Raw genomic sequence first — 140897 nt, 5'->3', positions numbered from 1 at the left:
TAGAGGGGTAACATAATAAAGTTAAAAAAAATTCATTTAAAATGTGAATTATATGTTATTTATTTTGAATGAAAATATATTTATCTCATTATTTTAACTCAAGCAAAGAGATATTACCTAAAATTTATAGGATATATCCGAATTTTTCTATTTCATAAATACAAATAAAGTATAAAGTGATAATAAAACATATTCGTTCCTTATACATCAAAGCAAACACATCCTTAAAGTAGAAATTTAATGAGAAAATAATAAAAAAGCAACAAAAAAAAATACAATCATTTTAGTGGAGAGAGAGATCTCGACCATTTAATTGGGTTTGAACCTCAACAGTTTGATAAAAAAAAAAAAAAAAAAAAGAAAGAAAGTTGCAACTGTATCTATTATGTCGTGCATAATCTAAAGAAATGAATGTTTATTAGAACTATTATTTGGATTAATAGGAAATTCCTCTAGTCGAATATATATACAGGGGTTGTTAGATATGAGCTAAGCTACGAATGAGAGAGTAGATTTGCAGAAAATAACCGATTTTTCATTCATATGAATTGTGCTGTATATATAACAGATTACAAGAAAGAGATGACTATAATTTAACTACTTCCTAACCTCACTAATAGCTTTACATGTCATCATAACTAACTTGAGCTATTCTATACTATTCTGTTTTAACTGTTTCGAATACAACCCCAAAAAAACAGAAAAAATAACCTTTATCAAAAGGCAACTTTGCAAGTAACAATTGAAACCGAGAGATGGACACCGACTTTGTGAGCATGCATATCTGCAACTTGATCAGTGGTGGAGATGTGTTGAAAATCTAACTCTTTCTTGATAACTTTGTCCCGAACAAAGTGAATATCGATCTCTATGTGCTTGGTTCTGACATGAAGCATCGGATTGGAAGCCATGGCAGTTGCACTTTTATTATCACAACAAATCGCAGGGCACTGAGATAAGTTGTAGCCTAGCTCAGGCAATAAGGATTTTATCCAAACAAATTCCATGGATGTATCAGTGAGTGAGCGATATTCAGCTTCAGTGGAGCTGCGTGAGACAACACCCTGCTTCTTGGAGCTCCAAGATAAAAGATTTGGACCCAAGAAAACGAAGTTGACTTGCGATCATCTAAAGATCCAGCCCAATCCGCATCAGAAAATGCAGTAAGTGTGAGATAAGGTGTAGAGGAGAACCGAAGAGAGTAATTAAGAGTGCCTTTAAGATATCTCACCAAGCATTGACTGAGTTTATTTATCATGTAGCATATGTCAGGTCTAGTGACAGTGAGGTATTGAAGAGCACCTATGGTGCTTCTGTAAAGAATGGGATTTGAGAAGAGTGCATTATCATTCTTATAGAGTTTGGTGCCTGAATCATAAGGAGAAGGTTGAGGTTTGCTATTAAGAAGGTTTGTTTTGTGAGCAAATCTCTAATAAACTTGGTTTGAGAATGGTGAAACTCATTCTGTTTCTTGGATACCTCCACACCAAGGAAGAAGTTAACACTACCCAGTGTTTTTAGAGCAAACTCATGAGATAATGTGTGAATAAACTGTTACACCAGTTGAGGGTCTTCACGAGTTATTAAGATATCATCCACATAAATTTGGACCAATAATAAGCTGCCAGCCTTTCTCATAAAAAAGGAGTGATCAGATGCTGAATGTTGAAACCAATACTTGAGAAAATGAGTCTTAAGCCTTTCATATATACCAAGCTCTAGGAGCTTGCTTAAGCCCATACAAGGATTTTTTCAACTTGCAAACACAGTCTGGATGTTGTTGATTCTCAAATCTTGGAGGTTGTCTCATGTAAACAGACCTGTCTAGATTTATATCAATATGTCGAATGTCCCAGTTAAAAGACACAGCAAGAGAAAAGAGCAATCTTACAGACATTGGCTTGATGATTGGGCTGAAAGTTTTAAGGAAATCAAAATTAACCTCCTAGTTGTTGAAAGCCTTTGGCAACTAGCCTAGCTTCTAGTTTGTCAAGACTATCATCTGGATTGAACTTGACCTGTAAATCCATTTACAGTCAATAGGATTTGAACCCATGTAAAAAATTTATGCAGTATTATACTATAGTTTATGCAATAGTATATATTGGCTTATGCAATCACTATCATTTTTCGCGAAAGATAACATTCTCGGTATAACTCATCCATCCCTACGTATAAGAATACGTAGCGAGCTTGCATGATAGTTCCATATATAGCCATCAAGCAATCAATTATCAAAAATTCCGGGATTTTCTTTAGCTCCAACACGGGCGACGCAACTCGCAATGAGACGTCTTCGATCCTCGGCGTTTCGTCCCCTTTGAATACGGGGCGGTACCTCGGGCTCCCTTCTCTTGTGGGACGGAAAAAGAAGGAGATTTTTCAATATCTCTGAGATCGTATGTGGAGTAAAATTCAAGGGTGGCAAGGCAAGAAATTATCAAAGGCCGGGAAGGAAATTTTGCTCAAGAGAGTGGCCCAAGCCATTCCCTCTTACTGCATAGGGTTTATTCTCTCTACCCACTAGCCTTACGGATGACATGGAAAGGCTCATGAATAGCTTCTGGTGGAGCAACAAGGGAGGCTCGGGTCGTGGCACTAACTGGATGAAATGGGACCGTTTGTGCGTCGACAAAAATTTGGGTGATCTCGGCTTCAGGAGTTTGCAACTACTCAACTTAGCTCTGCTCGGCAAGATGGGGTGGCGTCTTCTTGAGGACCCGGATGCACTAGCCTGTAGGGTCCTGAAGTCGAAGTACTTCCCGCAGGGTGACTTCCTCACGGCCTCGATTGGCCACAGCCCTAGCTTCACATGGCGAAGTATTCTCTCTGCGCAGGACCTGGTTCGAAGAGGGGTCCGATGGAGAATTGGTGACGGAAGAACAGTCCGTGTGTTTGGTGATCCTTGGCTTCGTAAAGATGACTCCTTTCGGGTCACCGCTGCTTGCCCTCCGGGTTTCGAAGGAACTCTCATCTGCGACCTTATGAATCCTTCCTCTGGTCAGTGGGAATTCGGAGCTGCTGCTTGGTCTGCTGGGCGAGAACGATGCCCATTCTGCTCTCGGTATCCCTCTCCCTCCCAACCCTGGTCCGGACAAGTTGGTGTGGCACTTTGAAGAGAAAGGGAGGTACACTGTCAAGTCGGCGTATAAACTGGCGAGCTCACTCACCCTCGACACCTCGCATAGCATTGAAGGCCGTTGGAATAAGCTTTGGAAGATCACCGTCCCACCAAAAGTGAAGCATTTCCTTTGGCGTGCAGCGAGAAATAATCTCCCTACAAAGGAACGTTTATTGTCTCGCGGAGTCACCGTTGGTGGAGAATGTGAGACGTGCAAGTCTAGCTATGAGAATCTGTGGCACACTTTTTTCTTCTGCCCGTTTGCGGAGGCCTGCTGGAACGAGGGCAACGTGCACCAGTTCATACACTATATTACTAACAGCAGTGAGTCTTTTGCGGAGGCTCTCTTCCAGATTATTGAGAGCAATAACGAGGAGCTGAAAGCTAAGGTCTGCATGGTGATGTGGCAAATTTGGAAGGACAGAAACGGTGTTATTTTTAAAGGAGCTTATCCCTCTCCCGGTCGCTCTTTCTCCTTGGCCATTGAGTGTCGGATGGACTGGATCCTAGCAAGGAAGAAGCACGCAACACACATCTCTACGGGGCGCCCTGCTGTCAGCTGCGTTGGGTGGCATCCTCTGCCGCCTGGTACTTTTCTTTGTGGGGTGGATGCTGCCTTTTTTGCGGATATCAATGCCACCGGCATCGGGATTGTGATTCGTGACCACAATGGTGACTTCGTTGCTGGCAAATCTCTCCGGATTCAGGGTCTGCACAGAGTTGTTGAAGGCGAGCTCATGGGGATAAAAGAGGCGTTGTCATTGCAAAGATCAAGGTCTCTCCCACGGAAGGTTGGAGTCCGATTGCAAGCAGGCTTGCGATGTGATTGACTCGGGCGAAAGGAACATTTCTGAGATGGGCGTTCTTGCTGCCTTTTGTCGTCAGGAATTGTCATCGCTGTCGGATCTCCACCTTAACCATGTTCGAAGAGATCGTAATGCTATAGCTCACTTTCTAGCTAAGGCTTCGAGAGATTTTCAGTCACACCATGTTTGGAATGAACCCGCGTTGGCTGTGGAGGGTCATTTCCATTTACCATGCACATGTGATCAATAAGATATCTCTCTTTCCCTCAAAAAAAAAAAAAAAAAGAAATGTCTCATTTCAAAAAGTTTATCGTTATAAAATTTTGAATGAGCATTTAAGAGACGTGTGAAGACAAGTTTTGTACAAAATGTCAACTATGCACGAGTTTTAAATTTAGAGAAGAAGAGAGAGGTTCCCATGCATTCAATTCGATGGTACGAAAACTAGCGGTGTCCCAATGCATAGAGAGAGAGAGAGAGAGAAATCAGAGGTTCATGATTGAAACAATAAGTTTCGTACAATAATTCTTGCAATAATTCGAGCCGTATTAATTTCATTTTTGTAATTGTACATATGTTAGATTTGTTAATATTCACAACTCTTCGAAATTCAACAACTAATCCAATTCTCTGAAACAAGAGAAATTATTTTAAATTTCTTAGGATATGCATTTATCTTAGTGGAAAAATATTTCATCTTTGAAATATTGATTTGTTCTTGATGATGCACTCTCTCGATCTCAATTCAAAAGGCCACAAGACTGGAGCGTAAATATTAAAAAACGGATAGTTAATCATAAAACATGAAAGAGAAAGTAATTATTTTTATTAATATATTTATCAAAAAAATAGAAGAGAAAAATAAAGTTTTTTTCTTTTTTGAATAAGAATGAGAGATATATAATTATGTGTAGACATGGTGTAAATAATGAGTTATGTAAAACTTTTTATTTTAGGAAGTGATCCAAATAAAGAATGTGACATATTGAATTGAGATAAGGGACGTAATTTATTATGTGAAATTTTTCGGTACAAAATGTTCATCAAATTCAACGAAGATTTTGGAGTGCAGTATATGTTTTGGGTTGATTGCCTTAACCATATTACGAATTTATAATTGTAGAATTGGAGATTATACTGGTTAAGTAAATCGTATGTAGAATACTAAACGTGATAGACTAAAATTAATTAGAAGTCAATAAAATTTGAACTTGAAATATTTGACTTATAACTTTTACCATAAATATTGTCACAAGAAGTTAATATTTATGATACGAACCAATCTAATGAAACAAAACTATTATCCTCTATTTAAACCTTTACTATTAATTATAGGCCTAGTTTACAAACAACATGCGATAAATATATTGTTCAAGTTTTATGAATTTCGAAGATGTTGCCATGTTGGGGAGGCTGTGACATGCATTTGAGCATATTTTTACTCACTCTAAATAATTATCAAATAAATAAAATTAGAGAGCTCCTTTTTTTTTCCAATTTTTTGTTGACAGGGACAAAGCTTGTAGTGACTACATCTCAATGTGCTTTTTTGTAGGTATCGTTAGCCACATGGGAGAGAAAAACAAAAATAGATGGGCTCGATGCAAACAAAACTAGACTTACATAAAAGTAATGATAATTAAAATATTGTTGGAATATAAGTTTGCGGGCGTTACAATGAAACCAGAAATGTAGGAGATGAGATTACAAGGCAAAAACTGTATTGAGATTATAAAATAACAAAACCAGGAAAAGCAGCCGAGTCGAGGAGGATCCTCTTTCCGCAAGACGAGATACGCCCCGGTAGTGCTCTCGGTTTGGCGTGTCGTCCCCAAAGATAAAACGGCTTCGTCTCGTAGGTAGCAGCACCGCAGACCAACGAGCTCCAACGAACTTAAACGAGACGAGAACAGTGCTTCTGGACTATATGAGTGCAGAGAGTATGTGGATGCTAGAATGCAGATTTTGTGTGTGGATGCATGGAGTGGCTGTCCTATTTATAGGCACAGTCCACTTATGGAGGATCCCGTCTAATAATGACGGTAGTTACCAAGTAACCCCCACCCGTCCAATAATGACGGCAGTTACGTTGCAGTTACGTTGTAACTTCCTCCCGTCCAATAATGACGGCAGTAATGGCGGCAGTTACGTTGTAACTCCCTCACGTCCAATAATGACGTTCAATAATGACGGGAGTTATGGAGGTGTGGAAGCTTCTAGTTGGGAGACCAACGGGTCCTCCCGTCGGGTCGAGCCCCTTGTGCACGTGTAGGCCCAAACGATTGGGCCTCGTTCTTTGGACCGAGAAATCGTTGGTCCTTTGGGAGCTAAGGGCATGCCCAAAGATCAGCCCAAGAACCAATTGCCAAGATCCAGGTCCACGGCCGAGGTCGGGGACCGAAGCCGGGAAGGCGGCGGCGGCGCGCGCGTATGGGCTTTGCAACCCATCACTTGTGCACACAGTTTTATTACATGCACTGATGTAATAACTTATATAATGTCTTAAATGTTATCCACAAATCAATATGGGATAAGCATTAAATCTTCTTTAATGCTTATCTTTTCCCACAACTCCATGTTTCAAGTACCCAACTTTAAATAATTATTTCTCACTCACCGGAAATTGGTTTTGAGTAAATAAATATACTACGATCATCTACTCGGAACGTAGATCGATCATGTCCCATTTAATTCTGCTAAATTAAATGTTTTCGGTACTCGAAAAATTATCAAACATTGGTTACTTACAACCAATTTCCAACAATCCCCCACATGAGTGGAAATAGCCAAATGCAAATGCAGACACAAGCTCTGTTCTCAAGAGACCTTAGTGCATTAGAATAGGTGGTTTGCGGCCTTGAACCATCCTTAGTTAATACTATCGGATATACTGGTGAATTGGTAGAACTTGATGTCTTTGAACCATTTCTCCTTCGTGTATACCGAGACAACAGTATTAACACACTAACGCCTCAACCTCATTTCGTTCTCACGTTTTTGTCCTTTGCGGGCCTTGGACAGCTCTTTGGATTCATAAGTGTTAGGTCGATGCGGCCCCCACATCTCACTTATATAGGTGATTCTTTCCCGAGTATCCTGCTATACTCAACCTCCCCGAGGTGTTTAGGAATCATTAAAAGTCAATGACTTAACCTTACCACCAAGCAGGCTTCAACACTCAGTTGCTCTCTAGGGAATGCAAGTAGTTGAGTGTTCTACTTGGAATCTTATAGCTTAGTTTTCCCATTGAACCACGTTCTTGGGATCTCCAGTCATCATGGTTGGGTTACCACTATAATCATCCTTATTTTGTGGATTTTACACCCATTCCCTCTAGCAATTTATACATTTGATCTCGATTCAAAGCTTTAGTGAGCGGATCGGCCAGATTATCTATTGACTTTATATAGTCAATTGAGATAACTCCACTTTCGATCAAATGTCTTACGGTGTTATGTCGTCGACGTATGTGTCGAGACTTACCGTTGTACAACCCACTTTTCGCCCTCCCAATAGCTGCTTGGTTGTCGCAGTTTATCATGACAGGCGGCACGGGTTTTGACCAACATGGAATGTCTTCCAAAAAGTTTCGAAGCCATTCGGCTTCTTCACCTGCTTTGTCTAAAGCGATGAATTCTGATTCCATGGTGGATCTAGCAATACATGTTTGTTTTGTAGATCTCCACGAGATTGCTCCTCCCCCTATAGTGAACACGTAACCACTCGTTGATAACGAGTCTTTCGCGTCAGATATCGAGTTAGCATCACAGTACCCTTCAAGTACCAGGGGGGTATCTCGTGTAGTGTATTCCAAAGTTTAGAGTATACTTTATGTATCTCAAAACTCTCTCAAGTGCTTTCCAATGTTCTTTACTTGGATTGCTTGTATAGCGACTCAATTTGTTCACTGGGCATGCAAGATCAGGTCGAGTGCAGTTAGTAATATACATAAGGCACCCAATGATCCTTGCATATTCTTCCTGTGCAACAGGTTCACCCGTGTTCTTCTTCATGTGAACGTTGAGTTCTAATGGAGTTTTTACAGGCGATTTGTCAAACGCATTAAACCTTTTGAGCACTTTCTCAATGTAATGAGATTGTGTCAAAGTTATTCCATCAGTGGTCCTGAGAATTTTCATCCCAAGGATCACGTCAGCTAGCCCCATGTCTTTCATGTCAAAATTCCTTTTTAACATGTTCTTTGTATCAACAATGATACGATTATTGCTTCCCATAATCAACATGTCGTCTACATAGAGACACACCATAACGTACCCATTACTAGTGCTCTTGATGTAGACACCTTTGTCACATTCGTTGATTTTGAAGCCATTTGACAACATGACATTGTCAAATTTCAAGTGCCATTGCAGCGGCGCTTGTTTCAGTCCATAGAGAGACTTTACTAGTTTGCATACTTTTTTCTCTTGTCCAGTTACTATAAACCCTTCAGGTTATTCCATATAGACTTCTTCTTCTAGATCACCGTTTAAGAATGCAGTTTTAACATCCATTTGATGAATCTCAAGATTGTGCAGAGCAGCAATCGCGAGAAGCACTCGAATAGATGTAATCCTCGTCACTGGTGAATAGGTATCGAAAAAATCGTACCCCTCACGCTGCTTAAATCCTTTAACGACTAAGCGCGCTTTATACTTGTCTATTGATCCATCAGCTTTATATTTCCTTTTTAGGATCCATTTACATCCTAAGGGTTTACAACCTTCGGGTAAATCAACCAACACCCAAGTGTGGTTTTGCATGATTGAATCAATTTCACTCTGGACTGCTTCCCTCCAGAGTAGTCCGTCTGGTCTAGAAAACGCCACTTTGATAGATGAAGGTTCTTCATCTAGCATGAAGGCGATATATTCTGGACCAAAGTCCTTGGCTATTCTGCCTCGTTTACTACGTCTTGGTTCTGACACTTCAAGGTCAGGGCCTGGTCGCTTTCGCGATTCGGGCACTGTTTCAACAGGTTCAGAACTAGTAACTTCTTCTCTAGTATCGTTGCTTGTACTAGCTTCTTCTTTTCCCTTGTCTTTACAAGGAAAGATATTCTCAAAGTAGACAGCGTTATTTGATTCCATCGTCATTCCTACAGTCATTGTTGGAATGTCTGACTTGTGAACCAAAAAATGATGTGCATTGCTGTTTAGTGCATACCCAATAAAGATACAATTAATTGTTTTAGGACCGATTGCGACTTGTTTGGGTGGAGGCACTTGCACCTTGGCTAAACACCCCCACACTTTAAGGTATTTGTATGAGGGCTTTCTGCCTTTCCACATAGGAGTGACGTCCATCTTGAGTGTATTTTATGAGGATTGAGTGGCTGAGACGCCCGTTCGATAACCCAAAAATCACAGGCATTCATCCTTAGAGTTCGTTCTTGCGTTCGCACACCATTGATTGAGTGAATATGCTTGTTGATGTTTATACCCTGGTTGCCAATTCCCAACGGAGCAAATTTCTCCTCCTCTATATTCGAACTCTTATTCGACTCCAAGTTGATCTCTTAGTTTGAAGTTCTGAGCTTCAATAGCCTCTCTTACTTCTTAGTAGGCTGGGAACGGGGGTTCGGTACCCTAGTGGTACCCGACCCGAAAATCCCTAAACCACTACCCGACCCACCCGATTGAATCGGGTACCCTAATACCCGCCGGTACCGAGTCGGGATCGGTCCCGAATTACCCGTGGTCCAACTGGGGACCGAAGACCCACATCCCAGCAGGCACCCGGCCTCATAACGCATCGGCGCCACTGTGGCATGGAACGAGATTCGTGTCGCGCTGTCGCGGTTCAACGTGACGTCCCGACCTGGTCTCTTCGGGAGCGACACCGGTCGAGCGGAGCGAGTTCGGAGTGCGTGTTCATGGAGGCGCGGGGGTGCCGGGAGGATGCGTGGGCTGAGTACGGGTTCGTGCGTACAGATGCGGCGCGGTCCCGAGCGTGGAGCGTTGGGATCGCGGTGCGTGGAGTGGGGGCGGCGGGGGACGGGTGGGGGTTACATTAGGGCTGATTGGATACTGGGGTTATCAAAGACCGGGCCAAGGAAGCAGTGGGTGGGATGGGAGTAATTTAAAACATTTAATTAAATCGGGTAATTCGGGTATACCGATACCCTATCACTTGAACCATCTAAATACCGACCCCGAACCCGATCCCTGCTTCTGGTTATAGGTACCCATACCTGATTTTTTCGGGTCGGTATCGGGTACCGATTACCCGAGCCCGAAATTCCCACCCCTACTTCTTAGAAGATAAAGATAGCAATACCTTGTGCAGTCATCAATAAAAGCGATAAAGTACTTCTTACCACCTCGAGTTTGCACAAACTTTAGATCACATACGTCGGTGTGGATTAGTTCTAAAGGTTTAGTGCTCCTTTCCACAGAGTGAAACGAAGACTTCGTCATTTTTGCTTCAACACAAATTTGACATTTGTTTTGAGTGTTAAACTCGTTTATTTTTAGTAAATCCATATTTACTAATCTTTTTATCGCATTTAGATTCATATGTCTACAATGCTATAAATCACAACACTCAAATAGATAAGAAATAAACTCATTCTTATTATTATTGTGTTAGATAAGCTCATTGGCTATGCTCTACCAAGTGCTATCTAAACAATGATTATAACAACTTGGACTCAAACTCTAGTCTAAGCCGCCAAGTTGTCTTGATCAACTTCTACTCAATGATAATGATATCACGTCTTGCCTTCTTCTTTTTAAGCTTGTAGCAATCCTTTGCCAAGTGACCCGGTTTGCCACAGTTGTAGCAATCCTTCATTTTTGCCTTGCCCCTTGGCATTTTGGCGAGCACGCTTGTTGTTGGAGGGACCGCCTTTCTCCAACAAGTTGCCTTTGACTTGAGATGAGTTTTCGACCTTGGTCATACATTCCCTCACGTCAAATTCTAGGCGCAGCTTAACCATGAGATCTTCAAGAGTCATCTCCTCATTGTTTTGCATAAGGTAGCTCTTGAAGTCAATCCAGCTTGGCGGTAGCATCTCGATGACCGCCGCAGTGATGAAAGCTTCGGGCATTTTCATCCCTTCGGATTCCAACTCATGCAAGATAAGTTGGAATTCTTGCACTTGATCCATGATCGATCTACCATCGATCATCTTAAAGTCTAAGAACTTAGCTATTACATCATCACTACGGTACTTATTCTCTAGTGCCTCCCAAAGTGGTTTGGAGGTCTTTACATTGGCGTATACATTGTATAAACTATCTTCTAAACCTTCTAAAATGAAATGTTTACAAAGATAGTCGCCATAGCGCCAATCGTCATACGCGGCATGTACCCAGAAATTGGTCTCGTTCTCCGCCGCCGCAGGAGGCTCATCTTCCCACAGGAAATCGACCAAGCCCAAAGTCGTGATGTAGAACATCATCTTGTGCTGCCACATTTTGAAGTGTGACCCACCAAACTTAGGTGGCTTTTCGGCTATTGCATTTGCCCTCGGGGGCTGCATTGGCACCGATCCCGCCATGTTGCCATGGCTCACCACGTTGGTCCCGAAGGCCCCAACCGTTCGTCCAAACATGGACCCCATGGAACCACTCGAAGTGGAACCAAGTGTTGATCCAAACGAGGTTTGGCCAACCGTTCCTTGCACGGAACTATCTCCTCCAAGAGTCGTTTGGTTAGCACCAAACAAGAAAGGTAGCGGTGTTGGACCACCAAAAAATCCACCACTAAAGGTGGAGGCAGCAGCGGCAGAGGTGGCGGGTGCCACGGTTGATGCGGCCGCGGCGGAGGCGGCGGCAGAAGCAGCGGCAGTGGCGTTGGCAGCGGCAACGGCGTTGGCAGCCTCGGTGGAGTTCGCAGGACCGGTCGACATCTCCAGCAAAGGTATTAGGTTTCGAAATTATTAAGTTCAATTACAAGTTCAAAAATTCCCACGTTGCAAGCTTATCTCGCCGAGGGACATGTGGTCTCCGACTCATTCACCGTGGTGGCGGTGATTGACAAATTGCCCCCAAGTTAGAAGGACTTCAATTGTTGGAAATTGGTTGTAAGTAACCAATGTTTGATAATTTTTTGAGTACCGAAAACATTTAATTTAGCAGAATTAAATGGGACAGGATCGATCTACGTTCCGAGTAGATGATCGTAGTATATTTATTTACTCAAAACCAATTTCTGGTGAGTGAGAAATAATTATTTAAAGTTGGGTACTTGAAACATGGAGTTGTGGGAAAAGATAAGCATTAAAGAAGATTTAATGCTTATCCCACATTGATTTGTGAATAACATTTAAGACATTATATAAGTTATTACATCAGTGCATGTAATAAAACTGTGTGCACAAGTGATGGGTTGCAAAGCCCATACGCGCGCGCCGCTGCCGCCTTCCCGGCTTCGGTCCCCGACCTCGGCCGTGGACCTAGATCTTGGCAATTGGTTCTTGGGCTGATCTTTGGGCATGCCCTTAGCTCCCAAAGGACCAACGATTTCTCGGTCCAAAGAACGAGGCCCAATCGTTTGGGCCTACACGTGCACAAGGGGCTCAACCCGACGGGAGGACCCATTGGTCTCCCAACTAGAAGCTTCCACACCTCCATAACTCCCGTCATTATTGAACGTCATTATTGGACGTGAGGGAGTTACAACGTAACTGCCGCCATTACTGCCGTCATTATTGGACGGGAGGAAGTTACAACGTAACTGCAACGTAACTGCCGTCATTACTGCCGTCATTATTGGACGGGTGGGGGTTACTTGGTAACTGTCGTCATTATTAGACGGGATCCTCCATAAGTGGACTGTGCCTATAAATAGGACAGCCACTCCATGCATCCACACATAAAATCTGCATTCTAGCATCCACATACTCTCTGCACTCATATAGTCCAGAAGCACTGTTCTCGCCTCGTTTAAGTTCGTTGGTCTGCGGTGCTGCTACCTACGAGACGAAGCCGTTTTATCTTTGGGGACGACACGCCAAACCGAGAGCACTACCGGGGCGTATCTCGTCTTGCGGAAAGAGGATCCTCCTCGACTCGGCTGCTTTTCCTGGTTTTGTTATTTTGTAATCTCAATACAGTTTTTGTCTTGTAATCTCATCTCCTACATTTCTGGTTTCATTGTAACGCCCGCAAGCTTATATTCCAACAAATATGAATATATATGTATTTAGATAAATATGCACTTTAAATCATGATCTCATTCACTCTTCTAGCTAAAAAACTGGGGAGTTCGACTAATATAAAGATGAGTGAAATTTGATCATGGAAACTGTAAGCTCTTTTTCTTAGTGATATGAAAAGCTTGCAGCCGATATATCCATGATATATTGCTGTAATTTAGATTAAGTTGGTGAGATCCAAACTCATAAATGTTGTAAACAAATGCATGTAATATCATGAACTTAGACCGAAATACAAATTTAGCACGGACTTCAATTTGTCCAATTTATATGGCTAACTTTGCCCCGTGTCCAATTTTAACACCGTTTCCCCCCCCCCCCAACTTGAATCATACGTGTCAATGACGTGGCTTGCCGGCACAAGTTTCCGACTGGCGAGCAAAACGCTGCGTTTTTCTCGTCGGATTCTGCTCCTCTCCTCCAACACTCCTTCCACTTCTCGCCGGCGAGCGACTCTCCTCCTCCAAGCACAACGCACAGCTCACGTCGCCGACTTTCCCTTCGCAACCTCCGGCGACGACACAGCTCATGTCGTGCCTCTGCCCTTCGACCTCTCTTCTTCCTCACTAAAAATCCTTCCCTCTTTGGCTCCAATTTCTAACGGCTCCCCAAACTCTCCACCTCTGCAAACCCCACCTCCAATTCGAGACGAGACGATTCCGACGACTGTAATGCGGCCGGTCGACGCCGCCTCTCTTATCTCTCTCCCCTCTCTCGGTCGCCGCTGCCGTTTTCCCTTAAACCCTAGATCCCTAACTTCAAACACCTAAATCGCGCCACCCAGCCACAGGTCGCCGCCCTCAACGACGCTCTCTCTCGCTGGACGAGCAACAGCTCTGAACAACCGCCGCCTCCCCTGCTCTTGACTGGACAGTAGCGGCGCATGCCGTCTTCGACCATGCTCGTCTCTCTCTCTCTCTCTCTATTCGGTGCTAAAATTGAACATGGAATAAAGTTGCACATTTAAATTGAACACGCAGTAAAGTTACACATTTAAATTGGACGTTTTTAAGTTACAAATTATGAAGTGTCATTTGGAAGACACGTCATTGCCACGTAGTTCTGCCGGAAAACAAAACGGTGTTAAATTTGGACACGGGGTAAAGTTAGCCATATAAATTGGACAAATTGAAGTCCGTGCTAAATCTTATGTGAACCTTGATCTTATACAATTAGCTAGAGTGTGTTTACTTTTGTTGTAATAAATTTTTTATTGAAAAGTAAGGATAAGAAAAAATGAAAAAATATTATCTTTTTCTTATTTTTTATTATATGTTTATTAGAGATGAAAAGATGAGAAAAATATTGAAAAATACTCACACTACTACCCAAAGATATATTATTGGAGAGAAAATGAGCTGTTCGAGAAAATATTTTATTATACCCAGAGAAAATTTTCTGTAAACATGTGAAAAATAGTGAAATTATATTTTTTCTCTCATTTTCCATCAAAGTAAACATACCTAGTTGACCGCACTAGAGAAATCTTATTCAACGAATTCGACCTAAAAGATGTTAGTATACGTATTATAGGTAAATATACGAAGTATATTCAAATTCTAATTTTTATTAATATTATTTTTGATTTAATTAATATATACATGAATTTCAATATTATAAATTTGGTTTGAATTAAAATTCCGACCATAATTAATTCTACGTGGATGCCAAAATTTTCTTACATAACATTTCAACTGATAATTAAAATACTACTCCATTTCATATAAAAATAGCATTTTTTTCCCTTTAAATCACGCTCTATGAACGCTACTGCTAGCAACATAGCACGAAAGATGAAGAAAATTACGTTATTTTGTGTTATATAAAAATTACGTTATTTTGTGTACAGTATTGTAATTATCGACTGAAATGCCACGTGATAAAATTTCAATATTCACGTAAAATTAGTTATTGCCGAAATTTTACTTTGGGTCAAATTTTAAAATATTGACTTAAAAAAAATGAAAAATTAAAATTTGAATATAGTTGGTGTGTATTTGCAGGTAATCCTACAAACTCAGTCGCTCGACTTACTGAAGGACACAATTTGGGTAGATTCACTCATTTCATGTATAACAACCCCACACACATCCCATAGAAAACATAAACCATAGTACTTCTTTTTGAAGGGGCCGGGTAACTTTTTTATTTACAAACTCATGCATCTCCAACAACTAGGTCACTCATAAAAGGCACTGAGAGCTTTTTCTTAATGTCAGTAAAATCACAATCATTACTTATTAGTAGTGTAATTAGATCATTCTTAGGACCCGTTTGATTTTCAGTATTGGATTAATCAGGATATAAATTATCCTGATAATTTAGTGTGGATTAGTCATGATTTCTAATCTCAGATGGGTGTTTGATATCATTGGTAATTAATCCCAAAAAGTGTTTGGTATCCATTGAAATAGGTTGGATTAACATATCAAATACCTAAATTAGTAGCCTATGGAGGAGGTGGAATAATTAGTGTTGGTTAATCCCATGGGGGAGGTGGGATAATTAGTGTGGGTTAATCCCACAAAATAAGCTAGGGTCTTGGGATAAACCTGGAGTTGACCATATTAGTAACACATAATATCAAACACTACATAAATCCATATTAATTTAACTTATCCTGCTTTTAAACCCATATCAAACAGGCCCTTACTGATGTAGATAACTCACAAACTAAATAAATCTAATACACTGAAAAAAAGTAGATATGAGATTTAAACTCAAATTTAATGATATTTTTCCTTTTTATCCTTTTAAGCGTATACTGCTTGTTTTTGTTTTTGTTTTTGTTAAGTGTGTGTGTGTATATATATATATATATGAGAATACTCTCCTTTGTGAAAAGATCTTGGATTCAATCCCGCTCCAAAATTGAGAGAAAAAATGAGGTAGGAAATAGTAAAAAAGAAGATAATATATATGGAGGGAGGGCTACGGTACAAACACTTATTAACATATAAAATTCGAACTAGCTAAAATGTATAAATTATATGTAGAGCACATATGAATTCACTGTGTAAATGTATGAATTGTGAAAAATAAATTTTTTATTATCTATGGAATTCGAACTCAGAATTATGAATTAATTCAATAAGGTGATGAATCAACCGTTGATCTTGATGATCTAAATTAAGGCTGAAAATGGTTCCTATTTTATATTCTAAGAGGTATTTTTATTTTAGCCTACTCTTATATATATATATAAAAGGTATTTTTATATATATTCATCCAATAAGTCTGAAAACCGTAAATGGATGAATATATATATATATTTTTATGGTAATGGATATATATATATATATATATATATATATATATATATATATATTGAAGTTTGTTAAATTTTTACTATGAACCGTCATGTCAATGATCAGGGAGTAAGGATTTTATTCTATGCATGCCTAAAAGGGGAGTAAGAATCATTTAGTTTAATTTTCGATGTGATGAATCGAATTATTAACTAATTAAATTCGTTACCAATGGCCCTTAATCAGGTTTATCATGTGTAAGGGAATACACCTGATTTTTTTTATTTTTTATTTTCATTTTAAGAATTAAGACTCTTATTGGTCAGTTATTAGGTACATAGGTAATGAGCCTCTCTGATTTGTACACCTAATTCGTCAAAAGATGTCAATGCAAATCATCGAAACTTAATTATCAGAGCACTGATTAAGATGAGATACTCTTCCTACTGATAGCTAGAACAAGTGATAAGTCTGGAAATATCTATCACCTAATACTTGTGTATGTACAAAATTCGATAGTTACTGAAAGCTTGTTATTAAAAAAAAATTAACTTGAAAACGTTAAGATCTTATGCATTAGTCATTATTGATGGACACTCTGAATAAGGAAAATTGTTCTAGTATATAAATGCACATCAGATGATAACGATGATTAGATTTAGAGTTTCTTCTCATACGTTCACGTACCTGGTACAATTAGGGGAATTCCATTCCCTCCGGAACCCCTTGAGTTTAAAATGATCAAATGCACTTCCAATATAATATTCAAACCATGCCTCAAAAAATATAATATTCAAATCACGATACGTACTCTATCATACACGAAAGACTCTGGCTGTGACCAAACACTGCTTTTGGTGATAGTTTTTCACCATCTACTCGCTATCTTTGCATTTAGTGACAGTTCCTCGTCACCTAAATTGCTTACCTTACCTTAGCTTTCAGTTAGGGATGTCAATGGGTGGATTTTATCTGGATCGGAACTATGAAAATTGTTTTGATTCCGGATTTAGAATCACCCGTTAGTTATTGGATCCGAACCGTACTCAAACCATTGAATGACGTAATCAAATGGTCCGGATAAGTTAATTACTCATGGATCAAATAATACACATACCCAATAAAGCCCAAAACTAATTATGTTGTCACTCCACCTAGGGCTGAGAATTTTGGGATCGGGTAATCGGGTACCCGATACCCGACCCGAAAAAATCAGGTATCGGGTACCCTATACCCGAAAAATTCGGGATCGGGGTCGGGGTCGGGTATTTAGGGTGTGAAAAAATCGGGTATCGGGTATACCCGATCGGGTATCGGGTATACCCGAATTACCCGATTAAAAATAAGGGGGGATTTGAAATTTTAATTTTAATTTTTTAGGGGCCCTAGTTCACTGCCAGTGTCGTCACTCTCTGTCTCTCATTCACTCCCTCCCGCCGCTCATTCCCTCCCGCCGCGGCCGCACTGCTCCAGCCTCCACGCGGCCACGCATGCCTCCGTACCTGAGCGGCGACCCCGTCGCCGGTCTCCCCCACCTGACCACCGCGCAGCAGCAGTCTCGAGTCGCCTCCGCGCAGCAGCAGTCTCCAGTCGCGGCGCCGCCTCCGAGCTGCCTCTTCTGGATCTGGATCTGCCTCTTCTGGATCTGCCTCTTCTCCCACAGCAACAGCGCCGTGCCGCCTCCGAGCTCCGAGCCTCCGACCATCGTCCTCTGCCTCTTCTCCCACCCCTACATTTCTGGCATCCAATTCATTTTGATTTTGATTTTTGATTTCTGGATCTGGACAAGCTCGGGTAAATTCGGGTACCCGAATACCCGATTCGGATACCCGAGTCGGGTATTAGGGTACCCGATTTAGTAATCGGGTTCGGGATCGGGTACTATTTTTCACCGATTTTCGGGTTCGGGTACCCGATTTTTTCGGGTAGGGTACCCGAACCCGACCCGATTCCCACCCCTAACTCCACCCCCACCAAGACAAAAAAAAATTATTATTTTTTTCAGTATTTTCGCCATCCCATCGCATTGGGTTAGATCGAGTCGGATCTAGAATCAGAACCAGAATGATAACTTTATATCTTAACGGCTGATCAACAATTCCGAATCGGTCCGGATAAAATCCGCCCATTAACATACCTACTTTAAATTACTAACACTTTTTTTTTAGAGGAAAAACGAACTTCATTCATTCAAATCAGAACGAGTAATATCTACAAGCCAGGTAGGAAAACCCGACTTCCAGATCATTACATCATTACAAGATAAAGCAAAGCGAGCGAGCTCGTGGGCCGCTCTATTCGCCTCACGGCGGGCATGAAAAAACTCAAGCACAATGGAATTCTTACTAACACTTAGTCACTTGCTTTCCCAACTAACGAGAGAATTATTATAAGAAAGAACATATAAAAAAACTATATGACTGTTTCAACACTTCTCATTAATAGATTTTAGGATATGGCTTTAAAAGCGTCTAATATATAGTGGGAAATGAATACAATGTGTATGCAGATGTAATAAGGAGTTACACAAGTTGGGTCAAAGTGCATCAAATCCTTGCTGTCAAATAAAGTAGTTTATGATTTTTGAATCATCGCATCACATATTATTTTTCTTCCATATTTAATTATAAATTATAATTTTCAATCAATAATGTATTTTTGTTTTACTATTTTGTACCGATACTACATTTATAAATTATATACATTTATTTATTTATAATAATTTTATTAAAATTTATGTTCAATTTTAAATAAGACTTTTTTTTTGGATGGAGGGGAGGTGGGAGTAGAGGATGCAAAGGACAAAAAGGAGAAAGAGCTGTACAATAATAGAAAAAAAAGAAAAAAAAAATAGAGAAAAGCCGAGCAAGAAAACGGCAGAGCAGAAATAAGCAATGTGATGTAATTGGAGTAGCAATAATCGAATTTGAGTGGGCTCGATTCTCAACATCTCTCTCTCTCTCTCTCTCCGTATATACATACGTACATTAATTACATATATACTTCCATTCCCCCCGTGTGTGTGTGGATAGGCTGGAGTATTAGGTATGTTGTGACACATCATGCTTACTCATAATTTTGTAGCTGTCAAATGCTAATCATCAAATAAACGACCTGCTTGCTTACTTTCAATCACACTGCTACTACCTAGATGCTCTATCTCATTAATTCATTTTTAATGCCCGGGGATTTTAATTATTATTTTCAACCTTTTTTTTTCTTTCATAATTCTATTATTACTCATTCCTTCAATAAAAATTATGATAATTTTATTATTTTTAGTGTTCACTGAAAATATGGCATTATCCTTTTTAAAATGTGAATTGAAATTACATCTTTTGTTTATCTTTTATTTTTATAAATACCTCTTATTTGTAAAAAGAATCACTCTTAATTCAATTTCAACCACTCATTTCATATGGTAATAATTAGGATAATTTCTTCATTAAATAAAAATCACCATATATTTTTTATGGACAGCTAAAGTATATAATTATAGGTTGAATTTGGGAGACTTTTACGAATTTATTTGTAATTTTTTTATTTTTGATTCATCCAAGTCTATGCTAAGTCTTTAATTTTGTCTACCTACATATATTTTAGAATGGAAGTTTATATTCTTTCTTTTTGAAAAAAATGCAATTACTTTAAATAACATTTTTTCATAAGAAAATAATAGTATTACTTTCTATTTATTTTGGAACATTACCCCATCATTATTAATAATTCACTTTTTTTTTTTTACTTTTTCACCATTTTCAATACTAATTAATACAATATTTTTTTTTCTTATCATTTTAAATACACTTAAGAACTTTATTTTAAAATATGTGTCCCTCCCTCCTTGAAAATTATTTGGGAGAGGGATGGAGTAATTAATATCACATCACACATGATATATTAATATGTGAATAGGGGAATCTACCCATTTTTATAACATGTCTTACAAAACTACCCACCCAAACCCAAAGTCAAAAAGTCAAAGCCTGACATGCTTGGTTTTTTGTAATGCGTCCAACTCACGTCACTTTCACAATGGATTTAGTTAAATATGACTCTAAATCTACGGACACGTTAAAATAATAGCAATTGTTGGATAAAAAATTTATAAAATCATATATTATGAATCAAGAAAACATAATAGAGCTTAAAAATTCACTATTATGTATATTATGCAACAAAAAAATATTATGAAACAAATGGCGTAATTAGCCGCCACAAATTCATAGCCGTGAACAGTAGCCGCGCATATTTGGTACCGGCGGCTACTGTTCACGGCTATGAATTTGTGGCGGCTAATCTACCCATTTGTTTCATAATATTTTTTTGTTGCAAATGGGTAGATTAGCCGCCACAAATTCATAGCCGTGAACAGTAGCCGCCGGTACCAAATATGCGCGGCTACTGTTCACGGCTATGAATTTGTGGCGGCTAATTACGCCATTTGTTTCATAATATTTTTTGTTGCATAATATACATAATAGTGAATTTTTAAGCTCTATTATGTTTTCTTGATTCATAATATATGATTTTATAAATTTTTTATCCAACAATTGCTATTGTTTTAACGTGTCCTCAGATTTAGAGTCATATTTAACTAAATCCATTGTGAAAGTGACGTGAGTTGGACGTATTACAAAAAACCAAGCATGTCAGGCTTTGACTTTTTTACTTTGGGTTTGGGTGGGTAGTTTTGTAAGACATGTTATAAAAGTGGGTACTTTAAATTCCGACCCTAACTTATATTAATTATTAATGAGGTAAAATAATAAAAAAATTAGAAAAAAAAAGAGAAAGAAAAGGAAGCTAGCAGTATAGGGGGCGTAGGTGTGGGTTACTAATACGTACGTGTGCACATATATAGGTAGGCTGCTACACCATGCTGCACTGCTGCTGCCACTAGATTCTCACTGTTGCTATCTTTTACTTGCTTAACTCACCCTCTTCTTTACATTTTAAATACAATACATATATATATATATATATATATATAATAATTTCTTTTTTTTTCTTTGTTTAAATACATAACCTAGCTCATTTGGCTATTACCCCCCTTAGTAATTGAAACCCGGCCATGACCTCATCCTTAAATGCTTCCATTATTCCATTGTTAGAATTTTGTGTAGAGGATAGGGGACTTTTTCTTCTTGTTGTTTTAGAGTTTGTTTAGGGAATTAGGTTTGTTATGTTAGGCTTTTTGCACAAATTGGGTTATGTTAAAAATGTTTATAGTTTTTCCTTTTCCTTTTGGAGAAAATAGACTTCCTCATTTGGCTACCCTTCTTTATTATAGTCTATAGACGACATTTTTAAGAGTCTTAACCGTCTTGTGTTAAATATAGGTACGTGCCTATATGTGTAATTGAGGTAATTTGACTATCATTTGGAATTTTAATTTTTTTTTATTCATAATACCTCGATTTTCCATTTGGAATTTTAATTCTCAACATGATGTGTTTGAAATTGAACCACAATTTTTTGAGTGCATTGCTCCACCAACCTAAATTACGTATTGTATATATTTTCCACGTTCAATCTTATATACCAGATGATGACGATGATGAAATAAATAAATATGAGGAAGAAATTTAATATGTGAAAAAGTCCGATATATAGGAAAAATTAATTCTGGCCCCACACATGAATCACATCCCTCTCAAATTTTTTTTTGAAGATTAATTTATTATATTCGAGAAAAAGGAGAAATTTCTATTTCACCTTATCATGAAATTGATGAACAATGATATAAAATGTAGATTGAATCGACCAACATCTTTCACATTAATATCTCATTAAATTTTTTATTTTTGAAGTTGGTATTCCTAGTGAGTTTTTCATGAAAATGCTATAGATGTTGAGATGCTTAGGAAAGTTAGATGAGTTGTTGATTTGATTTGTCACAAAATTGGGCACAAATATGTTTGGACACTCAACGTACAAGAATTTTATTTCTTTTACCTCGCCCAACTCAATTTGTAGCTGGAATATACTTGTATATTTGTTGTGCAATGAAATTTCACCACCTATCAACCTAGCTATCCCACTACTAATAGTGAAATAAATAGGGTAAAAACAACATGTTGTTCTTACCATGCTTTCACTTTCTTGCACCTCCTCACTAAGTCATAAATTTAGATTAGGATGCAAGTAACTTTTGTATGGTCCCAAATGTTAGAAAAGTCAAACAAGAAGGTGCGTTTGGAAGTTTCTCAGAATTCATTCAAAATGCTTAGGATTAATTCTAAAGAAAAGAAAGGATTATTTATACAAAAATAAATTTGATTAAATTCAACTACAGTTCATACTCCCTTCGTCCCTAAAATAACTTCATCTTTTTCCATTTTGGGACGTCCCCCAAATAACTTCCTCTTTCTTTCTTTCCATTTTTGGAAACTTACCCCACCACTAATAATACTTTATTTATTCTTACTTTTCACTTTTCACCACTCCCAATACTAATTATAACACTTTTCACAACTTTCAATAATAATTATATCATTTTTTCTCCACTATCAATACACTTTACAACTTTTTATTAAAACTCGTGTCGTCCCCAAAGAGGAAGCCATTTCAGGGACGGAGGGAGTATTTTTTTTTTAAATTGTTATTATTCAAAGAAATAAAAAAAATACACTCACACTCTAGCTCTCTAGGTGACTCGAACCCCCGATTTATTGGTTGGAAGAGAAGCGTCTTACCAATAGACTGCGCTTCATCGTAAAAAAATAATACTAATTCAACTAATGTTCATTAATCCTCAGCTAATACACTCAACTAATGTTCATTAATCCTCAGCTAAAGTGTATTAATCACCATTGTAGTATTTCTCTTGTATATGATAGATGCACTAGACTAGAGTGTGGGTCATTTATTATGGCATTGGATGAGGAAAATACAGCATGATAAATATAAAAATAAAAGGGGAAAGGGGTGTGATTGGGAAATGAAAAAACTTATAGAAAACCGTTAGGTGATTAGTAAGTGTGTGTATTGTCAAGCAGATAAGTGTGTGTTTGAGGGTGAAAGGCATATGCACAGCACACAATGCATACGAAAGCTACAAATTGGTGCAAAGTCGCATTGCCTCAGAAATTTAAGGATGCAGTTTCATCAAAAGCTGAGGTTTGTATTAGGCATCTTTTTTTGGGCGTTGAGTTGCACAACACATACCAATACCATACCTTTTTAGGAGGGCCCTAACTCACTTCACTCACCTTTTTTGCCTCTAACTACCAATATATCAATTCAATTTTAATTTCCAACACAAATTTATGTCCTTAACTATCAAGGTTTTGATTTAATTAATTAGATAAATACACACGCTCCAAAGAGATTTGTCAAGATTGAAATCAACCTCTTCGTCACGATGCTTATTATACTAATTTAGTGTATAGTATAAGTATATTTTACCAATATAGGTCAAAGGAAAAGTCTCACATAATCAACTCTAGAATAAACCCCATAGTATCTTTACATTTATATTCAACATAAAAACTCTAAATTTGATCAAGTATCTTTACATCTAGATTCAATAATAATAAAAAAAAAACATGCACGGAACATAACTGGGTATATTAATTATGCAAAAAGTGGTAAAATGGTTTCCTGCGAGAAGAATTTGACTTCTTCTTCTTAATAAAAGGCGGTATTTGTTGACATAACATCCATCACTATACTATCCTAAAAAAAACATCCATCACTATACTATATTGTAGCATTACATATCATACTTGTTCATAATTAAAAAATATATATACTCCCTCCGTCCCACTTCATTTGACACACTTATCTTTTTTGTTTGTCCCATTTCAATTGACACTTTCCTAAAATAGTATGTGGTCCCTACTTTCTTTACTTGCATAAAAAAAAATAGACCATACCTACTTTACAATCTTAACCCTTTATTCTTAATTTTTGTGTACAACTCAAAAGTGCCAATTGAAATTGGACATTTTTCAAACCTTTATTCTTAATTTCCGTGTACAACTCAAAAGTGTCGATTGAAATGAGACGGAAGAAGTATATATTAGATGTGATGAGATAAATAATAAGTAGAATAATTGGGTATTAAATTTGTGCAATAGGGGTGCAGTCTGACTCTTTGCAAAGCATGCCAACAAACGCACGCATAAATCTCTGCAGCCAACTCCCATTTGCATTTACTCCTTCCCTCCAACCCCTCTCTCTCTCTCTCTCTCTTGAATATTATTTTGCCTGTTTTGGAACCCATCTCAGGTGGCTTTTACAGGCCCTCTGCAGATTAGCCTTTATGACGACCCCTCCCAAATCTATTCCATTTCCCTTCGGATTCAGTGCTTCAATTCCCCCACACTCCCAATTATATAAATAACCAACACGACCGCAACCGCAACTATCAAATTCAAATCCAATTTCTCATGTTGGGAATGGAAGAGATTCTGTGTGAGCTCCAGAGAGACGATCAGCAAGGCCTGCCTCCTGGCTTCAGATTCCACCCCACCGATGAAGAGCTCATCACCTTCTACTTAGCTTCCAAGGTCTTCAATGGCGCCTTCTGCGGCGTCGACATCGCCGAAGTCGACCTCAATCGCTGCGAGCCCTGGGAGCTTCCGGGTATTAATCCCTATTTGTTATTGTGATTTGTGATCAATCGGCCCTAATTATTATGCGACAAACCCTAAACCCTGATTCATGCAGATGCCGCGAAGATGGGGGAGAGGGAGTGGTATTTCTTCAGCTTGAGGGACCGGAAATACCCGACGGGGCTGCGGACGAACCGGGCGACCGGCGCCGGATATTGGAAGGCGACGGGGAAGGATAGGGAGGTGGTCAGCGCTGCGAATGGGGGCCTTCTTGGGATGAAGAAAACCCTAGTTTTCTACAAGGGGAGGGCCCCCCGGGGGGAGAAGACCAAGTGGGTTATGCACGAGTACCGCCTCGACGGCGACTTCTCCTGCCGCCACACCGGCAAGGTCAGCGTCCTACAATTCTAACTGCATTAAATTTACGGAATTTAATTTTATGGAATGGATTTTTTTTTTATTTTTTTTTTTACACTTCATATATAAAAAACACAATGTCTTGTCCTTTTATTTTCTAGGGTTGACTTTTTTTTTTCTTCTGTGGTTGTCATTGTGAGTGAAATCTTGATTGAAAGTTTTGGGAAAATAGTTTTCAATCACTTTAATTTATTTCCTAGAGAAATTGGCGAGAGAAAAAGGGAAAAGGGTGAAGAATGATTAATAATACTCCATGTGATTGCATGTGTTCAGGAAGAGTGGGTGATATGCAGAATTTTCCACAAGATGGGTGAGAAGAAGAGTTTGATGCCAGGGCAAAGCTACCTACTGAGAGGCTCATCATTTTACAACCCAATCACAAATTCATTGCCTGCATTGCTTGACCCACATCAAGATCTCCCAAACCCTCTTCTCTATCACACTTCATGTCATCAAGATCAATCGGAGCTCAAGGCCCTAATCAACCCGCTCGTGTCCCGACCCGATTTCCTACCCGTCGGCATCAACCCGATCCAAGCCAAGGACAGCAGCAGCTCCTTCTTCCTGAAGCCGTTGATGTCCCAAGATTTGAGCTTGAAAGAGCTGAGCAACGCCATTGCGAAACAATGCAAGAAAGAGTCTGATTTCGGGAGCCATTTGCAGTATGTGTGTGGTGGTGATGGAGTTGGCAAATATGAAAATCCATTTGTTTTTGGGGGAAATTTGGCAATCCCATCAGTAACAGTGGGTGATCACATCGTTACAGCTGCCATGGATGCTGCTGCTATTGATCATGTGATGTCAACTGAGCCGGCTTTTAGATGGTGGTAGAGATAGAGAGAGAGAGAGGGAGAGAGATTCAAATCCCACCTCCCATCAAAGTCACTGGAGATTATTCTTGCCAGTATTAAATATTTAAAATATCTTCTTCTTACTATTGTTCAGTATAAATCTAATTGTGGAATACTATAAAATATGTTATCTACAGAATCTAGAGATTCTGGATATGTGCATCTGTATCTGTTTCATGAATGTAAGCATGTAGCAGTAGCATTAATGATGGGGTACTAAGGAATGACTAGCACTATATTTTGCTGTTTTAGTACCGTGTATTTATTTATTTATGCCAAGATAAAGATCGCAATTTACAACTACTACTGCTGGTATATAACCAAAATCTTTGATTTCTGGCACCAAAAAAGTAGATTTTATTGCAGAAGTGTTTTGATGGGGTTGGATTTGATTGGGGGTGTTGGGGGGGTAGGGGGGTGATGTGATGGCAGGATGTGATTTATGGGGGGGGTGAGTTTTGCTTGGCTGTGGTGCCAAGATTGGCTTTAATGGTGGCATCCTCAGTCTACCTATACGTACATGTATATGGATAGATATATAGAGGTGAAATTCTGCAAACGACAACATCCACTTTATATCCCTCCCCAACCATATACAGACAAAAATTAGTTGCTGTAAAAATTTATGTAATACTCCCTCTGCCCCGCCCCATTATTAATGATTCAATTATATCTTTGGTTCTATCAATTTTATCATTTAATTACTGTTCCATCCATCCTTATAGAAATTTATAAGTATTAAAAATGACAAATTAGTACATTTTATAACGACAGAGAAAATATTATTTTTAATAATTGTGCCCAAAAATATGAAGTCAAATTTAATAAGACAAAGGAAGTAACTTCTCTGTGTCGAAAATTATGGGCTTTGTTGCCTACCGTACGGATACAAATTAATCATTTTCATTCCTTGAAAAATAAAGAATGAGATAGACAGCAATAGGGAGTCTTGATTTAGGCCTTATTTGATTATCTTTTGAGTCTATTTCAGGTGCTTGTAACTGAATATCTACCCAATTGCATCTGTTTTGTTATACTCCCTCCGTCCGTCAAAAGTAGACTACTTTGGTTGGGCACGGGATTTAATAAAATTGTTGATGATTTTGATGTAATGGAGAAAGGGTCCCACCACTTTATGAGATGTGTGGTTGAGATTGAATTTGGGGTGGGTTTTTTTGTAAATAAAAAGTGTTTGTAAGGATAAAAGATTAAAGTGGGTGATGAGACCATTTCCATAAAAGGAAAGTGGTCTACTCTTTGCGGACGCCCAATATAGTAAAAATGGTCTACTTTTGGCGGACGGAGGGAGTATGAAAATAAGAAAATATATTTGGTTCACCTATATATATATATATATATATATATATATATATATATAGGGGTGGGCCAGAATAAGAACACTCTTAAAGTGTATAAAATATAAATGATTTTCAGCCTTTAGATCATCAAGATCTACGGTTGATTCGTAACCATATTGGATGAATTCGTGGTCCTGAGTTCGAATCTCAAAGGTAACAAAAAATTATTTTTCGCAATTCGTAACTCTGTTGGATAAATTCATACGTGTTCTATATAAAATTCGTACATTAAGAAACGTTTTTATATATATATATACTTGGTGAAAATGTACTTTTTTGTAATTTATTTTGAAAACCACTTTGTAATTATGTTAAGAATTGAAAAATGACCCTTGCCTAACAACTAAAGTGAAGATTTAGTTCGATCTCGATGGTTTAATTTAACTGTGAAAGTTGTTTTGGCTTCTAAATAACTGTTATATTATAATTAATTTCCACATGATATGATTAATATCATAATATAATTAATCAAATTATTTCCAATGAAGTTATCAAAAACTCATTACACAACCAAATTATGAAACCAATGCAATCATTTAAACAGACAAAAAAACATTTGCCAAAAAGAATTGGTTAAATTTTCACTTGGGAATGAGGTGTAGAGGTTGCAACCTGGTATCTAAGTATACTATGTCATATCTAAAAATATTATCTTACCCCAAACACACAATCTCAAACCAACAAAGAATCACAATACTCTCAAAACCAACAAAGAATCACAACACAAGCCAGTCGAGTTTCGTCCATTGTCAGAGATCCCCGAAAATTGGTGTCGAACCAGGGAAGCGAACTAGAGTTAAGATTACTTGTCTTTCTAGCAAAAGTTTCAACATCAACTGTCCTTAATGGTGTGTAATATTCAGTTCTAAACCTAGGATGTACTGAGCTTAGGAAGTTTGGCCAGTGTCTCAGTCAGTTGTCTCTTCTTAAAGTGGCAACAAACCTTGAGGTCGCGAAGCAAAAACACATGCTTTTTCCAAACAAACAGATACTTATCAACAAAGAGTGATCGTGACTAATGGTTCGATTACTTGGGCAGGGAATAAGGCTGGCTTTATCCATATTTGGTTAATTCATAGCAATTAGCAATTTTCATCATATTGTGTTTAATACTTGGAAGAGAAGGTTAAGTTCATGAAGGGATTAGACAGTCACCATTGTACTAAAGAAGTTGCTGCATCAGCAAAAGTTCCTGGTTTTCCCAAATCCTAACACAGTGATGTTATTGTTGATATTTTCAAGCATATGGAAACCGATTCCTAGCATCACACTGTGCTAGATACAGGCCACCCCCAATGAAAAAGCCACTCTCTATGTTATTCTTCTAATCACATCAAATTAGAGCGCGAAATATGTTAAACTCATGAAAATTATAGCTTATTACACTACATGAGCATATTCAAAATGAGAGGCAAATGACAGTGTAGAAAGAAACAGAACTGCATTGAGATAGTTGAAAGATTCCTCAGTTGTTTACAACCGGTTTACATCACTGAAACAGTATAGCAATTATTACATACCATTTTCATTCAACATATCACGACTTTAACCAAAAGGTACTCGTTCAACCATCGTGAAAAACTGCACCAAGAAAGACGCCCCAAATTAGTTTCATTTGATGAGGAACCTTCCCAAAACAGAAAATACATATCTAACTCTTAGCTTCTGTACCATGTCAATTACTATTGGCGACTAGATCATTACAAAATATGAGTTTCATAAACCACGATTGCAGGCATTAATTGCAAAGTAACACAATAATCTAAGAAATGATCGAAAAATGGTTAGTATCAACAAACTGTGTTCCTCTTTAACAAGAAAATAGCAACAGCCAGATTCAAACAATGATAGAAATATCCCAAACTTATATATGTACATAAAAAAATCGTTGATCACAATTTCTTATGTCATTTGCTCATTCCTCTGCATATTGTTAGTGTGGTTCAATCGAAACGTTTCCAACTAGAAAGCACGAATCATAGAAAAAGCAAATTCTAAACTCCACCTAAAAAGAAACCTGCAACTCCACAACTTTTTTAGGAGCATTTTTAAAAATCAAAGTTTCAGCAAATTAACCTTTATACATATCAAAACAACATAAATCCCCAAAATTTTCGACAGAACATTTTTCCTTTCAGAAAATCACTGAATAGCAAATCAATCATGAAAAAGTAACAGATCGAAAAACAGGAATTGATCGACAAACAAACCCCTAACCGCAATGAAAAAATTTAAACAAAACAATTGCGAGGGTAAATAATGAACATCACCTTTTCACCTATTCCAAAGAACTCGACGTCCTGAATCAACTGGATTTAGATTGTGGTTTTCCGCGCAAAGAATCGGGCGGCGAGTAGACGAGAGCGGCGATTATCGTCGCCGGGAACACCACATCCTTTGCCAGCGCCGCCAGCTTGGTGACTAACGGCTGTCCTCGCATCACCATCTTCTTCAACTTCTGCTGCTGTATTTAGAGTTATGGACAGAAATCTGCTAACTTCGGCAAAATGAATCTGATAGCAATGGAGTTTTTCAACAAAGTAATCTGGATTCTGGACTGGATTGCTGTAAATTTAAAAGCCCATTAAATTGGGCTTATTTATGTGACAAGTGGATTATTACTTTACTATATAACTCATCTTCAATTTGAAATTTTTTATTAGTTCTTGTTTTTTCATTGGCCGATATTACTGATAATTCTTCCTAGTTAAATAAATACTCTGGGTCCACCAAAAAAAAAAAAAAAAAAACTCATTTGAAGGTGGACACGAGTTTTAATAAAATTGTTAAAGTTATTGTAAGTAAAATAAATGTACAATTTTTAGGAATAGTGTTAGTTGAAAAAAAGTAGAATTGAGGTATATTATTAAATAGAAAATGAAATAAAAGTTCAATTTATAGTTAAATATAGAAGAGAAAGTATGATGTGATGGTTTGAAAAGTTAAATAAGTAGTACTCTTTTTTTTTTTTTTTTTATGGATGGAGTGTATAAATTTCACATGAAAACGATTTACATCAAGCATTGAAACTCACACGGTCTAAGTGTCTAACATTATTACTAGTATTAGATTTGTCAAATGAAGTGAGGATATTGTCTTATTTCTTTTCTTATTTTTTTTTATTTGAGGAAGAAGAAAGTATTGGATTTGAACCTTCTGTTATATTAAAGATCTTTATTGTTTGGCTAAACTTATTTTAAATGTATTTGAATAATTAAGCTTATAAGTTTAAAAGAAAATTATAAATACGAGATATAAAACACTAATTAGAGAGAAAATTAAAAGCGAGATGAAATTAACAAAACATAGTAGAATTATACGGTGTTAGAATGGATTATTTTGAGTTGGGTGTACTTTGTCAAATTTTGTCACATATCAAAAAGGTTATACTTGAATTAATAGAAAATAACAGAATGCTACACTTTCATCAGCAATAATGAACAAATTTGGTAAACAGACGCTCAAAACTTGCAATGGTGTTACAACTGAATAATAATATGTACATACGATCAAAGCTTGGAGCTCAACATCTGATGGAAATTCATGTAGGCTTAATCCAAAAATCGGCGTGTTTACTCTTTTAAGGATTCTGCATCTCCTGCGGTGGTGGTTTGTTACCAGAAGGGTGATCAGATGGAGAAGCACTCGAGCCCGACTTAGGAGTCGAGGTGCTATGCTCGACTTGATTCTCCGACTTCATATGAGATTTCAATGGCCTCTCGAAATCTCTGGCTGCAGCAGGATCTATCACTAATTTGCCTAGCTTTTGATCCTGCATCACCCACAATTCGAAACATAAGCCCAGCGACGCTCCATTTCTCCTATCTAGCATTCAAAATAAGTGGGACAATTCTATCAGATCAGACAGCTTACATTCTGCAGTGCTTCAAGCTTCCTCTGCAGGGCTTCATGCTCTGCCTGGATACGGAATGGAACGCCATGCTTCTGATACACGTTTGTTTGAGCCAAACCTTCGTCAATTTCACTAGCAGTTGTTGCAAAAGGATGATTTGCAGGAATCCATCTGACAGTATCAGGGTCTACATCAGGAGGTATCGGATCCCCTTCCTTGAGAAATACTGTTGGTCTCTTCCACTGGTATGCACGGGATCTTCGTTTCTGATGTACTGTTTGTAGCTCGTCTGTAAGAGTCACAGGAGCAAGGCGGTACACTTTTCCACACATTTCAACAGTTGAATTGCTTTTGCTGACCTTCACCATAGGGTTGTTAAATGGGTCCTCATACTTGAGAGGTGTGGAGCTGTGATGAAGAACGACAAAAGGAAAAATCAGGACATGCAACGACCAAGACCAAGAATCGGAGAACATAACTTGGACTCTCAGCAAGCAATAGGTATGAAAATCTTCAGAAGAATTCAACATGTGGAATCTGTATATTTAGATAAGCCTGTGGAACCAGAGAAAGAAATGTGCCCAGAAAAATTGAACTCTTACATTGCTCATCAACCATATCAAATTAAGGCATGATTAGTGAAACCAAGCCGACAACCAAAGAAAGAATTGTGCCCAGAAAAATTGAACTCTTACACTGCTCAATGATCATCAACCATATCAAATTAAGACAGATTAGTGAAAGCTAAGTAAAGCTTAGAAACTTTAAAATCCTAGAGCACAATCTCAATGAAAGCAAGTTAGAATCATACATGCCTCTTCTATCTGATCTAAGCTGTCCACGCCGGACAAGATCAGCCACGGAGCCTGGACGACGGTCACTTGACTTCTTTGATGCATAACCTTTAACCACGACAACTAATACAGTCGCTACAATGCACAATCCAATTGTGAAGTTCATACCAGAAAGTTTTCCAACCTGCCAAAACCAAGAAAACGGAGTAAATTTTAACGAGAATCACATCCACTATCTTATGCATGGTAATGCAATGCTTGATTGGAAGTAAAGGTTGAGCTTTGCAGAAATTTTTAAAATTTTGATGTAAGAAACTAGAGTTTCATCCCAAGACATTGATAAACATAGAAGCCGCCGGTTGCTGAAATTGAATAGTACCCATCAACAGAACTATCCTATCACCCGTTATCCTACACTAAAAGTTTCCTCTCTTATCTGAAGCAACAAAAGAAGCTCTCAAATGGAAATAACTTCAGGGTATTACAGCAAATTTAAGAGTTCAACAATTGACAATGACATAAGAAAACCTACAGAGCCTAGAGAGTAGAGACATAAAAAAGTAAACAAATGTGTAAATGAACATATAGCATAGATCAAATGAAACATGAAACTCATTTCTTATTAAGATTGGAATAAAGTTATAAAGATCATAATTCCAGAAACAAAAATAGCTCACCGAGAAGGCGAACACCGGTAGAGAGCCAATTGATTCCTGCAATTTGGCAACTACATTTTGCTGTAGCTGTGGCTTCTCGGCATTAACTTTCTCCGACTTCTCGACGACAACGGCATCGTTTCGGAGGCCACTGTCGACGTCGGACTCCACTGCTTTCACCACAAACTTTCTGTATGTAACTCTCCGGTTCGAGTACTTGCAGTTACAACCCAAACCCAGCTCCGACCAAAATTGCAGTCCATTTCGAAAATTTCGAAGCTTTGCCCAAGAAAGTAAGAAATGAGAAATTCCAAAATGTGAACACTCGAAAATAAGAAAATGTCGAATAGAATCGCGAGAGCGCCTGAGAGTTGACTTACAGGAAGGAACGACAGCGAACGAACGTGTACTGCCCCAATTGAAGCCATTTCTGGTACTGCTGTTATTGGCGGAATGGCAAATCGGAGATCATTCCGGCAAAATGGCGATAATTTAGGGCAAATCGAGGTGGATTGAGGTAGACGATTGGGGATAAAGATATTTGGTATGTTATTCTAAGTGAACGGGCATTTTGGAGCCCGCAATTGACTTTTCGTGTTATATTATATAGTAAGCCCGATGGAGCCCGCAATTTTATGAATATTAATTACATTGATAGGGTTTCCTTTTTGTGTCAATATATGAAACTAGCCTATTTCATATAGCAAAATTAAAATTTAGCTATAGGATAAAACATAAATTTAGCCATTTTGGTGAAAAGACAAAAGCCATCCTTAAATAGTTGCTATTTCCGCTTTCTCTCTATGCGCTCTTCACTTCTCTCGCTCTCTCTCCTCTCCCCCGAATCCACCCTCCTTCTTCTCTCCTCCGGCGAAGAGCCGCCGCCCCAGCCTCGTCGTCTCGCCCATAGACAGCGCCGAAAACAACGCCGCCCATCCAGATTCTAGGGACCGCATCTAATCCCGACGGTGGTGGCTTGTGGTCGTGGCACCGCCGGGGTTCCAGGTCTCTCTCTCTCTTTAAATCGTCCGCCGTCGTGCCACCTCCAACGCCGCGTCGCCGATCCCCTCGCTGCTGCTGTCGTCGGCTTTCTCTCTTGTTGCCGTCGACAGATCTGGACATTTTGGAGCTCGATTTTGCGTCCGCCGCCTCCTCCAACTTCGAATCTCCGTTGCGCCGCCGCCTCCGGTTGCTTCTTCATCGTCGTCCCTCGCGCTGTCTTCTCCGCCTGCGAATTGCCGTCATGCCGCCTCATCCGGCTGCGACGACAGATCTGCTCATCTGCTGCAAATCTGTTCCATTTCCACCTACACCAGCGAGTTGTTGCCGCTGCTGGTTATAGTCAAAGGCGGCGAAGACGGCAAATTGAGGAATTTGCAACGAAAATTACTCCAAATTGGGGATTTAGGGTTAAGGTTTAGAGTTCTGTGTTGCGACTTATTCTTGGAAAATAACTAGCTCTTCTACGAAAATGTTTTGATTGTTTTCAAATCGTGCTTTTGCAGTTCTGCTTGCATTTGAATTGAACCAAATTAAGTTTTTCATCCTTGTTTACTTTTGTCATTATTTTGAAATTTTGTACCTTTGTACGAGAGTTTAATTTTAGTTTGATTTAGAGGAATTGATGTATTTTGATGGTAGATTGAGTTGTTGTATTTTGGTGTTGTACAGCAATTTGATTGAGCTGTATAATTATTTTTTTAATGTTCTTAAATTCACAACCAAATTTATAAATTCACAGCAGCTTAATGTTTTTGAATTCACGACCACATCTATGAATTCACAACTTAATATTCTTGAATTCACAATCAGATCTATTAATTCACAACTAAAACTCGAATTCACAATCAACAACTTAATATTCTTGAATTCACAATCAGATCTATTAATTCACAACTAAAACTCGAATTCACAATCAAAATAAATTTTAGTTTTAGTTGTGAATTCAAACTTTAAAAACTCAAATTTACAACTACTTGAATTCACAACCAAAATAAATTCTACTTGTGAATTAAATTCTGATTGTGAATTTTACTGATTGTGAATTCACAACCAACATAAATCTGGTTGTGAATTAAATTTTGGTTGTGAATTCGTTTGTTGTGAATTCACAACCAAAAAATTCTAGTTGTGAATTAATTTTTTGTTGTGAATTCGACTGGTTGTGAATTAAAATTTGGCTGTGAATTCGACTAGTTGTGAATTCACAAACAAAAAATTCTGGTTGTGAATTCGACTGGTTGTGAATTGAGAATTCACAACCAGTGTGAATTCACAACCAAAAAATTTTGGTTGTGAATTCACACTGGTTGTGAATTGCGGGATTTTTTAAAGGGGTGGTGTAAAGTGGCCATTTTTTTAATTTTTAATGTGGAAGGGTATTTTGGTAACAGTGGCCATTTTTTTATGTTTTTATTTCATAGGCTAGATTTTAATTTTACAATATGAAAGTGGCCATTTTCAAAATCCACTCTTCCTTTTTTGGTAAAAGTTATGTAGAATTTAAAACTCTACTGACATAACTAATTACAATAACATTGATAGGGTTTGTTTTTGTGGATGGGATAGATAGGATCATCATATTAATAGGATTGGAGGAGTGATTAAATAATTCACTCAATTTTAAGATGATAAAATAATCACTTAATTAAATGATTAAATATGGATCGAATTATCAATTATGGACTCAATTATGCAAACCAAACACTTGATTAAAATGAATTATTTTATCAATTATATCTTATCACTCAAACCAAACACCTCCCAATACATACATTGCCTTTAAATTCACAAATTGATTATAAAGGTTGTGGAGAAATAAGGAGACTTTTATGTAAATTGATTACGGCAAATTGAATAGCACAAAAATATAATCTGAGTGCAAAAAATTGACTACCACAAGACTTTTAAGTAAAAAAAATTATTACTGCAACAACATGAACAAGGCGATAACAGATGTACTTATTGCGAAAAGCGGGAGAAAGAATAGTAGAAAAATACGGCATAAGGGAGAATAATATTGTGGGAAGATCACTCTCAAAAAAAAAAATATTGTGGGAAGATTGAATATGGTTAAGTTTTGTTCAACTGATAACTCAAACTAGACTTGAGTGCATAAGGATTGAGTGCTTATTTGGTTCAACTAAAAAATGAAAAAATGATGAAATCAAATAAAGGAAATGATTAATAACAAAAATTTTATTTTTATTAAGTGTTTGATTTAACAATAAAAAAGAATTACTAGGTAGGGATTCATTTTCTTTTATTGCTCCTCTATTTTTAGGATTAACAAATTGAGTGATTGTGTTACCCTTCTCTATTTTAATAGCTAACAACATTCAATATACTAAATCATTTTCCAAGCTCCAAAAAAGTCCAACCAATCATGGGCGGAATATAACTTGATTGGTATTTTGATTAATCAAAATTTCAAATAATTCAGTTACCCATAGCATATTTCAAGTTTGACTGGCCAAAATTTTCAATTCATGTAACTGTAACGAACTCCTACACCTAGATTTTTGACGCAATTAGGAGCGTTTACTTTGAAAAATTAACCTTGATAGGTAAATATAATCAAATTAATCTCTTGTTTGTTTAGATGGACTGGAACTTTAGAATATTATAAGGCTTTGGATGATTTTTATCATTTAAGCTAATTTTACTTTATTTTTATTCCACTAAAAGAGTTAGATTTGAGAAAATCTACTTTTAAAGATAAAAATACTCAATCATGCATTTATCCATCATGTAAAGTAAAAATCTTCTAAGGGTGCTTTCTCTTTGGTTGTAAAATTATCATGGAAAAATGAGGGATAATCAAAATTTTACTCTTTAAATCCTTCATTTCTTTTCATTCATTTTCTACTTGACCATTACTTATTCCTCATTTTCACTATAAATGAGGGATAATATTATCAAACCATTTTTGGAGGGATAATATTATCCCTCCTTTGTAGTGAAAATGAGGAATGAGTACGTAAGGGGTAAAATAGAAAACAAGGAAAAATATTGAAAAGATTTAAAGGGTGAAAACATATTTTATCCCTTATTTTTCCATTATAAATTTACCATCAAAGAGAACGCCCCCTAAGTGTATAACGACGAAAAATGATTTTTATATAAAGAAATAAAGTTTTATACGATTTTTTTTGTATAGAAGTACTATCGTAATACAAAATTTTAGTAAATATTTCCTTAAACTCACGTGATTGATACGGAACCATAATTCACTTCTAAGCCCACGTTTGGTTGGGTGTTTTTAGAGGTTGAAAAGAGAATCAAGTAAGTGAATCCATTAATTGTTGTTTGGTTTTGGTAATAAGTTAACCATTACCTTTACTTGAGGGTAACTCAATCACCCAATTTGTTACCCCTCAAAATAAAGGGGAAACAAAAGAAAGGAAATCTCTTACTAATGATTCGTTTTCATTGTTAAATCAAACACTCAATATTGACTACTCTGCGCCACGCACACGATATTATATTTTCATCAATTCAATTCAATTTATAATAGCTCATTATTATTCAACAATAATTATTAAGAAGAAAAAGAAATAATAATAAAAATATTAAAATAATAGAATGTGATGGAGCCTCAACTTTTTATAAGAAAATGTGGTTTTTAAAAAATAGATCATTATAATTGGAAAAAAAAAGTTAAAAATTTAAGATGATAGAATATGGAGCCACAACTTTTTATAAGAAAATGTGGATTTTGTTTTAAAACAGATCGAGGTATTTCTCCTCAAAAAAAACAGATCGAGGTATTTTTTATTTAATTTTTGGAGATTAATCCAACTCATATTTTCTTAGTTTCGAAAAAATTATCCATATTCAATATAGTTATGTAGGATTCTATTTTACTTAATAGTTTAAATATACAAAGTCACGACACTTGAAAGATTAATTGATTTAGAACAATATTATATATTTGCTGTGCCTCATAATTATAAATTTAATATAGAGCAAAATATTAGCTTGAGTCAGCCTACAATAAAAAATTAGTTAATAAAAGTTGAACTAGATTTGGTGGGGTGCGCCAGGCCCATGCAATAGTGCAACGCAAGGACGACGCGCGAGGTACCAGATAGCAAGCTAATCTTGATGGGCCCTCCCCCTCAAGAAATAAATTTAATATCGTGTGGGCCGATGGCCCACATATCAGATATTAAACTGATAAGAACAGATACTACACTTGATCTTAGCCAAAAGGCCGAGAAAGGTATGAGCTTACACTCTGTTTGGCCTGGTATTTATACTAGCATTTCTTCACTTCTCTTTTAAACAAGAAACGATGTGGGATGCTAGAGAAAGAAAACCTTTGAGTTCCTAAACTTTGCCTAGTTCGAGTTTACAGTTCGGCTTCCTTTCTCACTTGCATTGATTTGTATTTATATGTGTGTCAGTGTGTGTAATGAAATGTATATGGAATCTTTGTACACTTTTTTTTTAGAAGATCAAGATAAAAATATATAAATGGTTACTACAAGGGGTACTCAACTCCTAAAGCACTTTTATAAGGAGAATTAGAACAAGATTACAAGCTAAATAGTATACACTCTCTCGGATTAAAACACCAGTCTGCTAATGAATAGGAGAAAGACTTAGGATAGTTTGCATGTAGCCATTTTCAAGAGTTAATCTTCACGCCTTCCACAATCTTTGCAAAATTCAGATTAATGTCCTTAAAAATAAGCCCGTTTTCTGCTTTTCAAAATTTTCAAATTGTGCATTGCCAAATTAAGAAAAATTAATGTATAAAATGACAATATTGATCATATTTTTTACACTTAAATATTATCACACTATATATTATAAGAAAATTAATGTATGAAATGTTCATTGAGATTGATTTGGTGCATTATAGATTAAATATTAACACTCTATTATAAGAAGCTCAACAAAACTAAGGAGAACCCGTCTCTTTCTCGGCTATGTTGATGCTTTATCAATAAAAATCGACGAATACATACTAGTAGTATTTCCTTGAGCTTGTTGTAAGCTTTATATGTTTTAATATATATTGAGAAGGGCAACACTAATGATTTCCTGTCTAATTTTTGGTTTATAATCTTCTTTGTGTAGATAACCTTGAAAAAATGTTAATAACCGTTGCATTATGTATATAAAAATACGCATTATTGTTCCATTTAGGTAGGTGCAAAGTGGCATTTTTTTCCTTTGGGTATGCCCAAGGTACTTAGTTTGTAAGTTTCTTTCTTTATTTAATAGTATATGGTATTTTTCATCAAAAAAAAATACTGCATTATATATGGTATTGAACAATGACAAACATGTGCATTTCTTACTTACTGTGTTAGCCTATCTGATGCTCAAATCATTAGGCAACTCAACAATCATGGCTTTTTTTTGTGGCAGCAACAGGTTAATGGCTTTATCTTTTCCAAAATAAAATTTACTTTTTATATGAGTTTTGATATTTCAAATTCGAAGTACCAGTCCTTGATCTAAAAAAATTTATGCCAAAAACTTGCATAATTTTTTTTTTTTAAAAATGTTACAACCATAGAAAAGAAAAAATTCACCCACACTCTAGCTCCTATGGTGACTCGAACCCCCAACCTATTGGTTGGAGGAAAAGTGTCTTACCAACAGACAACGCTTCATTATCTGTGAGCATTTATTATAAATATTGCTGACATGTGTACTTCATGTTAGTATTTATATTTTTCTTTTTTCATGATATTTTTTTTTCTTATATCCCACAAGTCATTATCAAAATCATCAAATTTTCAATACAGGTAAGAAATCAAAGCTCAAGTCAAACAATCCTCCATGTATATATCCTGAAAAAATATATGTATATATATATGATGCCCACATTAATATATAGGAGTTATCAACTTTGTTGTTAGTGGGGTTTAGTGGAAGAATGGAGGCCCCTCCATCTTGGGTTTATTGAACGGCTACCATTGAAAGGCAATAAAATGGAGAATTAATATGTCCCTTCATAAATAAATTATTGCAATATTTGCACCATTTAGTTGGTTTAGCGTTATCATAATAGGTTAGAAGTTGGCAACTTTTAGCACATAAAAAAGTCGGCTGTCGGATAGAAATTGCAAAGTTCGTTCATATCCTCGTAAATATATCTCTCTTTATTTTATGATATCCTTGAAATTATCATATGATTAATCTTGTCATTTTTTAGTTGGTCTTTTTGTTGTTTACCAACTATTGTCCAACAAGATATAAAGCATCTTATATAGTTCCATTATATTAAAAGGTTATATACTTCAACCATTTATATAGGTGTGCAAATTGATTTTTGATACTAGCTACTAGAAAAGGGTAAATTTAATGTTTTAATTATCACTAGTGCCATGCCATCATAAAGTTTGAATATGAATATCTTTTCGTTCTTATTATTATAACAAGAATATAGTATTGGAATATACTTTGAAACTTCAACCTCAGCTCCTAGGTCCTGTCTAATTGGAAAGGCCAAAGGAATTGCGTTAGGAAAGTTGGTAGTCACTACAAACATGTCCTAACTTTGGAGTCTTTTTAAAAAATGAAACTTTTGTTTATTTATCTTTTTAAAAAGAAATTTTCAATTTTGATTGAGATCGATAATTCAACGTTAAAAGGTTGAATTAGCTCGTAGTGAATATCATATGTTGATTATGGACAAAATTGAAACTTTTGGTTGAATTGATTGTTTCGCCACAAAAAAGGCTACAGATTATCGACAAATTTCACCTTGATTTCGCTTGAGAGGAAACAAATTTGAAAATTAATCGAATTTGGACATAATTCCGCACTAATTAAGTTCATGTGTGAACGACATGTAATATTGGAATAGATGTAGGCACGTGTCTGACTACCACATTAGCGCCGAGTGAAATTTAGTTTTTGCGAAATTTATAATTATAGAAAAAATGAACAAAATAAAAAATTAATAATTTTATAAAAAAACTTCAAAAGCATGTGCAAATTAAAAGAGGAAGCAAAATTCGTGTATTTATATGTAGTACTTTTTTTCCCAATAGAAACCAGGATTCAATTTTTATAGTATATATATGTATATTTCTTGGCATTTAACAAGAAATCATGGTTCAATCTATTGTACTATTTAAATAAAGAACAATTGATTTTTGTATTTTGTCGATTTCTCCCTTTTCTTTTGAAGAGAATATATTAGATTCTATTTCCCACTATTTGTTAATAATTGGTGTGCGCATGATCTGGCGTGGTTCGAATTGAATAAATGAATAAGTCAAATCTGTTATTAATAAAACTCTAAGTGTGAGCACTCAACATAAAAAAAAAAGAACAAATAAAACCTGAATGAAAAGTGTGAGTTGGACTGACATAGCTCACATTATCTTGCAAGTATCAATCACTAAATTGCTGCATAAAATACAAGAATACTAGTAGTATATTGTAATAAATGTACATGCAAACTCACTTACAATGTGAAAATGGTTTATTCTATTATTAATCCTCCTTTTAAATGCATAAGTAAGTGCATTTATATCTATATATGAATGTAACATTGAAAAATATAATAGGGAAAGTTTTCATACAACTATAATGATAACAAGGGAAACAACATAAAAAAACGCAAGAAATCTGGTCGATGAAGTCGTTAGATGCCTACATCTAAATTAATTACAACTGGAATTTTCGATTGTTAATTATAATGGCTTCTCATATAATTTTTTTTTACCAGAAAACATATTTCTTCAAAATTTACAAATTTCATTATGAGTCTTGGATTAAATTTCCATTATTAGTGGTTCAGAATTTTTGAACATAAAAATTCAAGAGAATGTATGAATTAGTAGTGTCCACACTTGTTTAAGTGTTAGCATAATATTTTTCATTTATAGTCTGAGCTACTTTTAATTAGACTAATGAAATACATGTCACTAATAATAGAACGGAGGAAGTATTAGTAACATTATGATTAATATAGTTTATTTAGGAATTACTTTATATGTCACACTTTAATAGTCCTCTATTTCTTTTTAAATATCTCAAGATTTAGTCTATTTTCTAAATTATAATTATATTTAAATATTTTTTTACTAAAATATTTTATTTAATGTGTTCGAAGATTATATAGAATAATAAATAAGAAATTATATGCAAATTATATTTTTAATTAAACAACATTAATTATATTCTTCGTTCATAAAAACTTTTTACATTTTAGTGATTTTTTGCACCCACAAAATATGTCATTTTCCTTTTTAGGAAATGATTCCATTTTTTTTTCTTATCTTTTTCTTTTAAATTAAAATATATACTTCTTATTTACAAAAGAATTATTCATGTTTCACATTTAATTCAACTTCAATAATCTATACTATATTAAAAAGGGAGTTTTCAATTTCAAATTGATTTCAAATCAATTTCAAAATTGAATGACAATTTTGTGGTTAGAATAAAATTGAAGGTTTATTTATAAGTTATACATCTTTTTTTTCTTTTTCTTTAACTTCTTATTTTTCTATTTTATCTCTTTTTAAAATTGTGAAATTCTACTAATTATAAAATATTTGATATGGATATCAAATTAAAGATCATGACAAGAGCTTTAATTTGATATATGTTATGTAAAATTGGATTTAAAATATAAAAATTATATTTATTTAAAGATTAAAACTTAAGAAAATTCTCTCTCATCTTTTTTTAAATAAATCTATTTTTTTCAATTATCTTTTAACTTATTTTGTTTTTTTCCACAATATCATTTATTATTAATATGAATTATTATTTATTATTTTTATATTAACCTAAAATATATTTATCTTAAATAATAGTATTTTTAATTATATTTATAATTTTTATATAATAATCAAATGATAATCAATTTTATGGAGTATAATAAAATATAAAAATATTTTTTGTGCGTTGCACGAGTGCAAATGCTAGTTTATTTTATATAACGGTGGAGTCCATTTTTAACTATATTGAAATTATTAAATATTGCAATAAAATCTATGTCAAATTAAAATTAGGGTTAAGTATCAAATAAGCCCCTAACATAGAGGCCCTTATCACGTTTAGATCCCTATAGTCGAAGTTGGGCCAACTAAACCCTCAAGCTGCCTAATTTCGAACAATCGAGCCCTCGCCTCTAACGGTCAGTTGACGCCGTTTGTTTTCATTTTTTTTAATCGGTGGGCTTGTAGATGAATTCTACGCCGGAGCGGCTCTCAATTCTTGGTCGAAAATATGTTGCCTCAAATCCAGCAACACCAGTTGGAGATCGACGCCATAATTTGCGAACATGTAATTATTCTGATGCACCAATTAGATTTGTTGAATTTTGGTCGCAAGGATTGGAGAATCGGTGATGAAAAGGTTGAGAGAGAAAGACGATCAAATCAAGAAAGTGGCGAAATTGAATCTAATGCTTCAGGAAAAGGCTAAGGGCCTCTACGTTGAGAACCAGCTATGGCGAGAGATGGCGCAGATGAACGAGGCGGCGGGGAATTCCCTGCGCACCGACCTCCAACACGCCTTCGCTCAATTCGGCGCGGCAGTGGCGGGTGAGGAAGGAAGTGGAGTCGTGAGGCAGCTGTGACGATGGGAGGGATATCGACGGCGGAGAGGCGAACAGTGAGAGGAGGCTGTGCCGGATATGGAACCCACATCGGCTACCAGAAACACTCTGATGCTTCATCTTCTTCGAGGGCTCGATTGGAGAGAAAGCCCAGATCTTTGCCCAAATTACCTATTTTAATTCAGTGATCGGGGGAATTCAGTGAAGGTTTTGAAGAATAATTCTGAAAGAGTGGGAGAGACACCATTGTTCAAGAGCTCAACTCTAGTTGGCAGCTCAGGTGTTCGACGAAATGTTGCAGAAGAGTCTAATGGTGGCAATGGCAGCGCTGCATCTGCGGTTGTGCGAATTTGATGTAGAAATTGAATCTGATTGGGATGGAGTCTCGAAATCTGCTTTTGCGGTTGTTTCTGGTGAGCGTGGCGAAGAAGAAGGGGTGGGTCCCACCACTAACGAAATAAAAAGAAAATTAATTTAAAATAGTTAACGGTGTTAAACGACCGTTAAGTCGAAGGGGCTAATTGTTCGAAATTAGGCAGTTTGAGGGTTTAATTGACCCAATTTCAACTATATGGATCTAAACATGATAAGGCCTTTATGTTAGGACTTATTTGATACTTAACCCTTAAAATTAGTAATATTTTCATAGATGGAGGAACGATCAAAACTTGTAATTAAATCGGATATATGACTGTACATATGAATATAGGCAAGTTTTAGGGCGCCAAACTAATTACGAGATAAAACCTATACTAACTATGCTTTCCCTCGGCTCCGGCCGCAATCCGGCGACGGAACAGCCGGTCGACGGCGGAAGGCGGCCGCACTTCCGGCAACGCGCTACCTCCAAAATCTGGCGGCACGACGGACAGGATGCGTGGGAGGCCAGCCACGTGTCGACGCACCCGACGTGGAAACCGTGGCCGCACTGCGGCAGCACTCGTACCTCATCGCCGGCGGCGAACTCCGCCAGACAAATGGCGCAGTCGTGGAGCTTCGCCGCCTCTAATTCGTTGCCTTGGCCGTAGGTGAGCTTCGGCAGCGATTTCAGAACCTTCTTCTTCAGGCCTTTGCTGGAGGCGGTCGCCGGCGACGATGCCGGATATCTTCCGGCGAGGCGGCGGATCCAGGAGCAGCGCGAGACGGCGACGAGTCCGAGCACGCAGATTAGGGCGCAGAGGAGAGCGGCGATGATCACTATGAAGTCGGAATCGATTGCTTCGATCGCCGCGGAGGAGTCGCGAGACGGCGGCGAGTTTGCGCCGCCGAGGAGAGAGCGGGCAGTCATGTAGAGAGAGAAAGGGAGTAAGGAGTAGCGTTGAGGTGTGGATGGAGGTTTGGAATTAAGCTGGGTTTTATATAAGGAAAGGTAGTTGGAGAAGCAACTTTTTAACTGAAATTTGAATTTCTTCGAAAATTAAAAAACTGACATTTGAATTAGCTGATAAGGGATAAGATAAGTCTTGCCGCCGCTCTACACACGTTTATTTATGTATGTATCCTACAATATTTGAGTGCTATATATATATAATGTTTGTTTGGTATTCATTTAATTCAGTCACTACTCACAAAACATCTTTTCACATTGATTATGAAGATGCATGTATTGTATTGTATAATGTGTCTTTCAAATATGTAGATGAAGAGCACCATAATTCAGAAAACGAAAGGAATTCTTTTCACTCCAACTTTTAGGAATAGTAGTTTCATCTTATTTGAGAAAGAAGATTGGTAGGGATTCGACGACACATGTGTTACTACTGTAATCACATATGATACGATAATTTGTTGTTCAATAAATAATTTTTTTAGCAATCGAATGATTATAATTTCATAATTAATTAGCGATGGCTTTTGAGTATTCGCATAATATTATATCGTTATTCCATCTCTAATAAGAGAAAATGAGCATAAATAAAAGGACAATGTCGTTTGAATATAAAGAAGAACGTCTACAATTGAAACCACGTGCTAATTTGCTATCTTCAATACGTACAATAATTATCACGATGAACTATTTTTTATATAACCATATATTTCTAATGTTCTATCATTGAGTTCTTTTACGCTCACCTTCACATGTGAAATATTTCACGAAAATAATGATTCCAAATTGAACCAAACTATGGGCTCTACAAATTTAATTCCATCTTTATAATTTAGAAAGTTCACATGATAAGTAGCAGAGTTTACTATGGAATCGAACCACTTGCCACTTAAAAAGGTGAGTGCATTTCAACCCATCAAGAATTAAAGTCTTCAAATATCAAGTGGGTCATTATTTGTAAATAGTTTTACAATGATTAAAAGCGAGAAATTGTAAAGAAGAGTGAATTCAACTTCGAAACTTGAAAATTATTTTTATATGGATACATGATGACAAGTTATAATAGTTGAGGATTATTTTGAGAAACTAGCTAGATTTTTAATTTAATTATCATTTATATATATTCTCACATTTATTTATACACGCAATCTAGCAAATTAATGTCGCATTAATTCGTTTTTCCTTGGTCGGCAACACAGCGAAATTTGAGCAACTGCGCGCACATGCACCTCACCAATAGTGCTATAAATAAATGTTTGCCCATAGTTTCCGTCTCTATCTTAAATAATATTTTTGCTATTCGTATAAAGTTACATTGATATGTCATTTGACACGTATCGCTTTAGACTAAATATTTAGGAACTAAAATATTTTTTCAAATAAAGATAATAATCCATATATAACACTACTTCTACTTTTGCATGTCATAACAATTCCCCTCTCTAACTAAAACAATGCAACGGGTGCAGTGATAGATGGATAAGGACTAGATATCTGTTCGGCAAACTATTGAAAAATATTTTGTTTTGTTTTGTTCACTTTTTCTCTCTTTGGTATTATACAAATGCAATGCACCGAAAACAGTTATTTTAAATAAGATTCGGTAAAACTTCGGTGAATTTCATATAAAGCAAGCAATCAACGTACATATATACATGGGTGGGCTAAAATAAAAACACCTCTTAATATATAAAATAGGAATCATTTTCAACCTTTAATCATCAAGATCTACGGTAAATTAATCACTTTGTTGGATGAATTCATGGTCCCGAGTTCGAATCTCATAAATAGCAAAAAAATTAATTTTCACAATTCATACTGCAGTTAAACAGCAAATTCATACGTGTTCTACATAAAATTCATGCATTTAAACTAGTTTATAATTTATATGTTAAGATGTGTTTATACTGTAGTCTTCTCCGATATATATATCAATGACAGTTTAATGAATTCATAGGTTCTAAAATCAATATTTAATAAACTTCACATATGCCAAAACATTTATAAAGAAGTCTATATTTAATTTGAACTATAAGAAATATAATTCTTATCTCTTACCTTAATCGTATAACAGTTTAAATTAAACTGTTATACGATTTCAGGATTAAAAACGTCATATTATAAATATAAGTTTATAAATCTTAGTTACAATCCTCCGGCCGATAAGAAACAAGAGCTCCCATTTATTGGGAGAAAATAAGGAATTTAATTAAAATCCTGAAAATGTATCACTCATAAATCTTGCATTCCTCGTCTGCAGGGCTAGTCTTGCAGAAATCCTCCAAAGGGTCTCCAGTGGCGTCTGCAACGCCAGTGGGCCACTTGTTGGCTACCAAATGAGCTAAATCCACAACCCTTTGGCTGAAAAACACATGCAGATGCAGTTGATATGTTAATGTAATGCAAATAGGAAGAAATTAATTAAAGTGGTGTTGTCGTGTTAAAGAGTTAAGACCTGTATCCCCACTCGTTGTCGTACCAAGCGACGACCTTGAGCATGTCGTCGCCCATGACCATGGTGAGCGACGAGTCGATGGTGGAGGACACGTCGCTGCACCGGAAGTCCACTGACACCAGAGGCTCGTCGCACACCGCCAGCACGCCCGCCAGCGGCCCCTCCGCCGCCTTTCTGAATGCCGCATTCACATCCTCCGCCGATATCCCTTTCTTCGCCACGTTCACCACCAGATCCACCACCGACACGTTCGGCGTCGGCACGCGCAGTGCTATGCCGTTCAGCTTCCCCTTCAGCTGCGGCAGCACCAGGGACACCGCCTTCGCCGCCCCCGTGCTCGTCGGCACGATGTTCAGCGCCGCCGCCCGAGCTCGCCGGAGGTCCCTGTGGGAAGCATCTAGAAGCCTCTGCACCCACATCATCATATCATCAACCCTTTCTACTTTTTCATAATTGCAATAATCATAGTATATATGGTTATTAATTTACAAACTAGGGGACACTATGAAAAAGTTCAAATACTGAATTAACAGAATTTCACAAAACTATATATACCTGATCACCGGTGTATGAGTGAGTAGTTGTCATAGTTCCTTTCACAATGCCTGCAAAATTGCATGACAAAACTCACTCATTCACAAAAACAGATGGATAGATAGATAGATAGAAGAAGCAAAAACTCCTACCAAATTCTTCATCCAAAATCTTGACAAAGGGAGCCAAACAATTGGTGGTGCAAGAAGCATTGCTGCAAGAATTCAAACAATTAACCACAATAATGTCAACTAATGGCAATGGCAATGCAGCTGCACCACAAGTCTAGCTAGCAGCAACCTGATGATATCAGCAACGTCGTGGTCGTAGTCGTGCTCGTTGACACCAACGACGTAGGTCGGGATATCAGCGCCCTTGGCCGGAGCAGTGATGATGACCTTCTTGGCTCCAGCTTGGATGTGCTTGCCTGCTCCCGGACCATCCACAAAAACACCAGTCCCCTGGATAAATTCTTCATCAATCAATCAATCAAGAAGCTCAAAAACTCGATTATTGTGGTGATGATGTACCTCGATGACAATGTCGACGCCTAGCTCAGCCCAAGGGAGCTTGAGAGGGTCCCTGTTGGAGACAACCTTGATGAGCTTCCCATCAACGCTGATCGTCTCGTTGTCCACTGTCTTCACATCCGCCTTGAACGTGCCTAGCATCGAGTCGTACTTGAGCAAGTGAGAAGCCTACAATGCAATGCTTATGCAAGAATCAGTGAGAGATCATTCTTCAACCTTAAACAAAACTGATTTTTGGTCTCAAGTCTCACGTTTTTCACGCCACCGCTGTCATTGACGACCACCACCTCCAGTGGGGAGTCCTTGCGGCCGTGCCAGCAGCGCAGGAAGTTCCTCCCAATGCGCCCGAATCCGTTGATGGCGACCTTCAGTTTGGCCACAGTCTCTCCCTTAGCAGGAGCTGATCCTGCAGTCTAATCTTGCCCATTTTCACCATAGTCAAAACATGAGAGATCCCTAGTTTTGAGCGATCAAAAACTTCATTTATTTCAACTAAGTGTAGATGGATTTATATATTTTGTGCCTTAAACCTTAAAATGTATCATAATAGTAGCATCATCTAGATCAAGATGCCTTGCTATATCGACTTTTGGGAGCAAAAGAAGGCGATATTCGAAGTGATCACTACTCGATTATCGGAGAAAAGGCAGGGGAAATTACCTTTGGGGTGAGTTGGGCAGCCACTGCATCAAAAAAGGAAGCTTCCCTACCATTCTTGGCAAAAGTCACACAACCACTGGATTTGAGGCCAGAGAATTCTGCTACTTCAACTCTCTATACAACCATGAAAATGAATAAGATCAAATCCCTTGAAACCGCCAAAATATCAAAAGAATTGAAATTTGGTCATTCAAGTTATGTAGATCTAAAATAGTGTGGTAGCAATTTGCATCAAGAATTGACCTTTGAGAAGCATTGAGCAGGGAAAGAATGAGAGGTCTTGGAAGGGAGCTTTGTGCAGGCTGGGATTCTTGAAGAGGCCAAAGCTGCATGGGACGCCATTGCTGCAACTGAAAAAAGTTAAATGAAAAAACTTACCAACATATAAATTTTTAGAACATGAATTCAATATTGGGAAAGTATTGTTTTTTGTCATTTTGTTGGCCAAGAACTGAAACAAATGAGTCAAGATATTGAGTGGTGAGGATGGAATGTGGAGATTGATATTGGATAAGATGATGCATTTTCTTGCACCATCAAAATGCATGTGAGCCACAGATATTTTTTTCTCCCATTGTGGTTTTCATTTCTTGATGGCCCTTTTGAAATATTCAATTATTTTGAACTAAATTTTCCCACGGTTTCCTGAAAGACTAACCAATCAGATAATTAATAGTTCTAAATTTCTTGTGCTTGTGATGAAGTATGGGAATCGGTGCTAGGAAACAGAGTCTATTACAAATATCTTTTGCTGTCATTACAACCTGGGATAGAAATGAAAATGATGTCTAAGATTTGGGGTAGTGCCGTTGTGGGCAAGAAATAGTGTTGGATCTGTCTGTAAATTTCACCCACTTGGCTTTGAAATACTTGCAGTTTTTCATAATGTTGAAACTTGAATACCCAAGACATTATGTTTGGACACTACTTTGTCTCACAACTAGAAGGAATAAAATACATAAAACACAGGTTTGTATAGACCAATACAAGAGGTTATTAGACATTGTGATTTCTCGACATACATCAAAGGGCAGAACAAACTAACAGCAAAATAGCACTATCGTATTATGTCTTAAACCCGGCATTCGTAGAACAATGGCATCATCCACAGTGAAGGGTGGGTGCTGTGACCATATATGTGCCTTAGAGGAATCACCAGCCTTAGATGAGGGCCTCGATGTCATCTGAGCTCACTGCTGCTCCATTAGGTGGCTCTTCTGATCGCAACTGCGTGGATACATTATCTATGGCATCATTCAGCTGTGCAATCTTCTCAGCCAGTTTCTTGCGTTGCTTCTGCACATTAAATATTTCGCAAGTATGTAAGTTGAAAGGAAACAACGGTATGGATGTCATTAAACTGAAGATGGAAAAACACCAACCGTGTCACTCTTCCTTAAACAAGATACTAGAGAGTGCATCTCAAAATTAAATGGGAATACATACTTATGTATTGATCTACTCACACATAAGAAGTCCGTTAGACCTCAAGATACTGCACATTACAGTTAAAAACAAGCTTTAATTTGTTTATTTTTGGTTCTAAAAAGGTTTGAAGATCTATCAACAGAAGAATATAGGTTATATCTAAAGAACTTTCACGAGCAGAACATCTTTTTGAATGGCAGTGTCCACAATTCTTGACCTAATTAGTCTATGGATATGAATATAAATAGACACCTGTATAAGAAATATCCATACCTCCAAGGCCTTTTCTTCATCGTAGATAAATTTGGGCAGTTTTTTCATGAGATCCTTTTTGTCAGTTCCAGTTAAAGCCTTGCTGATCTGTTGAATAGTGGATAGAGTACCCAGATGTCATTATATAATTCTCTTCAACACTCAATACAGCAGAAGAGAATGCAATTGCAGAAAACTTATGAGGAATTTTTTATAGATCAGCACAGTATTACATAAGAGTGAAAGACTAAGACAAACACGCATAGGAGAAAAACTGAAAAACAAATGATAATTCATCTAAAATATTTTGTTTCGATCATCACCTGAGGTGCATAAACACAACCGAGTGTGCCAACAATTAATCCCCCTAAAACAAAGCCACTGACAAAGATACTTGCACTGCCAGGCCTTCCACCATCACTGCCATAGGATGCATAAAACCAATAGATATTTTTAGATCTATCTCACAAGAATCTAAAAAAAAGGAGGAAAAATGTAGTGTTCCTATCCTATGTTTCTTTTAAGTACTTGTTTCACTAATCTAGTTCTCCTTACTCACAATTAGAACCTTATACAGATCGTCTTGGTTCTTATTTGGTGCTCGTTGGCAAAAATACACGTAGCATGTTATCATAGCATTCAATAAAAATGAAAAAAGAACTGCATGCAATAGCAAGATTAGAGCAACTTGGAACTAATTGATATAAATCAAGCGCAATGCAATTAGCAGAGCCTTGATAACAAGAGACGGGAAAGAAAACAAAAGCAAACTGCTAATGACAAATTTCATTACTACCGGTTTTACAACAATAGTAATTCAATTTATATACCTATAACTGGCTTGAACAGTGAGTATCTTTCTGTGGGTGGATGGTCTCCTGTTGCCCTTAAAACTCAAGGCCAAGTTAGTGGGTCTCACAAATTGATCAGCAGACTTCAAAGAAGAACCTAGCACAAAAGGCAAAATAGACCATTGTAATAAGATAATATTGAGAGGCACATCCATGGATGGTAAGATATTTAGCAAGAGTAATTAAACGAGCGGCACGAGATGACTGCAACATCCATAATTTGACTCTAACATGTCTAATCCAGCTTAGAAAGAAAAGTGCATTCCTATTCTAGTAATCCTTCAAAGTAACAGTTGCCGTACAGATAAATACATGAGAGAACATTTAACTCTATACGGATCACTCGTATTAGTGAGGATGAGCTTCAAAAAAGTTGCCGGGCTTCTCCCAAAAGCAGATAGTCCTAATTTTTTAAAAAAGCCACTAAACATATCAAAGGTAAAAACTTCATTGAAATAACAACTGCAGCAAAAGTGAATCCATGAATTCCTTTGCGTAGCCGTCTTCATTAGTTTCATAAATTATAATATGACTTTATATGTCACCCTCTGTTTCTTCACTTCACCTCTCCATGCCCTATTTCCCAAACATCACAAACATCAGCAAGTGCTACCATGATTGGGAAAACGAGCACAACTTCAGTTATACAACAAAATTCCGATAACGAAGTAAAGCGTTTTGACTAATAATGCGATTAAATGCCCATCAATATTCTATGCCAGCACACACAAAATCCCAGTCAATAGTCATTCATAACAAAGCACAAAAATGGGCCGTAAAACACTTAATTCAGCACAGACAAGTAGTAATAAAGATATTAGCTTAGAAAAGGTGAGACGAGCTCCAATTTCAGCTCCTTTAAGTTCTTTAAACAAAGAATTAGGCACAAAACATTCAAATCCAGCTTCCATCACCGCATATAATTTCCTTCTCAAAAAGTCTCATACAGTGGTTTCAAAAACAATGAATTAGAAAACGTTCCACTTAAGAAAAATAATAAACAAGGAAATCAATAAACAAACTAGCGATTGAAAAAAAAAAAAAAAACAAATCCGTGAATTTACCGGAAGATAAATCGATTGCGGAGCTCCTCGAAATCACAACGGAATTGGACAGAGCCGCCATTCTGAAAAGATTTCAGAGGCGAAGGAGATTAAAGTGCGAAATCGAGAGGAAAGTGGAGCGAGAGTGTGTGTGAAATAGTTGTAGTCTCAACCTCTTTCACCTTGTGTTTGCTACTTTTCATTTATTTTCTTTTCTGTTGGTGTCGATGAAATCGAAGATGTAAAAACGTTTTGCTATGTTCAATTTTTAGTTTTGTTTACCTAGTTGTAGTGTTTTCATAAATTTTGATAATCGTGTTTTCGTGATTTCGTTGGTCGGTACTCTTCCGAACTGGATAACATTTGCTTTTTTTTTTTGGTTTAATTTTAAATTGAAAATTGTCTCGGTTCGAAATGGCGTCTCTTCTTTTCTTTTTCTTTTTTAATTTCTATCATATTTTGAAGTAATTTCTATGGCTTTAAATGTTTGTATTTGAGCTTGTGTTTTGATTTAATTGTGAACAATTATTGTTTTGAAAAATGTAAAATCAGTCTTACTACCATTTCAACTAAATAAATTAACCGAGTCGAACCGGACCACTTATTTGAAATTGGGTCTATTTAGATATAGGGTAATTTTAAACATAGCTCCCAATTTTCTCATTATAGTCCATTATTTAAAATAATAATAAAAATGTTAAGAATTGACGAAGAAATTGCGATGAACACAAAAGATTTACGTGGTTCGGGCTGAAACCCTACATCCACGGGACCAAGAAAGGGAACTTCTACTATTGATTCGCGAACTGAGAATTTTACAAGGTGTTACAAGTGTTGACTGGTGTTTTTTTTACATTAGACACCCAATTGCTCATTATATAGCAAACTTTGAAAATAACGAGCTGTAAACAACCATCAAAGAAACCGTTATGCAAAACAGTTAGCTCTGCAAAAGAAACTTTGACTCTGCCTTGGCAACTCTGACTCTGATATGCCTCGGCTCTGACTCTGGCATCAGCGCGACCTCTCTGCTCTGCCAGCGGCGCGATCTCTCTGCTCTGGCAGAAGACCGATTCCTCTGACGAACCAATTCCTCTGGCGAACCGAGTCCTCTGGTCTGCCAGCAGCGAATCCTCTGACGAACCGATTCCTCTGGCGTACCGATTCCTCTGGTCTGCCAGCAGTGATTCCTCTGCTCTGGCAACTTCACCAGAGTAAACTTTACAACTCCAGAGTATACAAACTAGATTATAAGCTTACGAAATCATATACAACAAATCTCCACCTGATTTCTAAGCTAATAATCGACAACAATAACAAAGGCTCCAGTTCTTTCTCCGAAACATTTTAATTCTATATTAAACTTCAAATCAGCAGATTTACCAACTTAAGACAATGCTCAAACTTAGCAGTAGGCAAAGCCTTAGTCAGCGCATCAGCTACATTCTCCTCTGTCCCAACTTTTTCCATCTTCACCAGTCCTTGATCAACTATATCCCTTATGAAATGCATTCTGACATCTATGTGCTTAGATCTCTCATGAAAAGTTTGATGTTTCATAAGATACAAAGCACTCTGACTGTCACACTTCAAAGTTACAGAACTTTCCTCAATACCAAAATCGTGCACTAATCCTTTGAGCCACACAGCTTCGGTTGCAGCCATGTACTCTGCTTCAGTGGTTGATAATGCAACTACAGATTGTAATGAAGATTTCCAACTAACAGCTGATCCAAAGAGTGTGAAAATGTAACCTGACTGAGATCTCCTGTTGTCTGTGTTAGCAGCATAGTCAGAGTCAGTGTATCCCATCAAGAAAGGCTTGCTGATGTCTTCCTTCCTCTGGAACAAAACAGCTCTGTCTGCACTGCCCTTTAAGTACCTCAGCACCTTCTTGAGAGCTTCCCAATGCTCTCTACCAGGATCCACCATATACCTGCTCATAACACTTATAGCTTGTGCAATGTCTGGCCTAGTGCAGACCATTGTGTACATCAAGCTTCCCACTAAATTTGAGTAAGGTATATTTATCATTTGGTGTCTCTCTGTGTCATTCTTTGGTTTCTGTTTATCTGAGAGTTGCAGATGAACAGCTAGGGGCACTGTAACAGCCTTTGATTCATGCATATTGAATTTCCTTAACATCTTCAATATGTAATCTTTTTGACATAACCATAGCTTTCCAGCCTTCCTGTCTCTCACGATATCCATCCCAAGAATCCTTTTGGCTGCACCAAGATCTTTCATTTCAAACTCTTGATTCAAACCATCTTTGATTACCTTGATTTCAGCCTTATCTTTGCTAGCTATTAACATGTCATCTACATATAGCAGCAAATATGCAACAGTAACTTCATTCATTTTCTTCAAATAAACGCAGCTATCATATGCAGACTTTGTGAATCCCATCAACTCCATATGCTCATCAAACCTTTTGTACCATTGCCTTGAACTCTGTTTGAGACCATATAAGCTTTTCTAAAGTAAACACACCTTGTTGCTTGTCTCTGGATGTACAAACCCCTCAGGCTGGACCATATGGATCTTCTCCTCCAACTCTCCATGTAGAAATGCGGTTTTAACATCCATCTGCTCAAGCTCCATATCAAACTGAGCTACAACTGACAGCATAACTCTGATGGAAGTATGCTTAACCACAGGTGAGAATACTTCATTATAATCAATTCCCTCCTTTTGAGTGAAACCTCTTGCCACCAATCTTGCTTTGTACCTGGTCTGCTCCTTCCCAATAACCTCAATCTTCTTCTTGAAGATCCATTTGCAGCTTACTAATTTCTTGTTCAGTGGCTTTGACACCAGTATCCAGGTACCATTCCTTTCAAGAGAGTTCATCTCCTCTTTCATGGCTAAGAGCCATTGTTCTCTCTCTGGTCCCTTCATAGCCTCTGCATAGGATTTGGGCTCCTGATACTCCAGCTCCTCTGCAATGCTCAAAGCAAAGTATACCATCTCAGCTTGGTTATATCTCTGAGGTGGCTTGGGCTGCCTCCTTGCTCGATCCCTTGCTAGTTGGTATGAGCTTAGATTATCAGAGCTGCTCCCAACATCTTCATCATCTGCAGCTTGTTGAGAGACTTTAGTTGCTCCTGATTCATTATCAGCATGGTTTCTATCAAACAATTCATCCAACAAAATTTTACCATCTGCATTTTCTTTCTCTGGATCAGATCCTACTTTATAAGGCATGAGAGCTTCATCAAAAACTACATCTCTGCTGATGTATACTCTCCCCATTCCTGGTTCAGTGCACCACAACTTGTATCCCTTCACACCCTTGGGGTAGCCCAACATCACACATTTTAAGGCCCTTGGTTCAAGCTTCTCTTGTCTGACATGTATGTATGCTCTGCACCCAAAAATCTTCAAATGTGAATAGTTGGATGTAGAACCATACCAGAGCTCATCTGGAATTCTGAATTCAATAGCGGATGAAGGAGATTTGTTGATCAAATAGGCTGCAGTGACAGCAGCCTCTGCCCAGAATTTCTTTGGCATCCCTGAGTCAAACAACATACACCTTATCCTTTCCAGAATGGTCCTATTCATCCTCTCAACAACCCCATTCTGTTGTGGAGTTCCTGGGACTGTCTTGTGTCTCTGGATTCCCCTTCCAGAGCAGAAATCATTGAATTCCTTGGACACAAATTCCAAACCATTATCAGTCCTCAGGCACTTCACCTTGGTTGCCTTTTCAGTCTCCACCTCATTACACTACACTTTGAATTTCTCTAGTGCCTCAGTTTTATCCTTCAAGATGAAAATCCACAACTTCCTAGAGTAATCATCCATTATAGACATGTAATATCTCCCTTTTCCAAGACTTTCAGTCTGTGTTGGTCCCCACAAATCAGAGTAAACATAATCCAGAAGAGCTTTAGATGTATGTTTACCTGTATCAAATGAGAGTCTCTTACTTTTGCTTAAGATGCACTGCTCACATATGACCACCTTGAATGGAATAGGGTTACTGATCTTGTTCTGTTTCAGCAACTGATTGAGCCCTTTCTCTCCAACATGAGCCAATCTTTTATGCCACAAGATTGAATCATCCTTCTTCATGGAGTCAGACTGCCCTGTGATGGCTGTGGCTTCTAAGTAATACAAACCATTCCTCCTCATCCCCTTCAAAATGACCTTGTTGTCTTTGGTGACAACAACTCCACCCTTTACAGATCTCCATTCATACCCCTTCGTTTCAAGAGATCCAAGGGATATCAGATTCCTTTTTAGACTAGGGATGTACCTCACCTCCATCAAAGTCCTGATGGTGCCATCATGCAGTCTGAACTTTATACTCCCATTTCCTTTGATTTCACAGGTCTGGTTATTTCCAAGAACCACTGTTCCTTCCGATTGAAATTGCAAATCAGTAAACCAACTTTTAACTGAACACATGTGGAAAGAGCACCCTGAATCCAGTATCCATTGGTCATCCAAATCACCTTGCATCACATTCAAAGCCTCTGCAGTGTCACACTGCTCTTGCTCCTTGGGCTCTTGCTTCTTGGTAGTGTTGGACTGCTTTTGGTTTTTCTTCCAAATGTGGCAGTCCCTCTTCCAATGGCCCGGCTTCTTGCAGTGATAGCAAGTTTGAATATCATCATCAGAGTTCTTGTTTCCCTTCTCCTGTTTACCCTTCTTGAATTCCTTCTTGGATTTCTTGGATTTATCCCCTTTCTGTTTTACAGTCAAGCCCTCACCAACAGACTCTTTCTTGTGAGCTGATGTTGATGATGCCTTCTGCAATTCCTTAGATTTCAGAGCAGACTGAACCTCCTCCACTGTGATGTCACTTTCTCTCCCATACAACATAGCATCCTTGAGTTGATCATATGAACTCAAGAGAGCATTGAGTAGGATAATTGCTTGATCCTCATCTCCTATTCGCACATCAACATTTTCAAGATCATAAATGATCTTATTGAATATCTCCAATTGATCATCAATCGATTTTCCATCCAAGATTCTGTAGGAGTACAACCTTTGCTTCAAGAACAACCGATTCGCAAGCGATTTCGTCATGTAAATCGCCTCCAACTTTGCCCACACCGCCGCTGCAGATTTCTCCCTGGCTACCTCCCTCAAAACCTTATCACCTAGGCATAGGATGATAAGGCTATGGGCCCTCTCACGCATTTATGCTTTCTTGAGTTCTGCCTCCACAGCTGCCGCGGAATCCCTTGTAACCGCCGATGAAGAAGATTCATCATCCCCTTTTAGAGCTGCCGCCAAACCTTGCTGGGTTAACAATGCACGCATCTTGATACGCCATAACCCAAAATCATTTTTCCCCGTAAACTTCTCGGTCTCAATTCGTGGCATCGACATTCCTGCGTCGGTTGTGGATCAAGAATTCCCACAGACGGCGCCACTTGTTAAGAATTGACGAAGAAATTGCGATGAACACAAAAGATTTACGTGGTTCGGGCTGAAACCCTACATCCACGGGACCAAGAAAGGGAACTTCTACTATTGATTCGCGAACTGAGAATTTTACAAGGTGTTACAAGTGTTGACTGGTGTTTTTTTTACATTAGACACCCAATTGCTCATTATATAGCAAACTTTGAAAATAACGAGCTGTAAACAACCATCAAAGAAACCGTTATGCAAAACAGTTAGCTCTGCAAAAGAAACTTTGACTCTGTCTCTGGAGTGTTGACTCTGCCTTGGCAACTCTAACTCTGATATGCCTCGGCTCTGACTCTGGCATCAGCGCGACCTCTCTGCTCTGCCAGCGGCGCGATCTCTCTGCTCTGGCAGAAGATCGATTCCTCTGACGAAACCGAGTCCTCTGGTCTGCCAGCAGCGAATCCTCTGACGAACCGATTCCTCTGGCGTACCGATTCCTCTGGTCTGCCAGCAGTGATTCCTCTGCTCTGGCAACTTCACCAGAGTAAACTTTACAACTCCAGAGTATACAAACTAGATTATAAGCTTACGAAATCATATACAACAAAAAATAATTATAATTTTACTATTATACCCTTATAGCCCCCATTTAAAGTTTATGATAAATTAATAAGTTTTTAAAAATCAATTTCAAAGAAGATTACGTATATAATGAAATTTTTATAACTCCAACTCAGTTATTTCTAAATAACTTTTTATAGCCCCAACTCAAAGAACCTCAATACAGTTATTTCTAAATAACTTTTTATAGCCCAACTCAAAGAACATCAATAGATAAGAGCATAAATATTTACTTATACTTTCCTTCCTTCAAACCTTTTTTTCACGATTCAATGAAAATAATAAAATCAAAACATCACTCATCTTACTCCTAGTAATCACTAACTTATCATTTGATTATTTCTTCTTCTCCACTGTAACCCATCATTCCGGCCGAACATTACTACTTCAATCTCAATCCCTCTGCAGTGCCAATCGAACAGACTTGATTTCACCATCAAGAAATTAATTTCTTGCACAAAACAAATCTGTCTAATTTAGAACAAAATCTTAATAACATAATAAAAACACAAATAGAAACACAATTTAATGTATATGCAGTTCACTTATAGGAAATAAAATACAAATCGAAATGGATGGATTCTTGTCTTGATTTGTTTCGTGTCAAATGTCAATAAGATTATGATATGATTCCGCTTGTATTGCCATCTAAATTTTCTTATTTGCAATTGAAAAAAAAATATTTGAATTACTGCTATATATTTCAGGAATCATCATAAATATATACTCCAATATATATAGTAATTTACTTATACAGAGTACATATACATATCGAAGATCGTGACCATTTATTTTATTTTTTTGAGAAAAAGATCGTTACCATTTATTGAAAAATCGAACAGTATTATCTATTAACGAATTATGATTCGCAATTTAATTAATTTGAACGCCAATTAGTGAAATCCAACTCATGTTACGGAATTTTCTCCAAAAACTTCTCTTTTGCACTTCTCTTTCTTCTACTAAATTTTTTTCGAAAAAATACCATCAAAACCTCAAGATCAACTTGATATACATGTTTTTTGGCATTGGAATTATAGATTAATCATGATTGAAGGCAAAACCACTCTCAATCCATCCCACCACCAACTCCATTTCCGATATATGCAGTTTGATTAATATATACTATTATTCATTGAATTGGGCATATATTGTGTCTGTGGACAAATTTATGGGTTTTATTTGTATTCTCAAATTTGGACCTATTATTACTCGGCCGGCCGGCCATCATATTCTTCGTCACAACTAAGAAAGTCTTGATGTTTCATTTTAAGACAAAAAATTGAAATGTGACCAATGTTGCAATCTTTCCATAAACATAGCAACAACAGCGTAAATTACAATATTTTGACCTAGTCCAATATCTCACACATTATAATTGGCATTAACCTCTCTTTGATGTTTTTTCACAAGTGTTGTTAATGGCTGCAGGTTCCGCAGATCGGTCTCTCGAAGAAACCTCCACATGGGCCGTCGCCGTCGTCTGTGCCGTCTTCGTCATCATATCCGTCGCTATAGAGCATGGGATCGACTCCCTTGAAAAGGTTCCGTCTAATCTCCGTTTCTTTTACTTCTTTTAAGCTACTCTTAATTAATCGCTACTGATCATGCTTTATTTTTTAATTTTTTTCCGTTTGGTATTAACGGCAGTGGTTTAAGAAACGCGAGAAGAAGGCAATGATCGAAGCCCTCGAAAAGATCAAAGCAGGTTTGAATGATGGGACATAATGTTCTTTTTTTTTTAAGATGATCAATAATGGTTCTCCATTTTTCACGATGACATAGGAGTAATATTTATTTCAACTTTGTGTTTTATTTATACTTTTTTCTCGATTTTCTAGAGTTGATGTTGCTTGGGTTTATATCCTTACTTCTGACCGTGGGCACCTCGTATGTGGCGAAAATATGCGTGCCTGAGCACCTTGGAAATAAATGGCTCCCTTGTGACAAAAAAAGCTACGATGACCCCGATTCCGACCTCGATCCCGACGGCGATGAAGGGAAGAATGAGCGTAGGAGGTTACTATCCTACGCTCAAGAGATGGTCTGGCGTCGGGCTTTGGCCGCCGGAACCGATCAGTACGATTATTGTACTAGCAAAGTGAGGATTTTTTTTTTTTAAATGGCTTGTTATACGATTTGACATAAACTTTTATGTTTAATATTTATTTATTTTGTGGAAAGCAGAAGAAAGTGTCGTTGATATCGTATTCTGGGATTCACCAATTGCACATCTTCATATTTGTGCTGGCAGTTATGCATGTTCTTTACAGTGTAATTCTCATGGTATTAGGCCATGCCAAAGTAAGTTCTTAATTTCATCCAATTTTATATTTAAATATTTCATTTGGTTTTGAATGAATAACATGGAAAACAGCACATAAACAAGGTTTTGCAATTTCAATGATACTTTTTTTTTTAATCACATTAATTCAGATGAAGAAGTGGAAGCAGTGGGAATTGGAGACCTCGTCTATGGACTACCAATTTACTAATGGTGATATAATTTTTCCTTTTTTTTTTGTTAATTTGGTTGGACCTATGCGAACATCATATTAATTAAAAATTGGTTGTTATTTCTTTTTAATTGAATTTCAGATCCAGCTAGATTCAGGTTTGCTCATCAAACCTCATTCGTCAGGCGTCATTCAGGAATCTACAACACTCCCATTCTCAAATGGATTGTAAGATTATTATAGTTATTGCAATAAATTTCTACAACAATTATTTTAATTTTTGTTTTAATTACTATAGGTGTGTATTTTAATTGTAAGTAAGTACGTCCGTTTATTTTAATATACTATACATATTATGTAACAGGTAGCATTTTTCAGGCAATTTTTTGGATCGATATCTAAGGTGGACTATATGACCATCCGCAATGGATTTATCACTGTAAGTTTTTACTATAAACATGTGTAATTTTTTCTCATTTTTTATCTACGTATTTTATCCTCATTTTTGCTGATTTTTTATCTACGTATTTTGTTATAAACATGCAGGCCCATTTTGCGCCGAATACAAAATTTGACTTCCACAAATATATAAAAAGATCGATGCAAGACGACTATAAATCGGTTTTGGGTATAAGGTTTGTAAAGTTATATATATTTAAAGTATGAATCTCTTTTATTAATATAAACATTAAAATATTATTAGATCAAATGTATAATGATGATGTCATATTATAAATTATGGAACTAATTACTCTTTTTTTACATGTGCTATGCAGCATTCCCTTGTGGTTCTTTGCAATTATGTTTTTATTCTTAAACGTCTATAGTAAGTCTTGTCAATATATATATATACAAATTCGAGAATTTCATCAATTAGTTTCTTACTTTCAATAATATCTTGTGCAGGATGGCATACATTGGCCTGGATTTCCGTGATTCCACTTATAGTGAGTCGATATTTCTCTGTATATATTTGTTTATTTTGTGATAGTAAGTCAATTTAATTTAGAGGTTGTTTGGTTTAGCTTAGCTATTTCAAATAATTTATAATTAAGTTGTTTAAGAATTTTATAATTTTTTTGTAAGTATTCGATAAAATAAACTCGTGAATAATTTATAAGTTATAAAAATAAGTTCCAACATCTTATAAGTTCCTCAAAAAAAAAATCATCTATTCTAATTTATTTTTCTGTAATCTTATATGTATTTCTACCATTTCAACTGATATCCTATCAAAAAAATTTTTTTCTCTACCAGGGATTTTCTCTTTCCAACTCAAAATTCTTTCTTAGTTTATAAATTCAATTATCCAATCACTTTGACAACTTATAAGTTCTTAAAAAATTTATATTTTATAAAATTTTGAAAAATAAAATCTTTGAGCCATAAAATTTTGAAAAATTATTGTTGAAACTTCTAAGTTTTTTTAAAATAAGCTTAGCCAAACACCTTTTTAAAGTACATTTCAAAGATAAATCATTGCTTCTCCTTCATTAAATTTTAATTAATTACAAACTAACATGTTTTCTCTACTAGCTAGCTACTAATATACTATTTCATATTAGTTCCATTAATATTATATTGATATTATCCTAGTCACTTTTAAAATTTTATTATAGTGACATTGTATATATGTTGACACGAAAAAAAATTGTGTTTTCAGATAATTTTATTAGTTGGCACGAAACTTGAACTGGTGATCATGGAGATGGCTCAACAAATCCAAGATCGAACAACTGTTGTGAGGGGAGCTCCACTTGTGGAGCCCAGTAACAATTTCTTTTGGTTTAATCGCCCACAATGGATACTCTTTCTCATACATTTTACATTATTTCAGGTAATTTAGTAATATATCAATCCAATACAAAAAATCAGTTTACTTATTTATTTTGGTGCTTGCAGAATGCATATCAAATGGCCTACTTCTTATGGAAGTGGGTGAGTAATTGATCATCTCTAGTAGTATTTCATACTTTCATTTTGGTAAAATATAAATATCATACAGTGAATGATGCATTTTTGTAACATTGCAGTACGAATTTGGAATTACAACATGCTTCCACGAGGCCCTTTTTGTAGTTCTTATCAGAGTTTTCCTAGGATTAGCCCTTCAGATCGTGAGCAGCTACATCACATTCCCATTATACACCTTGGTAACACAGGTATATATATATATATAGTAAAATCACACAGGATATATGAGATAATTGATGAGAATATACATTAAGATGATGATGTGGTTGATGATCAGATGGGATCAAACATGAAGAAGTCGATATTCGAGGAGCAAACATCAAAGGCTTTGAAGAAATGGCACCAAGCCGCGAAGCAGAGGAACAAACAGCGCAAAGGGATCGCAGACAATTCTAGCATCATGAGCGGGGATTCTACCCCTAACCGCTCCTCGCCCATTCATCTGCTACACAACTACACGCTGCGGTCCAATGCACCCGACGGTGATCGCGATGCCTTTCCCGTTTCGCCCAGATCGTACGCCTCCGATACCGAGCTTTCTGAAATCGATGCTTCCAAACACGCTACCGAGCCCAAGCTTCAATCTCACAATATCGATTTTTCTTTTAACAGTTCATCTCTTCATGGATAAATTAATATTATATATATAGAGTATTAATTCTTTAACAGTTAATTAACACTATTTGAAGTTGTGATTAATGGAGTATTTAGTTGGGTTTTATTGTTGTGTTAATTTGTGTGACTGCGCTAACTGATTGTGTTTCGACAAACTTTATCAGATTAATGAATTTAGCAACACAGCCTCTTAATTAATACCTCAAAATTTATATTCGATTGTGATTCTATCCAAACTCGTATTAGATGGTGTATTTATAATACTAATAATAATAATAATAAGTAGTACTCCTTTAGTTTCAGTTATAACTGGCCGGTATATATCATTTTCCTTCCCTATAAACGGGGTACAAATAGCTAGAGCTGTCAAACCTTGCGGGCCGGCCCGGCCCGGCCCAACCCAGCGGGCCTAGGTAATTTTTTGGGCCGGGTCGGGCCGGCCCAAAATTTCAGCGGGCCTTGAACATTGAAGCCCAGCCCGGCCCTATACAGGCCACCGGGCGGGTCGGGCCAAAACGGTCCAAAAATTGATAAATTAATATGTATATATATATATATATATATATATATATATTTAGTTTCAAAAATTAATAAATTAAATCAAATTTAAAGAAAAAAATTGAAGACAAATTCGATGAAACAAAAAGGACCTTAAACAATCTACATCTAAATTACGTAATTGACTAAAATTAAATGTAAACAAATATGACTAAAACTAAATGTAAACAATATGAATACAAGTAAAAAACAAAAACTAATTGCAAAAACAACAAAAACTGAAAATGATTTATTCACAAATTAATTAATACAGTAATCAAATCAACTGGAATAAAATAACAACCGCCAAAAATAAATTAATCTTTCAAGTAAAAATAATTTAATATTGATTGTTGATTACTAATTTAAATCCTAAGTTAGACTTTGACTCGTCATTGTCGTCAATTGAAGAAATGGACTTAGATTGGGTTGGGTCCATTGGAATTTGGGAGGAGATATAAATTTTTGAAATTTTCACCTTCTATATTGACGGGCCGATTTAGGCCCGAAAGCCCGGCGGGCTTTTTGGCCCGTGGGCCGGGTGACCCGGCGGGCCGCATGGGCCGGGCCAGAGAGGCCCGGTTTTTTTTGGGCCTTGAAAATCCTAGCCCAACCCAGCCAAAACTACGGGCGGGCCGGGCGGGCCCATCGGGCTGGGCCATTTTCGGCCCATTTTGACAGCTCTACAAATAGCGTCCTCGACATGCAAAACTTCTTCACATTTCACATTTCAATTTTTAAAATTTCTCACAGACAACTCAAAGTTGCGACGCACAAGTAACCTCTTCCCACTCTCCGCCTCCTTCGCCCATACAATGTCTGGATCTAATACCGGAGCCAGCGGCTCCAGTGGGAGACGCATTGATAATGGAAACAACTGTAATCCGCGGAATGTGCAAGGGAGGCAGGCATATTTCTTAATAAATAGGGTTTTATGTTTTATTCTTTTTGAATTATCTGCAGATTTCGACTACTATTGCATTAATCTTTGAAAATTTCTCTTGATAATGATCTTCAGATTTCCACTGTTTTAGGTTTAAGGTTTTGTTGTTGATAATACGGGTGCATGATATGATCTGAAGATATTTTTGGTGATTAGTAGTATTACTATTTATTTTGATCTCACTGCGTGATTAATAAATTTTTCCTGTGGAAAATTTCTCTGATATGCGATATCGAGATTGAAAGACCTACCTATCCAAATACGCGATATCGCAGGATCCTCCACCCCGGATCGAGATCATCCCAGCTCGGGTGCGGCGGCGGAAGGGCTGAATCTTCTCAAATGTGTGTTGGAAGGTAACTAGATAAGTTTTTTTTGGTATGTATGTGATTTCTTGATAATTCACCTTTTTGTATATGTGACTTTAGTTTTTGTTGACGGAATGAGATTCAGTGTACCACATTTTATGTCTCACTTTGTGTTCTACTTTTAATTTTGTTTATTTTCTTATATGTTTTTTATTCAATTTCAACTTTGTATGCTTTAGTTTAATTTTGTGATTATTAACTAGGGTTTATTCCATCAATTTAGGGTATATAATTATTTTTTATCATTTAATTTCATTTTTATTAGCTAATAATATGTTGATAAATTTAAAATCATGGTATATACTTTTTAAAAATTTTAATTTTTTGAAATAAAAATTAAATATAATTCATAGTAATAAATTTTATTTTTATAAAAAATATTTTTAAAATAATAGATATAAGAATGGGGCACGATGACACACATAAAATTGTGGGACACTGGATCTCATCCCTTTGTCCCAGAATATAGTGTGTACCACGTGTACCATTCTTCATTTCTTCTTTTTATAAATTGTTTTCTATAAAAATAAAAATTATTATTATATTATAAACTCTAATTAGTATTTATCATTGAAAAATTAAAATTTAAAAAATTATATACCCTAACTTTGAATTAATGAACCCAAATAATCTATTATTAATTCAAATAAATATAAAAAATAATTATAAACCCTAAATGGATGAGTGAATTCTTGTTAATTATCTTTATGTTATATAAAAGTATAATAAATTAAAATTGAATAAAAAATAATTAAAAATTATAATATAATAAGAGTGGTACACAGTGGTACACACTATATGTTGGGACACAAGATCCCATTCGAGAGAAGAGGCACGCTCCGATGCAATTGCATTTATTTGGTTTTGCAGTGTGATTAATAAATCAAATTTTTTTTGAAGAAAAATATGATGTTATTAAGAACATACTCATGGTAAATGAAGAATACCCTTCACATGATTAATAAATCAATAAATCATAATTGGATAGAAATAAATCTGAATTAGAATTGAAAGTCATAATTAGAATTTTAATTGAAAATTAATAATCCTTAAATTAGGGATTACTGAATCCTAAATATAATTCTGATTAATTCTTAATATACTCTTATTAATTAATTAGCTATACAATTAGGTAAAAGAAAAAGGGATTGTACTGTGCATAGTATACAATTCAATTAGCTATTTAATTAGGTAATTTAGGTTGCTCTACAGATGGACTGAACGTGCGTACGGTAACATTTCCTGATTTGATTATGGTACAAACTTAGATAAAGATATACCAAACAAAAGGTGTAATTTAATGAAACTAGTATTTCCACTCGTGCAACACACGAAAAATATTTTTATATTTTATTATAGGGATATTTGCCGTAAAATACACGAACTTTCAGCAAATTCTAATTTTTCCCATAACCTTTAAAATTTGAAAAAAAATACATCACCTTTCGATTTTTTCTAATTTTTCCCACGAGTATGAAATAAGCATGACGGATAATAAATGTGGCATAATAAAGTCGATGCATCGGCTTAGGTATCAACAAATCTAAGCCAAAAGTTCTAAAATCAACTTTTATTTGGGGGTATTTCATGCTTGTGGGAAAAATCAGAAAAAATCGAAAGGTGGTGTATTTTTTTTCAAATTTTAAAGGTTATGGGAAAAACCAGAATTTGCTGAAAGTTCGTGTATTTTATGGCAAATATCCCTTTATTATATATAAAATTGATTATCATTTGATTATTATATAAAAGATCTAAATATAACTAAAAATACTATAATTTAAGATAAATATATATATTTTAGTGTAAAAATAATAAAGAATAATTCATATTAATAAAAAAATGATATTGTGAAAAAAGAAAACAATATAAGTTAAAAGATAATTGAAAAAAATAGATTTATTGAAAAAAAGAGGACATAGGAGAGAGAATTTTCTTAAGTTTTAATTTTTAAATAAATATAATTTTTATATTTTAAATCCAATATTTACATAACATATATCAAATTAAAGCTCTTGTCATGATATTTAATTTGATATGCATATCGAATATTTTATAATTAGTCGAATTTCACAATTTAAAAAAAAATAGAAAAATAAGAAGTTAAAGAAAAGGAAAAAAAAAGATTATAAATAAACCTTCAATTTTATTCTAACTACAAAATTGCCACTCAATTTTAAAACTAATTTGAAATCAATTCGAAATTGAAAACTCCCTTTTTAATATAGTATAGATATTTATTTGAATTGGTAATTATTTTATTTTTTTAAGCTAAAAAGGGGGAATATCATTACGAAATATCATCCAATATTTATTTGAATTGGTAATAGTGTGGAATAAAAATATAAAACAGTCACCAACATTATGTGTTGTGAAGTAATCATAACAGATCCATTTTCCTACTCACCTAACTCACAAATATTGATATACCACCAATGCTCCTTTTTTTTCATTCAGTAAGGTTCTGGTTCAAAATAAAGGTAGTTTAAGACTACTCCCAGCAGAAATCCTAAAATTATGCTCCTATATTATTCCCTAAAGCTTCCCTATTTAATTTTAGGATCTCGATTTTATAAATACATACACCAAATCTCCTATTTTCTACATAAAAATAATAATTATGTGTGGGCCCTACTAATTATAAGCTTAAAACAAATTTAGGGTGGGTGTAAATTTAAGATTGAATTTAGGTAGGTGTAAAATTTTTTGTGGGCCCCATCCAATTTAGGGGATCTGCTGGATGCATTTTTTATCTCATTTTTAATTGTTTTAGCCTAAATTTAGAGTTAGTGATACATTTAGGTGATCTACTGAGAGTGCTCTAAGCCCTATTAAACACATTCAATTTTCCCTAAAACAATTAAACAACATTTTAAATATGACGATTATGGATGGTGCATGACATGAGTGATTGCGTTTAGTTGGATCTATTTAAAAACAATATCGCAATTATATTATGGGTAATTTTAAACACAACCCCCAATTTTTTCACTATAGCCCCTTACTTAAAAAAAATAATAAAAATAATGTGTTAATATATATTAGTAGCCTAAAATATAAAAACAATTTTAAAAAAAGCCACAACTATAAAACTATAATAAAAGTAGCCATTTTGTAGTGAAAAGACAAGTATATCCTCAGTGGGGCCCACAAATCCCTCTCTCTCTCCTCTCCTCTCTCTCTCTCGATTTTTTCTTGCTTTCAAATTTATTTTGTTCCTCTATCTCTCACTCTCGCTCAGCTCTCTCTCGCTCAAACTCTCTCCATCGCCAAGCTCCAGCCGCCGCCGCCAACTTCCACCGCTGCTGTCGAACTCGCCGATCACCATCAGCCGCCTCTTGCCGGCACAACAGCAGCTCCTTCAAGACAGCAGCAGCCGAGCAGCAGCAGGAGCTGGGAGTCGTAGCAGCTGCTGTCAGCAGAACACGAGAGCAGTAGCCGCGCGCCGCCCCCGTCGCGCCGCCGCCTCGCCTATTCGCGCCATCACCTTGGAACACCACCATCCCTCCCTCCTTTTCCAGCTCCAAGCTCCCTCTCCGATCATATCTTAACAGCAACCGTTAAAGCAGGATAGCAGCTGTTCTGCTTAATCACGTCGCCACTCCAAACTCGCCAATAGAGCTCCGCCGGCCACCGTCGTCGCCGCCATCCTCGCACAATCAGCCGAGAAATCCGTGGAACAGAAAGGGAAACGCTGAGAAAAGCCCCCTGTTCTCTCGCTGAAATTAGAACAGAAGCACGAGTGGGCCCTCTTTGCCGGTTTATTTCGTCGCCGACCGGCCACGAGGCTGCAAACCGAGAACGCGTAGCCCTTCACCTATCTACAGGCTACCACCACCAACAATCGAAATGCTCAAACACTCTCTACATCTCCCAAACCAATAGCCGCAATATCCTCCGGCGAAACGACGTTAGTGAACGATCTCAAGAACGTTTCATCTCGTTCTTGCTCTCTCTCACGATCGCCTCGTCTCCTGCGACGGCTAGAGAGCAGGCCTTTCTCTTCGGCCCTCACAGTCGAGAATTCAAGGAAACAACCCTCTTTTCCTTCGTTTATTCACTTTAAAGTGAATAAAGGCTCTTGCGAACTCTCGTCGTTCGCCAAGTTAAACGCTGGGTAGCCTTCTATGATTTATAATTATAGATATTCGGCGATTAAGCGAAACTCGTGGAATCATACGAGTTGGAGACGATCGGAATTCGTCGTTTGCTTACGAGGCTAGGTAAGCATGGAAATGAAATATATCTTTTATTTTATTTTATTTTGCAAAGTTATTTGAATGGGAGTAAAGAAATGATTATTATATATTTATATGCTATTTATATATATAATTATTATTGAAATTCGTAAAATGGTGGTGAGACGATTTTCAAATTATAATTGTTAAGTCATTTAAGAATTATTGATTTCTAAGTTTTCAATAAACGAGGAGTGTCTTGATGAGAGAAGAATGATTTGTATAAAGAAATTGTTTAAGATATGGATAAGATGAGATGGGATACGATTGTCACAAGACAAGTCTATCCTATTTGGAGTTTAATGTCTCATGGATTGATAGAATAAGACATGTGTTAAGCAGGAGATCACACGATTAAATTGTGGATGGATGGATTGTTGGAGCTTTTGTTGGTTGTAGGATGAAATTGTGCTTAAATTATGTAATCGTGTACTATTTGTGTACTGAAGAACCAAGTTTTGTATACAATTTCGTGCACTTGATAACTATGGATGATGCCAGGTTTCGTGTACGTCTTTGTGTTCTAATTTATAGATTTCGTGTACTATTCGTGTACTGAAGAAATAGGTTTTGTGTATGACTTCGTGTACTTGATATTAATAAATAATAACAGCTTTCGTGTACTGTTTTGTGTTTATGTTTATAGGTTTCGTGTACTGTTTCGTGTATCTGTTTACAGGTATTGTGTACTATTTTGTGCACTTGGATAACCAGATTTCGTGTACTATATCGTGTATTGAAGAACATGTTTAAGTGTGCACGAGATATTGTACACGACTATGATCTTTTGAACACGTCACTAGACACGAAATCAAATAACATACTTTTAAATGATTTGACATCGATATGGATGTTAAGATTTTCATTTTCATTGAGAATTATGCTTCAAATCTCAAAATAAACTTACTTAACACGATTTTATTGAATTCTCTATTAAATTAGTAAAACTTAAAACTTACAACTTTGTAAGAGAATGTACATAAATATTAATGAAGTAACTTAAGATTTATACGAATAATAAGTTATATTGTTGTTTTAAAGACATTCTTAGTAAAAATTATGAAAACTACTCAATTGGCTCATTGTACCAATTTATAATGATCGATCAATTCAAAAATCGATCTAAAATCAAGCATCTTATACGGTGCACGAGATTAGGGTACACGAATCATTCGTGCAGTGCAGTGGTTCGTGCAGTGATTCGTGTACCCTAAGGATTCGTGTACCCTAATCTTGTGCACCGTATAGGATGACTGATTTTAGATCGATTTTTTAATTGATCGATCATTATAAATTGATGCATTGAGCCAATTGAGTAGTTTTCATAATCTTTACTAAGAATGTCTTTAAAACAACAATATGACTTACTATTAGTATAAATCTTAAGTTACTTCATTAATAGTTACGTACATTCTATTACAAAGTTGAAAGTTTTAAGTTTCACTAAATTAATAGAGAATTCAATAAAATCGTGTTAAGTAAGTTTATTTTGAGATTTGAAGCATAATTCTCAATGAAAATGAAAATATTAACATCCATATCGATGCCAAATCATTTAAAAGTATGTTATTTGATTTCGTGTCTAGTGTTGTGTTCAAAAGATTATAGTCGTGTACAATATCTCGTGCACACTTGAACATGTTCTTCAATACACGACATAGTACACGAAACCTGGTTATCCCAAGTGCACAAAATAGTACACAATACCTGTAAATAGATACACGAAACAGTACGAAACCTATAAACATAAACACGAAACAGTACACGAAAGCTGTTATTATTTATTAATATCAAGTACACGAAGTCATACACAAAACCTATTTCTTCAGTATACGAATAGTACACGAAATCTATAAATCAGATTTAGTAAATGTTCAAAAGGACCAACTAAAAACTTGTGTATGACAAATGGGATGATTGATTTTAGATCGATTTTTGAATTAATCGATCATTATAAATTTAAAGATAATCTCTAAATTAGAGGAGACAAAACTAGGATGATTTTTGGAGAATCTCTAAATTAGTGAAAACAACATAATTGTCGAACAAAAAATAAAAAAAATTATTAAAAAAACATAATTTTCGAATATAAATAAACAAAATTTTAGAAAAAAATATTATTTCCGAAACAATAAAAAAATAATACTATATGAAAACAAAGCTATGATTATTTTTAAAAGAATCCCTAAATATGTGGAAACAAATAAATAAAACATAAATTTTGAAAAAGAAATAATTTAATCTTAAAAAAATATATTAATTTCGAAAAAATAATAGCAGGAAATAAATCTAGAATTATTTTATAAAGAAACACAAAATTATTGGTAACAAATAAATAATAATATTTTGAAACAAATAAATAAAAAATATCAGGAATAAAAAATCATATAGACATCGAAATATATGATTTATATAATTTTAGGAAATAAAAAACCGAAAAATAAGGCAACAAAAAAACGATAAATAAGGAAACAGAAAAAACTTAAATATTAAAACATAATTGTCGAAAAAGAAAATTAATCTTCAAAAAAAATATTAATTTCAAAAAAACAATTTAATTCCGAAAAATAAATGATAATATTTTGAAACAAATAAATAAAAAAAAAATCAGAAATAAAAAATAATATAAAATTCAAATTATTATAAGATTTATAAGAATAATTTTCGAAAACAAAAAATAGGAAATTAAAGCAGCCAAAAAACGGAAATAAAGGAAACAAAAAAAAGTCAACTATTGATAAAGAAGATAAACGAAAATTAAGCCTAATCTAAGGGAAGTAATTAATGGAGGATAATTATGTAAAACACCAAAATCATAAAAAACCCAACTCCTCTTAATAGTAATATCCCTTCAAACCACCAAAAATCTTTATTGTTTATTTAATATATTATAGTTATATTATTTGTGGTCCCCATTGAGGATATGTTTGTCTTTTTACTACAAAATGACTATTTTTACTATAATTTTATACCTGTGGCTCTATTGAATATATTATTTATTTTATAGGCTAAATATAAATTTCCCCCAAAAATAATTATAATTACACTATTTTATTCCTATAGCCCCCATTTAAAATTTATAATAAATTATAAGTTTATAAAATTCTGAATTTGAAGATAAATCATATAACTCCCATCCTAATCTAATATTAAAAATAATGATAAACAAACGTGATTCTTGCAGAAGAAATTTAGTTGAATTCTCGGTTCATTCCCTGGCGAAACCTTCCAGTTAGGGCTGAGCATAAACCGAACCGGACCGAAAAAACCGACCGAACCGATCATTTTTGGTTCGGTTCGGTTTTGAGATTTCTGGTTCGGTTTTCGGTTCGGTTTTTAGAGTAAAAAACCGATCAGGTATCGGTTCGGTTTCGGTTTTGAGATTTTGGTTCGGTTATGAACCGAACCGAACCGATACCTTAGATATATTATTTATTCTATATTTTATATTACAAGTAAAACTAAAAACCCTACTCTCAAATCTCAATTTCGAAACTTCCTCCCCCATTTCGAAACTGCTGCGCCGCACACCTTCACCTTCTTCTTCGAAACCCTAGTAGTCTCCTCCCTCCCTCCCCAGTCCCAGCCGGCGCCTCTCTGACCGGCGACCACCCCCACCGCCTCCATTCTCCACGCCTCCATTCCTAATTTTCGATTTTCGCCGCTTCTCCTCCAAGGCGAGCAGACCAGCACGGCAGCACGAGCAAAGCCGCCAGCCATCGGCCGCCCCCGCCGTCAGACGTCTCCAGCACGACCCAGACCCGCCGTGCAGACCGGCTTCTCCTCCGTCGGACTGCCGCTGAAGCCTGACGCAGACATCTCCTCGCCAAAACCGTGCGCTGCTTCTACTGCTTGTAGTGAATTTGGGCAGATCTAAGTTTATATTTTTTTTTCGAATTTTACAGGTTGTTTTTTAAAGAATTTTGGCAGATTTATTGTTTTTTTAAAAAATTATCGGTCGGTTCGGTAACCGACCGAAACCGATCGGTTTCGGCTGGTTCGGTTATGGTCGGTTTTTAGGCTTCAGGCGGTTCGGTTCGGTTCGTCTACTACCAATGTCGGTTCGGTTTCGGTTTCTCCAAAATGGTTCGGTTCGGTTCGGTTTTGAACCGATGCTCAGCCCTACTTCCAGTAGTTGTTGTGTGTTCTTGTAACCATGTCTTCCACGCTTCAATTAAAGCAGTTTTCTTGGGGTCCTCTTCGACTGCTAATCTATACAGCGGCAATCCACTGAGTTTGATATGGAAAATGATATATATAAAAATTACCCATAGTGAAACAAAACCTAGACAGATCAATAAAATGGTGCATATGAGCCTATTTAAAATCACAATCTAGTTCAAATATTTTAAGCCCACAGTTTGCAAGTGCTCATTGATATATCTCAAACAATAGAGTTGCTATAAACTACATATCAGAAAATTTGTCAGTAAGCAATCTTTGTGTGGAACGATATAATTAAGCAATAGCTATTCTTGCCATCAACAATTTTACTAATAGGTTCCCAGTAAAAAATAAAACATATTTCAGTCTTTTAACTGTATGTATGTTCATAGTTATGAATTTGGGGGTTATGTAAGATTGACGCTTCTTTGCAAGAATCATATTCTTTTTTGAATTGGGGCTATACTGGAGTTATTAGAGTTATTTATCATATTTAATATTAGATCAAGATGGAAATTATATACTCCCTCCGTCCCAATAATGAAGACACACTTTCCTTTTCGGGCTGTCCCAATAATGAAGACACATTTCTATATATGGAAATAATTAGGGCTCAATTATAACTAATTAATTGAACCTTAATTAAAGTATAAATAAGAAGAAAAAAAATCCTACGTCTATTATCTACTCTCTCTCTCGGCCTATCCACCTCCCTCACATACAGGCGCCACTCTCTGTCTCTCTGCCTTCTCCGGCCGCCGGCGCCGGCGCCGACGTCGCGCCTTGACCGCCCCTGTCTGACCCCTCTCTCTATCCCTCTCGGTTCTCCTTCATCTCTCTCGCTCTAGACCTCTATGTCTGCCGCCGCCGCCTCCTCCTCCCTTCCGCCGCCTTCTCCGGCCGAACAGCCGCCACCCATCCCTCTCTCTTCTTCGGCGGATCTAGGGGCTAGGGTATGCAGGGCGGCGGATCTGGGGGCAAGGGGCTAGGGTTTGCTGGCGCGGCAGATCTCTGAAGAGAAGGAGCAGAGGCGTTCGATTTTAGGCGAGAATCCTCCGTCTGTTTCATGCCTATGGTTCCAGACCGCCATCGCCGCCACTCCAATGTCCTTCGTCCTCTCCTCCGGCTCCGATGCCTTCCCAATCGAGAATCTCTAGGCGAAAATTGAGTTCGATTCTGAGTTCCATTTTTTGGTCCTCTTTTTGGTTCGATTTTGAGTTTCATTTTTTGGTTAACATTTTGGTTCGATTTTGAGTTCGATTCTGAGTTTCATTTTTTAGTTCGATTTTCTGGGTTTTCTTTTGGGTTCGATTTTGAGTTCGAAATTGAGTTTGATTCTGGGTTCTCTTTTGGCCACCACGTTGGCGGTGTTGGCCGGCAGTTCTCAGTGATAGTGGAGCACGGGATGTTCATCGGGCTGGCGAGCTCGGTGATCGTCGCCGGCGTTGATGGCGTGACGGTGAAGACGAAGAAGAAGGGGGCAGGGGAGCTCGGTGATTGTCTGATTGTCAAAATGACTAAAATTAAAATAAAAAAACAATTAAATTAATTAAAATATTCTAAAATAATGAATTTATAAATTTAAATTTCCAGTTGACATTTAATATAAAATAAAAAGAAATCACTAAATATTTACTAATCAAATACACTAATAAAGTGGACCACACTACTTTATTCTCTAATCTACCTCACCTTAATCTCCGTGCCCAAATGAAGTGTGTCTTCATTATTGGGACGGAGGGAGTAATTTATTTGGGAAAAAGAATATACGTATTATTTTTTTAAATTATTTTTTATAAAATTAGTAATTTATAACAAATTTTAAATGGGGGCTATAGGGATACAATAGTATAATTATAATATATTATTATTATTATTTTTAAGTAAAGGGCTATAGTGAAAAAATTGGGGGCTGTGTTTAAAATTATTCTTATATTATCTAATACTCCTCCGCCCGTTTCATTATTAATGGCCTGTATTCATCTTTGGGCCATCCCATATTACATGGAGAGCAATCTTTTAATTTTTAGTTCAAGTTTTGTTTTTTCTCTTCAGAAATTTATAAAAAAAATTCAATATAAACATCTTTGTAGGCACCCGAGTGTTTGAAGAAATAAATATATTTTTATTAATTTTATATCTTTGTTTATTTTGAAATCTTATGAAATTCAATATTAAATAAGATACATTATTAATAAAGTTATTGTCATATCTTAGGAATAAGGCATAGGGTCTCTGCATCAACATTACAGAGTCTAAAACTCAAATTAAAATCCAAAGCCAATTCAAGCCAACGTTGGAACCAGAAACAAGGTGAATGTCCTCGGCATCAACGTCATAAAGCTTAAATGTCAAGTTCAATTTGAAGAAAATAATTAGATTATCAAATAGAAATAACAACTCGTACAAATATTGATGTCCATAAGAAATTTTGAAATTATGAAATGAAATACATAAATTTACAATCTTATTTAGAATTAAAATTTTCCTTAAAATTTTCAGTTCAAATTGAATATTTTATTTTCTATATTCTAATGATGTTTGGCTAAGCTTATTTTAAAGAGCTTATAAGCTATTGGAGCTTATAAGATATTTCAAGAGCTTACAAGATATAGTTTCTTAAAATCTTATAAATTGTCAAAGTGTTTGGATAATTGAACTTATAAGTTAGAAAGAGAAAATCGAAAAAAGATGAAATTAAAATGATATATATTGAAAATAAAAAATTATAGTTGAGTTATTTTTATAAAATGAGTGTTGCTTATAAGAAAATGAGCAAATAAGTTGTGGCAGATGAACTTATTTTTTGGGAGCTTATAAGAGCATCAACAACCGTGCACCCAGTCCAGCAATGATATTGCACCCGCCCGGACTCAATAGATTTTATTTTTTTTAATTACGGAAATGGGGCGCGTGTAGCACACCCATCCCCTTCGCAGTAGGAGCGTTCCATCGCTCCACCTCCATTGCACCCGGATGCGGGTGCGATAGATCGGGATCGATCCCGGCTTCGCACCCGCCGATGTTGATGCTCTAAGCTCTTAGAACTTAATTTTACAGGGTATAAGCATTTTAAGAGCTTATTTTGTTAAACACTTTGAAAAAATTTATAGGCTCCTAAACAACTTATAAGCTCAACCAAACACCCTTAAATCTCAATTCTCAACATGATTTAACATTCCAAGTAAAATTGCTTCTCAATTTTTTTCCTCAAAAAACTTGTAAATACTTCTTCGAGATCTATTTCCAAAACCAATTTTCTCAATTTTGGAACTCTCAACACTCATATAGAAATGATGGTCCCTTTGCTTTTTTATCTTTCTCCAAATATGAGTTCCCACATTTATATCTATAACGCGTGTTTTATATATTTATTGGCATTAAAATTCAATAATTCAAAATTCAGAATTAATATTTTGTTTCGACAAAGCATAGCCTATTGAATAAAATTCAGGTGAATTAGAGAAACTGAAAATAGGCTCCACTTAATAATTCAAAATTCAGGTGAATTCCGACAAAGCATAGCCTATTGAATAAAATCTGCAATGTGCATCAATATTTTGTTTCATGGGGTCAGAAAAAAAGAAATGTAGAAACAGAAAAAAGTTTAAAATAACCAGATAAAAATTGATTAGAGAAAAAAGTTAGTACTATATGAAAGGGGGATTGAGGTGACTAATGAGCAGCAGCATAAACGAAAAGCGGTTGTGGGACTCTCTCACATAATCATTCCATCCACATATTTGAAAAAAGTAGTAAAAGAAAGAACAAAATTAGCAAATATAATCACAAAAATTCAAAAAGCAGAAAGAGTGCTGATATATGTAATGGGAGGAAGGTAAAGGAAACAGAGGTGTCGCTTTTGCAAATTTCTCAAGTTTTATCAGGTTGGTCGTGTCGTCTTCGCTTTAACGATGCTTATACCTTGTAAGATTGTATATGTATATTATTCCCAACATCATAAAGGCAAAAGAAAAGAAAATGCTCAGCTTGTAGTAGAATATTATACATGATTTTCCCATGTTCACACCATGAATGTTTTTGAGTTTAATATGGTGTGAAGGTTAAAGATTTGAGCTTTTTATGCAGATTGGATCTGATGGGCTTGCCCCTGATCTTCTGTAGAGTGAATCTTGAGATGGGTTTTTGGGGATTTACTTTGTTTGGTGATTTTGGTGCTTGAATTCTTGGATACCAAGGTTCTCTCTCTCTCTCTCTCTCACACACACACACACACACCCAACCACATACACACAACCAGATGGGGGCTTCTTGATTCTTGAAATTCTTCTGCTTTCTTGAATTTATGCGGCATTATTTGTATCCACATTCTTGATTGTGATTTTGAGATTTGGTGAGGGTTTTGGTGGTTGTGAATCTGCTGGTTTGATTTCTTGAATCTTTCTTACCTCAATTTGATTTCTTGAACTTTAAGAAGTTATGATTGTTAACCTATTTTTGGGGGGTTTGGTGCTGTGGCTGAATAACAGTTGAATTGAAGTTTGAAATTGGTCAGAATTTAAGTTTAATTTCTAGAACATCATCAAATCTTATTGTTTGAGCTTCGTTGGAGGCAAGATTTGTTTTAGGAACATTGTGACTTAGATTTTTGCAATTTCATGTAGAGATATGCTAGTTGTATATACTGATGATGAGTTCTTGATGTAGCTTTTCTCTGTTGTGGTAGATGCTTCAGCCGTGTTGTTTTGTTCGTGTAGGGTTGACGCACAACCTTGAAAGCGTGCGGTACATTGGTTGCTAGCTAGAGGGCTCTCGTTGTTGTTCATCTTTGTGAAAATAAAGAATATGAAATGGCCTCTCCGAGATTAATGGGAGAAGAAATTATCAACCAAGAGATTGAGCCTAGGAGTGTTTCAAAACGCCTTGTACGAAGTATGAGCCAGAAGTTGAAAAGGAAGAGCCAAAAGAATGAAAGTTCTGAAGATGATGAGACGAGTGGCGTCTCTTTGAGATGTCTTACCCTCTACGGCAGGGGAGGTGGGTGCAGAGTGAGTGCTGATATGGATGAGGAGTCCGGGGATCCGGGCAGTAGGAGGAGATCGAGTGCGAGTGAGGATGGGAAAGGCACGACGTGGGGGAAGGATGATGCCTCAGTTGATTGCTTCTCCATTGGAATGGACAGATTCTTCAGAAGGAACAACAACAGAAGGCTGTTGAAATGCAGCGTAGTCGAGCAAAGCAATAGCATGAACGCACGCCTTCCTGATGACGTTCTCGAAATGTGCTTGGTGAGGCTCCCGTTGGCTAGTCTTGTGAACGCTCGTCTCGTGTGCAAGAAATGGAGGAACTTGACTGCAACAGCCCCGGTTCATGCAGATCAGGCGGGAGGGCTCATTTCTGAGCTCGTGGTTGTTTGTCTTTGGCCTCGTGAAGAATGGCTATTGCTCCGGTGAGATACACGCGTTGGATGTCTCTCAGAATCAATGGCATAAGATAGATTCCCAGATTCTCAAGGGGAGGTTCTTCTTCTCGGTGGCTAGCATCCACGATGATGTCTACGTAGTCGGGGGTTGCTCTAGCTTGACTAACTTGGGGAGGGTGGACCGGAGCTCGTTCAAGACGCATAAGGGAGTCTTGGTGTTCAGCCCGTTGACAAAGTCGTGGCGTAAAGCCACAGCCATGAAGCATGCGAGATCATCTCCCGTTTTAGGAATCTCGGAGGTGAGCCAAGATTACTTCCTCTCTAGAAATCAACAGAGTCGGGCAGAGAAGCGTCCTTCACCGCTCGAGAGCAGGTGGTGCGACGGATGTCTATGAGGATCCTCATAGACTCTCGGTCAGACGGCAATCTAGGCACTCTCTCGATGAGAACGAGGTCTCGTTGTCCGATACCATCAAGCTGACCAGGCAAAAACACGAGGGCTCGGGCTCGTCCAACAGAGGCGGTGGTAGGAAGTTTGTGATGATCGCGGTCGGAGGCCTCGGATCTTGGGACGAAGCCCTTGACTCCGGCGAGATCTACGACCCCGTATCGAACAAATGGACGGATATCCAGCGGATGCCTCTGGATTTCGGCGTGGCCTGCTCCGGCGTGGTGTGCGATGCCGTGTTCTACGTCTACTCCGAGAGCGACAAGCTCGTCGGATACGACGTGGACAGGGGGTACTGGATCCGGATCCAGACGGTCTCGAGCCCGCCCCGCGTGCATGAGTACCTCCCGAAGCTCGTCTCCTGCAAGGGCCGCCTGCTCATGCTCTCCGTGTCGTGGTGCGAGGGAGATGGCCAGATCGGCCGGAGGAATAAAGCGGTGAGGAAGCTCTGGGAGCTCGACCTCGCGCATCTCAAGTGGGAGCAAGTGTCGACGCACCCCGATGCGCCCATGGACTGGAACGCTGCGTTCGTGGCTGACGAAGAAGACGACGTCGTTTTTGGTGTCGAGATGTTCAAGATTTTCGGACAGGTAATAGACTTCGTGACTGTTTTTGATGCTGCATCAACATCGGGTTGGAATCACATTTCTAGAAATCATAATGTTGCACACGATTTGGATGCATCTTCTTGCATGACCAAGTCTATGACACTGCTGCGCTTGTAAATGAATGATTTAGACAGACTTCCATTGTTTGATCTCAATCTGATATCTCTCTTTTTTCGCTTTGGTTGATCAATCAAAGCATGTTGTTGACATTACTTTTTCTTCAATATGTTTTTGTATGATATGCTCCATTGACCTCTGCAAATACATACAACTCTATTTCATCACTGCAATTATGTATATGAGTTCGTATTGCACCAATACATTACAAACAAACCAATCAATATCTTCACATCTGTTTGAACAAAAAAATGTGTGTGTGTGTGTGAGTAAATACAAGGGGGTTTAGTAGTATCCTATCCAATGTTGGGAAAGATGCTAGAGAAGTTAGGGATCTTGTCAACATGTTTCAAGGCGCGCTCAGCAATCTGCCTTGTTCTGTATTCTCCATGCTGGAAGGCATCAACCAAAGCTGTGCTTATATTAGGATCACCTGCAACTTCATAGGCTATCTCCTCACATCTCAGCAACCTCTCCACTGTCCAAACCGCCCGGCTCCTCAGCGTCTCTGTTCGTTTCCCGAGCAGCAGGTCGAGTATGGGCTTCACCCCTTCCGCGTCCAGCAACACCTGAACCCCCTGCTCTATGTCAACACCGTCGTCCAGCAAGGTAGCCAGCGCCGCAAGCGACGCCTCCACCACCTTGTCGTTGGTGTGGTCCAAGAGAGCAACCAGCTTGTCCACAGCTTGCCCTTCCAAGAGGCAGAACGTCTCTTTTAACGAGCATATCCCGCGATGAATAGGGCACAGCCCGGTTATAACCGGCTGCTTGCTCAGGCAAGGGAAGAACGAGGCGCACAGCCCCGGTGCAGGGAACTCGAGCAGCTGTGTCAAGTTCTTGGATTCTTGGGATAGATTCTCCAAGGCCATGGCTGACACCATCTGCAGGTTATCGAGCCCGTTGGACTGCAGGAGGTTTATGAAGAGCGACGCTAGGTTGGTCTCATGACAGAGTGCACGAGCAGCAGCGCCCGACTCCTCAGACAAGGCGAATGTGATTCTTGCTACGACCTTCACGAGCCCTTCCAAATATGGGGTCATGAAACGGTTCCTCCTCGTCTCACCTTGCCTGATCCTAACTATCCTCAAAATGAAGAGCCGGAACACCCCTTCGTCTAGCATCTGTCTAGTGAGGCCGGAATCCCTCTCAGGTAGATCAGCTAGGAAGCCAACAGCGGCTGCTTGCTCCTCAGTTATCACTGAATTCTCCAATATCTCTCGGATCAGGCTCCCGAGCTGGCCTGCTGGCCCGCGCAAGCAGCCAGCCAGCTCCGGGCCCATGTGTGGGGAGAGGTTCTGGAGAAGCCTTATCGAAGCCGCCCTCAGATCTGTCTGAGGAGCTTCGATGAACTGAACCAAACTGATAGTCGCACCGGAGCTCTTGATGGCGGACACAACACTGGACACGGTTGCTGCAGAACTCGTGAGCCCGACCAGAACTTGGAGAAGCTTGGACTCGATTGCAGGGCCGGTGTTGCTGATAAGATGCAGAAGGTTGTGGATGATCTCCTCCGACACCAGAGTCAGGTAGTTGGGCCCGATGGGGACTGAATCGAAGTCGTGGCCTGAGTTAACGACATTGGCAAGGATCGTTGCTGAAACTTCCTTGAGTCGCATTGGCAGCTGGTTTGCCCCAACAGTGAACAGATCCTTCACGAGAGGGGGCAGGATGCCCGCCTCTATCAAGATCTTGGCACTCGTCTCATCGGATGATATCTGGTTTATAGACTTGAGAGCCGCCTCTCTTGCTGGCATGTCGTTGTGCATCATGAGACTGATAAGCGAGAAAGCAGCTGTCCTCGCCACGAACACCTTCACCTCGTTGTCTAGAACGAGCTCACCGAGGATGGCTGCCATGGCCAGTTTAGTCTCAGGAGTGCCTGCAAAGAAATGAAGAATCCTCAAACACTATGCTATGCTATCTTAATATTTTTCAAGAATCCAACCAAAATTTCCATTACCTTCAAGCAGTAGTGTGAGAAGAGGCTGCAATCTTCCACATTCCGCCATCTGTCTAACGTTGTTCTCGCATCGTGCCAGATTCTCCAGCGTTCTATCAGTCATCTCGACAGTCAGGAGGCTCTCCGAGTTGCTGTTGGCCATCCCGACTAAGATCAGAACCGCCCCATTAACAGAACCGATCTTTTCACAGAGCCTCTCCGAGTTGGAGAGCTCGTGGAGAAGAGAGACAGCTTCTTCCCTCTCTTTAGATTGCTCGTGAGACAAGAACTTGACTATCGTGCGCACAGTATCCCCTTCCGCCATGATTTCCTGCAAGAATAGGAAACTGGAGTCGAGTCAGTGACAGCCGGAGGCGAACTGAGCTAGGGTTCAGCCACCTGTAACAACCTTGTTATCAGAATCTTCCTCCACCACAATCCTGAGAGTTTCAAGAGCCGTGCAACGCACTTGTCGACTGGAGCTCTTCAGCACATCAACAACCATGGGTATCAAGTCGGCATCATGGACCACGCGCTTGTTTGAAGGGCTGTGCAGGCAGAGGCGCTGCACGAATCTCAGGGCCTGCAGAATGTCACTCTCGGAGCTGCTCAGGGATAGGGACCGTCGTGCCATGTCGAGCTTGGAGGCTTCGTTCCTCGCGTTCCACTCTTTGATTGTGTGTCTTAGAGCAATACTAGGGCTTAGTTCAGTGCTTCTCAGCTCTCTCAATGTCAGAGGGCAGACTGGCCTTCTTCCACTCTCCCTGCACTCTCTCAGCCATTTCTCTATGGCTTCTCTCTCGTATGTCTGCCCGTCTTCCAAGCTCACAGGATCGCGCATCACTTGCTTCGTCAGAGGGCATAGGAACGCGTCGTAGATTGGCTCCACACGCGACTGAGCACCAAGGTCGGAGCTCCCATCCCAGCTTCCGGCCATCAGATTGAAGCAAAAGGACTAGGCAAAATAGCAACATTCATTAGCTTCTTTGCATCTGCATAGTGAAGAATCCTTTAGCTATGTGAGAGGAAGACAAACTTGGAAGACAATGAAGGATTCCTAGAAAAGTTAAGGACTAGTAATCGTTCTAGAAATTGAATGTATTAACTATTACTCAATTAGGGTTCATGAAATGCCCCTTTTGCAGCTCTGTCAAGTTTACCCAGATTATGCTATCAAATTCCCCTTTCAGTTTAAGTTAGCTACATTTCATATATTGGTGCAGAACCTATCAAAAATACAAAATGCTGGTTTTCATTTGTAGCCCAAGATTTTTCAAGAACTCATCTTTGATCACCAATCAAATTCAAATTCCAAATTGATCCCACCTCCCAAAACACAAAAACTATCTCATCATAGTAATGAATCCATCAAATTTCCCAAGCCCACATAGAAAATAACAAAAATTAAGTTCAAATTCGCATCAGTAATCGAAATTAAAAAGATGAACAAACGAGAAAGGAAACCATCAAAGTGTTATTACCTTGAAAGGACTCTTGTACACAACTGCAGAAAGAAATTAAATTTCCTAAGTAAAAAACAAATCAAAAGGGCCGAGGGCCAAAGATGCGCCAAACAAGCGAAGAGAAAGGGCAAAAGAGATGGCAGCAGTTGGTGGAGGGACAAGAAAGAAGAAGACAGCAAAATGTCGCACGAATACTAAAATATTAATTTAATTTTTCTTCAGCAAAAGAAGTTTGAATGTTGAAGAGTTGACTGAAGAAGCCGTCGTTGCTGAACAGCAACGTAAAATGGGGTTGTAATTTGCTAAAGCAATGAGGATGCACATTTCTCATTCTTTTTCAATTTTCATGGCTGCAGTTCCAGTTGAAAAGCAAAGCTGTTAATATAGTTTGTAATTTACCACCTGCAAACGGCATTTCTTTTTCTTTCATATAGTTTGCAATCTTCTTTTATAAAGTAACAATTAAGTAATTAAATTTAAAGATTGTGTTAAGATAAAATCGAATTCAAAAAAATTGATCTTAAACATTAACCACTTTATCTTTAGTTCAACACACGCTCACTTCTTTCGTACTAGTAATTTTCACTTTGAGGATGATTGTTAATTTGTTATCACACACTTTGGTAATTAGTATATAAAATTTGAATCCTTTTCGACTTAAATTAAAATTTTGGGTATATTTAATTTTATGTAGATGTCAAAATTTGATTGTGTGAATATTTTTTATATGATCTAGTCATGGGCCCATGACGAAGAAAAAAAAGAAGATAATGTCGATGTCACAGAGGATAAAATGTTATCGAAATTTTAATTTAAGCTGAATTTTAAAAAGTTTAAATTTATGTATTAATTTATTTAATAGTAATAATAATAATTATTATTATTATTATTACAATTTAAATATACTTATGGATTTATAAACAATTAATCCAAAAGTAATTGTAAATCTTCTATAGATTAATTCCTATGTCTTCTCTGAAAGTTCTTTTTTTTTTTTGATAAATTCTAGTACTTCTTTCTGTTTTATTTATCCTTTTTTGTTGAAAAATTACAAAATCGTTGTCTGCGTCGAACAAGCGCTAACAGTTTCCAATCCAAATTTCTTATTCTGCAATAGATTTGCACAGAGTTTAATTTCTCAAAAAAATGCCGAGTTCCGAAAATAGGACTGAATCGACTGATAAGCTCATGGAAACTGATCAACACGTATTGAATTTCTTAGATTCCATGGATACTTATCTAGTTCTTATGGATTCCTTATCATCAACTCTTCGTCAGGTAAAAGAATCAATTCGACTCTATTGATCCCTTTTTGTATGTACATTCTAGCAAATAGCAATTAATATTCTTTTATTGCAAAAGAAAATCGAATCTTCGGTTCCTAGGGTTACCCACTCGTTTCCTGGATCCTATTTTTTGAACACAACTTCTCATGTTTTGCTCAAAAATTAGGATTTCGGAAGCTACAATTTCAACTTTGCTTATCATTTTCTGGATAGTTGATTTTTAAGAAAAACCTCGATTTCATTAACTATGAGTAGATGCTTTGTTTTTCAGCAGCTTGAGCCTTTTTGCTTGATGTGTTTGTTTACTTTGAGGATTTGCTCTGTAAATCATAGAACACTACTACTTTTGATAACCTAAATTAATTGTTGTTTTCTGTACTTGCCTTTCGTATTTGATATATGGTGAATCAGAATGTGGTTTGCTCTTAAAAACAAGGGTAACTTGTGATTTACAATTCAACTGTTTTGCAGGGATGGCTGGAGCTAGCCAGTGCTCGACATTCAATGGGCGCTGCTCGTGTCAGCAGCGCCTTGTTTAACCTCAAATCTCATCATGCTTCAACAACACTGGAAATAGACAATGGTAGTTTGATGCAATTATCAACTTACTGATAATACAATTTGGTGTGCTTGTATGCCTAAAACTTGGGTGGTTGACAAAAGAAATGTGCTGCTATGATAAATTTCACTGTTTGAGTAAAGGATTTTATGTTTGTCTTTCCAGTTGACGTCAATGTAGAGCTACCGCACCTCACATTGTGCAAATGGGCGTCCTCGGATGATTCTGAAAAGAATTCCGGGGGAGCCAAATTTAAGGATGATGAATTATCACCTCCTCCCAAGCCTGAAAGCCCACGAACTCAGGATGAGGGTACGTCTCACAAGTCCAGTATGCTTTGCTTTTCTACTTTTGTTCTCTAATTGATTGTTGCATGCGAAGATGCTTACCAGTATCTGAATGTTGGCTAGTTAGCTCTATCCTGCCATGTCCAAGCCTTAGATAACTGGGAACAGTTTTTACGTATTTCTTGCAGCAGTTTTATGATTTCGATATTGTTGTCTTCTTCAATTCTTCCTACCATGTACTATCCAGTTAATAAGTTAGAGTAAAAATGGTGTGGGGTTTTATCCCTGTTAGTGGTTTCTGTTAACACACTACTTATATGGAGTTGTTTTTGACTTGTGAAGAACCTCAAGACAGACGGGCAGAAAGTGGTGAATCTCCGGTTTCTCCTGATGATCACGTAAGTTGCAACTGCCTCTATTGTGTTTCCTCGAAATGCTTGTCTATCTGGTCTCGGATGAATCAATCAGTCTTTTGAATCAATCAGTCTAATGAGTGATGTTATGGACTGTATAGAGTTGAACAGTTTAACCCATTCTGTAAAAGCTGTCCTCGAATGACCTATTTGATGGCTAAGATTCTATATATCTAGTATATTTTTTTGAAGGAAGCTTAAAATTGTTTTGGCAGGCTCAACAGGCAAGATCTAGGTCACTTTCCATGTTTGGGACACTGGTCTCTCCTAAGCTTCGTGCAACCCAAACATCATTCGAGAGAGGTAACATCAGTTCCTTGAGTTCACCGACTACTAATTTCTTTGGAGTCGAGTAATGCCCTTAATCATAACTGGCAACACTAAACCAGTACTGAAAAATCTGAAACATTCCTCAATAACTCTCACTTATTTTGATTCTCGGGCACCTGTTCTAATTTTGGCAGCTCTGGAGATGCTGGTGGAGATATCAAATGTACGAGCTTCTTTGCTGCATGCTCACGATCAAGTACAGAAAGACCTGAAGGCTGCCAAATAGCTATGGCAAGCTTCTCTTTGTTTACTCTGATTCTAAGTCCCCCCCTCCAGTATAGTCCAAGATTATCGATCATTTATACATACGGGAAGATACGACATTCACACGATCCTAATTTATGCTTTTCCTCTACCCCACATACCTTGCTTCTGTAACTCAGCAAGAGACATATAACCTAGAAAGAACATGCTCGTCTGCTTCGGGGTGGTCCAAAAGTTGCTATGTTGTAACATAACTTCATTCTTTTACTCTTTTATTTTTCAGAGAGTGATATCTATTGAACAGGAGGACTACTAAAATATCTCATCTATATGCGTCTCATTTGTTTGTCCGCGAACAAGGTAAGAGATTCCTGATTGCCTGTGTATCTGTTTGTTTTAACTCAAACTTATGCAAAAGGAGTGATGATTTTTGCCAGTGAGAAGCAAATCTACTTATGTTTTTGTCGTGAATGCCTGAGCTGATTGTAGTAAGTTTCCATCTCTATGGATCTAGTGGGATCCCTTAATTGAATGCGTGTTCTTTTATCAACGCATGAGTTAAAGAATCGAATACTATCGCGTTTGAGCTTAGCTTGTTTGTTTCAATTAAACTCAGTTGGAAGTGTTTTTGTTTTGGGTTGTCTTTATTCTCTTCCTCCATCTTCAATATTTATTTTTGGTCAAAACTTTTAGTTTTGACTTTTTTACAAACATGAACAACTCAAAAGTTATGTAAGAGTTCTCATTTATTTCAATATTTTAAATTTAAATTTCGTGAAAATAACTTTTTGACTTGTATCTCGTTTCCTGTAAATCTAACTTTGATTGTCATATATGGGTAAATCCCGATACTTTTTTGTTTTGAGATTTAATAATCTCAATACCTTTTGTATAGTGTCGATCAGATCTCTTGATTTTTGGCATATTGGATATCGCCGAATTCTTCGTTACCCCAAAAATGATGACATTATATCTTTCACTCGTGATGTATATATATATTTTTCCGTTTATAAGCTATTCATAAAATAAGTAATCTCACCATGTCAATTTTTGGATTGTCGGAAAAATTTGGAGGTGACAAATTGGCCACTAGTCTAAAAACAAGGTTTTAATTGAAATATTTTAAAACTTGAACTTATAATTGTAACTTAACTAAAAAATTATGTATAAGTAACAATGCTACTATAATAAGTAATCTTTATAGCGACACACCACATTGGAAAATTTTGGTACAACAATCTAGTATAAGACTACCAATATCGGCGCCCAAGCTCTCCTGATCGACCGCGCCACCTTGAATAAAAATATTAAAAAAAAAAAAAAAAAGGATTTATGGCAATAAAAAGATTTTTCAACTGACCTAGGTCTCTTCCAAATCAAATAAGACCAGCTGGTCTCTTCATTTTTAATTCAAAAGTAAGCTACGTGTCATTTTTTGATTGGCTTTGATTTATATTATATATATAATATATTTATCTATTTATTTATTTTTTCTCTCTATAAATAGGCATGACATTTGCAATATTTTTGCACACACAAAAATCATCTCCTTTACTACACGTATTTTATCCATTGTTCGTTACTAAATTTTTATCTTTTCAATTTTTCAATGGATCCAAGAAATTTCTTATTTTAATCATAATTTTATATATTATTTTTAACAAAAGTAATTTTTAAAATTGAAAAATAAAAATAATTAGTGTATACTAATGTTATGGTTGGGTGGTTGGATGATCATGAATAAGTCATTCAAAATAAATGTGATTGGGTTGGGATGATTATTGATGATTTCGAAAATAGATAAATTAATTAAATATTGACAAGATTGGATGATTGAGTGGTTGTAATGGTTGCTGTTATTTATGGTCTAATTGACAACATCACGAGTAGGGATGTCAAAAAAGCCCGAAACCGACGGGTCGACCCGAATAGACCGATAAAAAAGGTGGGTTAGAGCTGAAAATGTTTAGCCCGAAAAAAAATTAGCCCGAATGGCCCGAACCGAAAATAGCCCGAGCCCGATAGGGTTGGCCCGAAAACCGAGTAGGTTGGCCCGATTAACCGAACACATTCTTAATAATTGATTTTTAAACTTTAATACTTTACTTTTTAATTCAATAATAATATTTTGATGCTTGTAGAATATGTTTTGATTGTTTTCAACGGTTAATAACAAACATCTATGATATAAAAGTCAAAGAAAGATATTCATTTATATTAAATCTATATACAATTTTTATCAAAACAAAATTAAAGTTAGATATTATGTAAACTTATGTTTAAAAAGTACTAATTTTTGTATCTAAAATAAAGCGAATTGTCTTGATTTAAAAAATACGACATATTTTTATTAAAAGAATATGATTATTTATATATAAAAAAAACATATAAAAAAATCGTAAAACTTCGGGCCCGAACGGGCCAGCTCGAAACCGAGTGGGTTAGGGCTAGGGTCGAAAAATTTTAGCCCGAAAAATAAAAAAATCGACTAGCCCGAACCGAAAATAACCCGAAACTGAATGGGCTGGCTCGAAACCGAGTGGGCTGACTCGATTGACATCCCTAATCACGAGGTCGTCCAATTTGAACGAATTCCTAAATGCAACTACAATAATTAATTATTTTTTATTTAAGGCAGATATTGATTAACCTAAGATTTAATAAGGATAATCCATTTTTTATAAAACCATATGGATAATCCTTGAATTCCCTCCCATTGCAATTGGATTCCTCCATCCATAAATATCTCGACATTTATTATGGTGATAATTACAAAAATAATAACAATGATAGCAAATAAATGAAGCGGTCGGCCCAAATAAAAGCCCAAAACACTGACGTGGCGAAAATTTCGAGATCCCGCCTAAACCCCCAAACCTCCTTCCCATTATTTGAGCGAAAGCGATTTGGAGGGACTTCAATAGTACCGACTTCACCCCTCCCCTTATAATATCTTCACAATTCTTCTTTTCTCCTCAAATCCGACACCCTTGTTTCCCTCTCTGCTTTCTCTTTCTCTCCTCAAAAAAAAGCCAAAGCAAAACCCTAACCCTAGCTCTCTGCTTTCTCTGGTGAGTCTATGCCTTCGCGATTTCAATTTTGCCGTTTCCTATCTTTTACATTTTGTTTCTAACTTAGTTTATTCTTTTGGTTGAAGTGCTCGTCATGAAAGGAGGAAAAACGAGAGCTGATTCGAAGAGGTCTGAAAGCAGGTGAGCGTCTTCTTAGTTTTTTTTTTTTTTTTTTTTTTCATTTCCTTAAAATTCCTCTGGTTTCGTAGCGTAGGTTCGGACTCGGCGAGCTTAGGATATTGTTTATTGCGTGTAGTTAGTTTTAGTATTTTTAATTTTGGTGATTTATATGTAGTATGAGATCTACTTCTAAAAATCGATTACAAACCTAAAAATCGATTATGTTTGTAATTCTTCAAATTGTTTGGACTTAGATTTAGATGAGTTGCATAGCGTTTATTGGTTACTTCTAGATTTCCTTTATTCACGGCTTGAATGGTCGTGCTCTAAGAATAAACAAACAAGAGTGATTTTACTCTAGCGGATCTGAGAGCAAGTCTACTATCAGTGTTTGTAGCGCTATTGTCTTGTTCATAAAAAAAAATCAGACTACATACTTTCAAACATACTGTGAATGAGCTAGCCTTTGATTTGTTAGCCTCGTCATCTGTTTTTCCTTTTAGTTTTGTATTTTTGTTGTTTGTTAATTGTTAATTGTCATCTGTTTTTCCTTTTAGTTTTACTATGTAGATCTTAATCTTGTGTTAGACATTAAAACAACAAACCAATTCTGTTTACCTTTGTGTGTTGTAATTTATCCATATGCTAGTCATGGCCTGTGTGCTTGTGTGTTATCCACGTTAGGTGTTTTTAATGATTAGTCATTGTTACGTTTCGTCACTTTGAATAATGTTGATTGGTCATCTTTTTTTATTTGGGATTTTGGCCTAGTTTGTATAATGTCCTGGTTTTGTTTGTCAGAGCAATGATAATGTTATGGTAATGATGTTAGGCTTGGTGTGAAGATGTCAAAGAAGGAGAAGAAAGCTGCAAAGGACCCGAACAAGCCAAAAAGGCCTCCAAGTGCTTTCTTTGTTTTCATGTATTTACATTGTCCACTGTTTGATATTTTCTATCATTTATTTGTTTTTGAATTTATTTGGTGATAATAAGAGATTCTGCTATATGATCCTATATATGATTACAGGGAAGACTTTAGGAAGCAATATAAAGAAAAGCATCCTAACAACAAATCAGTTGCTGCTGTTAGTAACTCTGCCTTGCACTATTTTGCTTCTGTTCTTTTTTAGATCATGGAGTATCTTATGCAATTAATGCAATGTGTTTAGGTTGGTAAAGCTGGTGGTGATAGGTGGAAGTCATTGAGTGAGGAGGTAAATATGTTTTAGATGCTTGATGTCTGATTGTCAATATTTTTTTTATTCCCCATCCTTTGGCTGTTTGAACTTATCCTGGTATCGGGATAATACATGATGTAGGAAAAGGCCCCATATGTGGCAGAAGCAGAGAAGCGCAAAGAAGGATATGAACGAAACATGGAAGCCTACAACAGAAAATTGGTAATTGATTATTGTAGTCTATTCTATTTGTTATTTGCCTATGCTAGTTGCTAGAATGCTTATGTCAACTTTGTGTAAATGTCTGTTCCATTGGCCAACTACAGTATTATACTAAGTGTCTTTTGAATGTTTTAATAGGCTGGGGGTGCTGATGATGATTCTGACAAGTCAAAGTCAGAAGTAAATGATGAAGATGAGGAAGGCAGTGGCGAGGTTTGTTGTCTATATATGAACAGTGTTCAGTTCTCTTATCAATCATTGAGAATTTTACATTTTTCAATCATGCTGACTAGAATATTTTTGTTCAATTTGGTGTAGGAGGAAGATGATGATTGAAGTGGGATGACAAATACTTTGTGACAAGACTAACATTGAGATTGTTAGTGTGCGTGGGATGTTTTTCTTGATATGCTTAGGCGGCCATACTCCACCATTTGATCTAATGACATGAATTAGTAGTTTATAACATGGCATTAACTTTGTTACTTTGGCTAACTATTGAGACTATGTGTATGCTTATTATGGTAGATCTAAATGAGAAGCTTAGTTTTCCTAGTAGTTGCTCTGTTGTCCTTTTTTTTATATTCTGTTCCATTTCTATCTACTATTGTTGATGATTGCTTCATGGTGGATTTCATCCCAGTTAAGATTTGTATGATTAGAGTGTTTATAGGATTTCTCTTGATATGATTAGACCATTCGTTTTTTTATCAATTAAGAGTTTATGATATGCATTTTGTGAAATGCGATCCATAGAATTCAGTTGGAGTCTTTTGTCCAAATCCTTTAGCTCTCATTCCTTTATTGGGTTGGAGTGGCTTAATTAGGGAGTGTCGTTGAAGTGGCTAAATTCTTTAAATTGCCAAATTATTGTGCCAAAGTTTTCAGTTGTGATACCATGGGCCATGGCGATGGAGTATAGAGGGATTTGGATCTTGAGTTAAGATGAGAAACTATGCATATCTCGCCTTGCAAGTCCCAATTGGCAATAATGGGCCATTCTAGCATTTGTTGGGATTTTGAAGATTTTACCCTCATATTTTAATCGGTTTTTGGTGTGATTCCAATAAATTTTAGTGCTAGTAATTATTAATTGGCCTAGTAAATTATGGCACTACTTCTTACTCTATTGATAGAATCATAGAAGGACAGCTATGCACTTAGGTGGCTTGGAGTCAGTGCTGTACTTTTGGCTATGGAATTCATGCTAAAGTGGTTGATTACATAAGAGCTGTTTATGTACTTGAACTAATTAAGACTTTAATCTAATTTATGGTAATATATAAATGCAATGCAATTTACAAATTATATACTTCTACCAAAGTCATGTGACGTCTCTGTTGAACATTTTATGCAAGAATTCTCACCATGCACACTTTGGTTTTATAAATGTGTACGTGACCTATTCCTCTAGAAAAGAAAAAGAGAGAAAATAAAATAAAATAAAAAGTGTACGTTTGTACACTTGATTTTATTTATGAGCAAGTACAATGTATTGCTGTTACAAATAAAAATGAAGTGTGCGGAGCGCTCATTAATTTACCACTTCAGTTTTGCTCGAAGACATTAGGAAAGATATGCTATAATCATAAAAATAAAAGTAAGAATACAAATTGTTTAATTTTGTGGTAATTATGGAATTCTCACAGTTTCTGGATATAGTAATTCATTGTGTGCTGTTTCCATTTTTCTCCTTCCAAATATATCTCATAAAAGCTGGCTTCTCCGCTGGCTCTCACAGTCAATGCAGCCGTGCTTCTAGTCCCATATTTCCCCTACAAAATTCACCAGTTTAATGATGATGATGATGATGATGATGATGATGATGATACTGAACAATCTTGAATCACATAATTACCAATGGAGTGTCTACTTCAACAAAAATGGAGCTCAAATTGTGCTCCCAATCGCGTGGGCATATGTTTGGAAGCTTGTTTTCATCAGCTTTCTGGGTGTCCCTCATCAGTTTCTCCACCATCTCCTTCACCGGGATCTCGCCCTCTCCATATCCATCAACTTGCACCTTGAAGCTCGTCTCCAACCGCTCCGCCTAAGCTTCCAAAAAAGGCCAGTATGGTCTCACGGATCTTGATGCATGCTAGTTAAAACATAACACATTTTTTCCTAGCTAGAGAATAAAAAAGAGCATATCTTGAGAGGTCTGACCTTAGGCCAGGGGGAGTCGAGCATGGCGTTGGAGAGGACGTGGATGCCCGGAGGAACCGCTTGAATGGAGAAAGGGGCCTCTTTAGGCCTATTGGAGATATACACCATGCATTTGGAGACTAGATCGGCCACAATGAGGTTGAACCCATTGTATTGGTCAGCCTCCTTCGCCAGCTCCTCCGCAAACGCCTTTGGACTCTTCTTGCTCTGGCCCCGCCACAACCAAATCATAAAAACAGATGACCATCTATCTTCTAGTTTTGGGCTCCACCAAATATTACAAATATATCATTAAAAAGTTAAACTTGTGTAAGACATATGTACCTTCAAGAAACGGATAACGAGGTCTCCTCTAGTTCTAGCCTCGGGGAGGGTGTGGAGCTCCAAGACGTTGGTGAGGAAGGCGAGCCGGCCTTGTTTGGAGGAGGCGAGCCATGTGCCTCCGGCCACCTCGTCCTTGCCTCCGATGATCTCTCCACCGTCCCACCACCCGACCGGCGTCGTAGCCCTACAAATGAAATGACCAAAGCAGTCAAGAATGGTTGTTGGGAATGAATGGGAAGTGTGCATGCATGGAAACTTGCCTATTGTGGTATTCATCCCTGTTGAGGAGGAGAAGGAAAGGGTAGAGAGGGTGTTTTTGCCACATAAACACAGCAATGCACATTTTGCTCTTAATAATTCAAGAATCTAATTTGAATATGAAACAGATAAGATTGAGAAGTTGGTCTCTTTTATACTCCATATCTCTTCTTCTTATGCTAGCCACCTATCTATTATACTTGATTATACCTCCCTCATAGCTTTGAATTTAATTTGAATGAAAGGAGGTGTAGTATGTATATATTATGAGTTGTCAAGATGGGATAAAGATTGTTTTGATTATGAATATGGCCAGTTCATAATTTGAACGGAAATGAAATTTATTAAATTCCGAAATAACAATGTGCCGCAATCGGTATGATCATTCCATATAAACTGCATGCATGTTACATAAAACAATAAAAGAAGGGACGTGATATATAAACTAAACCTTTAAATGGGTTGAGTATTTATGTGGAAATAAGTACCTAATGATTGAATATTGGGAATTCCCAAGGCACAAGTCCAAACTCCACTAACAATTTTATAGGTTTAATTTGTGCATGTTATATATATCTGATTTATCCATGTCACATTTGTCCTTTGCATAATTTACTACAAATTATTGCATAGATAGATTTTTTAAAAAAATATATCTCACTATTTAAATAATGTCACGTATGTTAACTTATAATTTTTGATATCATTAAACTGAAATACCACATCAATTAAAAGTGTCACAAAAGTATGTTAATCTATATCATAAGATTGAAATATCACATCGAAAGGCATTGTAGAAATACACGTTACAAAAATTACGTAGAATTTTCTCGTGCCACATGAACACTAAACAATGTCGTTCCGATGTTAATTAGAGAAAAATAAATTTTTACTGAGATTTAGAAAATTAAAGCGCCCATGATCTGCTTAAACAATATTTACACAAAATATCACCGAATTGATATTATTTCCCGCTAATATACGAAAGGCATTAAAATGTACATGAATAAGTTATTTAACTGGTGCGGTGTGTGAAATATTTTTGTTGATTTTTTTCATAAAAATCCAATCTTCTTATTTTTTTTTTTATTTTTTTAAATCCTAATTTTGACGTAAAAGTGAATGCTATAATAAATGCTTTTGTTATTTGCACCGTCTCAACAGATAGAGAGTGCACACAATTTAAGTTTTGGTCTATACTCTTTGGCAGCTGTAACACTTATTGTCATCAATTTGGAGAAATTAAAAGATGGAGTAGTATGGTAGATTGGGTAAGCTAGATTTAATAATTGAATTAGATCTCGATAACCTAAGTTTTGCAGCTACTGTGATGAAATAGTAATTAGGACTGCAGTAGCTTTTGTAATTAATCGAAACAGTCTTTTAATTAGTGAAATTTTTTGGATGGTGACGTATGAGGTTTGGAGAAATTAAGACTTTTTTTGTTCATTTTGTAGATGAGATGGATGCCGAGCTACTTTAATCTTCATTTTCAAATCAAATAATAAACCTTGGTTTGATATCTATTTTTATATTAACAATTTGACGCTACGTTTGACTTCATTTTCATTTTACAGTTTTTAGTTTGACACTACGTTTGACTTCATTTTCATTATATAGTTCTTTAGGGATTATGAGTATTCCCTCCGTCTCATTATAAGTGTTGGTGAAACGAGAAACCAACACCTAAACTAGAAAGTTGTAAACGACATCGAATTTACGTGGTTCGATCGAGAAGACCTACGTCCACGGGGTGTTGGGGATTTTTCACTATAATCGAGAGAGTATTACATTTTACAAAAGATGAATGAATAATGAGATGATCCCCTTCTAACCCACTCCTAAGTCTCTATTTATAAGCATGTCAATAAGCCCTAGGGCCTCAAGCCCATTTACTAAGATAACTGGGCTTAAGCCCCTTTAATACATTGACCTTGGTCTGAATCGCCTATGCTTGCTTGACTACCCCGGAAGCTCTATTATTTCTTTTATTATCCCAAATCTTCAATTAAACCTGCACTGGTTAGCTTAATAATAATAACACTAATCATAAGCATAAATAGAAATGTTCCCATTATATAGTGCACAGCGCTGGTGCATATTTCAGTCCTCATCAGCTACTCCCCCCTGGTCTGGTTGAACCGGGTATTCTTCGTGTTCAGCCAGCCAAGTATTGTTAAAGCCAGCGCTGTGCTGTTTTCCTTAATCCCTGTAAATCATGAAGACATAAGAGTTTTAATATTATAAGAAAGCAGAGATAACCATTTTCCCCTTGACTTTGGAATTGTAGTTCCAAATTAGATTTCCTTCTTGTTTATCGAATGTTGACAAAGATAAATAATTTCCATTTCTTTGGGCGCATAAGAAGACCAGCGCTGAGAATACCCCATATTGAATACTTTGCATAGATAAGCAATATAAATGCTTTGTGTTTGATGAACCAGAAGACCGCTGCAAGAATACCCGAATAACATAGGAAAACCCATGTCAAAGTTGAGAAATATGATACTCTGATCATGTGAGAAAACCCGTCATAAATATTTGTCGAGTCTGAACAATATACCTTGTTGAGCGCGTAAGAAATCCAGCGCGTGAGAAGACCCATAGATGACAATAGCACGCCAAAAGGCGGCTTATTTCTCGCTGAGCAGCGATTAAAATAGATCAAAGCAGCCCATAGAGCAAAGGCGCAAAACAGTGTAGCCCGTAGAGTAGAGCAGAGAAATACCCGGTCAGAGCAGAGAAATTCCTATCAGATCAGAGAAATGCTCGTCAGAGCAGCCCGGTCAGAGCAGAGAAATGCCTATCAGATCAGCCCGGTCAGAGCAGAGAAATGCCCTTTCAGAGCAGAGAAATGTCCCTCAGAGCAGCCCGGTCAGAGCAGAGAAATGCCCTTTCAGAGCAGAGAAATGTCCCTCAGAGCAGCCCGGTCAGGGCAGAGAAATGCCCTTTCAGAGCAGAGAAATGTCCCTCAGAGCAGCCCGGTCAGAGCAGAGAAATGCCCTTTCAGAGCAGAGAAATGTCCCTCAGAGCAGCCCAGTCAGAGCAGAGAAATGCCCTTTCAGAGCAGAACAATTCCTATCAGATCAGAGAAATGCTCGTCAGAGCAGCCCAGTCAAAGCAGAGAAATGCCTATCAGATCAGCCCGGTCAGAGCAGAGAAATGCCCTTTCAGAGCAGAGAAATGTCCCTCAGAGCAGCCCGGTCAGAGCAGAGAAATGCCCTTTCAGAGCAGAGAAATGTCCCTCAGAGCAGCCCGGTCAGGGCAGAGAAATGCCCTTTCAGAGCAGAGAAATGTCCCTCAGAGCAGCCCGGTCAGAGCAGAGAAATGCCCTTTCAGAGCAGAGAAATGTCCCTCAGAGCAGAGAAATGCGGCAGAGTATTGAAATCCTGCCAGAGCATTGAAGTCACGGCAGAGCATTGGGGTCACGGACGACGGCAGAGCATTGGGGTCACGGACGGCGGCAGAGCATTGGGGTCACGGACGGTGGCAGAGCATTGGGATCACGGACGGCGGCAGAGCATTGGGATCACGGACGGTGGCAGAGCATTGGGATCACGGACGGCGGCAGAGCATTGGGATCACGGACGGTGGCAGAGCATTGGGATCACGGATGGCGGCAGAGCATTGGGATCACGGTAGAGCAGTGAAATCACGGTAGAGCAGTGAAATCACGGCAGAGCAGTGAGATCACGGTAGAGCAGTGAAATCACGGCAGAGCAGTGAAATCACGGTAGAGCAGTGAAATCACGGCAGAGCAGTGAAATCATGGCGGAGCATTCCTCAGCTGCTTCCCTCCTTTGTATGCATTCCTTTGCTGCTTCCCTCCTTTGCTGTTTCCCATCCAAGCTTTGAGCACTCTGCGCGGAGCATGGAAGACCCGGGGGTGCAACCAACTTTCGCGGCTTACGATTAAATAGTAACCCTCTGCGCGGAGCATGGAGGACCCGGGGGGTGCAACTAACTTTCGCGGCTTACGATTAAATAGTAACCATCTGCGCGGAGCATGGAGGACCCGGGGGTGCAACCAACTTTCACGGCTTACGATTAAATAGTAACCCTCTGCGCGGAGCATGGAGGACCCGGGGGGTGCAACCAACTTTCGCGGCTTACGATTAAATAGTAACCCTCTGCGCGGAGCATGGAGGACCCGGGGGGTGCAACCAACTTTCGCGGCTTACGATTAAATAGTAACCCTCTGCGCGGAGCATGGAGGACCCGAGGGGTGCAACCAACTTTCGCGGCTTACGAGCGCTTCCCTCCCTCTGCGCGGAGCATGGAAGGCCCGGGTGGCACAACCAACTTTCGCGGCTTACGAGCGCTTCCCTCCCTCTGCGCGGAGCATGGAAGGCCCGGGTGGCACAACCAACTTTCGCGGCTTACGAGCGCTTCCCTCCCTCTGCGCGGAGCATGGAAGGCCCGGGTGGCACAACCAACTTTCGCGGCTTACGAGCGCTTCTGCATATGTGCCTAGGGCTGGATTATGTTCGCGGCTTACGAGCGGATTTGGGAAATATTCTATTTCTTTACTTGGGCAAAACCATGACTTATATTATCTGTGCTGGGATTTATGCAATAGTAATTATGTCTTGGAAGCTGCACACCTTCTGCATATGTGCCTAGGGCTGGATTATGAATTGACTAAGTACACGAAGCTGCACACCTTCTGCATATGTGCTAGGGCTTGAATTGCAACTTGAATTATGTTACTTGGGAGCTGTAATTATGCTAACTCTCTCACAATCATCACAAGCATGAGCACCAAACACACACACACTTAACATGTTCATGCAGGGCATTGCACATGTCACCAAGTGTCTTATTTCTTTTGGACACAATTATTTAGAAATAATTAAGTTAATTAGATTATTAAATGGTATGGTGTAGAGTTGAAAAGATGATGTAAATTCTAAAGATTTTTATTTTTTCACACTTTTAATTTTTTTTATAAAGGGAAATAAAACATTTAAAGTAGACAATTAAAAAAAAAAACTTTAAGTGAAACAGAGTGAGTATTTTTTTTTTCTTTCACGATGACAGAAATACAAACATAACAAATTGTTGTTTTTGGGTTTGTCTATAATTAGACTTGCAAATTAAAAAGTAACTTAAATATTTATGATGTTCAGAGTAAATAATAGTTGGGTTAAAATAAAAAATAATCTTTACCATAAGAATGTGGAATTAATCTACTTCCTTAATCAATAAATAACTAATGGTCACGATCCCCCAAGTCAAAAAACTAAGGCCGTGTTTGATAGGGGCCATAAGCCCTATATTACTTATTTAACTCACTTAATATTATGTTTGATGCAATATTTCAATTACAAGAGAAGCCCGCAATTGTGAGAAGGCCCGCAACAAATAACAACAAATCTACTGTTTCACTAAGAAATTTAATATCTCCTCCCCCCTGATATTATTTATCTAGGTATTATTTATCTAAGTTTTATTTATCACCCTTTATCTCATTTTTATATCAAACACACCCTAATGGTCACGATTTAATCAATAATATATTTGATCTCTAGCTTTAAACTATTGATATTTTTCTCCTTTTGATTTTCCCATATGCAATACGCTAGTAGTAAAAGTTTTTTTCTTGAAATTCAATCATATAACACAACTTTTACTATCTCTAGTTATTTTCCTTTTTGATCATTTACCTCAAGTCATTTAGGACCTTTAAAAGCACAAATCCTACTATTTTATACAATAGCATTATTGGGATAATCTCAATTTTATTTCTTATGTTATTTGTTTATTGTTTAGCTTACTATTTGAGATATAAAGGAGAACCGCAAGTATTTACACAATTGGGGTTTTGAATTAAAAATATGTCTGGATAAAAAATAAAAAAATGTCCGGTTCAAATTATATATATAGACAGATTTGATGTGTTGAGCGCTCTTTTGAGCGACTATCTTAAGCACCAATCTTTGTTCCATTTTAATTTAATTCCTTATCTTTTTATTCTACTTTTTATTAATTTCCTTTATTATTAATAATACATATCTTTATAGTTGATATGCATATATGATATCCAATTCGTGGTCTTCTTCTTTTTTTCTCTTGACGCGCGCCGTCTCATCATACTCCTCTCTCCCAATATCGCCTCTCTCCATCTCGCCGGCGATCACGACTCATTATTGGCTGTGATACTGACCCCCCTCAGTACTCCTCACCTTCACCCGCAACAACGAAGCTTGACAAATTTTCTCACATTTAGACAAAATTAATGAAGCCCATTGACAAATTTTGGGCCCAAGTCCTTTCTTTTTGGGCCCTCTGAATATGGAAACTACAAAGTGGTTGAAGGCCTAGCGACAAGCCATATAGAGGAATTAATACCATATTGAATTGTGAATAGTCTTGTGCGTGGGATCGATTTACAGATTAAAAATCGTGAGATGAATAAGGATTTAAATTCAAATATAACCGATGTTATTGGATATAAGTTTTTAGTTTGATTCTCAACCCTTATCATGGATTTTGATCAGTTTTTTAAATTTTGACTCTGACACTCTCACACAAAGTTTTGTATTAAATCAACACTTGTTTGATGAAAGTATAATATCGTTATCCGATCGAACGGCTTGATACGGCACCTCACCCGGCCTTATCGAACCGTTGTCACGTCAGCATCGCCCTTCCACCCGGATTCCTTATCCGCCACACAGGTGCCACGTGTCGATATAATCCGCCACGTCACTGAACCACCTATTCCACGTCACTGCCACGTCACCCGAGCCACCGTTTCATTTATCAAAACTAAAGGCTCCTCAATGATCCTCACGACAACGCGAAGTGCTCCTACAAAGCGCCCATTGCGACAAGTGCGACGTGTTCGGCCTCGAACTCGGAATTTGAGTTTTAGCCTTAAAAGGCTAAGTCAAAACCCACTTTGGTGCACCATAAGGTCCACCATAGAGGAGCACAGTTGATTGTTCCTTTATGGTAGAGAGCACTTTATAAATAGCTTACAACTTCCTAGTTTTTCCAATGTGGGATAGCACACCACATTTTCTTTTACAAATCACTATCTTTGGGCATTAATTACTCATTCAATTCTTAATTGATTTGAACAAGTGAATATACCAAATTAATCTATAGATTCCAAAAATATCATTTAATTCTATTAATTACCAAAATAATTATGGCATTAAATAAGTTATTTATTCCAACATTTACCAAATAAGTATCCATATTTTGTTTCTTATCCGTCCAGCAAATGAGTACCAATTTCTTTTTTTGGTAAGTGTACCCTTGATAACACTCACTTTTATATGGGTTTTAAGGTTTTTTAAGATGTCAATTTTGTAGAAAATTGAGTGTTTGATGATTGTTTTGTGCATAACTTGCTTTATATATATTGCGAAATGTGATACTTGGTCGTACTTTGATGAAATTTACAGAAATATTGAAGTTGAATTTAGAAAAATGGCCTGAATGAAAAATTTAGATCATTTTAGTACAAGTTCTTGAGCATAAACGGGATGCAAATCGAAATTCACACAAGGGATATATGACTGAAACAAGAAAGTTGCGCCGAGGTTCCGTGTTTTGTACTGTATTTTTCCACTCGTTGAAGTGCTCGAAGGTACCGAATGGGGCATACACACAACGACATCCTCGGAGCTGAGCATAACGACAAGACTTCAAGGTCAGAAAGCGGCAAAGCGAGACGAAGGGAAGGGCACGAATGTGGAATCCTCGACGGGCAGAGAAAAAGTGAAATACTACGACACAATGGACCACATCGCAAAATGCATCAAGTTCTTCAGCAACACTCAATGAGAAGCTCTCAACTTAAAATAGGAAGCTTTGGATTTAGAAATTCTCAACACGAACACCTCGAAAATGAATGCACGACAATCAGCAGTGCACAATTCACTGCTCGAGAAAGTCATGAAGCTTCGAGAATTGATGCAATTTTTTAATTATTGTAATATTTTTTAATTATTACAATTTCATTTTAGTTATTGTATATTATTTTAATTAATATAATGTGGCAATTTTACTTTTAATTTTAATAAAATATTGAATTTTAAAATTGAAGAGATAAAATGAAATGAAATGGACATGAAAAAATTAAAGTTCATTGTTGTGGAGTGGAGGCTTTTAAGTGAGGATCCTTAGAGCTCCTCGAGATGTTTTTATAATAAAAGTTGATATAGCAACTATCAACATCTAAACCAATAGTAACTGAACATCATGATTTAATAACCTGAATCGAACGAATTACAGGCGAATCGATGAACTCTTTAAGTACTTCCGAACAAAATAGCAGAGAAAATGTTTTTGTATTCAATATAGCGTATCCTTTACAAACGAGGTGAGCTAACTATTTATAAGAGAAATACAAGAAGGATAAAATAGTGAATCTAATATGATTCACATACTCTTCATACGACAACTAATTTTCCTATCACTATCGTTAAACATCCCACTAGTAACTAATTTGCAGCTTTTGTCAGGTGCTTTCTCCGAAATTAGACAAGCACTGACTTTTGGAAGCCATGTACGCTGACTTCTAGGAACCGCGTGCTTGAATTACGCCAGATCTTTTTCCTCATACTGCACCAGATCATCTTTAATCTGCGCTGGAACTTCCCTTTCGATATTGGATTGGGCTCGAACTTTCTTAACATGACCCTGTATTTTGGTTATGTCCAACATTGTATTAATTAGGGGTATTGGCATGTAAATACTCGAACTTTTACCATTTTCTGGTTTTGTACCTCAACTTTAAAATCAGCCTATAAATACCCAAACTTTGTATTCTTTTTTATTTTGCACCCAATGAATTTTAACCCCCAAATCGTTGCTAACATGGTAGCCAGATTGACATTCCAAATCTACAATTACATGTTCTAAATCCCACATTGACAACAAACTTATCTATTTCGTTATGAACTTCAAACTTCCCTCTCAATCTGGTTATTATCTCATCAACGATTTGAGGGTAAAAATTCGTCGGGTACAAAATCAGAAAGAATACAAAGTTCGGGTACTTATAGGCTGATTTTAAAGTTGGGGTGCAAATCTAGAAAATGATAAAAATTCGAGTATTTATAGGCCAATACCCCAATTAATTATTAGTCTTTAACAATAACCAGATTAATTGACATAAAATAATAATAAATGATAAATAATTCAAAATAAATATTACTCCTCATCAAAAGCGAGTTTTTATTTTATTCACCTATTTAATTAATTTCTTAATATTCGTGTCACTTTAAATAAATACTCTTAAGGTCGACGGAGAGAGTGTGATTTATTATACAACAAGTAGATTTCCTTGAAGATTGTGATAAATATCTTTTTTCATATGCAATATATGTCACTGTACATGTTAGGTGAGTTTTGCATTGGGAATGATTTAGTGAAAGTTCATTAACTTTGTGACGTATAAGAAAAAAGGATATTAATATGTATGTGTTGGTTGAGTAGCAGGGTGACTAAATATTTGAGGTAAGTTTCATGTTTAAATAGATCTGTATAATTAATTTTTCAATTACAAAAAGAAAAAGGATAGTACATGTGGAACTCTATTTTGTTTGAATTGAAACTATTTTTTTACATGGACAGATTTAGAAAATTTGCAACGGAATCAACGATAACTTAAAACGAAAAGTGACAACCAATTTTACATAAATACAATTCGTTATACAAATTAATAAACATAACTAGTATTATTATGTATTTGTCGTTATACAAATTAATAAACATAAATAGTAGTATTTCGATACAAAGTAATCTTCAATATCCAATTTGTAAATAGAAATTCCAAATACTCCATTACATATAGGAATGTCACGAAAAGGGCAACAAAAGAGGGAAAAAAAAAAGAAAAAAAGGAAGAAGAAAGAAACGAATAGAACGACGTCGTTTGGGAGTAGTTAAATTTTACTCATTGATATCAAAAAGCAGCGGAGGAAAAGAAAAAAAAAAGGAAAAGGCTCTCTCGCTCTCTCTGTCTCTCTCCTCTCTCACTCCAAAACCCAAAGACAATGGGTAAGGTACCAACTGCGGCAGCAGCAACAACGGAGATGAAGAGAAAGAAGAAGAAAGGCCGTCCTTTGAAGAACCCCCCTCCCCTCTCAACCCCACCCAAAGCCCCTCTTTCCAATTCCGCAAGCCGACGATCCACCCGCCGGAACCCTAATCACCTTAATTCTCCGCCGCGGCCGGACTTCGATGACGACGAAGACGAGCGCAAGGAGAAGAAGGTCAAACTCGTCGTTCGCCTGCCCCAATCGGATGAGAAGACTAAGGCTGATGAGAAGAATCAACAGCAGCTCCAGCAAAGCGGGCGGCATTCCCACGATTCCGATTCGGGTTCTGAGTCCGGGTCGGACTATGATTCGGACCCTGAGGATGAGGATCGGGAGGGCCCAGCGAAGAAGCGCAAGATAATTGGCGATGATGGCGGATCTGACGATGGGGGTTTGGATCAGGTTTGGATTTGCTGCTGAATTTGTTAGATTTTTCGGAAATTGCACGGGATTTGGCGTTGTTCGTCTGGAGGCTTTACTGACATATTTGATTTGCTTTTGCTTGCATAAATTTTCAATTTTTTTTGTGAATAATGCGAAGCTAAAGTTTCTATTTTGGGAATATTTTGGCTCCGGAATATCAGGGGGTTTTTAAAATGTGGGTTTTGATTTGATGGGGCTTTTGGGATTTCCCGCTCAAAAAATTAATTGTTTTACTTTTCCTTTTCTGTGCCGTGGCTTCTGAAGATCTGAAGTGGATGTTGTGTTTTGACTCAGTCAAGTTTATGTCGCAACAGTACAGATTAATGATTCAGTTTCCTTGTAAATTTGTGATTTTTACATGATTTCTTTACGTTACTGTAGTTTCTTTATAATTTACTGTGAATAAAACTTACATATATGAATCATTTACTACTTCCTATGTATTATTAGATGCTAGTTTATGCTCTATTTGATCTACTTTTAGTCTATTTATGAAGACCATTCCTTATCCAAGTAAAGAATTTTATTAATTTTTTTATTTGACAACGTGGGAGCATGCAACCCCTATTTTCTCATTTGTTTATATAGCAGTGTGTTTTGATACAAGTTCAGTTTTGGCTTTAATTGGCTGTGGCATAATTTTCCCTCTCGCACTGCTGATGCTATTTTTTCATTAACCGATTCATTGTCGAACTGCTTCAGTGTGACTCCTGCTATTTTTTGAGTGAATAGTTGTGGGGTTTTGAATAATGAGGGTTGCAATTGCATTGATGTTTGCAGGATAAAGAGATTGTGATGAAAGCGACAGACACTCCTCTACAAGGTTTTACTCATAATTTTAGGAGTTAGGATAAAACTTTAATGATAAATAAAATTTCTTTTAGTTGAGAAAATTATGTAGGGGATCCTTGTTCCTGATTTGACTTGGATTCTCATTTAATTTTTGTGGACAGGGTCACCATTGGAGTCTGGTCCCACTGCTGCTTTACCTGAAAAAAAGTTGTTGGTATTCATTCTTGACAGGCTTCAAAAGTATGTACTTGCTTCTGTTCTTCTTTTAGTTTCGGTTGATGCTTATTTTTTTTTGTTATCTCGGTTCTTGGACTGTTTTATTTTGGGTTTTCCACTACTAGTTGTCAGCAATAGTTTCTTGGATGTATCTTGATGCAGGAAGGACACATATGGAGTGTTTTCTGAGCCTGTGGATCCCGATGAGGTGATGACACCATCGCAGATTGTTTATTATACTAGATTATTCTCTTCTTCTTCTGCTGATTTAGAGAATTTTTCTTGCAGCTGCCTGATTATTTTGACATAATAAAGCATCCAATGGATTTTGGGACAGTGAGGAAGAAACTTGAGAGTGGAGCTTACAAAAACTTGGATGAGTTGGAGGTTGGTTTGATGATGAGAAACAGAAGTTTTTAACTCATAAAGCTTTACTTTTGTTTTCGTTTCATTTCTTTTTTGGTGGTTGAAAAGTTTGGAGAGTGTAGTAGGTTGAAGATCACTTAGGTTTACAGAATGGCTATCTTAATGAACTCAATTTTCATTGATCTATCATTTTCATTATTTTATTTTTCTTTACCAAGATCCTGAAGTCCATGGTTTTTGAGATAGCTTTTTTATGTAAAAAAGCAAATTGGAAGCTGAAAGCTTTGTGCTTAGGCTAGATTTACTGCTACTTGAATGTTCTGTGACTTCTATAACCTTGACTACTAACATGCTAGAACAGCTATTTCTGGGAACATAATGATCATTAGATGCTTCCAGAACCAATATAATTGATTCTATGAGAGCCAAGAATTAACCAGGATACGCACATTACGCCATTGACTTCATCTGTGAGCTTTTTTCTTATTCAATAGGTATTCTTGTTGTAGTATTTTGATGGTATAGAGATTCCGCCTTAGTAATGGTGACTTTGCATGCCATCTTGGATTGATTTTTATATAATATACTATTGCTCACATTTTTCTGTTTTCCACTTGATCTTTTTTGCACTACTAGAGCTTGGTTCAAGAGTATATTCTTGTCAATTCAGCTTTGGTTTCTTCTATTATGTAATGGAGGCAAAAACGATGGAAATGCAACTGAATTTTACTCGATTTTTTTTATTATTATTTCAGGCTGATGTAGATTTGATATGTTCAAATGCCATGCAATATAATGCTGCAGATACAGTCTACTATCGGCAGGTTTGCCTTGTTACTGGTTTACGTTTTGTTTCCTTGTTTAGTCATCCTTTTATCTGAATAATGGGAAACATTAGGCACGAACCATACAAGAGCTTGCAAAGAGAGACTTCAAAAATCTGAAGCATGAAGGTGCTGATGGTGCACCCCAACCGAAGATAGTGCGGAGAGGCAGGCCGCCAAGCAGTAAGAACCAGAAGAAACCTCTTGAGACGTCCCCAGTAGATCGTGTTGGCACTGACCTTTCTTCAGGTGCAACTCTTGCTAATGGAGAAGATAAGGCAACTGGATCTAATTCTTACAATCTAAGAAAGGCGTCACCATTATTTAGGTACAGGTCCTCTGACCCATTTATGTCACCTTACTCTTCAAGAAATGGTGAAAACTACTCCGAGTATTCGACGGATTGGAATAATGAATTTCCAGGTATTGGTCCGGATGCTTTGCAAAGTCCCACCCGTAGTAAATTTTCATGCAATGAGTTAACCCCTTCTTTTCCAACTTGCAGCATCAATTTTAAGGGCTGATATGAAATATGGAAAAAAACAGTTTACAGTGGATGAGAACAAGCGTGACACCTACCGACAATTTGATTCGATGTCTTTAGGCGACAATTCGCCCATTTTGTATCATTCAAATGGAAACATGAAGCGACTTGTGCCGGTATTTTTTCTTCTTTCAGGAATTCTGAAATTTGTTCTGTTGTATGTGTGCTTCATTTCAAGTACCTGACTTGCCTTCTGTTCGTTCCCCTCTTGTAGGTGGGTCTTCAAGAAGCGCTTGCTTATGCTAGAAGCCTGGCAAGGTATGCTGCAAATCTCGGCCCTGCAGCTTGGAAAATGGCATCGAAGAAGATAGAGGCCGTCTTACCTGCAGGGGTACAATATGGTCCTGGCTGGGTGGGTGATAACGGAGCACCTCCTCAGCCATTGCCTACCTCAATCGAGAAGCAGAAATCGTTTGTTGGGGATTTTAGTTCAAGCAAACTTGTTACACCCCGAACTTCTTCTGTCGGGGCCACTGGGCCCTGTGAAGCTATGGTTGAAGCTGTTAAAAAACTCAACAACCAGAACGAGGTAGCCGGTCAAGGTGATGCGTCTTCTTGGAGAACACAATTGCCACCCCAGCAAAATCACATGCACAACTCCCACAGAAATGGTTTTACTGGAATGTTTGGGTACGGTGGTTCATCTGCAAGAGCAGCGACGCCGCAACATCCAGTTGCAGAAGGATTCTCTTCTCCATCTCCAAAGGTGGAAATAGCATCCCCAAATGACCGTTCATCAAACCATTCTTCAGCGATCGAGCAAGCTAAGTTGCCAGAAGGCGGCAGCAGCGTTCTACCCCCTGGATATCAAACGGCGCAAGTTAAATCCGTTGGAGAAGCTGAGACGCGTACTCCTGCGAAATCTCCATGGCAGGGGCTGCCGGCGCAGCAGCAAAGATATAACCTTGCAGTTCCACCGGACCTGAATGTAAGAGTCCCGGCCGGCTCACCTGGTCCAAGCCTGCAAATTGGTTCACCGCAACAGCCGGATCTGGCATTACAGCTCTGAATACTACTGATTTATCCATTTTTAGTAGGCTGCTGCAGTTCTTTCGGCATTGTCAGTGAGGAAAATAAACACAGGCTTGCAATCAAGGGCTGCAGGTCGACGACGACAGAGTTCATCAGAAAGCTTGTATAGATCGATCGTGTATCTAATTCTTTAGGCAGAATTAAACACTGTTTTAACATTTGTGACTTCGACAATGACCGTGACCGGGGGAGACGACCGAGCTACAGAGACGTCGGGAGCTAGCTAGCAAGCTTTTAGGTTGTTTGAGTAGATTGGATTACATAGATAGGTTTCTGCATTTAGATATGAATCAACAGTGTAACAATATTTACATGAGATGCTACCCCATTATTTACAAAGTATGATTGTAAGCTCATTTATTGGATCCAGATACTTTATGAAATTTCTGGGATTACTTAACTAGGAACTGTGATCAGAACCTAATTTCATACATTAATGAAGTCCAAAAAGGAGACATGAATATGATGCACCAATGTAATAATAACTTAATAAGTAGATGGAAAATGATATGCAATAAAATGGGCAGGTAGTACCGTTAAAGATGGAGGTATTATAGGGAATCTCTTTGTAGGAGACGAATTTCGAGCTAAATATAGTATCATGAAGAAGAGAAAAAAGGGGTCCTGAAATTCTGGGGATATATTTGGGTTATGTTTGAAAGTTTGTTGTGTTACGATTGAGATGTGAAATACCTGATTTTTTTTCCTTTGCATGGATCACTATTTTTAGTATATAAATTCTCTGGTTGTGTTTTGCTTATGAGGATATGTGTAAAATGTGGTTCTTTTCATTACTTAGGAAAAGGGTTGTCCGGAGTTGTGAAAGAAGAGAGAGAATATAAACTTCTCTCTCCAAAACACTACTTGTTCTTCCAAATTCTTTCTTCTTCACTCATGTAAGGAATGATTCGCTAGAATTTCACGTTTCGATGAAAATGGAATTCGCTTTGGGAGGCTAAGTTGGTGGCTGCAAAAATTCTTGGACGATCAATCTTCTCGAGAAGGAGATGAGTTGCTTTCCTTGCGTAAGCTTTAGGCGTGAGGATGTACTAGACTATGATGAAGATATAAACCTAAAATCCATCGAAAAATTAGGTAATTAAGTTTCTTGCTTAATTTATTTTCGATGTTAATTTGATCCGCAATCCCTTGTGTTTTGTTTCTTGATGTGCAGTTGATGCAAAGGGAAAGGGAAGTGTCAAGGTTGAAGAAGGTAAGAAATCATAAGTAATGAAATGAAGCCTATATATAATCTCTTATGTGTGTTGTGATTGTCTTGAATTCTTGAAGACGAAGAGGGCGAGGGGCGAGGGCGAGGGAGAGAGAAAGGCATTTCGAAGAAGGGAAACATGGCCCGGAGCTTCACGTTCAAGGAACTCGCGGCCGCTACCCAGAATTTCAAGGATGCCAACATGATCGGGGAAGGCGGGTTTGGCAACGTGTACAAGGGCCGGCTCGACTGTGGCACGGTACGTAGGCAGGCCCCGTTTTTAATTTCGTCGGATCAATGATCAAGATCTCAATTTTTGTTGTTGATGAATTGTAGGTGGTTGCTGTGAAGCAACTGAATCTCGAGGGGCTTCAAGGGCACCAAGAATTTGTGGTGGAGGTGTTGATGCTGAGTTTGCTGCACCATCCCAACCTTGTGAATCTCATCGGTTACTGCACTCACGCTCAACAAAGGCTCTTGGTTTATGAGTTCATGTCCAGAGGCAGCCTCGAGAATCATCTCTTTGGTATGCCAATGTCATACATCATCTTTTATCTTTGCCTTTGAAATGTCTCGATAAAGACCATGCATTTTACTATGTAGGGGACGTTTATTTTGCATGATTGATAAAATGCATGATTGAGTATTTTTATGCTCAAGGTAGGATTTCTCTGATTCCACCCTTTCGATGGGACTAGCTTAAATGATAGAAATAATTAAGGGCCTTAAGATATTCCAAAGTAAACAAGGGATTAACCTTACTATTTTAATCTATCAAGGCTAATTCTCCAAAGTTGTGGTTGTTAGATCTAGAGGCGGATCAAGAGCCACTGAGTTGGGCGACGAGGTTGAAGATTGCGGTTGGGGCGGCTCGTGGGCTCGAATACCTCCATTGCCAGGCAAATCCACCGGTGATATACCGCGATCTGAAATCGTCGAACATATTATTGGACAGCGACTTCAACGTGAAGCTGTCCGATTTCGGGCTGGCCAAGCTGGGGCCGGTGGGCGACAACACCCACGTCTCCACGCGAGTCATGGGAACCTACGGCTACTGCGCCCCGGAATACGCCATGAGCGGCAAGCTCACCTTGAAATCCGACATCTACAGCTTCGGAGTCGTGCTGCTCGAGCTCATCACCGGCCGCAAGGCCATGGACTTCAGCAAGAAACCGGGAGAGCAAAATCTTGTCGTATGGGTGAGTTTTCGGATCAAGGGCAGGGGGGCTCCAGCACCCCTAAACCATATATTTTTTTGAAAATTTTGTTATTTTACGAGACAACCTTATCTGACACAAGTGTTTGTACAGTCGCGGCCATTTCTAAAGGATCGGAAAAGGTTCATAGAGATGGTGGATCCTCTACTAGAAGGGCGGTACTCGGCGAAGAGCGTGCAGCACGCCATCGTTGTGACGGCAATGTGTCTTCAAGAGCAGGCGAACAATCGGCCGAGCATCGCAGACATAGTGAACGCGCTGGATTACTTGCAGGAGGAGAGATCGCCATCTAACACCAACCTTAATGTCTCCTTGTCTTAGCTAGATCCATCACTAGATCTTCATTTTCATTCTTTCTTTACAACTGCATATGTATATATATACATCACTTATATATATATATATATGTATGTGTTTATGTGGATGAATCAGTCCCAAAGCGAATTAGACATTCATATTGAGATTAGCTTCATGCCTTTAATTGAAGCTGTATCTTTGTGAGCTTTTTACCTTTGTAGCATCTACCTTAAAATCATACCATCTTTGTTTCCAGCCTCGCTTTTATCATTGCCAACACCAGTCATTCGGTACTTAAAAAATAGACTCGGGGTGCGTGTGTTGGTCAAGCGGTAAGGGATTATGTAAAATATTTAAAAAATAATGTAAAATAACAAAATTTATAATACAAATTAAAGACCAATCTTATTATATTTCAATATACCTTGAAATTATCTCATTTTTTCTGTACATATCTATTATTTTTTTCTCTATTTTTCAATGGATCGATGCAACAATTTTTTTTTCTTATGTTTCAGTTTGTATTTAAAATTGCTAAAATTATTATGATTAAAAAAAAACATAGTTATATATAATGTTATGGCTAGGTTTTTTAAGTGATTACATTGATATATAAATTATAAAAAAATAGAGGTGATTGAATTGTGATCATGAATATTAATGTTGTGAATGAGAAAGATGGTCAGATGGTTTAGATAAGATAATTGGTAGTAATAAATATAGTCTCAGTGCGAGCTTAACCCCCAACTCAGCCGTCTCTATACATAATTAAAAATAATATACATTTGAATCAAAACTGTCGATCCTTACACCTTCTTTATATATAGATATGCACATAGGATCAATATATTGCTCACATGTGAGAAAATTAAAATGGCAGAGAATAAATATATATATCTAATCTACAAACATATATAGGATAATACAAAATTTGTCCTAGCTTGCAAGATGTAAATTCGATGATTTTTCTTGGAATTTAAATTATGTGAAGTATGAACAGTCCACATCAATTATATTAGCACATGTGTTTGCCGGACTTATATTAGATCATTCACACATAAATTATTTATAATTCACTCAATTTTATTACTATTTTTATTGCCTGAGCGATAATTTCTAGGAAAAGTGGATTCAATTTGATTCGTTTGCTTCAAAGGAAAGAATTCAGTATTCGAGTGAATCAATTGAATATATTGACTTTAGCTACTAATTAACTGCAATCGTTTTTTAGCTAGTACATGTTTTGTTTTATTTAACAAAACCACGTGTAAAACGTCATCACAATATATATATTTTAAATATTGTTTAAAACTAAATATTTATATAATTTAGTGCGTGTCACAATGTATCGACGATGTCGTAAATTACGTAGTAATGTCCTCAATTTTCTTTGCTTTGAAGAAGGTTACTAGATTGGCCAATGATGATAATAGCTTATTGAAAAATGGGGTCTATTTATCTTATTAGTCGTGGAAAAAATGTAAATGATAATACGCGCAGTGTAAACCTTTTTCTTCTGTATTAATTATTTATTCCACGTGCCTCTTTTGGCACACAACATATATTCATGTACCTTAAGTTACTACCATGTGTACTAACATATAGGCCTCAAATTAAATAGTTTTGCTAAGATAACCAAATTTTGGCTACTCGGAGGGAAATTTCTGCAGAAACTTCCATAGGTTAATAGCTGTCAACTATGGGATATATAAGCATAATTATTTATAATTCGTCATTTTTATTTATAAGGATTAATTTTATTCATAACTGTTAATTTTGTGGGCACAAAGCATACCTAATGAAAACTATACACTTTTCACGTAACGTACACATGTTCGCGTATATAATAATAATAATACACGTGGCATCAAAGTTAATGTGACGATCATATTTAATTAATGAAAAGAAACAACACTTAATTAAGGCTCAATTACTTGCTAATAAATAATTATTCTATTTCAATTGAAAGCACATTAAGAACTACGTACCTTGATATGTTATTTTAAAAAAATTGTTTCATCTTCTACAAAAATAAATTAATTTTTATTAATAAAAGTTCATAGTCATGTTTGAGCTAGAAGATTGATTCAAACTCGGCATTACAAATGAACTAAAAGTAGGAAATGAGATAAAGATAACATAAATTAATATAACTGCAAAATGTTAAACAATTAACGTAGATGTTACGAATTCATAAAATAAAAACACGTTCTTATTATATAAAAAATATTTGTATTGATAGAAATTAACTCTTCTATTAACTTCGAGTATTATAATACTCCTATATTATGTCTCTCTAGCTTTTTTCATAAAATGAAGGGCACTATAATTGAACCGAACACAAATGGAACAAAAAATATTGTATTTGAGATACATAGGTAGGAATTGAAGTGAATTGTGTGCAATTGAAGACCTGGTCGAGAAATAATAACACACGTCAACAACCAATAGCGCTTTTAGTTTTCTCAGCCGAGTAAAGGTAACCAGCACCACCTAAAGTCGCTATCCACATTCAAGTATCTGACGCGGTCCATACGCTATCTTAAATGTAAATAAACTAATTGTATACAACTGTACGGACCTACACTGGCGAGAATCTTTTGCTGACGTATCCGATGACGTCACTCCAGGGCCACGATTACGAATATCGATCACGACTCATTTTGCCTCCTTTTTTTTGCTTTTTCCTTCATTTCAATAATGTGTTTCTTTTTTATTTGATAAATTGCTCATGGAGTAATATATATATATATATATATATATATAGGGAGAGGTTCAAGAAAGAACCATAAATAAAAAAAGAACGGAGAATCATTTTCAACCATTCGATTATCAAGATCTACGGTGGATGTATCATCTTGTTGGATGAATGCAGATCCTGGGTTCGAATCCTGAAGGGAGCAATTTTTTTTTAGTGCATTAATTTTAACAACGAATGCATTAATTTTTACAGTGAATGCATTAGATTTGATGGTTCTCACGTTCTCACAAATAATGTAGTTCTATATAGAACCACGCTCTATATATATATATATATATATATATATATAGGGGCGTGCTCCAGTAAGACCCTCTATTTTTCGTGTAACATGAGTACAATGAATAAGACATATAATACTAATGAACAAAACGCATATCTAATGAACAAGATGTATATACTGATGAAAAATAAAATTTTAAAAATTCGTAATGAATAAGACATATATACTGATGAACAAGGTCGTATATACTGATGAACAATGTAGTATATACTGATGAATAACCAAATTTAAAATATTATGCTCCCTCCAGGATTCGAACCCTGCGAAAAAAATCACCCTTCAGATACAATATCAACCATAAGATTGATAAAATAAACGCACCAGATCGTGCCTTAGATCTCACTAAAATTAGGGGGTCTCATTGGAGCGGCCCCCTATATATATATATATATATATATATATATATATATATATATATATATATTGATGATGGAATTGATCAATATCAATTCAATAAATTGATATCTTTTGCTTTTTCATTTCAATAATGTGTTTGTTTATATATATATATATATATATATATATATATATAGGGAGAGGTTCAAGAAAGAACCATAAATAAAAAAAGAACGGAGAACCATTTTCAGCCATTCGATCATCAAGATCTACGGTGAATGCATCATCTTGTTGGATGAATATAGAACCTGGGTTCGAATCCTGAAGGGAGCATTTTTTTTAATTTTTTTTAGTGCATTAATTTTAACAGCGAATGCATTAATTTTAACAGTGAATGCATTAGATTTGATGGTTCTCCCGTTCTCACAAATAATGTAGTTCTCTCTAGAACCACACCCTATATATATATATATATATATATATATATACCACCCTTATTTTAAGAATTACGAACCAGCAAAAATGCATGAATTTTATGTATAACACGCATGAATAAACTGTATAAAGGCATGAATTGCGAAAAATAATTTTTTGCTACCTTTGGGATTCGAACTCAGGACCATGAATTTATCCAACAAGATGATGAATCAATCGTAGATCTTGATGATCTAAGGGCTGAAAATGGTTCCTAATTTATATTTTAAGAAGCGTTCTTATTTTAGCCTTCCCCTATATATATATATATATATTGATGATGGAATTGATCAATATCATTTCAATATATCAATATCTTTTGCTTTTTGTTTTACTTTTCCTTCATTTCAATAATGTGTTTGTTTTTTATTTGATAAATTCATGATGGAATATAATTCATGACTAGGAAATAAAAAATGATAAAATCTCAATTCCGTTAGCGGAAAATGTCAAATGTTACCTCATAGTAGAAGCTTAATTATAATTAGATATTCAACCTAAAGTTGTTATTAAAGTAGAATGGATTTGATGAATCAATCTATTAGATAGTGATTTATAACATTATATTTACACTTTCCCATCAACTAGAAAGTGGAAATAGTCAATCAGGAACTCTAAATTAAATAATAACATGAAACGGTCAAAATAATTTTATCAAAACCTAACGTGACTAAGCAACTGAAGATACATTATAGTCGAAAGGATTGGGCATTTAACATAAAAGAACTTTTCGACATAAAATAATACTCTATTAAATTAAATAACAAACATGTCACTATACATTTAATATTCTTGAATTGATCGGTTAGTATATTTTGGTTATATTCACTGAACTCTATGCTTTCACTAACTTCAAAATAGTTTACTTTTATTCGGAGATACCAAATCATCGCACCTTTTAATTACTTGCCTTGCATAAATTATACTCTCTCCGTTCTATTAATAGTGTCTCGTAATTTTTTAACGCGAAGATTAAGAAATATGTAAAATACTCTCTCCGTTCTATTAATAGTGTCTCGTAATTTTTTAACGCGAAGATTAAGAAATATGTAAAAAGTAAATAAAGTGTGTTTATAAAAATTATTTATATATTAAATATAGATGAAGAATATATTACCAAAAAAATAAAACATTTATATTGGGACATCCTATTAAAAAAATAGGATATTACTATTGGGACGGAGTGTGCTGATGTGAAAGTTATACGTATATACTTTTACTGAGAAATGGCAAATCATCGCACCTTTTACTTAACTTGCATGTATAAATTTTAAGCACCTCTTACTTTATTTGCATAAATATAAGAGGCAGAGGCACAACTATGTCTCCTAACAAATTATTAGTATTTCCATAAAAAAAAAAACAAATTATTAGTATTGTTTAAAAAAAAACAAATTATTAGTATTTATAAAAATAATAATCATAATTAAATTTTAGTGAGGATGAATGCATTGAAGTGTGCCTCTAGAAGGGCCGCACTCCGGAGTCCGGCCACACTAATTTTAAGTAATTCTATTTTTTTTAGGCGAAAGACAAGTAATTTTATTACTCAACGTCAAAACGTACAATGTCCTCCAACCAAGGAGGGTAATCACTTGTCCAAACCATGCTACCAACAACATCACGCGCAGCCTGCGCTAGTCTATGTGTGGCAAGATTAGCCGTTCGATACATGTGGAAGACTCCCAATAAGCACTCATATCTCGCTGCCGTAAGAATGTCTTGAAAATCCTGGGGAAGGAATGCCCGATCTTCTTCCGGTCCATCCATAATCCGTGCCGCAAGCATTGAGTCGGTGAAGATGGTAAAGGGGGCCAAGTCTTCTTCGACACAAAGGATGATCCCAAAGATCACAGCCATGACCTCTACCACCATGGAGTTGGACGTTGGCTGTGTTTTCTTGGCCATAGCAGCGCGAATCCTGCCCTCATGGTCGCGCACAACAACACGGAAAGTACCTCGTTTCGGCCGAAGCCACACCTTCTCTCCCAGCTGTAGGCCCATCACCGTGTTCACTGCAAACGCCGGTTTAGCATCCTGGAAAGCATCCCAGAGCGCCACACATTCGGTCTCGGTGACACGTCGGTCCTCCCTCTTCCCATCATGCTTCGCCTTACACTTCGCCACCCACACCTGCCAAACCATAACCACCCAAATCTCAAACTCATCCTTTTGGAATTCTTCGCAAATCGCCCCCGCAACACCCCAGCTCCATGTGCTGCGCCTTACATAACGTTGCCCAAAAACGTGAGTTCTGCCATGTCTTTCTGAGAGAAGAGCAAAACAGTAAGCTGTGGGACGTCCACAAAAGAACTTCCTACCTATTTTTGGACTATACCCCACCACTTATAATCTTTTAACTTTTCACTTTTCACAACTCTCAATATTAATTATACTCCTCTCCGTCCCATTAAAGTTGGCCACATTTCCTTTTTGGGCGTCCCACTAAAGTTGGCTACTTTCCTTTTTGGGTAAAAATTACACCAAATTAAACTCTATAATTAAGTCAACTAATCTACACCTATTAACCTAACCTATCCTCACTCATATTTCTCTCTCTCACACCGCATCTCCCTCTCGCCTCTCCCTCTCTCCCCCTCTCTCCCTCTCTCCCCTTCTGTTCTTCTCCGGCGGACGCAACCCCCAAGGCCGCCGCCGCCTCTCCCTCTCTCCCCCTCTGTTTTTCTCCGGCGAACGCAACCCCCATGGCCGCCGCCGCCTCTCCCTCTCTCCTTCTGTTCTTCTCCGGCGGACGCAACCCCCATGGCCGCCGCCGCCTCTCCCTCTCTCCCCCTCTGTTCTTCTTCCGGCGGACGCAACCCCCATGGCCTGCCGCCGCCGTCTCTCCCTCTCTCTCCCTCTGTTCATCTCCGGCGGACGCCATCCCCATGGCCACCGACTATAGTTCAAGCCGACCGCGGAACGATGTATGGAATGTTCAGTGAACCGATAAATTTTGCAATTTTGAGATAGGGTTTGGGAATTTTTGATGATTTTCAATAGAAGGTCAGATTGCTTTATGGAATTGGGGCTTTTTGATTCTGCATTCTGATTTGGTTTGGAGTGTCTGGTGTTGGGGTCAGATTTTGTTTTTGATTCTCTGGCAGCTCTTTGTCGCCGGAGAAGAAGGTAAGAACTTTGTCTTTGGCGGCGGTGGTGGTTGTTGGCGACGGTGGTGGTGGTTGTTGGTAGATTTGAGGGTGGTTGGCTCTTGGATTGGGAGGGAGACGAGGGTGGCGGCGACTTCGCCGGAGGAGGGAGTGGCTGATGCCGGCGACTTCGCCGGAGGTGGGTGGCAGTGCAGGAAGAAGAAAGTGAAAGGAGGAATAAATTATTTTAATTAACTCAATAATTTTGATGGGCCCCACTCAATTAAAACATAACACTTCATTTCTTAATCTCCGTGCCGAAACAAATGTAGCCAACTTTAGCGGGACGGAGGGAGTAACACATTTTCACCACTCCCAATACACTCAACTATCTTTTATCCACTCTCAATACACTCAACAATATTTTTTCTTAAAACCCGTGTCATTCTCTCATAGGAAGTTCTTTCATGGACGAATGGAGTATTATTTTATAAATAATTGACTGATGTTTGTAGACATTCGTTTGGAAGTTTTCATCTTGACTGAATATATAATGAGTTTACAATTAAAATGTTGTAAATACAAATCCAACATTCTAGATCGAGCATTTTGTATTGTGAGCTCATCTTGAACAATTTATACTTTTTAGGGTTCGTTTCCTTTCATGAAAAAAGGACAATTTCACTATTTTTACATATTTTCATCATTTTTTCACAATTTCCACATATTTATTAGTATGATATAAAATTTTCTCATGGCAATATTTTTTCGGACAACTTATTTTCTCTCTAATATTGGATAATACTCCCTCCGTCCCCTAAATAACTTCCTAATGTTTCTTTTCGGTCCGTCCCAAAAAAACTTCTTTTTTCATTTTTGAATACTACTTCACCACAATTAATTCTCTATTTACCCTTATTTTTTACATTTTCATCACTCTCAATACTCCATCTATCCTTACTTTTTACATTTTCATCTTAAAACTCATATATCTTCCTTATAGTAAACATGTCATAAAAAGAAAAGAAAAAATATACTATATATATATTTTTTTCTTATCCATTGTTTTTCAATGAAAATTTTACAATTGATATAAATGCAATCCTTATACTCCCTCCATCCCATTAATCTTATCTTATTTTGCCTTTTGGGTTGTCTCAATAATATTATCTTATTTTTATTTTTGGTAATAAATTTACACTACAAACAATATAATCTCACACATTTACACACTTTTAGGGAGCGTTTACTTTGCATGATTGATAAAATGAATGATTGAGTATTTTTATCCTCAAGAGTAGGATAACTCCAATCTCACTCTTTTCACGCGATATGAATTAAGTAAAACTAGCTTGAATGATAAAAATAATCAAGTGCTTTGAGATATCTTAAAGTTACACTCCATCAAAGTAAACAAAGGACTAATCTTACTATTTTTATCAATTAATACTAAAAACGTCTTAATTTAACTCTTTTTAATTAATAATGGTGCCAAAAAAAATAGGATAAGCTTGTTGGACGGAGGGAGTATGATTCACAAATCATTCCTAAACCACGCTGACTAGCAACAGTGCTACGTTTATCTTGGGAAGGAAGAAATAGAGAAGACGAAGAAGAATGAAACGTAGTAGCTGGGAATATTTCACTTGAGTGATAATTGAATAAGTATTTATTTGGGTATTGAAAATTGAAAATAAAAAATTAATGTGAAGCACATCAAGTGGGCCCGCATCCCAAAATTGGAGGTGAAGGTCGTTGACCCTACCCTCAAACATGTTCGCCCAACTTCCATCCATTCACACTTGAATATTGTATTAATTGAATATTGCGTACATGCTAACATATAAAAAAGATGCAAAATTAACAAATTTCTCGTCGGAGTCAATGAATAACTATTTTGATCTTCAAACTAAACTCAACAACGGATAATTTATACTATATAAAAAGTCACTACTACATTTTCATTTGACGAGGCAAATAAAAAAAATCGTTATTAATGCTATTCTCATTGTCCTCATTAAAGATTACTCTTTTTTCATTTTGATTTGTCATGTTAAAACTAATCTAATTTATAAAGATAATTGAAAAGGTCTTTAAAAGATGTGTCCTACCACTTTTATTCAATTTATACTTTTTTTTTAATTTTGATTTGAAAAGAAATAAACAATTTTTTTTCTTATGTGTATTATTTCACAAATCACAAAAAATAATAATAATAATCAACTCTCAAAATACTAAAAGGTTAAAAATTTCTATGATGAAATAATCAACTCTCAAAATCAATTAGTATTAATTAAAGCACGCGAAATTTATTGAAAAAAAAATTGAAGAAAATGCGAAAAGTTTATAGGAGGAACACCAGAAAAAAAAAAAAAAAAGATAGAAAAAAAAGAATGATTTTTGTGTAACTCAAGTCTCCCCAAAGAAAGTAAAATAGTATTTTTCATATTTTATATAATATTGATTCATGCTTTCCCAATTATTCTCTAACATTCAAGGTGACGATGAAATGAGATTTTATTAAGAAAAGGAAACCAACTAAAACCCTTGAGAGCATAAGGCGCAGACTAAGGGTCGAGTGTCGTTAAAATCTCTGAAGGATAAGAGGAAAAAGAGTACTCGTCTAAGCAAAAAACTGAGAGTGGGGGGGAAAGGAGCGGAGGTGGAACTACCTCAGAAGCTCCGGCCGAACCATTACCTCTAGATAGCCCCGGCTCATTCCACCCAAATAACACATTAAAAATAAATTGCAAAAGCGAGAGCAACAAGCAAAAAAACACAAAGCATGACAAACCAAAAACCCCCAAAAGATAAAACAATGAGGGACTAAAGAGCAACCCAAGGAGTCCGACCGAGAACCGGCCAGAGCCCAGCGCACCGAAGCTCTGAAAAAAGCAGACCCGACACTCCGCACCCAAACCCCAAACCGAACAACTAACAACCATCAAAAAATGACCCATATAAGTCTTGTGGCTGTCTTTGCGAACCAGCTGTGCAATTTCAGGCATAGGCACCGACCAGAAACCATTGGTAGAAACATTGGAGGCCAGATAATCGCCGACACGATTGCCCTCCCTATAAATGTGTGAAATACGAACGTAAAAACACATAAATTTTAAAAAAAAAAATAGATATTCCCATTTAACTAGCAAGTGACTTCAAAGTGCATCATCATCATCATAATAATAATAGGTGGGAATTACTATGTAAAATTAAAAAGTTGTGGGAAACATCCGAAAACAATGTTTACACGCAATTAATCCTTTTAGAATTTGATTTGAGTTATACTCCATTATCTATCTGGGCAACAATTAATCCTACATGAACTCTCAAATTTTATTATCTGGCGTTTCAGCCGATAATTAAAATATTACCTTTTATGTACATAAAAATGACGTTTTCTTTTTCGAAAATCACGCTCCATGAAGTCTACCGCTCGCAACATAACACGAAAGATTAAAAAAAACGGCATTTTATGTTTCATAAAAAAAACGTTTCAATTATCAATTGAAATGACACGTAATAAAATTTTGACGTCCATATAAGATTAATATTAATTAATTAAGATCAAATTCAAAAATATTAAAAGTTTAGTTATTAATTGAAAAAAGAAAAGTATGGTCCAAAAATCAAAATTAATTTTCCAAAACTAGATACACATGCAATTAAAACCTAATATTTCCACTTATATTATCAGAAAAAAACAGATACTATCAGAAAACAGAGAGAGATGAGTTTGAAAAAGTCCACAGAAGAAAGTTTTCTTCCTCAGCTTATTATATGCATATATATATATATATATATATATATACACACACACACATTATAATACACCAATAGGAAGAGAGCAACTCATATTTTTGTATTACTACTGCATCATCACATTCTTTTCCTCCCTCCTTCCCAGAAACCCTCACACTCCAAAATCTCTCTTCATCTTTATCCCACTTCTCCTCTCCCATTCAAATCCTAGAGAGAGAGATGGGAAACTGCTGGCCCAAACCTGTTGCCAGCAACAGCACCAGACCTCCCAGCCCAGGTATATACTATATGCACACACACACACACAGAGCCACAGACACGATCTGATGAGCGTCCGATAAATTTTCTTTTAATTAATTTGTTATATTTAATTAGGTTGTAATTTGAGTTACTATATGAAATTATGATTTCGTTCCGTCCCGTCCAAACTTGTATCCTTTATCAGTTCAGACGGGCCTCAACAGGAGCAACAGCCCTCCGCCGCCGCGGACTGCGGCGGCGATTCCACCTAGCGGCCAGATCAAAACTCCGAATCTAAAAATGTTCACCTACGCCGAGCTAAGAAGCGCCACCAGGAATTTCCGGCCGGATACGGTGCTCGGAGAGGGAGGTTTCGGAAGAGTTTTCAAAGGCTTCCTCGACGAGAAAACCCTAGCGCCGTCGCGAGTCGGCGTCGGAATGCCCGTCGCCGTGAAGAAATCGAATCCCGACAGCGAACAAGGCCTCAAAGAGTGGCAGGTAACACATTAATTAATTTTTCACGAAAATATTAATATTTCATGATCATGAGTACAGGTCAATATCTAGTTTTTATCGCTAATGCATGTGCTCACGCTATCATCATTTTTAACTAAGTAAAACTAATCATTAATTACGGAACATACACTACAAGAAAACAAATGATTACCAGTGGCGTTTGCCGGTCGGTAATTTCAAGGCGGCCGCCGGAAAACGAACTAACGCCGCCGGATAACACAATTACCGGCGGCAAAACACACCGCCAGTAATTACCGGCGGCGGTACCGCCATTATAATTCGTCGGTGAACGGCGGAGAACTACCGGCATATTACCGGCGGCAGCTTGTCGCCGGTAATTACCTGCTGCGATTTTGCCGCCGGCAATCTTCACCGAAGGGCGGTGGTGTTTTCCGCCGGATACTGTGTCCGCCGGTAATTGTTTTTGAAATTTATTTATTTATATATATTTTTATTTATTTTATTTATTTCATAAGTTAGACGAACTTTTCAGTCGGTCACTCATCTTAGTTGTGCTCTAAGTCAAGCATGCTTAACTTTGAAGTTACTTTTGAATGATCACCAGTACAGAACACTCGTATTATTGATATATATAGTATCTATTAATTCATTTAAAGTAATTAAATTTAAAACAATCATTCATTGGACCGCCGGTAATTGCCGGCGGTAGCTCTGCCGCCGGTATTTCGGCGTTTTTTTGTGGTGATATAGCATGTAATTTGCATGTAACATGTGCTGCTTAATTATGTATAATTAAACGGCAATTAGTAGTAATTTCATATGATGATTGCAGTTATAATATAAAGATGGTATGTGAATTAGGCCTGCAATTTCTTCATCGAAAAGTCAACAGCCAAACTTCCTACGTGTTTCATTAAATACGCAGTTTGATTACATTGACCCATTAATACTTTTAAAATAGTTTTCCTTCTTCCCAATCCAGATATTTTTCGAGTAAATTAATAGTACTACATGTTTTGAAATTTTTCTATGATTATCTTGACTTTTTACGTATATATTAATTATTTTCTATTGGTGCAGGCGGAGGTAAAATTCTTGGGAAAATTCAGCCATCCAAATCTTGTGAAATTGTTGGGTTATTGTTGGGAGGAAAGGCAGTTTCTCCTTGTCTATGAATACATGCAGCGAGGAAGCTTAGAAAGTCACCTATTCAGAAGTAATAATCCACTAGCCTATCTGGTTTTCATTTTTGATTAGTACATTGTTTTTTTTTTTCCAAGAAAATAGTTACATGAAAAAATTAAAATAGTTATATATATTTGATTAAATTATGATTTTTAGAGATTGATTAATTACTGTTTACAGAGGGAGGCGAGCTAATTCCCTGGGATATTAGGATTAAAATAGCCACCGGAGCAGCTCGAGGATTAGCAGTCTTGCACACTACTGAAAAAACAGTAATCTATAGAGATTTCAAGGCCTCAAACATATTACTCGATAAGGTAATTAATACTCACAGCATTTTATATATGCTTGATTTAATTCGAGTTCTATGAAAATGAATCTATATACGCACGACGACCTTTTTTTATTTGATAGTATTACATTTCTGATTAGCCCATGTTTCTTATTTTTAGGATTTCAATGCAAAGCTTTCCGATTTTGGACTTGCTAAATTAGGTCCAGTCGATGGCAATTCTCACTGTAACAACTAAGGTTGTTGGCACCTATGGCTACGCTGCCCCTGAGTATATAGCTACAGGTAGCTACATTTTATCAAATACTAATTAATTAACAGTTTTTAAAATTAAAATTAATTACTATTCATAATTACTTGCAGGCCATTTGTACGTGAAGAGTGACGTGTATGGTTTTGGGGTGGTATTGTTGGAAATAATAACGGGCTTTGCGGGTTCTCGACCCGAACCGGCCCAGCGGGCAGCTTAATTTGGTGGATTGGGCCCGACCGTCCCTACCCGACAAAAAGAAGCTCAAAAAATTAATGGATCCACAGTCTGCAAGAAGAGTACCCACCAAACGCTGCATGTGCAACAGCCGAGCTCATACTAAAATGTCTCGAGCCCGACCCGAAATGCCGGCCCGATATGGAGGCTGTTTTGCAGAGTTTGGAAGAGATTAGCCACATTCAAATGAAGCCCAAGAAACAAAGAGGCGAGCCGAAGCAAGGCCCACAACACCACCACCAGCTGCCGTTGCCCCACCATGCCTACCGCGGAAGTGGCGGAGGTAGGGGTGGCGCCGCCGGGCATCGGCAACATAATGCCCGTAGTTAATTACTAACGGATTTTGATGTTGTTGGGCGTATAAATAACATAGGCCCACATTTTTTTTATGCCCGAATTGGAGGCCTAGTATTAGACGTTGTGCTACTTGTAGGAAATATATATGTGTATAATCAATGTCGATGTTGTGTTGTTTTGGTTATTGGATAGTGTGATATCCTATTATTTCTCTACATTTGATTTTGCACCCAATTGTCCAAACAACATGAATAATTTAAGGAAGCGAATTCGCTTGGAAACTACATATGGGTTGAGGCCCATAAACAAATTACTACTTAATGAGATGTACTCTCTCCGTCCCACGAATCTTGACACGTTTTCCTTTTTGGGCCGTCCCACGAATCTTGACACGTTTCTTTTTTGGGCAATAATTATTACCTTCTCTCTCCTACTTTATCACCTTTATTATATTCTCTCTCCTACTTTATCACTTTTATTACCTTCTCTCTCCTACTTTATCAATTTTATACTTTATTAATTACACACTTAAAACATTAATCTACAACTCCTTAATTCCCGTGCCGAACCCAAACGTGTCAAGACTCGCGGGACGGAGGGAGTATCTCGTAATAATATGTTTATATCTGAGGTTCTAGTAATGAGTTAAAATAATTTTTTTTAAATATAAATTAAAAATTAAGTTTAGCACTTAGATCATGAAGGGAGCAAAAAAAAAATTAACTTCATTCCTTTATACAGGAAATTTATACACATTCCACATTAAATTCGTGAGTTCATAATTTATATTTTAAAACGAATTTATGAACAAACCCACCCCTGAGGTTCTTCTATACAACACATAATATTTGTGAATTTAGATCAAATTCTTAGTTAATGTAATTTTGTTTAGGTATAAATCATTAAAGCTAGTTAAAATAATGATGTATTTTACATGGTGGTCATTTTAACTTGGGGTTCAATCCCACTTGCGAGCGGTGTAGTTTTTTTTATTTTTGTGCATGGATAGTGTTTTCATTTTTGTGTGGATAGTGGTTCCACCTGTTTGAAACTATTTCCCACATTTTGTGGTGCAGAGGTACTGTTTGCGTGAGAATTACTTATTTAATTATGTTTAAATATCTTTTGTAATTCTAATTAGAAAAAAATAGAAAGTAAAGACATTTAATAGACAGAAGTAGATAAGAAGGTAACACACATAAACCGCATTACAATAAAAAGGCCAAATGTGTCCAAGCACATAGATATTACAACACGCAATAAACTTTACAGAAGTAAAAAGAAATTACGATGGACGATAATTGTAGTTGGAAACACCCGATTATGTTTACACCACTTATTACTTCATCAAAACATATAGGAATAGGAGTATATGCTTTGTTGCTTCCTTCACATGGTTGGCCTCACATTCAGACGGGACGCCAGTTTCTGACCAAGGGACTTGTCGACCTGCGCCGCAATTAACGCTAATTAATATACTCCAAATAATTAAATACACATATAGATATAATTAAGATTAAAGTTGGTACCTGAGTCCACCACGATATCCAAATAGCACGTATCTCGTGGGTGAGACGGGTATCCGATAACGCATCAACCCATCGCTTCACAAATCTGTCTTGCCTGTCTGGTGCCCATGAACGGTATCTGACTCCGGGTTCCTTGAAGTTATTCTCCTTATCGATGCACACCCTTTCACGTCTCCCGGTTATGACGGCGGTGGGAATGGGGTGCTTCTCGGCATGGCGGCAAGGGTCATACTTGGAGGGGAAATAATTCACCTCCTCATCCCTATGCATGAAGTTCATGAAGCCATCATGGTGGTTGTTGCGATGGGGGCATTTCGGCGCATTCACCGGCAGCATCAGGTGGTTGGGCCCAAGCCTAGTGGCGCTGCGTGTCTCCATACGCAAAAGTCCGGCATTGAAGCATCTTGTCGTTGGAGAAGTAAATCCCGGGCACGATGACGGAGGGATTAAAGGCCAGCTGCTCATTCTCCGTGAAGAAATTGTCAATGTTCTTGTTGAGCACCATCCTCCCCACGGGCTGCAGCGGCAGGATGTCCTCCGGCCACGTCAGCGTCACGTCCAGCGGGTCGAAGTCGAACTTGTCCTCGTCCGCCGGGTCCATGATCTGGATGAACAGCTTCCACTCGGGGAAGTTGCCGGCGGTGATGGAGTCGTACAGATCCTTGGTGGCGTGGCTGTGGTTGGCGCCGCCGATGCACCTTGGCCTCCTCGTCCGAGAGGCACTTGATGCCGCAGGTGGGCTTCCAGTGGAACTTGACGTAGTTGACCTTGCCGGCCTTGTTGATGAGGGTGAAGGTGTGCACGCCGAAGCCCTCCATGTGCCGGTAGTCCTGCGGGATGCCGTAGTCGTCGAAGAAGAAGGTGAAGGTGTTGAGGCTCTCCGGGATGTGGGAGAAGAAGTCCAGGTAACGCCATGTTTCCTGGATGTGGGATTTCGGGTTCGGTTTCATCGCGTGGATCAGGTCCGGGAACTTCATCCCGTCCCGGATGAAGAACACCGGGATGTTGTTTCCCACCATGTCGAAGTTTCCCTAATCAATAAATTAAACAAACACCAATTTGTTCATTGTTGAGCTATTTTTTAATTTTTCTTTTTAGCAAATCATTCATATATGTACCTCTCTGGTGTAGAATTTGATGGCGAAACCCCGAGGGTCCCGAAGGGTTTCGGGGCTGCCGCGTTCGTGGATGACGGTGGAGAAGCGGATGATGAGCGGGGTTTGAACGCCCGGTGCTCGGAGGAAATCGGCGCAAGTGAGGTGAGAGATGTCATGAGTGACCTCGAAGAATCCCTTGGCGCTCGCACCTCTCGCGTGGACAACACGCTCCGGGATCCTCTCCCGGGCGAAGTTAGCAACTTTCTCTACCAAATGGTAGTCCTCCAGGAGGATGGGGCCTATCAAACATTGTTACCATCAATTTTCAACCACACGCAAAAATGAAAAATATTTATTTTTCAGACGTATCAAAATAATAAATTGTATTACATTGTTATGGGATGCGTAACTAATATTGTTATGTGATGCGTATCTAAAGTTATTTTTAGGAAACCACTTAAATAATTATTACTCCCTCCGTCCCAAACGAAATATCCTATTTCTTTTCGGCACGGAGATTAAGAAATGTGTATAAAGTAGATAAAGTGGGTTGATGAAAATTATTTAAATATTAAGTATAGAGAGAGAGTATATTGCCAAAAAAGGAAATAGGACATTTCGTTTGGGACAGCCCAAAAAGAAAAATATGACATTTCCTTTGAAAAAATTATAATAAATTCTAAGTAGTATTTAAGTTGTTTGTTTCGTAAAGATAACCTATGATATACTGGCTGGATGGCTTCGAAAACGATATATTCGGAGGCCGATTAAATACTAAATAAGAACAAGACAGAATAAAAGATTTTGGTGGGAATGCTTAGAAGAATACAATTCAACCATAGCTTTCTAAGTATAAAACCAACTCCACATTAATTAAATGGCCGGATCTTGCCGGATTATTGCCAACCACAGTGGCCGTTAGCATCAATATATTTATTATACATATACACACTTTTTTTTTTCATTCTTCCGAAATCAACAATTATATGAAAACTCACTTATCAGAATCTCACAATTAGTCACTACAAAAAAACAAAGGGATAATTATATACACCTAAGTTAATACATACTAAATCTAATTATGATTTTGCATATATTGATTTTTTTTTCATAATATTGTCAATGTCCATGGAATTAATATCATCGTAATTAATTGAAGTGATAAATTAATGACATCGTGATTAGCTAAAGTGATGTAAAAGTTTAAATATCTCATTTATAATACATCAACACGACTTTTTAAATTTATAAATAACATTAAAATTTGATGAAAGCTCGTATATTAATGCATAAAAGAAAAAAGATGGAAAGGGATATATGTATATTATCCGTACCTCTACTTCCAACAGTGAGAGCATTGTTGTCGTTCCAGACAGGATTTCCAGAATTGGTGGTGGTGAAAGGCGTATTGTACGTACTTGAGGGACGGAACTGCACCACACCATCCATCGTCAAACACGAATAAGTAAGTCATCAGCTAAATGAGTTAATTCTAAAAGCAATACATACCTTGTACGGATCCATGGATAGTGATGAGAGTCTGCTTAATTCTCTCTCTAAATTTTGTAGTTTGGAGGAGTAAGAAAGGGGGGGATGATCTGATCACCACCTTCTCATCACGCCTATAAAAAGGACTGCCCACTCGCATCATAATGGACTGTCCCCACCCATAATTACGAAATCTTATCCCTCTCAAAATTATTTTAATTAAAGATAGATATTTTGTTATGAAAGAGAAAGTATCAATCCAAGTAGCTCGTATAAGATAAACTGAATTTTATGATTTTTTTTAAAAGACTTACCTGTACATAATATATACGTGCAACGAATTATGTATAGTGAAGCTTGACTACTATGGCGAGGATCAAATAAAAATGGGTTAATTACGCCAAAAATCATGAACTTCGGGTCCATTTTTAAACTTTCCATAATTTTTTTTTTTTATCAAAAATTCCCTGAATTTAAGGGATTGAACAATTTTTTCATGCTTTTTTGCTCCGGTGAAGCTCCGAGCTGACATGGCGTCTATTATGACTAAAAATTGACACAGAGAAAATAAAGAACAAAAAAAAAAAACAGAACCCCCATCGTCTCCCCCCTTTCCCCCACCCCTCAAACCCTAATTTACCCTCCTTCCACCCGCTGTCGCACCAGATCCGCCGCCCCTGCCACCGTCGGCAACTGCAGTCTACCCACCAATAGGAGGAGTAAAGCCATTTGCCTTCGTCCCCCACCCACCCTCGTAGATCCACCGCCCTGCCGCCCTTTTCCACCACCACATCTCTTTCTCCACCGCCCTCCCCCACCACCATCACCAGATCCGCCACCCCTCCGCCGCCACACCAGATCCGCCCTGCGTCGCTATCATCTTCTTCGATGTGCCCAGGGCCTCCATTGAAGGAATCAGATGGTGAATTGAAAATTTGTAGATTTGGGGAATGAGTTTCCTTTAATTTGTTGGAAATTTTTTATTTTGTTCTTGTGTGTGTGTGTGTATTAGGGTTGCTGGTGTTGTGTGTTTTTGGAAAGTAGATGGCAGCCATGTCTGCAAGTCTTCGGAGATGGAGCGCAACCATAGCGGATCCTCTCCAAATCCCTACGTTTGCTCCCTCTTCGTCAACCCTAGTGCGCCGATTTTCAACTTGAAGTCGGCCAAGGATGCGAATGTCGAGATTGATGGGGCGATGAATGTGAGGGCTAAGAATTGTAGGGTGATGGACAGGGATGTAGCGAAGATATTGTAGGCGGCTGCAAAAATTCCGGCGAGCTCGACCACAACTGAGAGAGAGAGAGAGATAGGGGTTTGGGCTCAAAATGACGTCGTTTTAACCCCAATTAAACGACGTCGTTTTGATTCATTGCCGGCAACACCACGTCAGTTTTCAGATCACTTAAAATGTGCCATGTCAGCATTCAATTTGAGGATTCTTGAAAGTTATGGAAAAATTATTCAACATATTAAATTCAGAGAATTTTTTATTAAAAAAAAAGTTCATGGCAAATTTGGAAATTGGCTCAAAGTTCACGGTTTTTGGCGTAATTAACCCAATAAAAAATTCTCCATTATATGTAATTACATTAAACCTATTAAGAGTATCAACAATTAAATAAATTAAGGATCATATGTATCTTTTTTTTATCAAGTAAAATTTCATTGAAAAAAGGTACCAGAGGTACCACGTATAAAAACGTCCTTAGAGAACACACGTAATTAAATCATTTGAGCACCACTTGGTGAACTCCACCTCCTTATCAACTATTCCAAAAATCTTACTCCAACACCACGTTCTAGCTTTTATCTCCAGAACCAAGCTTTTGACATCCCACTCCTTCCCTTCGAATCTTCTCTCGTTCCGTTTATTCCACAGGATCCAAGTGCAGCCAACCCATATCGCCATGAGGAGGTTTATGATCTTCTTTCCTTTTCCGAAGCAAGTGAACATCAACCAGTGAAGTTCGACCGAATGAGGTCGAGCCATGCTAAGCCCCAACCAATTTTGAATCTCGTCCCACATCTCCTGGGTCTTTGCACAAAGAAGGAAAAGGTGGTTTGTCGACTCACCTTGAGATTGACCTTCTTTGCACACGCTCTCCTCCTCCCCTAGAGTAACGTTCCTCTTTCTCAAGTTATCATAAGTTGGGAGACGATTTCGCATCAATCTCCAGGTTCTTACAATTGCGTTTTGCGGCGCAGGAGTTTTCCACACCGATGCCAGTGTCTGTATCTGGTATCTGGTAGAAATAATATTTTTAAGTGAGAACTAAAACCATTTATGATGAAGAGTAAATACTTATCAGCGCAGGTTATTATCTTACATCTTCATTTATTCATTTATTAACATTTCCTTATTGCGTAGAACCAAGAATGCTTGCACAGATCACTGGGTATTCAAAGGCATGCGCAGATTTAACTGGTACCAAGAAGCTCTTTCCCGCGCAGACAAGTATTCAAAGGCCTGCACTGACTTAGCTGGTACCAAGAAGCTCATTCCCGCGCAGATTTAGCTAGTATCAGGAGGCATCTTCCTGCGCAAACTTCATTCCATGAAAGGTTGCGCAGGTCAATAAGAATCTGCTAGTGGTTGGAAAATCTGCAAATCCGTTAGTGAAAGGACGAATCGTAAGAGATAAGGACGGCCATCAACTTTTCTACATGAAGGTGCGTCTGTAATAAACACTTTAACATGCATAATTCTCATAAAAAGTGTTATTTTTAGATGATACTCCCCCATCCATAAAAGAACTTCTCATCTTTCCTTTTTGGGACGTCCACAAAAAAACTTCCTACCTATTTTTGGACTATACCTTACCACTTATAATTACTTACTTTTCACATTTTCACAACTTTCAATATTAATTATAACACATTTTCACCATTCCCAATATACTCAACAACTTTTTCTCTACTCTCAATAACTCAACAAACTTTTTCTTAAAATTCGTGTCACTCCCTCTTAGGAAGTTCTTTTATAAACGGAGAGAGTACAATAGATTGATAAAAACCTAAGATTGAGTATTTGGCGAATAAGATGGTCAAACAAATTTAAAATTGATCAATTTATCAAAATAAATGGTACAATAGTTTGGATTATTTTTATCTTCTATTCCATCACTCAAAATCAACACCCTCATAATTTATTAAACAAATAAGTGTAACACATGTACAGTAGCACTACCAAATTTGGAGTGCATTTATAATAATCACTGCAACATAATACTCTATGTATTGGGAAAAAAAATTACATATACACAACCACATTAGTTGATTTGTCAATCTCTTATATACTAATCTATTTCTTGACAGTGACCAATAATATAGGATAGTTTTTTTTCTCATCAAATTAAATTTTCGCTAGATCTAGTCTCTATTAAATAATATACAGTACTCAATAAAATCTACTCCCTCCGTCCACGAAATGAGTACCCATATTTCCTTTTTCGTCCGTCCACGAAATGAGTACTCATTTCCCTTTTTGGTAAGTGTACCCCACAAAATTCTTTAATTAATACACTAGAAAAGGTGAGACCCTTATTCTATTCAGACTACACTCAATACATTTCTTAAAACCCGTGCCGTCCACAAATGAGTACTCATTTCGTGGACGGAGGGAGTATGATTTATGAATATCAAATTTGTGTGTTGTGCGCAGCCTCACCTTTGGGTGGAGGACTTTCCGCAATGGTTGCTTGATATTGTTAGTGAAGACATTGCTTAACCTTTAATATCATTTCCCTTTTTAAAAAAAAAATTGTCTGTGTGGAAATACATATTTTAAATATATGTGTGTTCGTGCAGCGTGTGTGCGCCTCAAGGCCCCAATTACGAAACCTAAGTATTAATGTTTGAAGCCCCAATAATTCAATAGTTGAATTAATTATAACATGTTATTCGAGATGTACAAGTAGTTTAGTGCGACAATCATCTCATTGCCCACCTCACACATCACTTAATGTGACACGACTTATAGAGCCTTGAGGGGTCATGGCTGGCGGCCCTTTTTTTGTCAAGAGATAGAGATGAGAGAAAGAAATTACATTATTGATTCAATATTTTATTTGTTTCCGTAAAGATCACGTGGTGTGTTCCACTAGATGAATATTGAAATTTGGTATCAAACAAATTACATTATAAGTTAAAGTTTCCCATCATATTGTTGAATTTTCCACACATTTAGACAATCACACCGCTTTCTAGCTCACTACATACGATAACATACTAAATACGGATACGGACCTACAATTTGTTTTAGTATTATGTTCGAATTAATTTGAATTACTGATTTTTACAAAAAAATAATATATATATATATATATATATATGATACTTTTGCAAGAACACACGTACCGGGCGGGTAGAATTTACATTATCACATTTCTTCAATATAATTATCATAACTATATATGATAATTAAAAATAAAGAATAAAATTAATATTCATTCCGTCCATAAAAAATAATTTTAATAAGGAATTACACGGGTTTTAATAAAAATAGTTATGAGGGAAGAAATTGGGAAAAAAAAATGTCGGTGGAGGCTTCCAAAGCCTTTATTGGCTATCTTCACGACTATCTATGGTTTACAAAAAAAATCTATACGATTCTCTTATAGTATAAATGTATGAAGTATTATGAAATGATGATTTTATCGTGAAAAGGTATAATTTTGCGGTGAAAATTTGTAAATTTATATAAAAAAAATCCGTTCTTTCATAGTTAAAAATTGAGCTTAAGATTACAACATTTTTCATCAAAATGATGAATACGAAATAAAAATTAAAAATAATTTATATTTTACTATGAAATTTTATTTTATTACATTCATATATATATATATATATATATATATATAGGAAGAGGTTCTAATAAAAACCTATGTTAAAATGAGAACTAGGAACCTAATCTTGACCTTTTAAATATTAGATCTAATGGTTAAGATTTAGTCAACAAAAGAAACTGTGCACTTAAAAAATATGCAATTTATGCAATTGAAACCAACAATGCAAAATACTCAAACAAATCGAAATTGTGCATCTATGCAACTTAAACTGTGCATCTGTAGTTTAATCTCAGCCCTCTATTTTATTTAAATCAATGGCTTTAAATTGGTTCCTAGTTTTCATCTGAAGAGGGGTTTTTATATTAACTCTACCATATATATATATATATATATATAGGAATTGGTTCAATTGAGAAGCTCAAATGTGTTGAGAAGTTGAGAAGCAATGTAATAGATGAACATGTTAGTACATTTTGATGAACATGGTAATTAGACCCTATATCAATAAATTATTTGAACATACCAAATATAACTGACGAACATACGATTCTATTTAATTTGTTAAAGGGTTATTAGCCTGTAAATACATGAACTTTTTATATTTTCTGAAATTTAACATGACTTTTATTTTTAGCCCACAAATACACGAACTTAGCATTTTTTCTGATTTTTGACATCTACAAGAAAAAATTCTAATTTACTGTTAACGTGAAGGTCGGTATACCATGTCATTCACTCTCTAATCAAAATAATGAATCAAATTACTCTATTCAAGTGCATATTTCGTAGTCCACGTCATATATTTCGGCCTCCACCTCAACAATAAATAGAGTTTTTTCATGTCGATGTCAAAAATCAGAAAAAATGTTAAGTTCGTGTATTTGTGGGCTAAAAATAAAAGTCATGTTAAATTTCAGAAAATATAAAAAGTTCATGTATTTACAGGCTAATAACCCTTTAACAAATTAAATAGAATCGTATGTTCGTCAGTTATATTTGGTATGTTCAAATAATTTATTGATATAGGGTCTAATTACCATGTTCATCAAAATGTACTAACATGTTCATCTATTACATTGCTTCTCAACTTCTCAACACATTTGACCTTCTCAATTGAACCACTCCATATATATATATATATATATATATATATATATCAAATGTTTAGATATTGATTGGATGAGTTTGGTGATGTTAGAAGATGATGAATGAAAGATGGCAAGATGGTTTGGTAATTTTGGTGATGTTTTACATGGAATCCCGTTATTATACATGTAAAGTGCGTAATAAAATGGAAATCTATGAAATTGATAATTAGTGAGAAAGTTCAACCCTCATGACTTGTGTGAGTGCGTGCGTGGACCCATTGTTAGCACTAAGCTAGTGTATTTGTCGACTGATTGAGACGTATTCAAATTATTGAATGGCCCAAACAAAGCTAACCTCACAATATTAATGAGTTGGAGAGCTGCATTATCTCTCTCTTTTTCCCATTTTTAATTTAATTTCTTCTATCGGCAAACACACGCAACACATCAGACATGGGCTATTTATCTATACACCATCTACTATTCCGTCGCACATATTTATTTTACCACCAAATTATTTTTATCTCTTCTAATGTTAATCTTTTTTTTTTTGAGAGGTCTTCTAATGTTAATCTTATCAATTGAGCAGTATATCAATATCCATTTTGTTATTGTAGATAAAGATTATTAAAAAATAGTTTTATTTATTTATTTAAAGTACTATTTTCACTTTAATTTACGATTATAAATTTTGTGATTGTGAATCATAGATAAAATAAAGTCAATTCTTATAAGTAAAATATAAACAATTTACTATTAACAGGCTTCGTGGTTGTGATTGTAAGCAAAATATAGTTAATTCACGACAAAGAAGTATTTTGTTCGTGAAAATTGTTGACAAAATATGATCAATTCAAGATGAAAAAGCTTCGTGATTGTGAATTGTAATCAAAATATGATCAACTTACAATCAATGAGCTTCGCGTTTGTACATTATTATTATTATTATTATTATAAGAAGAAGAATGATTTTTTTAATTTATATTTTATCTTAATAATTATTTGCTATATTTACCATAATAAAATGAATATTTTAGTAGTTCAGTCTTATCAAATACTACGACGAATTATCGGTTCATTAGAAATCACATGTTTTGATTAATAGTAATGGTTTCTGTTTCAGTTTAATTAATTTGCCAAAAGAAGTATGGGGAGCTAGAGTTGTTCTTGGGCTTGTTATAACTTTAATTATTTATGATCGGTCACTATCAGTTTCCTTTAATTGGACGCATGACTCACATGTTGTAGATATTTTCATGGTAGAGTTGAATCTAGAATTGAAACATTTATAGTAGTATTTTTTCTAATTATATTTATCAAAAAATCATGGTTAATTTCCTAATTGGACGAACTGAAGAAACAATAATTATGTCGGGATTAAATCGTCGCTAGTTATATTTTGATTATAACAAAAACAAATATGTAATCTTAGCTGGCATATCATTACTAAAAAGTTGGAGCATTCAAGAAATTCTCTTTATCCGTTGGCATGATCTCTCTCCAATAACTGAATTGAAGTAAAAATAATACTCCCCTCGAAAAAAAAAATACTCCCTCCATTCGTCAAAAGTAGACTACTTTGGTTGGGCACGAGATTTAATAAAATTATTGATGATTTTGATGTAGTGGAGAAAAGGGTCCCACCACTTTATGAGATGTGTGGTTGAGATTGAATTTGGGTGGATTTTTTTTGTAAATAAAGAGTGTTTGTAAGGATAAAGATTAAAGTGGGTGGTGGGACAATTTTCATAAAAGAAAAGTGGTCTACTCTTTGCGGACACCCAATATAGTAAAAATAGTCTACTTTTGGCGGACGGAGGGAGTAATTGGAATATATTTCACATTTTATCAATTAACCTTTTGCGTTAATACAAAAAAAATAATTTTGAATTCGTACAAAAATAGAAAATCATTCAAAACGACGTAACGAGAGCAGATTTGAAGGGAAAACGTGGGGGATCCAAAACTTGATGCTGGAAATTAAAGGAAGAATTTGGAGTTGGAATAAATCTTTTGGTATTGTTGCAAAGGAATCGAGCTTCATTTCTTGGTGTTCTGATTCCTTTTTTCTCTCTTCTTGTTTGAATTTTTAGGTACCCCTGGTACCACTGTTATCTTAATGAAATTTTTTCTGATCAAAAAAAAAAAAAAAAAAAAGTGCTCTCTCTCTCTCTCTCACACACACACACATACACACATTGTTATTGAAGGGTTGAACTGAATATATAGTTGGCGAAAATTTCAGTGAGGAACCAGAGCTATTTTTCCCCTTAAATTAATGTAAACGATCTTGGCAATGTTTTTACCATAATTCTCAATCAAATACTATGATTAATTAAAAATGTTAAGCAAAACAATTACAAACTCAATAATGCACGGCTGTGAATATAGTTTTGTAACACAAGTGGAAGTCAAGATCACGTGTTATTGAATTTGATGGTTGTAACTTGTTGGAACCAAACAATTATGAAGACGATAAAAGTGGCGTTGTCGCTATATATGTCAATTTATAGCATAGTACATCTATTGTGTAAATAGACCTTTTCTTTTTTGTACCCCTGTAATTGTAAATATCCTTTTTAATTTTTCAAATGAAAAAATGGACTTTTTAAGATATGATCTTGGAATTGCAGGCCATGTAATTACATATATGAGTAGTAATTGTGCTAGTCGTGATTATGACTACTTTTCCAATCACATTCAATGAAAAATATCAGATTTTTTAAAGGAAGAGTCGTAGAAGAAAATAATTAGATTGGCATAAGAGTTTAGATGATTTTTAACGAATAAATTAAAACTAGATTTGGTCTCCGTGCATCCACATTAATATATAATTAAAATAATATATATATATATATATAATTTTAAATTAGAAAAAATTATGACATATAAATATTTATAATTTTTGAAATAATTGATTTTATACAACATTGTACTATAAAAAATAGAATAGTACATTACCGGGAAAAACTTTGATATCTCATAAAATTAATTTTTAAAAATAAAAATTTGGAAATTGCTAAATAATTACAGTTACTATTTTTGAAAAATAGTTAGTTGTTTTAAGGTATTGTACGTATAAATAGATTGTGGGTATTTAGTGTACATTACGAAGGTAAAATTATGAAAATTATGTGTGGCAATGTTCAAAAATAGGTTTAAATAAATTTAGAAACAATACCAAAAAGAAAATGTATGCATAAATATGGGAGACTGAGAGAACATATTATAGATATAGATAATCAGTAGTGTATGAATAATCTATAAATTTATGCTAAAACTAAATTATGATATTTGCTAAAATTATAGATTCGTTGCTGGTTTAAAGTCATATATAAATATAAAATATAATATCCAATCAACTTCAATCAAGACTACGTATATTTATAATTTTTTTACAACATGCAAGCATATTATAGCAAACATATTTTTTTAAAAATATAGGCTATGACAGAAAATACACGAACTTTAAGAAATGTTGCAATTTTTCACCTGAACTTTCAATTAAGTCAAAAAATACATGAATTTATATCTTTTTTGCAATTTTCACCTAAATTTGACTTACGATGAAACTAGAGCTTAATTGACAGACGAAATTAAGTCAAATATATTAATTTTTGCATTCTTAGACCTCCGAACTTCTAAATACCTCCCATTATCAGAAGTTAAACCAATATCAGATGAACTTCCGACTGCCAACATCAGGTCAAAATCAGATGAAAATTGTAACAAAAAATTAAATTCATGTATTTATTAACTTAATTGAAAGTTCAGGTGAAAAATTGCAATTTTTTTCAAAATTCTTGTATTTTTTGGCCATAGCCCATGTTAAAATTTTAATAAATGAATCCAACTTTGAATTCATAATTTTTGCCTCTCTGTAATATACTTATGTAAATTTATGATTAGTGGTCGTATTCCCTAAAAAATGATTAGCTGTTTTCTAAAAAAAATAGAAGATTATAATTAGTGGCAGTTAATTAAGATATTAGTGGACAGTAAATTTGGTATCATGTAGTATTTTTGAATTGAAATTTTTGAAATATTAATTATGATTTTCTTAGACGACAATCTATATCTATATAATATATAAAAGATGAGTTTCTTTCCTCCATGTTTTCCCTCTCTTTTTCTCTCTCTTCTTCCACCAATTTTTTCACTAATTTTTTTTTTATTTTTTATAATTTAATTATTTTCTAAACATCATCAAATTTGATTCATAGAAAAAAAATCAATATGTATCTTAAATTTAATATAGTATAAAAATCATCAAAAATTAATTTAAAATGAATAGTTATGAAAACGTTTAAATATTTTATTTTCTATCTCCTCATTATAAATTTACAACTTTTTATTTATGTTTATGTATTAAAATATTTATTATGATTAATAATACTATATAATATAATATGCATGATGCAAATTTTCATTATCTAATAATTTTTAAATTTATTTAATAACTATAATATCATTACACTTTGTATAAATTGAAAATTTATAGTTTTAAATTCAGAATTTTATTGAGTAATTGATGTGAATTATTATATTTTATTCTTAAAACATATTTGTATTATATATATATATTATTTTTAATTAATTTATTTAAATTTATCTTTTAATTTCAATGTTTGTCGTGCACGAATGAGTGTATAGTAGTGTTTATAGATATAAGGTTTAACGTTGCAATAAAAATGCTTCCATTGAGGAGTCAGGCAGGTGGGTGGGAGGAACATGGGTTTGGGAGATCCAATGGAGAAGGGAGTTGTATGAGTGGGAAAAGGAGAGGGCTAACGCCTTAACCACACTCATTTCCGAGTGTGTCCCAAATACAGGTGAGAAGGACGAGTGGAGGTGGAAGAGATCCAAGGACGGTTTGTTCTCAACCAAATCTGCTTTTGAGGCTTTTCTTGAATCGAGGACTGCATCATCTTCAGATCCTGAGTCAAATAGGCTGCTTGCAAAAGTCTGGGACGCTCCGGCTCCGCATAAGGTTCAAGTAACAGCATGGAGATGCTTATGGAACCGGCTTGCGACTTGTGATAATCTTGCTAAAAGAAAGGTGGAGCTGGCGGCTGGTGAGGAATGTTGTAATGGATGTATTGGGAGAATCGAGACGGCGGTCCATCTGTTTCTTCTTTGCCCGAAAGTTCAGCAGGTGTGGGACGCTCTTGAGAGGTGGATGGGGTTTAGCTCGGCTTCACCGTGCAACCTTTCGCAACACTTTACTTTGTTCATCAATAGAGGAAGAGGTAAGAGATCTGAAAATCTTCTTAAAGCATTATGGATGTGCACAATTTGGCTTTTGTGGAAAAGAAGGAATGAAAGTCGTTTTGAAGGGAAAGTCTGGGAGGTTGAACATTTGATCGCGGAGATTAAAGGTAGATTGTGGAGTTGGCTTGTCACCTTCAAGGTTCTTGGGTCGAATGTTAGTTTCCCTATGTGGTGCTCAAGTGAGTTCTCCATTGCTTCTTGTATCAATCTGTAGGTACCTCTGGTACCGTTGTCATCTTTTTTAATAAATTCTCTTTTCTTGACCAAAAAAAAAATAAGGTTTAACGTTGCCTCACATGTACATGAAGGTGCGATGACTACATGAGAAGTCAATTTTTAAGTGGAAGATTATGAAAATATAAAGCTTGAATATCAGAAGGGTGTGTTTGCTTTGAGCTATAAGGAAGGGATAAGTTATACTCCCTCCGTCCATGAAAGAACTTTCTAGGAGGGGAGTGACACGAGTTTTAAGAAAAAATATTATTGAGTGTATTGAGAGTGAATAAAAGGTAGTTGAGTGTATTGGGAATGGTGAAAATGTGTTATAATTAATATTGAGAGTTGTGAAAAGTGAAAAGTAAGAGGATTATAAGTGGTGGGGTATAGTCCAAAAATAGGTAGGAAGTTCTTTTGTGGACGTCCCAAAAAGGAAAGATAGGAAGTTCTTTCGTGGACGGAGGGAGTATTTACCATCTTATACCTCATTTATTTTGACGTGTGAAAAAAATTCGAGCAACTCTTTATCCCTTGAGAAATAGATAATTTTGTACTTAAGAAAAGATGGTATAATTTTATAATACCTTATAAGAAGTGGATAAATATATTATCCTTCAAACCAAATAAGATATAAGAAATATGGTCTCCACT

The 140897-nt window shown here is 36.7% G+C and overlaps 14 protein-coding genes, 2 long non-coding RNA genes, 1 other non-coding gene and 1 pseudogene across 22 annotated transcripts; 8 read left to right on the top strand and 10 right to left on the bottom strand.

Annotated features, from left to right (window-relative positions):
* The first annotated feature begins 24495 nt into the window (after positions 1-24495).
* On the top strand, positions 24496-26470 carry LOC130995194 (protein CUP-SHAPED COTYLEDON 3). Its single transcript, XM_057920353.1, has 3 exons — positions 24496-24930; positions 25015-25289; positions 25590-26470. The coding sequence occupies exons 1-3, from the start codon at positions 24735-24737 to the stop codon at positions 26145-26147; spliced, it is 1029 nt and encodes a 342-aa protein (XP_057776336.1). The 5' UTR covers positions 24496-24734; the 3' UTR covers positions 26148-26470.
* A 2479-nt stretch (positions 26471-28949) lies between these two features.
* Positions 28950-30220, bottom strand: LOC130995190 (uncharacterized). Its single transcript, XR_009092088.1, has 2 exons — positions 29796-30220; positions 28950-29106 (listed from the first exon to the last, which is right to left on the bottom strand). It is a non-coding gene; the product is annotated as an uncharacterized LOC130995190 (long non-coding RNA).
* Positions 30221-30898: 678 nt separating this feature from the next.
* On the bottom strand, positions 30899-33448 carry LOC130995179 (protein MULTIPLE CHLOROPLAST DIVISION SITE 1). Its single transcript, XM_057920335.1, has 5 exons — positions 33209-33448; positions 32850-33107; positions 32190-32356; positions 31399-31786; positions 30899-31297 (listed from the first exon to the last, which is right to left on the bottom strand). The coding sequence occupies exons 1-5, from the start codon at positions 33254-33256 to the stop codon at positions 31106-31108; spliced, it is 1053 nt and encodes a 350-aa protein (XP_057776318.1). The 5' UTR covers positions 33257-33448; the 3' UTR covers positions 30899-31105.
* Positions 33449-37859: 4411 nt separating this feature from the next.
* LOC131007443 (U2 spliceosomal RNA) lies at positions 37860-38056 on the bottom strand. The gene has a single exon (XR_009096143.1). It is a non-coding gene; the product is annotated as a U2 spliceosomal RNA (small nuclear RNA).
* Positions 38057-44018: 5962 nt separating this feature from the next.
* On the bottom strand, positions 44019-44909 carry LOC130995170 (RING-H2 finger protein ATL80-like). Its single transcript, XM_057920324.1, has one exon. It carries the CDS (start codon positions 44654-44656, stop codon positions 44102-44104), a length of 555 nt encoding a protein of 184 aa, XP_057776307.1. The 5' UTR covers positions 44657-44909; the 3' UTR covers positions 44019-44101.
* Positions 44910-46713: 1804 nt separating this feature from the next.
* LOC130995145 (glyceraldehyde-3-phosphate dehydrogenase B, chloroplastic-like) lies at positions 46714-49581 on the bottom strand. Its single transcript, XM_057920296.1, has 9 exons — positions 49118-49581; positions 48875-48988; positions 48466-48627; positions 48215-48382; positions 47985-48145; positions 47837-47898; positions 47706-47755; positions 47151-47557; positions 46714-47056 (listed from the first exon to the last, which is right to left on the bottom strand). Exons 1-9 carry the CDS (start codon positions 49214-49216, stop codon positions 46924-46926), a joined length of 1356 nt encoding a protein of 451 aa, XP_057776279.1. The 5' UTR covers positions 49217-49581; the 3' UTR covers positions 46714-46923.
* A 153-nt stretch (positions 49582-49734) lies between these two features.
* LOC130995152 (uncharacterized) lies at positions 49735-52727 on the bottom strand. Of its 2 annotated transcripts, none has more exons than XM_057920306.1 (6): positions 52631-52727; positions 52470-52531; positions 51385-51502; positions 50878-50974; positions 50576-50662; positions 49735-50170 (listed from the first exon to the last, which is right to left on the bottom strand). In XM_057920306.1, the coding sequence occupies exons 2-6, from the start codon at positions 52528-52530 to the stop codon at positions 50036-50038; spliced, it is 498 nt and encodes a 165-aa protein (XP_057776289.1). In that variant the 5' UTR covers position 52531; positions 52631-52727; the 3' UTR covers positions 49735-50035. The 2 variants fall into 2 exon arrangements, with proteins under 2 accessions (XP_057776289.1, XP_057776296.1); XM_057920313.1 differs by having other exon boundaries at positions 52622-52697.
* A 7006-nt stretch (positions 52728-59733) lies between these two features.
* Positions 59734-63609, top strand: LOC130995124 (MLO protein homolog 1-like). Of its 3 annotated transcripts, XM_057920290.1 has the most exons (15): positions 59734-59774; positions 59874-59986; positions 60093-60150; positions 60284-60543; positions 60630-60746; positions 60879-60939; positions 61041-61126; positions 61263-61337; positions 61445-61533; positions 61675-61724; positions 61805-61845; positions 62562-62735; positions 62801-62836; positions 62932-63060; positions 63150-63608. In XM_057920290.1, the coding sequence occupies exons 3-15, from the start codon at positions 60120-60122 to the stop codon at positions 63501-63503; spliced, it is 1503 nt and encodes a 500-aa protein (XP_057776273.1). In that variant the 5' UTR covers positions 59734-59774; positions 59874-59986; positions 60093-60119; the 3' UTR covers positions 63504-63608. The 3 variants fall into 3 exon arrangements, with proteins under 3 accessions (XP_057776273.1, XP_057776267.1, XP_057776261.1); XM_057920278.1 differs by lacking the exon at positions 59734-59774 and having other exon boundaries at positions 59785-59986; positions 63150-63609; XM_057920284.1 differs by lacking the exons at positions 59734-59774; positions 62801-62836 and having other exon boundaries at positions 59784-59986; positions 63150-63609.
* Positions 63610-68510: 4901 nt separating this feature from the next.
* Positions 68511-69916, bottom strand: LOC130995118 (uncharacterized). The gene is made up of 2 exons (XR_009092059.1): positions 69845-69916; positions 68511-69271 (listed from the first exon to the last, which is right to left on the bottom strand). It is a non-coding gene; the product is annotated as an uncharacterized LOC130995118 (long non-coding RNA).
* Positions 69917-77412: 7496 nt separating this feature from the next.
* LOC130995113 (F-box/kelch-repeat protein At5g42360-like) lies at positions 77413-80457 on the top strand. The gene is given in 5 exon segments (XM_057920261.1): positions 77413-77621; positions 77824-77933; positions 78453-79058; positions 79060-79470; positions 79472-80457. Coding segments are annotated over 3 exon segments (1743 nt in total). The 5' UTR covers positions 77413-77621; positions 77824-77933; positions 78453-78545; the 3' UTR covers positions 80291-80457.
* LOC130995097 (U-box domain-containing protein 43) lies at positions 80422-84041 on the bottom strand. 2 transcript variants are annotated; one of them, XM_057920254.1, is made up of 4 exons: positions 83711-84041; positions 82639-83184; positions 82251-82560; positions 80422-82169 (listed from the first exon to the last, which is right to left on the bottom strand). In XM_057920254.1, exons 2-4 carry the CDS (start codon positions 83164-83166, stop codon positions 80587-80589), a joined length of 2421 nt encoding a protein of 806 aa, XP_057776237.1. In that variant the 5' UTR covers positions 83167-83184; positions 83711-84041; the 3' UTR covers positions 80422-80586. The 2 variants fall into 2 exon arrangements, with proteins under 2 accessions (XP_057776237.1, XP_057776233.1); XM_057920250.1 differs by having other exon boundaries at positions 82639-83221; positions 83711-83996.
* Positions 84042-84646: 605 nt separating this feature from the next.
* LOC130995083 (uncharacterized) lies at positions 84647-87089 on the top strand. 2 transcript variants are annotated; one of them, XM_057920240.1, is made up of 6 exons: positions 84647-84970; positions 85450-85561; positions 85703-85849; positions 86167-86222; positions 86453-86540; positions 86702-87089. In XM_057920240.1, exons 1-6 carry the CDS (start codon positions 84839-84841, stop codon positions 86791-86793), a joined length of 627 nt encoding a protein of 208 aa, XP_057776223.1. In that variant the 5' UTR covers positions 84647-84838; the 3' UTR covers positions 86794-87089. The 2 variants fall into 2 exon arrangements, with proteins under 2 accessions (XP_057776223.1, XP_057776226.1); XM_057920243.1 differs by lacking the exon at positions 84647-84970 and adding an exon at positions 85081-85300.
* Positions 87090-89669: 2580 nt separating this feature from the next.
* LOC130995075 (HMG1/2-like protein) lies at positions 89670-91920 on the top strand. Its single transcript, XM_057920227.1, has 8 exons — positions 89670-89842; positions 89929-89983; positions 90795-90884; positions 90990-91047; positions 91132-91176; positions 91282-91362; positions 91501-91575; positions 91681-91920. Exons 2-8 carry the CDS (start codon positions 89937-89939, stop codon positions 91696-91698), a joined length of 414 nt encoding a protein of 137 aa, XP_057776210.1. The 5' UTR covers positions 89670-89842; positions 89929-89936; the 3' UTR covers positions 91699-91920.
* An 875-nt stretch (positions 91921-92795) lies between these two features.
* Positions 92796-94319, bottom strand: LOC130995065 (uncharacterized). The gene is made up of 5 exons (XM_057920218.1): positions 94113-94319; positions 93853-94036; positions 93529-93735; positions 93221-93412; positions 92796-93137 (listed from the first exon to the last, which is right to left on the bottom strand). The coding sequence occupies exons 1-5, from the start codon at positions 94193-94195 to the stop codon at positions 93006-93008; spliced, it is 798 nt and encodes a 265-aa protein (XP_057776201.1). The 5' UTR covers positions 94196-94319; the 3' UTR covers positions 92796-93005.
* A 9715-nt stretch (positions 94320-104034) lies between these two features.
* On the top strand, positions 104035-108765 carry LOC130995042 (SWR1 complex bromodomain subunit bdf1-like). Its single transcript, XM_057920198.1, has 9 exons — positions 104035-104570; positions 105372-105414; positions 105545-105623; positions 105762-105807; positions 105888-105986; positions 106721-106789; positions 106864-107212; positions 107295-107449; positions 107548-108765. The coding sequence occupies exons 1-9, from the start codon at positions 104124-104126 to the stop codon at positions 108340-108342; spliced, it is 2082 nt and encodes a 693-aa protein (XP_057776181.1). The 5' UTR covers positions 104035-104123; the 3' UTR covers positions 108343-108765.
* A 374-nt stretch (positions 108766-109139) lies between these two features.
* Positions 109140-111344, top strand: LOC130995055 (probable serine/threonine-protein kinase PBL21). The gene is made up of 6 exons (XM_057920208.1): positions 109140-109460; positions 109540-109578; positions 109656-109834; positions 109912-110101; positions 110383-110774; positions 110886-111344. The coding sequence occupies exons 1-6, from the start codon at positions 109373-109375 to the stop codon at positions 111111-111113; spliced, it is 1116 nt and encodes a 371-aa protein (XP_057776191.1). The 5' UTR covers positions 109140-109372; the 3' UTR covers positions 111114-111344.
* A 10506-nt stretch (positions 111345-121850) lies between these two features.
* LOC130995026 (probable serine/threonine-protein kinase PIX13) lies at positions 121851-124998 on the top strand (annotated as a pseudogene).
* A 961-nt stretch (positions 124999-125959) lies between these two features.
* Positions 125960-129174, bottom strand: LOC130995012 (catalase isozyme 2-like). The gene is given in 7 exon segments (XM_057920197.1): positions 125960-126218; positions 126299-126655; positions 126657-126992; positions 126994-127329; positions 127417-127694; positions 128730-128826; positions 128905-129174. Coding segments are annotated over 7 exon segments (1479 nt in total). The 5' UTR covers positions 128920-129174; the 3' UTR covers positions 125960-126158.
* Between the last annotated feature and the right edge of the window lie 11723 nt (positions 129175-140897).

The sequence above is a fragment of the Salvia miltiorrhiza genome, chromosome 1 (genome assembly GCF_028751815.1).
Source record: "Salvia miltiorrhiza cultivar Shanhuang (shh) chromosome 1, IMPLAD_Smil_shh, whole genome shotgun sequence".
NCBI lineage: Eukaryota > Viridiplantae > Streptophyta > Magnoliopsida > Lamiales > Lamiaceae > Salvia > Salvia miltiorrhiza.
The sequence above is the reverse complement of the archived record's forward strand: the minus strand, read 5'-3'. Positions and strand labels throughout refer to the sequence as shown.

Excerpts from the sequence above, each read along its gene's own strand:
- LOC130995194 (XM_057920353.1), top strand. The coding sequence starts at position 24,735 with ATGTTGGGAATGGAAGAGATTCTGTGTGAGCTCCAGAGAGACGATCAG. Across the intron at positions 24,931-25,014 it reads CGAGCCCTGGGAGCTTCCGG|ATGCCGCGAAGATGGGGGAG; the intron begins GTATTAATCCCT and ends TGATTCATGCAG. Across the intron at positions 25,290-25,589 it reads CCTGCCGCCACACCGGCAAG|GAAGAGTGGGTGATATGCAG; the intron begins GTCAGCGTCCTA and ends GCATGTGTTCAG.
- LOC130995179 (XM_057920335.1), bottom strand. The coding sequence starts at position 33,256 with ATGGCTTCAATTGGGGCAGTACACGTTCGTTCGCTGTCGTTCCTTCCT. Across the intron at positions 32,357-32,849 it reads TACCGGTGTTCGCCTTCTCG|GTTGGAAAACTTTCTGGTAT; the intron begins GTGAGCTATTTT and ends TGGTTTTGGCAG. Across the intron at positions 31,298-31,398 it reads AGCTTGAAGCACTGCAGAAT|GATCAAAAGCTAGGCAAATT; the intron begins GTAAGCTGTCTG and ends TGGGTGATGCAG.
- LOC130995170 (XM_057920324.1), bottom strand. The coding sequence starts at position 44,656 with ATGACTGCCCGCTCTCTCCTCGGCGGCGCAAACTCGCCGCCGTCTCGC.
- LOC130995145 (XM_057920296.1), bottom strand. The coding sequence starts at position 49,216 with ATGGCGTCCCATGCAGCTTTGGCCTCTTCAAGAATCCCAGCCTGCACA. Across the intron at positions 48,989-49,117 it reads CTGCTCAATGCTTCTCAAAG|AGAGTTGAAGTAGCAGAATT; the intron begins GTCAATTCTTGA and ends ATGGTTGTATAG. Across the intron at positions 48,146-48,214 it reads GCGTCGACATTGTCATCGAG|GGGACTGGTGTTTTTGTGGA; the intron begins GTACATCATCAC and ends GAATTTATCCAG.
- LOC130995152 (XM_057920306.1), bottom strand. The coding sequence starts at position 52,530 with ATGGCGGCTCTGTCCAATTCCGTTGTGATTTCGAGGAGCTCCGCAATC. Across the intron at positions 51,503-52,469 it reads CGCAATCGATTTATCTTCCG|GTTCTTCTTTGAAGTCTGCT; the intron begins GTAAATTCACGG and ends CTTTTGTGCTAG. Across the intron at positions 50,975-51,384 it reads ACTGTTCAAGCCAGTTATAG|TGATGGTGGAAGGCCTGGCA; the intron begins GTATATAAATTG and ends ATCCTATGGCAG.
- LOC130995124 (XM_057920278.1), top strand. The coding sequence starts at position 59,864 with ATGGCTGCAGGTTCCGCAGATCGGTCTCTCGAAGAAACCTCCACATGG. Across the intron at positions 60,747-60,878 it reads TGGTATTAGGCCATGCCAAA|ATGAAGAAGTGGAAGCAGTG; the intron begins GTAAGTTCTTAA and ends ACATTAATTCAG. Across the intron at positions 61,338-61,444 it reads TCCGCAATGGATTTATCACT|GCCCATTTTGCGCCGAATAC; the intron begins GTAAGTTTTTAC and ends ATAAACATGCAG.
- LOC130995097 (XM_057920254.1), bottom strand. The coding sequence starts at position 83,166 with ATGGCCGGAAGCTGGGATGGGAGCTCCGACCTTGGTGCTCAGTCGCGT. Across the intron at positions 82,561-82,638 it reads AGGAAGATTCTGATAACAAG|GAAATCATGGCGGAAGGGGA; the intron begins GTTGTTACAGGT and ends CTATTCTTGCAG. Across the intron at positions 82,170-82,250 it reads TCTCACACTACTGCTTGAAG|GCACTCCTGAGACTAAACTG; the intron begins GTAATGGAAATT and ends ATTTCTTTGCAG.
- LOC130995083 (XM_057920240.1), top strand. The coding sequence starts at position 84,839 with ATGCCGAGTTCCGAAAATAGGACTGAATCGACTGATAAGCTCATGGAA. Across the intron at positions 84,971-85,449 it reads TATCATCAACTCTTCGTCAG|GGATGGCTGGAGCTAGCCAG; the intron begins GTAAAAGAATCA and ends ACTGTTTTGCAG. Across the intron at positions 85,850-86,166 it reads CCCACGAACTCAGGATGAGG|AACCTCAAGACAGACGGGCA; the intron begins GTACGTCTCACA and ends TGACTTGTGAAG.
- LOC130995075 (XM_057920227.1), top strand. The coding sequence starts at position 89,937 with ATGAAAGGAGGAAAAACGAGAGCTGATTCGAAGAGGTCTGAAAGCAG. Across the intron at positions 91,048-91,131 it reads ACAACAAATCAGTTGCTGCT|GTTGGTAAAGCTGGTGGTGA; the intron begins GTTAGTAACTCT and ends CAATGTGTTTAG. Across the intron at positions 91,363-91,500 it reads AAGCCTACAACAGAAAATTG|GCTGGGGGTGCTGATGATGA; the intron begins GTAATTGATTAT and ends ATGTTTTAATAG.
- LOC130995065 (XM_057920218.1), bottom strand. The coding sequence starts at position 94,195 with ATGTGCATTGCTGTGTTTATGTGGCAAAAACACCCTCTCTACCCTTTC. Across the intron at positions 94,037-94,112 it reads AGGGATGAATACCACAATAG|GGCTACGACGCCGGTCGGGT; the intron begins GCAAGTTTCCAT and ends TTTCATTTGTAG. Across the intron at positions 93,413-93,528 it reads TCGACTCCCCCTGGCCTAAG|GCGGAGCGGTTGGAGACGAG; the intron begins GTCAGACCTCTC and ends TTGGAAGCTTAG.
- LOC130995042 (XM_057920198.1), top strand. The coding sequence starts at position 104,124 with ATGGGTAAGGTACCAACTGCGGCAGCAGCAACAACGGAGATGAAGAGA. Across the intron at positions 104,571-105,371 it reads ACGATGGGGGTTTGGATCAG|GATAAAGAGATTGTGATGAA; the intron begins GTTTGGATTTGC and ends TGATGTTTGCAG. Across the intron at positions 106,790-106,863 it reads ATACAGTCTACTATCGGCAG|GCACGAACCATACAAGAGCT; the intron begins GTTTGCCTTGTT and ends GGGAAACATTAG.
- LOC130995055 (XM_057920208.1), top strand. The coding sequence starts at position 109,373 with ATGAGTTGCTTTCCTTGCGTAAGCTTTAGGCGTGAGGATGTACTAGAC. Across the intron at positions 109,461-109,539 it reads AAAATCCATCGAAAAATTAG|TTGATGCAAAGGGAAAGGGA; the intron begins GTAATTAAGTTT and ends CTTGATGTGCAG. Across the intron at positions 110,775-110,885 it reads AGCAAAATCTTGTCGTATGG|TCGCGGCCATTTCTAAAGGA; the intron begins GTGAGTTTTCGG and ends GTGTTTGTACAG.